This window comes from Acartia tonsa, chromosome 3 (assembly GCF_053477335.1).
Source record: "Acartia tonsa isolate MP-2025a chromosome 3, ASM5347733v1, whole genome shotgun sequence".
NCBI lineage: Eukaryota > Metazoa > Arthropoda > Copepoda > Calanoida > Acartiidae > Acartia > Acartia tonsa.
Genome location: NC_137262.1, coordinates 17,838,353 through 17,949,453, shown reverse-complemented (window position 1 = coordinate 17,949,453; position 111,101 = coordinate 17,838,353). Strand labels below are relative to the sequence as shown.

Sequence of the window (111,101 nt, the reverse complement as noted above, 5' to 3'; positions counted from 1 at the left end):
ATATGACATATTTGTTTTTCTGTGGCACACATATGTACAAATTACGAAGCTGCATTAAAAGGCCTTGCTAGGCCTAATTTATATATGTTAAGGTTATTTGTTATTTTAAATAGTCTTTTTGTTTTTATTACAAGAAATATTAATAATATTGCATTGATTACATGATTTTATAACTGTCAGAGACAGATGTATTTTAATCACGGCTGTGTAGTATTATTATTTTTGAATTGAAAGGGATAGTTCTACGAAGTGTATTTAAAGAGTTAAGGTACTTAGAGTAGTGAACTTTTATATGTCTTAGTAGAATATATTAGGCATTGGATAGATATGATTATATGTTAAAGAATTTTTAACATTGACCAGACCAAACTTTTTTTATTTGACAATATCTAAAAAAGTTGAAGTGATTTGCCACATAAATTACATGAGAATGGTCTATTTTTTTCCAAATATGTATAGCCAAAACACCAATATCGGAGAATCTTTTTTCACATATTTCACAAGAGTTATAAAAAAATTGAACAGGGGTTCCCCTTGGGACAAGTTACTTAAAAAACATAAAAAATAACGTCCGGTATATTATAGGACAGGTTTTCTAGAGATTCTTTTTAAAAAAAATAAAGAAAACCGTCCGGTTTACTTACAATATACACATTATCTCACGCGGAAATACCAACTAACCATACAACATATATATATATAAAGACCATTCTCATGTAATTTATGTTGCAAATCACTAACTTTTTTAGATATTGTCAAAAAAAGTTCGGTCAGGTCAATGTTAAAATTCTTTATCACAATCATATCTATCCAATGCCTGATATATTCTACTAAGACATATAAAAAGATCACTACTCTAAGTACTATACTAAATATTTTATTGATCTTTCTTTGTTGTTATGTGTATTTTGTTGTATAAAAAGTTTGAAGTTCTATTAATGCTATCTAAAGTTGTATTTATGACAAAAAAGTTTTTGCCATATATAACATGCAACGAAGTTGAAAATAAAAATGAAAAACTCATTTTTTAAGGAAAATCCCTGGTCAAATCTTTTAATTTTAATCAATAACTTTATATGATGCACTACTACGTTATTTAAAATAGAAAAAACTTACAGTTCACTATTTTTTTTTAAATGCACTTCATGAAACTATCCCTTTAGTTTAAGATAAGATTGAGGTTCTTATTGTTATTTTTCAGATGTTTTTGAGTGATAATGTTTAACTTGTTGAAATTCGTAAGACTGGTGCAGTTAGCATTTATCCTTATATACGCTTATTAAACAAAAATAAGGTAATTAATAATATAACTTTATTTTTATATATTTGGTTTCTCATGTACATCTTTTTTATTTAAAGGTATGTTTCACTTTTACTAAGGTTATTTTATTCTTTTATTTGGTCATTGTTCTTCTATTTTTATACAAACACTTTGAATTTACTGAAATACCATTTGAAGTTTTTATATCTACAATAAAATTTTTCTATGAATGAGGTGTGATTAGGTTAAGTCGACATGCAGAAACTACTGTAATACTTCTGTAATTAATATTTTTCTAATTAGCTCCCTGTGTTTTCCTCCTACCCAAAGAGTTTTTGGTATATTTTGAAAGACTTGTTAGGTATGTTTTCAAAGTTTTAATGGTCAATAAATTCAAGAATATTAAAATAATTAACATGCAGCATAACGAAACTCGGCTTAGTGAATGTGTTTTCTTTTCTTATTTTTTGTCCCTCGTAATATACTGCCCTACTTAAATTCAGTATTAACGAGTAAGCTCTCTGGTTAAAAATTGACATAAAGAGTTAGATTAACCCTACGAAATTAGATTATAGAGCTCATACTTTAAACATATATTGCTTTACATCCTATGGTTAATTTTATTGTATACATGTAATTTAAACAACAAATTTGACCAGGGTTGGTATAACACCCAACTCCCAAAAATCTAACTGGTTTGATTAGGCGCGCTCTGAAATACAAGAAAACACCCCAAAACCCGTTCTTTATTTAAATATGCCATTTTTCATCAATTTAAACTCAATTTTGTCTCATTTTAGTAATGATTTCCATTTACGTCTAATTTTGGTATAAATAACGGCATTTTAAATCCCTTGAAAGAACATTTATCTCTAAAAAATGAAGTTCATCAAATACAAAGCCCTAGTTCAAGAACCCTCTGAGTAGTATTTAAAAGAGTTATGTCTTTTCCAATTCTGTATTCAACAGCACAACAACATTATATAAATGTTTCTTAGATGATGTGGTGTAGTGTGACCTGATCACAGATACTATCTTCATGACCATAGCACCTTACCCTCAAAACCGTAGGTAGGTAAATTTTCAATTTATACGATAACAAAGAGCAAATAAGTGAATCACAAAATATCTAATCTTAGTATGACTTAAAATGAAAAGACTTGTAAAAGGGACAAATTTACAAAGGGGGGAGGCGGATGTGCCACTTTTTGAAACCAAAACTAAAAGTCAAAGGAACTCAACTAAAAAAAGAGTTACAGGTCTGAGATTTTGCATGGCAGTTGCTTTATAGGGTTACAATATGGAACAGTGAAGAAACGGCGACGCATCCGCCGAAAACCGCCGAGAAATTGCAAAAAAAAATCGGCGGTTTTCGGCGGTTGCGCCGCCGTTTCTTCACAGTTCCATATTGTACCTCTATAAAGCAACTGCCATGCAAAATCTCAGACTTGTAACTCTTTTTTTAGTTGAGTTCCTTTGTAGACTTTTAGTTTTGGTTTCAAAAAGTGGCACATCCGCCTCCCCCCTTTTAAAAATCTAGTTCTTCAGCTTTTGCGAGGGTAGGCCTGATAGACTTTGAGCTCCTTCTTCAAATAAAAAAAATGTTACTTAGGTATAATGGTAGAAGCATAACATTTTGTATTTAGGCAACCTACACAGACAATTCTGTTAGATATATGCAATCTTTTTAAATGAAACAGGCTATTTGGTGTCAAATAGACGGGTTTTTAGGCTTTTATGATATAGTACACTTAAATTTGATGGATTTAAATATTTAGAAGCACCCGTAGAAAACTAATAATGAGAGCTGTAAACTCTTCACTCCACCCCTCCTCTCCCCGCACACAAATCAAGAAATCACACAAATTAGTCAGTGTCGGATACTATGATCTATCAGAAACTTTAGGTTTGTATTTTTCATATTCTTCATTAGGAAGGTAAGTAGGTAGGTAATTTTGATCAAAAATAAATAGAAACAAAAGTTATAGTTCATGCTCAATATTACTGAACTCTTATTGATTTTATTTTAAATTTTTACTTCAAATTTTGAAAATATATCCACCAAAATACAACAACTTTCTTACAAAAATTGCAATTTATTTACAAATCATTAGAAATATCGATTTTGTAAAACAATAGGTAGTAGGTAGGTACAAGGGTTGGCAAATAATGATATTCATAATTAATGACGTAAAACTTGTACAAACGGTTTTTATGTTTATTTTTTTGTATTTTAGGAAAAGGAAATTTTGCAATTGTGAGATTAGGCGTGCACCGTATCACCAAAACCCCCGTAGCTGTTAAAATAGTCGACAAGAACGAGTTAGACGCAGAAAACCTATCCAAAATTGGGCGCGAAATAGAAATAATGTGCCGCCTTGCTCACAGAAATATAATCCGGCTGTACCAAGTTATACGTAGCAATGATTTTATCTATATAGTTAGTGAATACGCCGCCAACGGCGAGATATTTGACTTTCTAGTCAACAATGGGCGGATGAATGAGAAAACGGCGGCTGGCAAGTTTTGCCAGATACTTGAGGCTGTGAATTACTGTCATAGGCGCAATGTTGTCCACAGAGACTTGAAGGCGGAAAATCTGCTTTTAGATCATGATGGCAAGAGTCAATTTTATATTAATAAACCTTTAAAAATAAAATTATTAGGTATAAAACCTTTAACCCTCTAAAATTTGTAAAGTGTGTGCGAATTAAAAGGTAAATTTAAGTAAATAAACCTTGTTATAATCGCTATATACACGTGTAACTCTTAGATAATGGCAAAATAATCGTTAGGGAAGGTATTGTTGATTAACTAAAAAAATATGCTTCAATACTCCAACTCTTGTTTTGGTTCTTTTGTGTTTTTAAAAAGTGTGTAAAAAGGGACACATATCCATTTATCCCATTATTTCCCTTTACCAAGAAAAAAGTTTTTAGTTGCTCTTTAGGAGTCTTTGTTAAGATAATTTTTACTAAGCACAGGTACCTTTTTTTTATAAAAATTGCGCCTGAAAAAATATATTGACTCTTGGTTAAAACGTAGGAAACATAAAACTGGCTGATTTTGGGTTCTCTAACTACTACAGAGCCGGAGAGGCACTTTCAACCTGGTGTGGCAGTCCACCTTATGCTGCTCCTGAGCTATTTGAAGGTATATAGGACTATGCGCAAACGAGAGCAAGAAAATCTAAGCACTGTACCTTCCAGTAGTAGAGTCAAGCCTATATTGTGTGAATAATATATTAAGATTTGGTGAAAGTAGTAAAGTAGTCTAGTTCTGTCTTAGATAAAAATCTTTAGGTAGTTAATATTACATTTCTGTCCAAATAACATCAAATGCTTTAAATAACGACAGACTTGTTGTGTTTTATTTATTGATATTAAATTCTTACTATTCTAGATTAATGTCCTAAGACTGTTTTTGATAAGTATAGTTAGAATAAATCTAATTTTTAAACTATTAAGGTCGAGAATATGACGGCCCGAAAGCAGACATCTGGTCACTAGGAGTCATCCTGTACGCTTTAGTCTCTGGTTCCCTCCCCTTTGATGGCGCCACCCTGCAAGAACTCAGGAGCAGGGTCATCAGCGGTCAGTTCAGGATTCCTTTCTACCTGTCTACTGAATGCGAAAGTCTAATTAGGTAATAAACTTTTTAACAGCGAAAGTAAGTACGTCCATTTAAAACATGTTGATTTTTTTTATAATTTTGACATCTTTTTTGTATAATATTGTATCCTATTCATCTGATTTGCCCTTTCTTCTGATTTTAGAGCTTGCTTTTATGAATGTTGTCATCCTTGTTTTCTTCTAATTTAGGGTATATTTAATTAGGTTAAAATGAAATAAAAAAAATGAAAATGAAAATTCAAGAGGGGTAAACCATAGAACTTGTTTGCCTAATCAATGCAAAAAAATACCCCAGGACCAGAACAAAGCCTTCCTGATGAACACCATCTAAATGGTTAGGCGACTACCTATAAAAAATCATTAAGTAAAAAAACCTCACAAAAAAGGGAGGAGTAGATTGCGCTAAAAATCCGTAAAAGTTGTGAGTTTTAAGTTAAAAACAGAAGTAGAACGAAAAAAATGTATTTTAACTTAAAATTTTTTTTTTTGGCTTTAGTTCTTTTCAACAAGAAATACACATATTTAGTGAATATTATCGGTGTACTACTATTTTTAAGCCTTAAAACTCACACCTTTACGGATTTTTAGCGCAACCTACTCCTCCCTTTGTTTTAGCTACCTATATATTTCTGAAAACAAATAGTTTAATTTAGAACTGTTTAGAAGGTAGGTAGGTACCTATAAGATAAAAGTTTTTATTAACCTTTAATCAATCTTTTTACTTAATTTAGGTCCATGTTAGTTGTAGATCCTATACGAAGACTTGGAGTATCTCAAATATGTCGGCACAAGTGGATTCGTCAGTGTCTTGGTGCAGACCATGCTCAGTTCCTTGTCGATATTCAATCTAATCAAGATACTGTTCAGACAGAGTGTGATAGTATGACACTAGATCAGGTAGATATTAGATGTAATAAAATAGATACAGTTGAGATAGTGTGATAGTATGACACTAGATCAGGTAGATATTAGATCTAATAATATAGATATAGTTCAGACATAGTGTGATAGTATGACTCTAGATCAGGTAGATATTAGATGTAATAATATAGATATAGTTCAGACATAGTGTGATAGTATGACACTAGATCAGGTAGATATTAGATTTAATAATATAGATATAGTTTAGACATAGTGTGATAGTATGACACTAGATCAGGTAGATATTAGATTTAATAATATAGATATAGTTCTGACATAGTGTGATAGTATGACACTAGATCAGGTAGATATTAGATCTAATAATATATATATAGCTCTGACATAGTGTGATAGTATGACACTAGATCAGGTAGATATTAGATTTAATAATATAGATATAGTTCAGACATAGTGTGATAGTATGACACTAGATCAGGTAGATATTAGATTTAATAATAATAATATAGGATATGGTTCAGACAGAGTGTGATAGTATGACACTAGATCAGGTAAATATTAGATCTAATAATAATAATATAGGATATGGTTCAGACAAAGTGTGATAAAATGATACTTAATCTACTGAAGATACAGTACAAATAGATAATTCATTTATCATTTTTCATTTCATGATCTTAAATGTCGTATTTTTTACCAATTAAAATTTAAAATGAGGAAAATTATTTCTATTCAATCCAGGGGTGTATGTTCTGCATTGGATTCTCTGATAAAGGGGGGGGGGGGGATGAAGAAATGAACATTTATTTCCATTTTCCCCCTCCTTTGGGGAAAAACAAAGGGGGGAAATAAATGAAAATTTTTTCAGCAGGGGATAAAAATCTCGGCAGAATATGCACCCCTAATTCAATCCTCTTCAGCCTTAATGTTTTTGAAACTTATTTCAACTCATTGAACTTTGATAAATGAAGTAATTTTGATTCAATAAAAGAAGATTTTTCTTTTAAAGGTCACTGCAATTCAATTGTTTACCTTTCTTTAAGTTTAGATAACGGTACTATAAATTTTTCAAACATAAAAATTATCTCTTTTAAACGTGATTATATGTAATATTGGTGAATTTTATTTGATTTCTTAGTTTTTAAAGAACTATTTTTTTATTCAATTTATTATGAAGTTGCGTTTTATCATGTATTTGTTTAACAAGACCTATGCATTTCAATAAATTATGCACTAAAATATATTAAGAATATTTTCGAAAGAAAAATTTGAACTTTTTACCTAAGTTTTAAAATGCTAGTTTTGGGACAAGTTTTGAAGACTATAGTTAAATAAAAACATTTTTTAAGTTTAGTCTCAAATCATCTTTTACCCCTAGATATGTTTCAGTTAAAAGTTGAAATACACAAATAAACCAAAAAAAAAATTCTTACATACTTTGTTATGATAATTCTATAACTCAGATGAAAATGTTTCATTTTTTCAGGTTGCATATTTGACGGGAGTCGGGCAGGACACCATCAGGGACTCAGTACTCAACAAAAAGTTCGACGACCTGTCGTCCATGTACCACCTGTTGATGTACAACACACGGTACCCTGACAAGGAGGGTGGTACAGTCTCCAGTCCTCTCCTATTCTCACCTAAACTGGTTACTGATGGAGATCAGGTGTGTTAGTGTTAAATTTCTTTTGAAATGATTTTATCAAAACAAAGTCTGTCTGTAAAAAATTCTTCCAAATCTTAAAGTTTTTACATCTTTTTAAAATCAAACCAAGGTGATAATTTCTTACTAAATCTTATATTTTTATTTTGAAGTATCAGATTAGAGTTTCCTTCATCTATTTTATCAACCTTGTTAGTTTATCTAATTTTTTGACAACTCAAGTATAAGATCTTCAGGTATTTACCTAGCAAAAAAATTTAATATTTTTTCCTTTTCAGGTAACGGAAATATTTAATGAGGCTGATTGGACAAGTGCAACAACAAGCTGCGGTAATGACGGCTCACTACTAACTCAAAGTCCTTGCACAAGTGCTCAAGCTTGTGGCAGCCAGTCGGCTAACAGGCAGGGCGGACGTAGACACACGCTGGGTCCTAGCGGTCACCACATCCAGCTACCGCCATGCTTTCCGCCCAGCCAGCAGCTGGTGGCAGCAAAGAATATTCTACCTCAGACGAATCTGCCTTTGAACCTGCCGTTGGTCTCCAACCAGCCCTACAGAGATTTTTCGGTTAAGAATCATGAGCTGCTACGGCCGCCTGTTAGTCTTGCGGTGCCTGACGGCGCTCAAATGGGTCGTAGATCATCAGATTGTGGTGCCTACTCGGCACTGCTTGCAGCCCAAATGTACCACAAACAGCTGGAAGCGGCGGCAGCGGCAGGAAGAGAAGGTATGCACAGCTCAGTAGACCTTGAAGCCTCGGCCGAAGTTTCTCCTCCCACCAGACCCAAGTTACAAAATTTTCTATCAGTCGAAGAGGACTCGACTCTTATGGAACAATATCTTGGGGGCCGGGGCTGCGGCAAGCGTCACTCAATCGCCTCAAGCAGCAGCCTAGGCGCAGGCTCTAGTAATTCACCGCTCGGACAGTTACCTGACTCGCCGCGACGCCGTCGCACAGGCCTCATAACAGTCATGGAAACGGCGCCGGAAATTTCGCCGGCGCTCCGCCAGGACGTGGAAAACCGGATACGGCCTCGGCCCATTTCTCCACTCAACTTCCTGCTGCACAATGTGATTGACGCACACGTGGGTGGGGCGGGTCTGCTCCAGCAACCCTCGTCTCCGCCCCCCGTCTCCTCGCCGTCAAAGCATTTGTCGTTGCGGCAACGGCGGACAGGGTTATGTACGGTGTTGGAGACAGGAAAGTCAGTCAGCTCAAGGTCACAGTCTAGTTCAAAGGTAACATTTTATTGTGTATATGCATTTAACAAAAATAAATGAATATTCTTATTTGTGCCAATTTGTTTAATAAGGACTTAGACCCAACAAAATTCTATAATATCCGTTCCTATTCTGTATATCATTTTTTTCTTTTAATGAAGTTGAATTAAAACATAAATTTACATAGAAAATTTTTTATCTACCTAGAAAAAGATCAGTTGCCTCTTTATCTTATCGTTTTTTTTATTTGATATTTGTAAAAACTTATTATACTCCAGGAGCCCTACTCGCTGCCCCTACCTGGGGACCGTAGTGCCCAACTAAACAGGCGGCTCAGTGAAGGTTCTCCCATATTCTCACAGTACAGAAATCCTGTCCCCCCATCTCTACCATCCTCCAACGATCAGTCGCCGTGTGAAATTAAGGTAATGAGATGTTTTATTTAACTGCTACTTCCCACCATTTTATGTAAAATTATCAATGGTCAATTCCTAGTTGATTATTATTTTATTTGGATCATGGAAAGAAAACGAAGTAGCGGGTTTCGTCGTATTTTCACAGAAGCTTTTGATAGGTAATTAGGTAAATGTTAATGGTTGCCACACATGGTTAGGAAATTGGCCCCGTAGGGTTAGAGCCCTCCGCAGGGGCTAGAAACCCGCTACTTCGTTTTCTTTTAATGGGGTGTCCCATAGTGTAGTGGTTATTGCACTACGCCTTGGTTGGGAGAAACCGAGTTCAAGTCCCGCCATAGACTATGCACTTGGTTGACAAATGCTGTCGCAATCTGTCAAATTCACGCAACCTACCCTGAGACGCCCTTGGGTTGTAAGGGGGGAGATTTGTAGAAAGTTAGGATTCTATATATCAAGCAAATTATATCATGCTTTCCCTCGTCCATGCTCCTCATTCATATGAGAGCGTCATTAATTAGGGTGGCTTAATATGGAACACCTGCCAAAACTCTAGGCCAGGGTGATGTAATAATTGAGTAGCTTCCACGAGAATTGCGGGTCAGCTTATAACGTATCATAGAATACACCCAGCTGTGCGCGAAGCTTACCAATCTATGATTGGCCAAAGGATTCTCATCTCCAATCTCCGTGTGCATCTGAATCCTAACTTCAGAGAATCATGGCTACAAACAACAAACAACAACTTCGTTTTCTTTCCATGATCCTTTTATTTTATTATCAGACCTTAAAATTAATGGAAACATACTTTCTAGGCACTGCAAGAAGAGTACAATCAATTAAGCAAAGAGACCCGTCTGTCCCAGGATAGCGGACACTCATCCTCCGGCTATCACTCTCCGTTGTTCCTACGTCCACCCTCACCGCCGTTCTTTGGAACACCCTCCGGCTCAAGGCGGGCAAGCGACTCTGCCCCGCGTCTGGTTGATGACGAATTCACACCCTCCTTGCATACTCAAAATCAGCAGGTCAGTAGAATCTTAATGTTTACTTATGTCTCTGCCACAAGACTCTAAAGGCTTCTCACTAAGAGTTTATGGAAATACATACCCCCTAGAAAAGAGCATAAAAACCACCATCAGTAGAGCCCATAAGTGTTAGACGGAGAGACAAACAGATATCATTCTACTAACTTTGTTTTATAGAAATACATGAGATAAATCTAAAGTAAATCAAATTAGCATAAAGAAAAATCATATTTTTGAAGTTAGGTACAAAAAAAATCTGTGATTTTGCTTAAGTATTCTATCAAAAACTGACTTAAGTATTTAACAATGTGACTCCAACACTTTTTAAGGTTTTTAACTACCTAACTATGAATAAAAATTACAAAGGGGGGGGGGGGAAGTTTTGACACATTTGCGTAAACAGGAAGCATAGGCTTTATCTTTGGACTGAGAGGATAGGTTATTAGAGATAAAATCATCCTTATATAATGAATTTTCCCAAGTTTTAAGATTTTTTGGATAGGCCTCCAGGTTCCGGAGCTCCAGGCCTCCAGGTGGTTTCTGGACAGGTAAAAAAAATAAAAATTTCTTATTTGAAGAGTTAGAGGTGAGTTTATAAAACAAAATAAGCTTCTTTTAGTATATTATTTACATATTTAAAGAAAAAATTACAATCGGCCTCCGGGTTCAGGTGCTGCAGGCCTCCAGGTGGCCTCTGGAGAGGTAAAAATTAAAATTTCTTATTTGAAGAGTTAGAGGTGAGTTTATAAAACAAAATAAGCTTCTTTCACTATATTATTTACATATTTAAAAAAAAAATTACAATCGGCCTCCAGGTTCAGGTGCTGCAGGCCTCCAGGTGGCCTCTGGAGAGGTAAAAATTAAAATTTCTTATTTGAAGAGTTAGAGGTGAGTTTATAAAACAAAATAAGCTTCTTTTAATATATTATTTACATATTTAAAGAAAAAATTACAATCGGCCTTCAGATTCAGGTGCTGCAGGCCTCCAGGTGGCCTCTGGACAGGTAAAAATTAAAATTTCTTATTTGAAGAGTTAGAGGTGAGATTATAAAACAAAATAAGCTTCTTTTAATATATTATTTACATATTTAAAGAAAAAATTACAATCGGCCTCCAGATTCAGGTGCTGCAGGCCTCCAGGTGGCCTCTGGAGAGGTAAAAATTAAAATTTCTTATTTGAAGAGTTAGAGGTGAGATTATAAAACAAAATAAGCTTCTTTTAATATATTATTTACATATTTAAAGAAAAAGTTACAATCGGCCTCCAAGTTCAGGTGCTGCAGGCCTCCAGGTGGACTCTGGACAGGTAAAAAATTAAAATTTCTTATTTGAAGAGCTAGAGGTAAGTTTATAAAACAACATAAGCGTATTTTTAGATGTTATTTACACATTTGAAGAAAAAAATACAATCGGTCTCCAGGTTAAGGTGCTGCAGGCCTCCAGGTGGCCTCTCGACAGGTAAAAAATTAAAATTTCTTATTTGTAGAGCTAGAAGTAAGTTTATAAAACAATATATGCGTATTTTTAAATGTTATTTGCATATTAAAACAAAAAATTACCATCAGCCTCCAGGTTCAGGTGCTGCAGTCCTCCAGGTGGCCTCTGGACAGGTAATAAATTAAAATTTCTTATTTGAAGAGCTAGAGGTAAATTTATAAAACAATATAAGCTTCTTTTAATATATTTTTTACATAATTAAAGAAAAAATTACAATCGGCCTCCAGGTTCAGGTGCTGCAGGCCTCCAGGTGGCCTCTCGACAGGTAAAAAATTAAAATTTCTTATTTGAAGAGCTAGAGGTAAGTTTATAAAACAATATATGCGTATTTTTAAATGTTATTTGCATTTTAAAAGAAAAAATTACCATCAGCCTCCAGGTTCAGGTGCTGCAGGCCTCCAGGTGGCCTCTGGACAAGTAGAAAATTAAAATTTCTTATTTGAAGAGCTATAGGTAAATTTATAAAACAATATAAGCTTCTTTTAATATATTTTTTTTTACATATTTAAAGAAAAAATTACAATCGGCCTCCAGGTTCAGGTGCTGCAGGCCTCCAGGTGGCCTTTGGACAGGTAAAAAGTATAAATTTCTTATTTGAAGAGCTAGAGGTAAGTTTATAAAACAATATAAGCGTATTTTTAGATGTTATTTGCATAATTGAAGAAAAAATTACCATCATCATCCAGGTTCAGGTACTGAAGGCCTCCAGGTGGTCTCGGGACAGGTAAAAAATAAAATTTCTTATTTCAACAGTTAGAGGTAAATTTGTTAAACAAAAAAAGCTCATCTTTGGATGTTTTTTGTACATATTAAGAAAAAAATGAAATGGGCCTCCAGGTTCAGGTGCTGCATGCCTTCAGGTGGTCTCTAGACAGGTTAAAAATCAAATTTCTTACTTGAAGAGTTATGGGTTAACTTATAAACAACTTATGCATATTTTTTTAATGTTATCTTCATATTATTCAGGTGCTGATGGCCTACAGGTGGACTTGGGAGAAGTAAAAAATCTAAATTTCTTACTTGTTGAGGCCGATTGTAATTTTTTCTTTAAATATGTAAATAATATAGTGAAAGAAGCTTATTTTGTTTTATAAACTTACCTCTGACTCTTCATATAAGAAATTTTAATTTTTTCCTGTCCAGAGGCCACCTGGAGGCCTGCAGCACCTTAACCTGGAGGCCGATTGTAATTTTTTCTTTAAATATGTAAATAATATAGTGAAAGAAGCTTATGTTGTTTTATAAGCTTACCTCTGACTGTTAAAATAAAAAAAATTTATTTGTGTTCCCTGTCCAGAGGCCACCTGGAGGCCTGCAGCACCTGAACCTGAAGGCTGATGGTAATTTTTTCTTTTAATATGCAAATAACATCTAAACATACGCTTATATTGTTTTATAAACTTAACTCTAGATCTTCAAACAAGAAATTTATAATTTTTACCTGTCCAGAGGCCACCTGGAGGCCTGCAGCACCTGAACCTGAAGGCGGATTGTAATTACTTCTTCAAATGTGTAAATAACATTTAAAAATACGCTTATATTGTTTTATAAACTTACCTCTAGCTCTTCAAATAAGAAATTTTAATTTTCTACCTCTCCAGAGGCCACCTGGAGGCCTGCAGCACCTGAACCTGGAGGCTGATGGTAATTTTTTGTTTAAATATGCAAATAACATTTAAAAATACGCATATATTGTTTTATAAACTTACCTCTAGCTCTTCAAATAAGAAATTTTAATTTTTTACCTGTCGAGAGGCCACCTGGAGGCCTGCAGCACCTGAACCTGGAGACCGATTGTATTTTTTTTCTTCAAATGTGTAAATAACATCTAAAAATACGCTTATGTTGTTTTATAAACTTACCTCTAGCTCTTCAAATAAGAAATTTTAATTTTTTACCTGTCCAGAGTCCACCTGGAGGCCTGCAGCACCTGAACTTGGAGGCCGATTGTAACTTTTTCTTTAAATATGTAAATAATATAGTGAAAGAAGCTTATTTTGTTTTATAAACTCACCTCTAACTCTTCAAATAAGAAATTTTAATTTTTACCTGTCCAGAGGCCACCTGGAGGCCTGCAGCACCTGAACCTGGAGGCCGATTGTAATTTTTTCTTTAAATATGTAAATAATATAGTGAAAGAAGCTTATTTTGTTTTATAAACTCACCTCTAACTCTTCAAATAAGAAATTTTAATTTTTACCTGTCCAGAGGCCACCTGGAGGCCTGCAGCACCTGAACCTGGAGGCCGGTTGTAATTTTTTCTTTAAATATGTAAATAATATACTAAAAGAAGCTTATTTTGTTTTATAAACTCACCTCTAACTCTTCAAATAAGAATTTTTTATTTTTTTTACCTGTCCAGAAACCACCTGGAGGCCTGGAGCTCCGGAACCTGGAGGCCTATCCAAAAAATCTTAAAACTTGGGAAAATTCATTATATAAGGATGATTTTATCTCCAATAACCTATCCTCTCAGTCCAAAGATAAAGCCTATGCTTCCTGTTTACGCAAATGTGTCAAAACTTCCCCCCCCCCCTTAACAACACTTTTAAAGATTACCTAAGCAGATATACCAATCTAATTGAGCATTTTATATTTAAATAGAATTATAGGACAGGTTAATTTTATACATAAAGTTATAAACGTGAGATTTTGAAACTTAATCGAATACACAAAATGAATATCAAAATACAAAGCCATTTGTTAGGTATTTAATTCTAAGAAGAGTGGAAAATTGTATTAAGGGGGGGGGGGGGAAGTTTTGCCACTTTCGCGTAATCCGTGATTATTAGGCCAGGTATTGATGTGAGACTATAGGTTATTTTGGATAAAAGTTTACTTTTGGGTAGTACTTCACGTACTTCACGTATATTTAATCATTTTTTGGATAGGTCTCCAGGTTCAGGTGCTGCAGGCTGGAAGGTGGTTTATGGACAGGTAAAAAAAAATTAAAATTTTTGTTTGAAGAGTTAGAGATCAAATTATTAAACAAAATATGCATCTTTATGGATGTTATTGACATATCAGAAGAAAAAATTAAAATCGGCCTCCAGGTTCAGGTGCTGCAGGCCTCCAGGTCAACTCTGGACAGGTAAAAATCAAGTTTTTTATTTGAAGAGTTAGAGTTCAACTTATAAAACAGAATATGCATATTTTTTAATATTATTGACATATTTGAAGAAAAAATTTAAATCGGCCTTCAGGTCCAGGTGCTGCAGGCCTCCAGGTCAACTCTGGACAGGTAAAAAAATAAAAAAATTTATTTGAAGAGTTAGAGGTCAACTTATAAAACAGAATATGCATCTTTTTTGATATTATTGACGTATTTGAAGAAAACATTAAAATCGGCCTCCAGGTTCAGGTGCTGCTGGCCTCCAGGTCCACTCTGGACAGGTAAAAAAAAAATTTTTTTTTATTTATAGAGTTAGAGATCAAATTATTAAACAAAATATGCATCTTTATGGATGTTATTGACATATCAGAAGAAAAAATTAAAATCGGCCTCCAGGTTCAGGTGCTGCAGGCCTCCAGGTCAACTCTGGACAGGTAAAAAATCGAGTTTTTTATTTGAAGAGTTAGAGGTCAACTTATAAAACAGAATGTGCATATTTTTTAATATTATTGACATATTTAAAGAAAAAAAATTAAAATCGGCCTTCAGGTTCAGGTGCTGCAGGCCTCCAGGTCAACTCTGGACAGGTAAAAAAATCAAATTTTTTATTTGAAGAGTTAGAGGTCAACTTATAAAACAGAATATGCATCTTTTTTGAAATTATTGACATATTTGAAGAAAACATTAAAATCGGCCTCCAGGTTCAGGTGCGGCTGGCCTCCAGGTCCACTCTGGACAGGTAAAAAAATCATTTTTTTATTTGAAGAGTTAAAGGTCAACTTATAAAACAGAATATGCATCTTTTTTTATATAATATTGACATTTTTAAGAAAAAAATTAAAATCAGCCTCCAGGTTCAGGTGCTGCTGGCCTCTAGGTCCACTCTGGACAGGTAAAAAATCAAATTTTTTATTTGAAGAGTTAGGGGACAACTTACAAAACAGAATATGCATCTTTTTTGATGTTATTGAAATATTTGAAAAAAAAATTAAAATCGGCCTCCAGGTTCAGGTGCTGCAGGCCTCTAGGTCCACTCTGGAAAGGTAAAAATTCAAAAAAAATTATTTGAAGAGTTAGAGGTCAACTTATAAAACAGAATATGTTCTTTTTTATATTACTGACATATTTGAAGAAAAAATTAAAATCGGACTTTAATGTTCAGATCCTGCAGGCCTCCAGGTCCACTCTGGACAGGTAAAAATTAAATCTTTTTATCTGAAAAGTTACAGGTCAACTTATAAAACAAAATATGCATTGTTTTGGATATAATAAATATACTTGAAGATAAAATTAAAATAAGCCTTCAAGTTTAGGTAGGTACTGCAGGCTTTCATTTTAGGTATTTTTGCTTTTTTTCTAATTTATTTCCTATTATAAGGTTTTAAAACATGTTAGGTATCATATACATTGATACTTTTTTATTTGGACAGTGACACTTTTACCTGGATCCTGGTGAACGCTGGTTGTTGCCGGCCAGGTGAAAATCTCAAATGGTTATTTTGGAATTTAGAAGAAAGATTTCGAAATAGAATAAGGTTGAAATTATATTATAATAATATAGTGAAATTTAAGGACCTGGAGCCTGTCTGGACACACATTTTGAAGCCTTACATGATTAATTTTACTATATCATCTTATTTTAACCATTTTTTATGTACATACCTTTCATCTAAATTCTAAAATTACCTTTCTGGATATTTATTTGGCCAACGAAGTTTCAATGAATATGATAACTAACAGGTTTAAATAAATATAGAATAGAAAAAAAAGTAGGGGGGAAATCAAATAAATAGGAAATATACCTGAAAATAGCCTCTGAAGTTCACATGGAAGCCTGCAGCACCTGACCTGGACGTCGATCTTATTTTTTTTCTTCAAATATACAAATAACATCTAAAAAGATGCTACTGTTGTTCTAAAAACTGACCTCTAACTCTTTAAATAAGAAATTCTAATTTTTTACCTGTCCAGAGTGGACCTGAACCTGGAGGCCGATTTTAATCTATTCTTTGAATATGTTAATAACATCCAAAAAGATGTATATTCAGTTTTATAAGTTGACCTTTAACTCTTCAAATAAAAAGTTTGATTTTTTACCTGTCCAGAGTGGACCTGGAGGCCTGAAGCACCTGAATCTGGAGGCAGGTTTTAATTTTTTTCTTCTGATATGTCAAATAACATATTCTGTTTTAAAAGTTGACCTCTAACTCTTCAAATAAAAAATTTGATTTTTTTACCTGTCCAGAGTTGACCTGGAGGCCTGCAGCACCTGAACCTGGTGGCCGATTTTAATTTTTTCTTCAAATATGTCAATTATATAAAAAAAATATGCATATTCTGCTTTGTAAGTTGACCTCTAACTCTTCAAATAAGAAATTAGATTTTTTTACCTGTCCAGAGAGGACCTGGAAGCCTGCAGCACCTGAACCTGGAGGTCGATTTTAATTTTTTTCTTTAAATATGTCAATAATATCAATAAAGATACAAATTCTGTTTTATAAGTTGATCTCTAACTCTTCAAATAAAAAAACTTAGTTTTTACTTGTCCAGAGTGGACCTGGAGGCCTGCAGCACCTGAACCTGGAGGCCGATTTTAATTTTTTCTTCAAATATGTCAATAAAATAAAAAACATGCATATTCTGTTATAGAAGTTGACCTCTAACTCTTCAAATAAAAAACTTGGTTTTTTACCTGTCCAGAGTGGACCTGGAGGCCTGCAGCACCTGAACCTGGAGGCCGTTTTAAATTTTTTCTTCAAATATGTCAATAATATCAAAAAATATACATATTCTGTTTTATAAGTTAACCTCTAACTCTTCAAATAAAAAACTTGTTTTTTTACCTGTCCAGAGTGGGCCTGGAGGCCTCCAGCACCTGAACCTGGAGGCCGATTTTAATTTTTTCTTCTGATATGTCAATAACATCCATAAAGATGCATATTTTGTTTAATGATTTGATCTCTAACTCTACAAACAAAAATTTCAAATTTTTTTTACCTGTCCAGAAACCACCTTCCAGCCTGCAGCACCTGAACCTGGAGACCTATCCAAAAAATGATTAAATATACGTGAAGTACTACCCAAAAGTAAACTTTTATCCCAAATAACCTATAGTCTCACATCAATACCTAGCCTAATAATCACGGATTACGCGAAAGTGGCAAAACTCCCCCCCCCCCCCTTTGATTTTTATGAATTGTATATCAAATTTGCTCGCTTTTTAATTAGACATCTAATTATATTTTTCTCAAATTTTTAATTAATCTCTTTACAATAATGAATCTATACAATTTCTGATAAATAATAAACATCAACAATTAATGAAGACTTATTAAATCATATGAAATCATATTTTTTATGATTTTTTCATTTTGTACCTAGTTAAAGTTTAAATGATTCATTCTTACTTTTCCTTTTTAAGAAAAAAAATATATTTGAAATTAACACTTTTATATAAACCAGTGGTGTCGCCTCTAGCCTCCTTGGCTAAGTATTGGTAGGGGGAGGGTGATAGTTTGCTAAAATAGAGAACTTCTTACAATTTGATTTGTAAAGAGAGCTTGTAATTATTATATAAATAAACAGTATGGTAAATCTTAGTAGAATGATTTTAAATGTCGTTTTGTAAACACTTAACCGCGGATATGTAAATGAAATTCATAAGTTTTTTGTTTGTATTAAACTATTTAAGTGTTTATCTAATTACTTTGCACAGTTTGATTTCAGTTTGAACTTTGTTTCTTGGAAGGACTTGATATTGATTTACCAAAATTGTTTACATTTTTAGAACAGTTACAATAATCATTCTTTGTTGTTCAGACTGAAGAGGACGAAAGCCTAAAGGCCATGTACGAGGACATGTATTCCTCCCACGATGAGCCCCGGCGAGGGTCTTCTAGTCGCAGATTTTCTTTCCCCAACTCTCCCCTGGGAGGCGGGGAGAGTGGTGGACCCTCCCTGACTAAACATCTACAGCAGCTGTGTCTACAGAATCGGCTGGTTCAAGGGTCAGGTGCAGGCGATGTGACCAGCCAAGCGGGAGATACTAAAATTAAGGTACGGAAAAAATATGTTTTTGGCTTAAAAAGTTGCGTTTACTAAAAGCTAAGAGATTAAAATTGAATAACACAATAAGAGTAGGTAGGTATTTCTTTTTCTTTAATGCCATAATAGCAATATCCAAATATATCCTACTTAAAATTTTTTTTCACAATCTAAAGCGTCAAGAAACTTGACAAAGACAAAATCTGATATTTAAATATTAATCTCACATACCTAGGTAAATATAGATAGTGTTTATCAAATTGTACCTACAGATTTTCACTGTCATATATTATGAAAAAATATCCTATAATATAAAGTACTACCTAAGCTTTTTATGTTTGTAGCGAAGGATCTCGCTCACCACTAAACTGATATGGTTCTCATTTAGAGGGAAGCTTCTTATAGGCCCTACGATGGTTTTAGGCTATTTTATTTTTATAAATAAGCCTGGGTATGGTTTAAGCTGTTTTTCTGCCCTTCTATATCCCTTCGAATATAGAGCCCCTAGATGCTAGGGGCGCAGACGCTAGTACTTATATATTGTATTTATTCATATATTTAGGGTTCAATAACACAAGGAGTACCTAGTCTAAGCGCAACCACCCCTGTGGGAACACCTGGAGGGGGCACAACACCCGCTACAACTCCCAAGAGGGAGAGACAGTCGATATACCCCATGAAAGTGCACCTTGGTCAATCTCATAGTCTTGATGATTCTGCTAGACAATGGTAAAATTTTCGTTATTATCAAATGGATATAGAATACGTGGATATTGTGACCAGAGTAATTTTTGTCGTCAATTTAGGTTGATAATATAGTCCTCAGATAGTAGTCAATATGTTTCTCCATGGCCAGGGAATTTCATTTGGTTAAGTTATAAGGAGGAGTACTTTTGACTGACCCTAGAATGCAAACCTAAACTTAAACATCTAGGCATATGTGCAGTCAAATTAGTAGGTATGAAACTATAGTGAATGAATTGTTAATACCTACTTTTTTCTGAAAAGTGAAAAGTGTTTTATTTTTAGGCATTCAGTGATGAGAAGAGAAGAAAGAGTTGTTAGTACTGAAAACTGTTATCAGGTCTGTTCAGTTCATTTTATTTTAGATGCTGTTTGAGGATTGTTTGCCCAAAGAAAGCAAAACAAAACTTTCGTCTATAAGAATAATAGGTTTGTGTCTGTACCAAAAGATCTCTCTAACCACTAAAAATAAACTCTCTTTATTTGAAGAGGGTACCTCTAACCTAACAAGAGAAATCGCCCCTAGAAAAAGGAAACCCCTTAATTTTTTTGATTAAACCACCCATATTTATAAAGTGCCTCTAGAGACTTCTTTAGGATTTGGCCGAAAAAAGCCTAGGTAATATTTCTTAATAAAAAAAAGAAAATAGAGAAATTGAGTTAATGATGCTACTTTTATATAAAGGCCATTTATTTTCTTATTTAGAAACTAAGTATAGAAAAACTGCAACAAAAAAAATCCTCGTATTACCGCGAATGGTGTTTTTTTTTAAATTCAAACTTCAATTTTATGTTTATTCTAGTTGGAACCTGAAGACCTGAGTCTACCTGCCCTGACTCCCGCCATTTGTGTCACCAATGTCAGAGGGGATGAATTCAAACTCTTGTCCTCAGAACCCATGGACCAGTAGACACACAAATGATCCACAGAAAATAGACATTTTTCAATTTAAGTAAAGTTTTTAAAAAAGTTCTTTGTAATAAATTTTAGAGTTTATACGCAAAAAGAGGGACGTACTTAGAGACTATTTTGCGCAATCCAGTAATTCCCCCCTTTGTTATTTCCGAATTAGGCAGGTTAATGCAGGATAAACTTGACATTATAAGAGCATTTGATATTTTGTTACTTAAGGTTGATAAAAAAAACTTTTAAATAGCAAAATATTTATGAATTTAAAGATGAATAGGAATAAATCTTTTTAATACTATTATGGATTATGTTTGAAATAATCGTTAATTACGCGAAAATGGCAGTTGAGAACGTCCCAATTAAAGATCCTCCTTAAAGAAAATACACAGATGTAAAAAATGACCTTTGAATGACAAGAAATTATTTTAGATAGGTTTTACAAATAATTTCCTTGTAAAATAGTTCATGAATACTGAATAGTCTATTTATACTTAGTATATGATAACAAAGGTCGGGATATTCAATTAGATAATGGAAAACAATATTCAATAAATACAATATTATAAGAAAGTAAAGAAAAGGTATACAAAAGCAAATTAGATTTCTGACCACACACATACAAAAGTAAAGAATTTATATTTTACTCTTAATGAATAGTAGGTAGGTAGTTTTTTTTATATATAAAAGATAGTTTTTAATTTGATTTTATTAATGCTAAAAAATTTTAAATATTGATGAATTAATAGTTAAAATTATCCAATTTTAGATTTTAACCCCAAAATTCTGTAAAATGAAATATAATTTTTCTTAATTTAAGAGCTTTTAGACATCGCATTTTTTATTTTTAAAAATTAAACAAGACTTATTTTACTTTGAGCTTATTCAGCTTTAATAAATTTAGCATTTATTTATTGCATTTTTATTGTGTTTATTGTACATAAAGGGGACTATCCACGAACGAGAGCACATGATTTTAAGTACCTTCCAGCATTGATCCTAAGTATTTTCTTTCAGAATATAATAGGTAACCATATGTCATTAATGTATTGACGAGAAAATTTATGTTTCACCATGTTTTTTTAGGTATTTTAATTGATTTTGAAAACTTGTATGAAGCTAATTCTTTTAATAAAATGGATATTTGATGATACATATGCGAATACTCGTGTAATAGATTGTAAATTAATCCATTATAGCATTAATTTAAACATACATATGGGATATAATAAATGTGCTTTTACCTTTTTTTAATTTTTATCATCTGACAACATGGACAATTAAAGACACCCAGAACTCAACAAAACGTTTGATAGAATTTTGACTAAAAAACCTGAACATTTTTTTACTTTTCTTCAACTTGAAGTGGTGAAACATAAATTTTCTCGTCAATATATTAATTATTGTTAGTGACCTATTATATTTTGAAAGAAAATACTCAGGATCAATGCTGGAAGGTACTTAGAATCACGTGCTCTTGTTCGTGGATAGTCCTCTTTAAATTTCTTATTACCATAATTATTATTTTAATTCTAAGCTAGTCTTTTTGACAAAAAAAAACTAATATAGTCATCTTACAAATAAAAATGTTACAAAATATATTAAAAAAAACTAATTTTCCAATTGTAAATATGTTGCATATTGATAATGTAAATATTATTATACTGTAGATACAATTTTCATGCCATTGTTTGCAGCTGCGAGATAATTCTACCTGTGTTATTTATATAAATGTTTTCATTTTGTTGCCATACATTTTGTCAGACTTTAAACATTGCGTTTATGCTTATTTTTACTTAGAAGCTTTAATTTTAACTAAAGAGCTAATTAACTATAGAAATTTAGATAGCTTAACTAACAATATCCAAATAGGGGTGCGGCGATTATAAAGATATCATAATCAATATATTAATGAAATTTATTAGTAACTAGAAAAGATGAATCTTTATATGTATGAGATACATTAAAACTAAACTTTAAACCAGATTTTTTATTTTTATTTCTTTTGACTAGGCTAAAAATTTCATAAGAAAATTTTTATAAATTTAAGTATGAATTTTCAGTTTTCTTGTAGGTTATTTAGTGTTCTTTATACCTTGAATATGATATCTCTATTCCTTCTCCTCCTTTAAGAATTTTTTTTTTTACAATTAATTCTATTAAAAGTGTTTTAAATTTTGTTGTTTTTAATCTTTGTTATGTTAACTTAATATTCTATAAATATGATTTAAAACATCATTACTCATTGTTAAATTGTGATTCTATAATAATTGGACCCAGTTTTCATCTAATCATATTATACTGTGTCATATTGTATAATTTCATTATTATTATTGCAAAATATAGACGTTTGTTCTGCGAATGTTTATTACTATTTTGTTTCAATTTTTACAGTTTAATCTGTGCTTTAGTTTACATAATATTGCGATAAAATACTCTGTTTTATTTTATAAATATCGTTTGAAACATGAAGACTACCTACCTAATTAAATAATTGCCTAAACTATAAGAATAAAAGGGGAAAAATTCCAATAAGATTTTAATGAATTTTAGCATGTTGTTGTTGGAAGTTAAAAATATTATAAAAAGGATTCAAATTTACATGTTACTGATATAATATTTTAGAAAACTCGTTTCAGATATTGTAGGCAATGTTAATAGGACCATGCAAGAATATAGAGATGCACTCAGAGCTGAACATAGACGCGCCAAGGCTGAACAAAAACGCGCGAATCCTTTAACAGGTAAAGAACGCAAAGGTGTAATAATATGCTAAGTATTCCTAAATAGGTATAAAGGTTTATATCACAATGAGACTATGAAAAGCTACATTACTGTATTGATTCTGCGATCATATTTTTTTTGTACATAACTGATAGCCCTTGTCGTTAATTTAAGCATGTTAGCTTTGTCACTGCACACCTATTTTAAACTTGGCATGATGATTCCTGTAAGAAATGGGTACAACAAGGGATGAGTAGGGGGAAGATGAGAATAAAGGGAATTGTAGCTTCTGCAAAATTCTATAAAGGTGTGAGTTTTAACACTAAAACAGGAGTAGTCGATAATATTCACTACATAGGTGTATTCCTTATTAAAAAAGAACTAAAGACAACATTTTTTTTAAAGTTAATGATACCTGAAAATTGTTTTTAAAATCTGAAAATTTTTTCAAATGCTTCGATAATGTTAAACTGAAAATAATTAATTTTTTAAATTGTATAGTAAAATTATAGCAGTTTTATTTGGGATATTAGAGGCATTAGGTACCTATAGTAAAAGTAACACCCAAGCTCTTCTCACCCCAGCCATTTGAGGGCACAAAAACCATAAACATTGACCTAACCTTAGATTTCTAAGACACTAATTGATATTTATTTTCAAGATATTTTAGACTAAAGCTTTTATGGATATAAATCAAATTTTTATTCAGAAGTCATATTTAGGAAATTTTATTTAAAAAAAAAGAAAATGTGGCATTTGATTGACCAAAAAAAAGATTTTGATATATAATATTTTTCAATTGATCTTCCTAATCTATAATACAAAGTAGAATGATGTCCGTCCGTCCGTCTGAAGCTTAAGATCTCGGTAACCACTGAACCGATTGGATTCTTCTCTTTAGGGTATATACATATTGGTCCTGTAGTGGTTTTAAGCTATTTTCTTGGAGTGTGGGACACCCCCAACCCCCCCAAGAAATGTAACCCCCCCCCAAATTTTTTTTCTTTCTAAGGGGGGGGGGGGGGGGCGAAAGTGACACTTTTTGAAACCAAAACTAAAAGTCAAAGGAACTCAACTAAAAAAAGAGTTACAGGTCTGACAATTTGCATGGCAGTTGCTTTATAGGGGTACAATATGGAACTGTGAAGAAACGGCGGCGCAACCGCCGAGAAAAGGCAAAAAAAATTTCGGCGGGAAACGGCGGTTTTTGACGGTTGCGCCGCCATTTCTTCACAGTTCCATATTGTACCCCTATAAAGCAACTGCCATGCAAAATCTCAGACCTGTAACTTTTTTTAGTTGAGTTCCTTTGTTGACTTTTAGTTTTGGTTTCAAAAAGTGTCACTTTCGCCCCCCCCCCCTTTTAAATCTTTTTTATGTTTTTATATATTTTTATACATTTTTTTTATTTTTTTTATATTTTTTATATGTTTGAATTTTTTTCTTTTTTAAATTTCTTTTCTTCTTTTAAACTTTGTTTTATCAAATTAAAAAGATTGTGAAACCTTCCTTCTCCTGTAGGGGCGAAGCCCCAAAAAGGCTAATGGCAAAGAAATTTTTAGAAACATTAAAAAAGAGAAAAAAATTCGAAGGTTTTTAAAAATATAAATAAATATAAAAAGTTATAAAGAGTTATAAAAAGTTATGAAATGTTATAAAATACAGAAATCATCTAAATAAAATGTAATTTTTTTTAAATTTCTCCTCTGAACCTTTAGGGAAAAAAGCCCCTAGAGGCTAGGGGCGAAGCCGCTAGTATCTATTTATAGAAAGCTGTATCTATGTGATTACTAACTTTTAAAGAAGTTTCTTAATGTAAAATGACTTTGTTTTGCAGTTTGGGTGTATCTCTACAAGTTTACATTATTCCTATCTCCCTTACTCTTAGATAAGTCAAAGAAAGCCAGTCCAAAGAAGAATGAAAAAGCACAACCGTCACCTGTTAGCGAACCAATCAAAACGGCTGAGGAACTAGCCGTGTATCGCCAAATATCTAAGAAAAATCACGACCTCAACGAATTATATTTGGGTGATTTGAGACGGATTTGCCGAGTAAGTTATTTGAATGTCTAAATGTCAAAGTAGTATGATGTTTGTGTGAGAATTTTCATCGGATTTTCATTCTTTTTAACCAAAAGCATTAGAATATTTATTTCTCGTATCGTATTATAAACGGCTTACCGCGGATATAGAATGTACAATTATTTTCGGCACCTCGGGGCTAAAAAAACTGGTTTTAATCTTATGATTGTACATTTTTATATTCGTAGAAAGCTGGATATAAAACGATGCTAGTTTTTTCGTATGGATGAGAACCGGTTCCTATTCACCGGATTCGAATGAATACGAGAATAGTTATTTCTCGTATCGTATTATAAACGGCTTTCCGCGGATATAGAATGTACAATTATAAGATTAAAACTAGTTTTAATCTTATTATTGTACATTTCTATATTCGTAGAAAACTGGATATAATACGATGCTAGACATAGTTTTTTCGTATGGATGAGAACCGGTTCCTATCCACCGGAATCGAATAAATACGAGAAAATAGATTCCAGTTGTTCCAAGCAGTAACAGGATGTCTATGTGCCATGCACAGTTGAAGGATGTTTTTGTCTTCGTATTTTTTTTATATATCTTAACAATTTTTTATCTTGATTTTTTTTTAAATTAAAGAATTGGAAATTAATTTTGAGACGTTTTAAGAGGTTTGTACATGAAAATACTTTAATATCACGAACGTCTTACTTAATATTAATAGCTTTTTTTCTTATATGATGTATAAATAAAAAAATCTTTAGAAGCATGATATACATTTTTTCATTTAGGAAGAAAATATTAACGGAACAGGGAAGAGAGGAGTTGTCATTCAGAGGTTAAAACAACATTTTAAGGTAAGGCATTTTTATGGTACGTAGTTTATGTTTTAAAATGAAAGATGAACAATGTTTGACAGTTATTCTTTAAATATATTTGTTTGCTTTTAGTTCAAAATCCTTCGTTTTGCCGGACTATTAGAATCTAGATCTACAAGGTAATTTTTGATAAAACAAGAATGACAACATCCCCAAAAGCTAAGCTCTAAAATAAGAAGGAAGGACAAACGAACGAGTGTCAGATCTTAATGAACATATCATCAATTTGTATGTCTAAACAAATTGGACATAAATTTGTTGCACAATTGCGTAAATACAGGATACTGTATAAGGACATACTTTAATTTTAGAATTTAATTAAATTATAGAGATGCTTTGCTTATAATATTTAACCTTGTTTTCATAGGAATTATTATTCAAAAAATCAAAAAAATAGGAAAATTTTATAATACAAATGTTGTCAAAAAGTCAAAAAATTAACATGTTTTAAATGGACGTACGGACTTTCTGGTAACGGACATAGAGTTGCCACCCATTCTAAATCGTACCTCACTATTATAAAAATATATAAAAATATATGCCTTAAGTGTTGTTGTTTTGTTGACTATAATAAAAGGCCCCCTTTCCCTTCTAAGCTGAATTCCTCATAATTAGACCTGTCAAATTTAACCTTTTATCTTTTGTTCAGTGGCTTTGACTACATTCTAGTGATTGACTTTGAAGCCACGTGTGAAGAGGAGCGTAACCATCAGTATCCACATGAAATTATTGAATTTCCAGCCGTCCTTGTTGATGTGGACAAGTAAGTTGACATTAGAAAATGTGTTTCTCGTATTCATTCGAATCCGGTGGATAGGAACCGGTTCTCATTCATACGTAAAAACTATGTCTAGCACCGAATTATATCCAGCTTTCTACGAATATAAAAATGTTCAATCATAATATTAAAACCAGTTTTTTTAGCAAGTGCCTTCGGCACCTCGGGGCTAAAAAAACTTGTTTTAATCTTATAATTGTACATTCTATATCCGCGGAAAGCCGTGTATAATACGATGCGAGAAATAACTATTCTTTCTAAATAAATGGATATAGAATACGTGGATATTGTAAGAGATTCTCGCATACTCTGATAAAGTTTTTGTCCAGCTGGCTAATATAACGATACTGACCAATATCTGAGGACGATACAAGCAATTTTAATTGACCACAGAAATTCTCCTGTCACAATGTCCACGTATTCATTGTCTAATATGATAAATTTTCTTTTAATTTTTTAGCAATTTATTTTAAGTTATAACAGTTACCTACATATTATTATTTTTTTTTAAAATATTATTTGTAACATCTAAATGACAATTCCTAGGTGTGAAATAGTAGACAAATGGCAGAAATATGTGAAACCCAAGATAAACCCGAAATTATCTACTTTTTGCACAGAGTTAACAGGAATTCAACAGGTAAATAAAAATTGGATAGATAAAATTTTCCTTTTTGTCTGATGAATAAAAAGTATTTATACATGAAAACAAGAAATTTTATAAGATTTTTTTATTGTATCACAAAATTCGCTATAGACAGACAAAAGAATAGAAAGATATCCTGATACTATAATTCATAAAGCTTCACTGTAAATGATACCCTTCCTGTTAATATATTCAAGAACTTTTATTTTATGGGTGTAAGGTTTAGAGGGAATAATCTAATGTACTTCAAAAAAATTTTTGGGGGGGGAGGAGAATAATCAACACTCCTTCTAAATCCAAATAGAGCTTTTTATATAATTGAAAACCTGTTTAGGAAACTGTAGACAAGGCTGATGACTTTTTAACAGTATTAAACCAATTTGAAGACTGGCTCAGATCTAAGGGGTAAAATTTTAATAATGCTTCTGGGTTGGATTGTTAAAAAAATAATGTCGTTGCATCCTCCAAAGTCACTTAAAAAATCTACAAAAATTTAATAAAATCTTATGTTAATACCTAACCCTTCTATGATTTTATTTCATTTTTGTAGATATTTATGTGATTTTGAAGGATTTTTCACACAAAAACAATTTTTCCTCAACAGCGATGTAGCGACCTTAATTATTTTTTTTAAAGAATCCATTCTGGTGTTTGATCAACTTCAGCTTTAAATATGAGAAATATACTGTTGAAACTTTGTCATATAAAATATAAAACTTTTTACAAACCTCTCCCTCCGTAGCTTTGTCAAATCAGGCAAAGTAGGGAGGTAAATGGCATTGAACTGTAAATTATACATATTTATCCTCAAAGTTTTATAGATATGTTCTTTAATTCGTTGGCTTAAAAGCAGTGGGGACTTTTGTTCAATATTGTTTGAGTTATACAAACTTGCACTGTTTAAAACTATCTCACCAATCCCTTTCAATGCAAAAGGATAATTTTAATTTAATTTTTCGTTGGGGGTGTAGATCAAATTATCTTCCATTTTCTTATCCCTGTTTAAATCTAATCTATAAATATGGTCTATGAACTTTTAAAGGCAATTTTAACTACTTTGATAGTCGGAGCTTTAAGAATTCTTGTTTTCTGCTATAACATTATTTTAAGCATAGACCAGGGGCCTTTATTCAAAAAATGAATCCCAAATTTAAATTGCTGAAAAGTTAGATACTTCATTGGCGTAAAACTTGTTTTGTTCTGTAACTAAAGGGAAATGGGTGTGGAAGGGGAGGAGGAGTTAATTTTAAAGAAATTTTCACTAAAAATTTTATGTAAGAATCCTGGTCCCTTGTCCCTGGCGTAGACATTTTACAACCATGCTATACTATTATTAACCTGATAAATTATTATAGTTTCAAATATTATTTAGGTTAGGCACAAAGCACACCTTCGCAGTAGCCACAGATGGGCCTTTTGACATTGCCCGATTTCTTTTATTATCCTGTCAGCATGAAAATATTAAACTTCCAAAATGGGCATGCAAGTAAGTTTTTTTGGGGGGTTGGGGGGATTCTTTCTTAATACATATTAATCTCTAATGGTGGTTGTCAACATCCCCCCAAACCGTATCTCTTTTAATTTAAAAAAAACAAACAAACCTAAAAAAAACAAAAAACCTCCCCTAAAAAAGTTATAACATTCCCTGAGCTGGATCTTTAAATCATTTTAGTGGTGAGCCAGATCGGGGTGAGCCGAATTTCAGCCAATCACAGCGCGGCATTTCATAAAATGCTGTGCTCTCATTGGTGTAAAGTTTGCGCACACCGATCTGGCTCACCACTAAAATGATTTAAAGATCCAGCTAAGGATATATGATAAGCTTTTATATGAGGATTTTTCTGTTTAGGTGGATAAATGTGAGGAAGCATTTTTTGAACTTCTACAAGAGAGCTAATCTTGGTGTTCGAGTTACAGGTGCTATTTAATTTATGCCTTTGTAACAAGACGTAGTGTATTTACATTTTCCCAATACTTTTAATACTATTGGGTTAGCACATTAAAAAAAAGTCTGATTGTTACTTACGTGGTTTTTTATATTACAGTGGGGACATTGGGTTGTTTAATACGCCTGTCCCCAAAGTTTTTATAACTTTTTCTTATTCGTTGGCTTAACAAGTTTGGGAACTTTTATTAAATTTTAATTGGTTGGTTTATTAAGTTTATTAAGTGCCCAAACTTGCAACTAATAATTGTAATATACAGAAGGGGTGATTTTGTAAATCATCATTTGGGATGTACATTAATTTATCAGCCATTCTGCCTTAGACCCTTGTTTTTTTTTTTTTAGGTCTGAGTGGAATGCTTGATTGGATGGGTCTAGCCTTCCAGGGGTCCCCGCACTGCGGCCTGGACGATGCCATCAACATTGCCAGGGTGGTCACCAGGCTCCTCAATGATGGCTGCAATTTCAGGGTCAATGAGCAGATTTGTTTTGCAGGTACAATTTAAAAGTGCAGCTATTCTAAAACTAAACTAATTTTGTAGGACTGCTTGTTTATTAGTCAGTCCGTAATCATATGCCAGAGTAACTTAGTAAATATGCCCACATTCATTTAGATTATTGAATCTATCTAACATCAATAACTTTGAATTTGTCCCCCTACATTTAAATTAATTTCAAGTCATACATAAAAATAAATAATTTAGAGTTAGTTTTTAACTTGGGGCATTACTTTCTAAAAAGTTGAACTATCAGCACTATTTAAGATCTTAATGGGCCTAAATAAAATACAACACAAACACATTCTCAAGTTACTACTTGGTAATATATGGATGGGATTCCATTCTTTTGGTTTTCTCGGACTTTGGGTACTAGAATTAATGCAACTTTTTTAGTTTGGCTCTGAGACTTTGGGTAATAACAATAACACAGAATGCCGTTAAAAATTATAAACTTCTAGCAGATGGAGCTTACTTAAATCATGAACACAAACACTAACAGTTAATAAAGTTTGCCTTAGCTTATTTGATTGGTTGTAGTTTTTGTAGATAAGTCTAGTTTTGAAGACAAGTGAATTGAGTTAGAACTATATAAATAAATTAAATGCCCATTGTCTTATTCTTTTATCCCTGATAATATTGAAATATTTGTTTCAGGCGTCAAAGACCGGTGGTTATCCACCATGGCTCCGGTTAATAAAGATGACGCCATGCTTTGGCTTGAGAAATGCAAAGACTTTAAAACATTCGACCACCAGGAATCTGAGAGTGATTCTGACAATAGAAATGAAGGTACAAATGAAGATACTCACAGTGAATACTCTACAAATGAAGATGATGTTAATGAAGATATTAATGATATCTGTGGTGATAACTTTGCCAAACAATGTGATATTAATGACTCAGATGCAAGATAGTCAACAATAAATTGATTGCGTATTTTAGTTTTAATTGTAATATTTGAGGCAATTTAACGAAGAAGGAAAGCAACATCGATAAGAGCGAAGCCAAAAAAAACTATTGACAAACAGAAAAAGTTAATTATCAATTTTAAATGTCATAATATCTCAATAGTCATAAAAAAGAGAGGAAGAAAAAGAAAGAATGATAAAAACATTAATGTTTCAGATAGGGATGGGAATCCGTCGAATTTTTGGGCCGGATTCCGGATTCTGAAGGAATCCGTCAAAAAAAGTGACGGATTCTTGCGGATTCCGGATTCTTATTTTTGGCGGATTCGGATTCCGGATTCTAGCAGTATTTTCAAAGGCCGTCCGTCACAGAGGGATAGCTTTTTTCGTTAATTTATGACTATGTTACTTGGTTGAAGCCTTGATTTTTTTAAAGTGTTGACTTCCAGCATAACTAAAACATTTTCATTACATTACTATTAGTAATTATTAAAAGGGAGGGGGCGAAAGTGACACTTTTTGAAACCAAAACTAAAAGTCAAAGGAACTCAACTCAAAAAAGAGTTACAGGTCTGACATTTTGCATGGCAGTTGCTTTTTAGGGGTACAATATGGAACTGTGAAGAAACGGCGTCGCAACCGCCGAAAACCGCCGAGAAAAGTCTAAAAAACTTCGGCGGGAAACGGCGGTTTTTGGCGGTTGCGCCGCCGTTTCTTCGCAGTTCCATATTTTACCCCTATAAAGCAACTGTCATGCAAAATCTCAGACCTGTAACTCTATTTTTAGTTGAGTTCCTTTGTTTACTTTTAGTTTTGGTTTCAAAAAGTGTCACTTTCGCCTCCCCCCTTTGTTATGTAGAAAAAAATTGAAGTGCTACGTATGTCCTAAAAATGTGCTTGGTATTTTCTAACCTATTTAAATTAAATTTAGGAACACAGTAATAGTGTCTGACTGATTATGACGTAACAAAAAAATTAGCCAATGAGAGGCCGTTATTGACCAATGGTAAAATTTATAGTGGCCTCTCATTGGCTAATTTTTTTTTGTTACGTCATAATCAGTCAGACACTATTATTGTGTTCAAATTTAGCCTACCAATTTAGAATCCGGAATCCGCTTTAAAAAACGGATTCCGGATTCGGATTCCAAAATTGGCCGAAAATTGGGCGGATTCCGGATCCGGATTCCCATCACTAGTTTCAGAGATAATAAAATTCATAGAAAATAAACATCTAAATAAATTTGATAAATAACACAAAAAGCTCGTAGGTAGGACGACGGAAAATTTAACTTAGATGTTAAAAATACGACTACCATGGATGTACATATGCGTCAGAATTTTGGGAATTTGGACAAGAAAAGTTAAGGGTCCAGCTTTGATAGCAGCTGAGTAAATATTATTTCCCAAATTCGTATCTGTAAGACATACATAGTAGTAGCTTCGATAGAAAAAATCTTTGATTTTTTTGGGTCAACATCAAAAACAAATCCTCTAATAAAAACATGTTGATGGGAATCTTTATAGTTCTTTGTGTAAAAAATTCGCATTTTTATCATACTTTTTATTTTTAAGCATATTAAAAATTTGGGCGAAAAAAAACACGACTTTTGTCCCATTGTGCATTGGTGTGTTATTTTGAGTTGAAAAGAAACATACACGCGAACACATTTGATCACCTATCTTATGATTTGCTAGATGCACATTTTCATCGAAATTTTCATTCATAAAAAAAGAAAGGTTAAATGAGACGATATCAGGGACCAGGGTGGAAGGGGGATAATGGACAGTAAATTATTCCGGTGCCCAAAGTTTTATATCGCTTCGAAATCGAATGCTTTCGGCATCTTTGGGATAAAAATATTAGAAAACTTAGGTTTAACGCCGTTTTACTTCTCTCATCCCTGAGAATTAGTTCTTTTCCTTGTTAACGTTGAACTGGGACCATAATGAAGTTTCAAAAAAAATGAAAACATTCAAGAGAGCGAAGCTTTACTTATATTTCTTTTAAAGACTAAACAAGACATTTCGTGTAACACTAAAAATGGTCGCATTTAAATTCAAAGCAGCTTATTTTTTTTGTTAGTCAACAGATGAGAATTATAAGAAGCAGTGGCGTGCACAGGGGGATGCAAACCCGAAAATTTGTCACACCCTAGCCTAAACCGGGGGGAGGGGGTATTATAATCAACAAGATTCTCGTATTTTAAACAAAATCTGATATTTAATATATCCTTTAACTCAAATGTTATCCTTTACCATTTAATTTTCTATGCATATATCCTGATAGTCTTAACTATCTTTTTTCAACAGATTTTATGGTAAAATATATTTTGGTTGCGTTTAATTCTACTATATAATTGTGGTTATGAAACTAAGTCCACGTGTATGAGATGCCTTCATATTATGGGGGCTTGTTTTCCAGTTGTATGAAGCTACTTCATCTATCTTATCTCCACTAAACATATAAAAATACTATACATATTTGATATTTAAAGGGAGGGGGCTGAAGTGACACTTTTTGAAACCAAAACTGAAAGTCAAAGGAACTCAACTAAATAAAGAGTTACAGCTCTGAGATTTGACATGGCAGTTGCTTTATATAAAAACATTGAAAAATATAGAAATAGCTTAAAACCTGCCTAAAAGCAGTCCCAACGACATGGCTATTTCATACTTAATTATGCTCCATATTGATGGGAATGTTGACAAGACTTCTATCATTTACAGGAGCTGAAAGTCCCAAAATTTTTAAGACATATGGAAATTTTAAATTATAAAGTAGCTTCCCTACTAAAAACATGGATAAACAGTTAACTTTATTAAAGTTTAGTACTGTCCCTTTTAACATGAATAGTGTACAAGTTTAAAGTTTACACCTTTTACCTTTTATGTTAAAAAACAACCAATCCTGAATTTGATTGATTTTTGGCAGATATTAGATTTTAGTAATTTTTAGTTAAAAATCAACCTTGCATTGGATAACATATCTTCCTAGTAAAAAAGGTAGAGATCTTTTCTATTATATATTCTAGATAAAAATAGCTAAAATGAACATGCTCTAGGCAAAGGCAGACACATAAATTTTAACATAAAAAAAAATTATGCTGCCATGTCTAAAAGGGTCTAAGGCTGTTTGCTACAAAAGAATATGGAACTCCACTTCTTAAAGTGAAGCTTCTTTTATGTCGGTCCCTAGATAATTAAATCAAAAGCGAAGCTTTTCAGAAGTTAGGGTCGGTCGGTCCGTCCGTACGCCTGTCAGATGACTTTTCGTTAATTAAGACGGGTAAAAATTGTCCTATCGATTTCAAACATTGAATGATAATTCCGATAACAATTAGGTACGGTTTAGGAAGATAGGAACTCTATAATTGTTACAAGAACGTCTATTTAAAACATCCTGATTTGACAACAAATTTGTGTATGTTATAATTGTCCTATCTATCTGATTTTTGGAGTACTGATTTCTATTACCACTAGGTACAATGTTATAAGTGAAGTATCTCTATAGCCAAGTCTTAAAAATATCCTGTTTTTAAAAATGTTTGCAACAAATTTACTTACAATTTTGTTTAGACTTAATATTCTGCATTTTCAGTTATGACACTCTACAAGTGTCAATGATCGTTTGTCCGACCGTCTCACGGCTTCGCTTTTTTGAATGTTGTCATCCTAGTCTAAATATAGTTTGGACTAGGAATGAAGTTTCTATAGTAATTGTAACATATCTTTTTGTTGTTGTACATAATCATCATTACATTTAGAAAATGGTCGAGGAAACGGTGGGCAATAGCTTTGAACGTGAAAATGAGATAAGGGTATCATTATGAAATTTCCTAATACAAGTGTTTTCAATTAATTGTAGCTGCCCTTTGTTTCCAATGTTAAAGTAGTACAAATTCATTAAAATTTTTTTGGTTCCATTGAAATTGTATCAAAACTGGATCGTAACTTCACAAATACAATCAAGGCGCTAACTTGTTGAACAAAGGGATAAAATATTAGAACATACTCATCATGCCAGCACACCGTTGTAAGCGGCATAAGAAAGCCTAACTATATCTAATACAAAGTAGAACGGTGACTGTCTGTCTGTCTGTTTGTTTGTACCAAAGGATCTCGCTAACCGCTGAACCGATCAGATTCTCCTTTACAGGGTAGCTTCTCATAGGTCCCGAGAAGGTTTATAACTATTTTCTTGGGAGGGTGACACTCCTTACCCCCCCCCCAACAAAAAAAAATAAAATGCCCAAACCCCACAAAAAAATTCTTTTTAAGACTGAAATAAAAATAGTGGGTTCGAAAAAAAATTAAAAACCTTTCATTTAATTCAATTGACAAAAATTTTTCTTGATAAGAGGAGAAACCGAATGAAAGCCAGGGAGATAAAGGACGCTAGAAAACAGCACAAGGTAAGCCTTTAAAACATTTAAAAAGGATAGTTGCATAAAGTGCATCTAAAAGTGTGATTGCAAGTAAAAGCTACAAGAATACCATCTAACATATAATTTTGTATTACAATAAGTAGAAATCAATTAGGCACAACCAAAATAGTCATCATGCTGGTTTTATGAAAACAGGACAGCCATATTAGTTGCATATATCCAAAAAAAACATAATTTTCAAGTCTTGATATTTCTAAAAATACCTAGTAGAAAATTTTAATTCTTTCAAATATATGTCACATAGATGTAGTTTGAACTATTAAACAGAAAATAATATGCAGTTCACTAAATTCAAGTTAAAATACACTTCGTGCAACAACCCCTTTAAATCAATAGGGGGAAGGAGGGAATTTACATCAATCAACTTTGTCTAGCTCTTTGTCAATTATGCTTTTTAATTTTAATTAGAACTATGATATACTTTTTTACGTAGGCTAATATAATTCCTTTATTTTTCTCAAAATAATATCGATGAAAATATAATTTATACCTAACTTTTCTGTCCATCTGTTATGCAATGTTTTGATTTGTGTGCTAAGCTTATAATGGATGTTGTAATCACTGTTTAATTTCAGAAGTATCTTGAAGTGGAGGCAATCAGCATGAACATGCAAGATATGCAAGTTCGAGAATAGTTTTTTGAGAAGTAAGACATGGATGCAAACAAATCTCAACGCTAACTTTTTTTCCAGTCAAAAAATAGTATTATGAAGACAAATGTTTGTTTTTTCCTTATAATACAGTACACATACAAAAATATTAGGTATATTAATTTTTTTTTTTAATGTATAAAAAAGCAAATCAAAATAGCTTAGGTATTAATTGATTGGCATGAAAGAAAGGCAAAATAGATATCTTTTTTAATAAAAAATTCCTATTTTAATACTGATTGAACACTAATGCAATCCAGCAATTTCTTCTCTTAATTCTAACGCGTCTAAAGTAAAAGACGTGACTATGTTTTTATTTATCAATTGTCATGTTTATTAATTCATAAATGTAAACAAATAATGAATAAAAACTACGAGTAAAATCTATAATTACAAATGTTGATGTATAGTATATGGAAAAACAAGAATGACAACGTAACAATAGTAGCACAGCAAAAAAAATAATACAAAGGTCTGACATTCTATCCCCTAAAAATCCCTCCAATTTTAAAAATTAAACAGAAATATATCCATTTTTTCTGTTTTTTTCTTTTACAAAAATTTAAATTAGTTGGGTATAAGAGTGAAGGAGTAGCCAAGCTACAATATTGGCGCGAAATGCCTTGTTATATTTTTAGGTACAATTTAGTATGATGTAGCACAATTAATAATTGCAACGAATATTAATCAGAATCAGATGAGCTACTAGATTTCTTTTTCTTCTTCTTTCTTTTCTTGTCCTTTTTTCTCTTCTTTCGCTTTTCGTCCTCGGAACTTTCGTCCTTAAATTAAAAATAGTTTGGCCAACTTTGCTTTATAACCTTGCTTAATAAAAGAACAAAAGTATGCAAATTTTGTCAAATAAAAAAGCTAAATAAATTTCATTAGGAAAAAAGGTATTTTTCAGTATTTCAGTAAATATTTTTTTTTTATAACAATCAATTGACAGAATGTAATAAAATACAGCTTAGCAGAGATTTAAAAAAAGAATAATGAAACACTTTTTCTATGCAATAAGGCCTACATTATCTTATTTTATTAGATAACGGATATTGTGTTTCGTGGATATTAGTACAGGGGAACATAGTCCTAAGATGTTGGTCAATACGTTCCTCCTTGGTAAGGGAAGATATGGTATACAGTCATAAGGGAGGGGGATGGGAATATCGTTATATTAGCTAGCTAGGAGAAACATTTTATCAGGGTAATCGAGAATCTCTAACAATATCTACGTATTCTATCTATATTCATTCATAAGATAGAAATACCATTTTATTATTATTATTGAAGTTATTTATATGTGACAAAGCTCCTCCTTACCTCGCTACTACTGCCATCACTACTTCTTGATCTTGATCTATGTTTCTTCTTCTTTTTAGATTTCTCTTTCTTCGCTTTTTTCTTACGTAATTTTTCAGCCTCGCGTTCTCTATAAAATATAAATTACAAAAGAAAGGGGACTATGCATGAATAAGAGCAAATGATGATTGTTTAGTACCTTCCAGTAATGAATCTTATATTATAGTGGTATAAGTGGTGATTCTTTTAATTTGATGATTCACATGAGAATACTCATTATCTATTATCTGTGTGAAAATCAATCTATATTGGTGATAATTCCAACATACATTAATGAACTATTGGATTATTTTTAGCATTTGACGATCGACAATCAAAAACACCTTGACCTCAACAAAACCTTTGATAGAATTTCGACTAAAACACTGGACAATTTTTTACTTTTCTTCAACTTAAAGTGGTGAAACATAATTTTTTACGTTAATATAGCAATGATTAACTGTGAACAAGTATATACTGAAAGAAAATACTTAGGTTCAATGCTGGAAGGTACTAAAAAAAACTTACTCTCGTTCCTGCATAGTCCCCTTTCAAAGCTTCTAGACATGTTAAGAAGTATTTATAAACAATCTTTAGTATTTAGTATTTCAGTGAAACTATCTTTAAGGTTTGAGAGATGTTTATTCTTTGTTGAGGGTATTGGGGTGATATTCACATTACCTAATTTTTCTTTCTAATTCATATCTCCTCATAGCTTGTGTTGTTGTGTCGGAGTCTGAATCACTTGACGTTGAACTAAATTGAATATTATTATATTTCATAGCGAAATTGTTAGCAGGACAGGAAGTTATGTGGAAAATATTTTTAACCTGGAATAATTAAAATGTATTATAGAGAAGTCATTTTTGCTGACACTCTTGGTCAGAATTACAACAGTTCTAGAGCTATTTATTTTAAGTTTCTCACAAGTCCTGGGAAGGTTTATAACTATTTTGCTGAGTTTACAAACGGCCTCCCAAGAGAAATTGCCCCTAGAAAAAAATGAACCACCCCTCTCCCTCCCCCAATTTTTTTACTTTCTCCTTTTAAAGCTAAAATCTTAACTAGGTAAGGATCGACTTTCTCACGTTTCCACTAGTATTGAAAAGCAAGGGCTTTGAGAGTGGCAGATAAACAAAATTTTAAGAATACCTGACATCTAATGTTAATTCTTGATTTTGTGCCAACTTCACATGATTTCGACACTAAAAAAACGAGCATTATATCATATTAAAATATCTTCAGGGCGACCACTCCGAAAACAAAAAAATATAGTATTTTTATAGTATATTTTTTTTATCCATATAGTATATATAGTATATTTTTTAAAACTCATATAGTATGATATAGTATCGGACTTAGAATTATTTAGTAATACATAGTATATACAATATACATACATCATCAATAATAACTAAAAGCATAGCTGTTATCAAAGCAATTTCACATATAAGGGGTTTACTCTGTGATTATTAGGCAAGGTATCAATGTGAGATTATAGGTTATTTAGGATAAAAGTTTACTTTTAGTTAGTATTTCACATATATTTTATCATTTTTTTGGATAGGTCTCAGGTTCAGGTGCTGCAGGCTATCTGGAAAGGTAAAAAATTTAGATTTCTGTTTGAAGAGTTAGAGATCAACTTATAAAACAAAATATGCATCTTTTTGGATGTTATTGACATAAATGAAGAAAAAATTAAAATAGTCCTCCAAGTTCTGGTATTGCAGGCCTCCAGGTCCACTCTGGACAGGTTATAGATATTTTTTTATTTGAAGAGTTAGAGGCCAACTAATAAAACAGAATATGCATCTTTTTGAATGCTATTAACATATCTGAAGAAAAAATTAAAATCGGCCTCCAAGTTCTGGTTCTGTAGGCCTCCATGTCCACTCTGGACGGGTAAAAAATTAAAATTTCTTATTTGAAGAATTAGAGGTCAACTTATAAAAAAGAATATGCATCTTTTTGGATGTTATTAACATAATTGAAGAAAAAAAATTAAAATCGACCTCTACGTTCTGGTCCTGCAGACTCTGGACAGGTAAAAATAAAACTTCCCTAAGTGAACAGTTAATGGTATATTTATGAAACAAAATGAGCTTATATTTGGATGTTCTTTATATATTTGAAAGAAAAAAATAAAATTGGTCTTCAGGTTTAGGAGCTGCAGGCCTCCAGGTGGACTCTGGACATGAATAAAATAAAAATTTTAAATTTAAGGAGTTAGAGGTTTATTAAACAACATAAGCATTTCTATAGATGCTATTTTTATGTTTATTGAAAAAATGGCAATCGACCTCCAGGTTTGATGCTGCAGGCCTCCAGGTGGACTCTGGACAGGAAAAAATCAAAATTTCTTATTTATGTCGTTAGAGGTTAGTTTATAAAACACCATAAGCATCTTTTTAGATGTTATTTACATATCTGAAGATAAAATACAAGGGGGGGGGGGGGGGGGAGTTCTGACACATTTGCGTAAACCTGGTATTTTGGCTTTATCTTTGGACTGAGAGGATAGGTTATTAAAGATAAAATTATTCTTGTATGATGAATTTTTCCAAGTTTTAAGATTTTTTGGATAGGCCTCCAGGTTCCGGAGCTCCAGGCCTCCAGGTGGTCTCTGTAGAGTTAGAGGTCAGCATATGAAAAAAAAATTGCATGTTTCTTTCTTCAAATATGTGAATAACATTAAAAAATAAGCATATTTTGTTTTATAAGTTGACCTCTAACTCTTAAATTTTTTTTTTCATTTTTACCTGTACAGAGACCACCTGGAGGCCTGGAGCTCCAGATCCCGGAGGCCTATCCAAAAAATCTTAAAACTTGGGAAAATTCATCATATAACAATGATTTTATTTTTAATAACCTATCCTCTCAGTCCAAAGATAAAGCCTATATACCAGGTTTATGCAAATGTGTCAGAACTCCCCCCCCCCCTTGGCCTCCAGGCTTCCATGTAGACTCTGTCCAGAGAAAACCTGGAGGCCTGAACTTGAACTCTTCAAATAAAAAATTTGAGTCTTTTACCTGTCCTGAATGAACCTGAACTTGGATCCTAATATGTTAATATTATCCAAATAAATGCATATTATGTTATATAAATAGACCTCTAACTCTTCATATAAGAAATTTGATTGTTTACCTGTTCAGAGTGGACCTTAAGGCCTGCAGGACCTGAACTAGGAGGCCGATTTATATATTTTCTTCAGATATGTTAATAAGATCAAAAAAATACATATTCTGTTTTATAAGTTGACCTCTAACTCTTAAAATAAGAAATTTGATTGTTTACTTGTCCAGAATGGACCTGGAGGCCTGCAGAGCTTGACCCTAAGGGCCAATTTTCAATTTTTTTCAGATATGTAAATAACATCCAAAAAGATGCATATTCTGTTTTATAGGTTGACCTCTAACTCATCAAACAAAAAAAATTGAATTTTTACCAGTCCAGAGTTGACTTGGTGGCCTGCAGGACCAGAACTTAGAGGCCAATTTTAATTTTTTTCTTCAGATTATGTTAATAACATCCTGAAAGATGCATATTTTGTTTAATATGTTGATCTCTAAATTTTAAAATTTTTTTACCTGTCCAGAAACCACCTTTTTCCTACCTGAACCTGGAAACTTACCCAAAAAAATATTGAATATAAGTGAACTACTACCCAAAAGTAAATTTTTGTCCCAAATACCCTATAGTCTCACATTAATACCTAGCCTAATAATCACTGAGTAAGCGAAAGTGGTAAAACTTACCCCTCACACTTAAGTTAACTCTATGAAAAATAACTGATATTTATATCATAATCACAAACAAAAATATATTTTAAAGGATTTTCTTCATCTTTATGCATTTTAGTCGTATCACAGTATCTTTTGAGCCCCCCGCATTGGCTAGAAATAGGAGAAAACCTACTGTGAAAATAAGACAAAACGCTCCTTAAGAGGCGTTGTCACAAAACTGACAATATTAGTTTTTTGTTATATAAAAGTAATATTATATAGTATATATAGTAAATTTTGGTCAAGTAAAGGTTAAAATATATAGTATATATAGTAAATTTTGGTCATATAGTATGATATAGTATCCAAATTCATCCTATATAGTATAAATAGTATATATAGTATGCAGTGGTCGCCCTGTATCTTGCAAAAATTGTACGTCATAATTAAAAAAAATTTAATAAATAATCTGTTGATACCTCATATGAAAAATGTCCAGGGTAACCACATTTTTTACAACCAATCTTTACTTCTTGATTCTCCATTTTTATATTCTGAAAAAAAATAACAACAGATAGGTTAAAAGCCTTCACTGGTTTGTGAAAAAAATGTTTTAAAATATGATACAAAATATGTATCAACATTTGTTTTTATTTTGTTTAGATTTACTTTGGCAGTAAAAAAAAAGACAAATTGAATAACTTCTATTCAAGGAATAATAACAAACTGTGTTGAGAAAAAACATTCATATTGTGAACTTTATGACCAAGCAAGGAAATCTTTCCTGAAAACAAAACTATTCGCACAAAAATATTTCAGAATTCAGTTTAGATTTTAAAAATATTTTTGTATTATATTTTTATAAGGTTATTTTGAATTGCAGAAAAGTTACAGGTATAGCTGTTCATCTTCATCAGACATCACATATTCACTCCTTCATTAATCATCATGTTCATTGGTTGATTCTTGCTCAATGATGGATTCTTGATCAGTTGAGAAATGTTGTTCATCTTCCGTTGAAGTGTGTTGTTCTTGCTCTACACAATTAACAGGGATAAAGAATCAACAACATCAATAGGTAGCAAAGCATAAAAATGTTTGACTTTTATAATTAATATCAATAGGATGAAAGACATGGACTAGAAATTCGGCAGGTCAATAAGAGTAATTTATCGCATCGTATCATAAACAGCTTTCCGTGGATATAAAAATGTACAATTATAAGATTAAAACCAGTTTCGGTAGCCCCGAGATGCCTAAGACACGGGCTAAAATCGTAGAAAACTGGATATAATACGATAAGATACATAATTTTTCAGTTTAGCTTAGAACAGGTTCTAATCTAGCGGATATTAATCGGTTTCGAGGCCATACTTGAAAACAATTTCTAGTTAATAATTCCTTGGGTTCCAGACATAAGCCACTGTGTCGGTTGCAGTGTTCTACATTTTTTTCTCTCAGTATGATTATCCCTGTCCCTGGTTGCGGCTGTTGCAAATGTTGTTGTAATTGTTGTTGCAACAGCTGTTGGTCAGGTATTCTGTACGGGTACAGCTGGTACGCAAAATCCTCGGCTACTTCCTACAAAATAAATAAGTTTCAGTACAAATGTTTTAGCCCTTTTACACTTTTTTGAGCATTGAAACCTTCCCCTCTTATTTTTTTACTGATATTTTTACTAACCTTTGCCATTTCCACAGTTTTTGCATGAATGCCCATTTTGCCGGTGTACCACAGACTAATCGACCAACCTTACAAATTCAGGGTTTAAGTTAAACTTTATATTTTCAATTAAAAGCAGTAAAAATATATTTTCTTGTAAAAATATGTGTTAAATTAAAATTATTAAGTCTGTGCAAATTATTTACCATAAATAGAAAAAAATACTAAAATAAGATGTTTTCCTGTGTTGCACTCTTTATGTTCATATGATATTAAAGAAACATATAAAAATAAAACTGCAACCCTTTCCTTCTGCACTTTTCTGCCTGAAACAATGCATGTCAATCTCAGGCTCATATGTTCCATCTAAAGTATAGGAAAACAATTAAAAGATAATAAATGAGAAAGTTTAAATTGTTAGCTATAAAACCTAGTGGTAATTGCCACCAACAGATGTGAAATAGGTATTTGTCAAGCAATTTTATAAACAAATAAAAAGACATTGTAAAAAAGACGTCGAAAGTTTTCTTAAAGTCAAAAGATCAATAATTTTTCAGAAAAGAATTTATTAGACTTGAATAAACTTACCTATAGCACAGTCTTGAACAATCTTGGCAATGTTTACCTAAAAAAAATAATGGTTTAATAATAATACATAAAGTAAAGGTTACCATAATGCATAGTTACTCAAGAAAATGCGAATAAGCAACTTCCAAATATTTTAGTTAATTTTCAATTATTTTGTGTCAAAATAATGAGCCTATCCAAGAATTGGACCTGAAATGGAAAAGTCACATCTGCTTTGACATTATTGAGGCTTATGGGACCAAGTTCAATACTCGGCAGCTGGCGCCTCTGCAAAAACCTGCAAAATATCAGAATCTAATTTAAAAATCAAAGTATTGTAATTTAAATAACTGATGTGGGGCCAAAATGTATTATCTGCTTCTATAAAGTCAATGTCTCTAAAAATACAGTAGGTACATAATATTATAAGGGGGGGGTGCGTAATGACATAAGCTCTTAAACCGTGAGCAAAATGGTCTAAATATTGAGCTACACCCTTCAAACTTGGTATATAAGCCTAGTCCTATAGGTATTACATCTAAATGGCAAAAAAATCCAAAAATTTTATTTTTAGGTTAGGTTAGGTAAGAAAAACCCTGCGGAAATGGGGTTTTTAGGCTTTTTTTGGTCTATTTTGATGTGGAAACTTGCCTTAAATTGTTTTTTCTTAGGGTTTTAACTTAATTACACTGTATCTATTCATAAGGACATTATTTAAGATGATTCAGCAAGTCGGGGACCGACCCCAGGGGGCTAGGTGTGTGGCCTGCAGGGGTTAAGTTAATTTTTCCCAATATATTTGTTGTGATACATCAAATTATAGGTTTTTTAGGTCAAGGAACTCAAATTCAGAGCTAAAATAAGCATTAGACTAATCTGAAGCTAGCCCCAGCGGGCTAGGTTGGTGGCCCGCAGGGGTTAAGTGCATTTATTCTAATATATATCTTGTCATATATCAAACTATAGGTTTTTTAGGTCAAGAAACTCAAATTCTGAGCGAAAATTAGCATTAGACTGACCTGAAGCTAACCCCCCCCCCCCCCGAGCTAGGTTGGCTTTCTGCAGGGCTTAAGAGCATTTACCTAACCTAACCTAGAAACTTACTTATATTTTTACAGGTTTTTTTCTTGAATAAACTGTGTCTATTAATGAAGACTTTATTTAAGATGATCCAGCAAGTCGGGGACCGACCCCAGCGGGCTAGGTGGGTGGCCCGCAGGGGTTAAGTGCATTTTTTCAATATATATGATGTGATACATCAAATGATATGTTTTTTAGGTCAAAGAACTCAAATTCAGAGCTAAAATAAGCATTAGAATAATCTGAAGCTAACCCCAGCGGGCTTGCTGGGTTGCCCACAGGGCTTAAGTGCATTTTACCTAAGCTAACCTAGAAACTTACATTTATTATTTTTTTTAGGTTTTTTTTCTAGAATAAACTGTCCATTCATGAGGACCTTATTTCAGATGATTAAGCAAGTCTAAGACCGACCCCAGCGGGCTAGGTGGGTGGCCTGCAGGGGTTAAGTGCATTTTCCCCAATATATATGTTGTGATAAATCCAATTATATGTTTTTTAGGTCAAATAACTCAAATTCAGAGCTGAAATAAGCATTAGACTAATCTGAAGCTAACCCCAGCGGGCTAAATAGGTAGCCCACGGGGCTTAAGTGCATTTTACCTAACCTAACCTAGAAACTTACATTTAATATTTTTTTTTTAGTTTTTTTTTCAAATAAACTGTCCATTCATGAGGACCTTATTTCAGATGATCCAGCAAGTCGAAGACCGACCCCAGCGGGCTATGTGGGTGTCCCTCAGGGGTTAAATGCATTTTTTTTTAAAAGTATGTGTTGTCATACATCCAAGTATAGGTTTTTAAGGTCAAGAAACTCAAATTTACAGCTAATAAAAGCATCAGACTAATCTGAAGCTAGCCACAGCGGGCTAGGGGGGTTGCCTGCAAGTTTTTACCTAACCTAGAACCTTACTTGTTTTTTTATGGTTTTTTCTGGAATAAACTGTGTCTATTTATAAGAACATTATTTAATATTTAAGACCCCAGCAGGCTAGGTGCGTGGCCCGCAGGGGTTAAATGCATTTTTAGTTGTCATACATAAAATTATAGATTTTTTAGGTCCAGAAATTCAAAGGGGTAGTTTCACGAAACACATAATTTGGAAAATTTACCCCTGCAGGCCACCCACCTAATCCGCGGGGGTTAGCCTTAGGTCAGTCTAATGCTTAAAATAGCTCTGAATTTGAGTTTCTTGACATAAAAAACCTATAATTTGATGTATGACAACACATACTTTAGTAAAATGCACTACACCCCTGTGGGTCACCCACCTAGCCCGCTGGGGTCGGTCCCCAACTTGCTGGATTATCTAAAATAATGTCCTCATTAATAGACACAGTTTATTCAAGGAAAAAACCAAAAAGAATAAGTAAGTTTCTAGGTTAGGTTAGGTAAAATGCACATAAGCCCAGTGGAAAATCTACCTAGCCCGCAGGGGTTAGCTTCAGGTAAGTCTTATGCCAATTTTAGCTCTGAATTTGAGTTTCTTGACCTTAAAAACCTTTATTTTGATATATAACAAGATCTATATTGGAAATAATGCATTTAACCCCTGCGGGCCACCAACCTAGCCTGCTGGGGCTAGTTTCAGATTAGTCTTATGCTCATTCTAGCTCTGAATTTGAGTTAACTGACCTAAAAAACCTTTATTTTGATATATAACAAGATCTATATTGGAAATAATGCACTTAACCCCTGCGGGCCACCCACCTAGCCCGCTGGGGTCGGTCCCCGACTTGCTGGATCATCTTAAATAAAGTCCTCATGAATGGACAGTTTATTCTAGAAAAAAAACCTAAAAAAAATAAAAAATGTAAGTTTCTAGGTTAGCTTAGGTAAAATGCACTTAAGCCCTGTGGGCAACCCAGCTAGCCCGCTGGGGTTAGCTTCAGATTATTCTAATGCTTATTTTACCTTTGAATTTGAGTTCTTTGACCTAAAAAACATATCATTTGATGTATCACATCATATATATTGTAAAAATGCACTTAACCCCTGCAGGCCACCCACCTAGCCCGCTGGGGTCGGTCCCCGACTTGCTGGATCATCTTAAATAAAGTCCTCATTAATAGACACAGTTTATCCAAGAAAAAAACCTGTAAAAATATAAGTAAGTTTCTAGGTTAGGTTAGGTAAATGCTCTTAAGCCCTGCAGAAAACCAACCTAGCCCGGGGGGGTTAGCTTCAGGTCAGTCTAATGCTAATTTTCGCTCAGAATTTGAGTTTCTTGACCTAAAAAACCTATAGTTTGATATATGACAAGATATATGTATATTAGAATAAATGCACTTAACCCCTGCGGGCCACCAACCTAGCCCGCTGGGGCTAACTTCAGATTAGTCTAATGCTTATTTTAGCTCTGAATTTGAGTTCTTTGACCTAAAAAACCTATAATTTGATGTATCACAACAAATATATTGGGAAAAAAGAACTTAACCCCTGCGGGCCACCCACCTAGCCCCCTGGGGTCGGTCCCCGACTTGCTGAATCATCTTAAATAATGTCCATATGAATAGATACAGTGTATTTAAGTTAAAACCCTAAGAAAAAACAATTTAAGACAAGTTTCCACATCAAAATAGATCAAAAAAAGCCTAAAAACCCCATTTCCGCAGGGTTTTTCTTACCTAACCTAACCTAAAAATAAAAATTTTTGGATTTTTTTGCCATTTAGATGTAATACCTATAGGACTAGGCTTATATACCAAGTTTGAAGGGTGTAGCTCAATATTTAGACCATTTTGCTCACGGTTTAAGAGCTTATGTCATTACGCACCCCCCCCCCCCCTTATGTAGTATTTATTTATGAACAATAAACATCTACCTTGCAACTTGTCTCATATAAAGCTTAGCATCCCTTAAGCTCTTAGCTCCAATACAATTGAGTTTTCCAGAACTTGTGACCTTCACAACAGTTTTGTTAGGCAGAAACTTTACCTAAATAAATAGATTTTACCTACTTAAAACATTTTTTTTTACATTTAAACATAATAATGGAAAAGGCTTCCATAGGATACCAGTGAGCATTTTGAAGGGGCACATACATTTCTTTACATTCTATGGTACTATTTTATCTAATCAGAAATGTGATAATATTATTGTTTTTCTTACCATAAAATCTTTTTTTTAACTGGATATAATTCCTATTTATTTGTAAATTCCATAGTTATTCATATAATTCTAAAAGCGAGTACAATTTAGTTGTTATTGAATTACTAGACAAGCTTTTAAAAATAAAATGTATTCACCTCAACACTCCCTTCTCTATGGCTACTTGATTTTGGGATATTGTTGTGCAGACTCTCTAAATCTATCTAAAGCAAACACAATAAAATATTTGTATGAAGTTGAAATAGAAAAACATATGATGCCCATTGGAATTTAATGAAAATGTAGTTTACAATAGAAAATAGGTATGGAATACTTGGATATTGGTCAATACGTTTCTCCAGGGTCACGGGAGTGGATAGGTTAAAGTCATAATAGGAAAAATGGGGGGTACCGTTATATTAGCCAGCTGTGATAAATATTTTTTCAGGGTATGCAAGAATCTCTCACTATTTCCATGTATTCTATAGGAACCTAACTATTAATAGAAAAAGTAAAAAATAGACAAAAATTGCGTATCTTCAGACATTTAGTTTCCTGTAACTTTGTTTGCGGGATCTCTTAGTAAAACCCTTCTCGCCTTAAAAAAGATTACCTTGTATTTGTTTAGATGTTTCAACTTAGCTGAGAACCACATGGATGAAATGGCAAAGGAGTAATTAACTTCTATTTCAGACATCTTTATAATTCTAATAGTTGCTGTATTTTTAATAAAATATTTGAATTGAAAAACTCTGTAAATTGTGATGGCAATTCCATAACATGAGTTCATTAAACTTCAAGCACGTAAATAATTTTCAACTTTAACAGTAAAAATGGGTGATTAGTACACTTGAAGCATTTTTCAAGTAATAAAGGCAAGAATAACTACGATAAATGAGACTACCTCTTTTAGTTAAAGTGCAAACTAAAGAAAACATTTAATTTTCACCAATTTATTCATAAAATGCAGGATATATAATATATATGGGATACAATATAAGTGTACAATAATAATATAAGCGTAAATAATTGCAGTTTTTATGTTGTTTTCTTATCACAAATTCATTTAAAAGCGTAATGGGTTTCAAAAAGTCATTAGTGTTAATTTAAATATAAGGTTAAACAATACTTTATTTCACGGGTATTATTTGATAATATAAAAGTTTAAAAATAATTGAAGCGTATTAGTTACATTAATCAGGTTTTGGTAAATATTTTAATTCTACTTTACCTATACATATCAATACTTCTAAAAGTAAACATTAAAATATTTTAGCTTTCCAGTAAAATATTTTTCATGTATTTTATACTTAATAAATACTTTAAAGTGCTGGGCTGGTTATAACCGCCTTCATATTGATCAGCTGTTTTCCGACAGCTTCCTGGCTCTGTAGAGGGCCAGCCGCAGCTGCTAAACCCTCCAGGCGCAACTTAGACAGACGCGACATGAGTTCTTCACCCGACATCTGATTGTGAACCAGTTCTTTAACTTTCCCGCCTTTTTCCTGAGACAAAGAAATTCTAGTTTATACTACATAAAATAGATCTAGGTTTGTCTGTCATTGAAAACTTGCAAACTGGAGTAGCAAATGATTTAATAGTTATTTATTGTATCGTATTATGGACAGCTTTCCTCGGATTTTAATATTTAAAAATTCAATAGATTAAAACCAGCTGTGTTAGTCTGGAGGAGAACCGGTTCTAATCTACCGGTTTCCAACCATACTGGAACATGTTTCCTTACAATACGAATATTATCAAAAAAATGATTTACCTGTGACAGATAAGGAACAAGGATCAGGGCCAGATGAGGCAGGTCAACCTGAGCATAGAAAGTTATGTTATCTAAAGATGAAATTGAGATACACAATTAGGTTAAAATTTACTCAAGTGCTGAAATAATGTGTGATGTAAATTGTAATCATTATGATTGTATGACAGTCAACTTCTCTTTTCAAATAATTTTAAATAATGTTCCATTATATGTAATGCTAAATGATCCATGTTTGATTTACCTTAAAGCACTCCTCCACCAGTTTATCCAGTTCAAGGTCCATAACTGTGGGACAATGATGGACAAGGCCGAGAATGTCGCGACATGCTGACTCCTGATCATCTAAAAAAAAGCAAATAGGTATTAAGAGTTGCCTTTTAAGGAGTGACAATGGTAAAAGATATAACAGAACTTGAAAATTTCTATTTTCAAAATATACAACAAGATAGCTAATTATGACTGGAGAAACATGTTCCAAGATGATATAAACTAACTTCCTGACACTGGAGGTAAAAGAGAAGAGAATGGAGACTGGAGCAACATGTTCCATGCTGATATAAACTAACCTGATACTGGAGGTAAAAGAGAAGAAAAGGGAGACTGGAGCAACATGTTCCAAGCTGATATGAACTGACTGCAGGTCCATATTTGAGGCTGGCTACACAGCACAAGTAAAGTCTTCTCTAATTCCTATTAAACATAAAATTTCAAATTGTAAAATGTTGGCTTATTAGGTATACCTTAATGGGCTTCGAAGAAATAAACACAAACCCTACACTTTTTGTTTTAAAATTGGGAGGGTGCCCTAGACACCTACTTAAAATCTCTGTGATTTGTTGAACGATCGGTTGAACCGTTTATAAGATTATAAAGGATATACAGACAACATCCCAAATCTTTATGCTACTGGAGAATTATATCTTTGATATTAACAAAGCATTTGACACAGTCCTTACCTTAAGAAAGTTAAACTTCATAATCTGAGAGAGCAGAGAAGACCACCGTTTATAAGATTATAAAGGATATACAGACAACATCCCAAATCTTTATGCTACTGGAGAATTATATCTTTGATATTAACAAAGCATTTGACACAGTCCTTACCTTAAGAAAGTTAAACTTCATAATCTGAGAGAGCAGAGAAGACCAAAGATTTGTGTTCCAGATATTGAATTCTGTACACAGGTCACGAACAACAAGAATTCCTTCTTTGCTATGCTTGCAGGTTCTCCATATACCTGAAGTTTAATTACAGGACTTTTACTTCAATTTCTTCAGTTTTCAACAGAAAATTAGAATCAATTTATTTTATTTTTATGCAGGTAAAATAATTTGAATATCATTATCCATCAAGGTAAAAAGACATATTTATCAAAATAACAATGGTGCATAGTATAGCGTATTGCTTACCTTCGACAAGACTGCTTTTATTACAAGTTTGGAATGATTCTATGTTCACCGGTAGATTCAGTTTTTCCATTCTAAAAACAAATATATTTATGCTGTACTTGTCTAGAAGGATGGAAAACGTGAGTATTTAACATTTTATTGGACTATATTTCACAGCAACCGAGCAAATCACTCTTACCTAAAATATTCTGGACAGACAGGCAGACATTTTAATGTCATTGGCTTATGAAAGTAAAATTTGTTACCTTGAGATGAAAATCAGGTCCTTCATATAATTCTTAAGTTGGTCAGTATCCTGACCGCTTATCTGGTGGAGGTCATGCTCTGCGTAGATACTGAACAGGCACTTAAGAGCACGCAGCTTGTGCACAGTGTTAATCATGGGATCATCTGACATTGCAATTTTCAACAGATACCTGACATATTAAGACAATGTTTCAGAACAACTTAAAAAATTTAATTTTTATATTTTTTTTAGATAGATTTTTTAGATAAATTTTAATTCTCAATTTTGCATGTGGAAAGCTTAAATAAAAGGATGTCTGTCTGTGTGTGCTGATCTCTCTAAACACTGAACCGATATGGTTCTCCTTTACAATGTAGCTTCGCATAGGTCTTGGGAAGGTTTATAACAATTTTAGCAGATTGTACTACTACCCTGTCAAGAGAAATTAAATACCATCTAGAAAAAATAACCCAAGATTTTTTTAAAAACTAGAAATAAGGGGAGGGGGTATCCGCAAATCCTCTAGGCCAGGGCTGTAGTCGCTTTTTACATACAATGAAATAAGATGACAAGGTTCATTTGAAAAAAAAACTGCTTGAAAGAATTATGTCTAACAGTTAATTATCACTCTAAACTGACAATAACATCTATACAGAATGGACCGACGGATCGACCCTAAATATTTGGCTTTTTAAAAGAAATTATATGAGAAGGAAATGAAGAGATTTGGATTACAAAATATAATGGAGAAAGAGAAGCAGGATAGACATAGTAAACAGGAAAAAATACTAGTTTTCAGAAATTGACAAAACTTTACTTTTACAGTAGCGTTGTTACAATGAAACTATTGTTAATTTAATTGGACTAACCTTACACTCTCGGTAGCACCATCTTGAAGAACATAAATACAACGCAGAAGATTTTCTACATCCTCTTCGTTCTCAACACTTTCTTCTCCTAAATAATCATAAATAAATATATAATCTAAGTGTAATTGCCTTTTTCCAATATAAGAAGAACTTTATGCTGTGTGTTTTGTGTGTTAGGCTTCCTATTTACAAACCCCGAAACCAAATGAGTATTTTTTTAAAGGGTATTTTAAATCCTCCTACAACTCCCCCGCCCCCACCCATTTTTCATTAATTTATATTTTGTATTTATGACAAAAAACAGATTAAACAGCATATCATGATACAAGTATCATACCTTAGCTACTAAAACTAAGAAGAAAAAAATAAAAATCAAAATCAAACCTCCTCCATTCGGATTAAGATTAATGTTGAAATCTGAGATGGTCTCATTAGCAGACAAACAACCACTGGATTGAGGCAACCATTTGTTCAACAGTTCATACTTGATTGTCGAGATGTTCATTCCATTGATTCTAAAAAAGATGGACAGTTATGTTTTGAAAGAAAAACTTCCATTGATTGAAAAGAGCTTTTATTGAAAAGATTTAGAAAAATCTTGAATTTACCTGGCAATTTCTTCGGCAGCCTTGGCTATATCTGGATAGTCTCCAGCTGCTACTTTGCTGCGCAACAGGATTCGAGGATCTTCATAAAGCCTTAAAAAAAAACAATAAGTGTGACAGCAAGATGTATTGCATTCATGGGCCGTGATTCAGCAAATTAATTCCATTTAAAATTTTTTTTTAGTGTAAATTTTCAAACCTGTGAATGAGTTCAATTGGAGAGTTTTGTTCCACACATTCAAGATATTTTGCATCTGCCAATTTATACTCATACAAAACCTAATACATACTCCGTAAATATAGCATAACAAAAAGAATAAAGTAATAAGTATTAGGGGTATTAACATTTATTTTTCAATTATTTGGCGATTCATTCCACGATATGATACAGAATATTATTTGATCCTTGTTTTACTGTTAATAGTAAAGACAAACTGAATTAGTGAAAGATAGTAAAAAGAATAAAAAACATATATCTATAAGAAGTGAAACAAAAAAGGAGTCATTGAGCAAATGTTCGGTGTTCATAATTGATAAATAGGGAGATAAAAAGTAAAAAAAGATTAACAATAAAAATCATTAAACCTTTTTTTAGCATTATTGATAGGACGGACAAAGTAAATTTGATACTGCATGCTCTTGTGTATACAATATTTCTGCAAAAAAAAGTAGCCTGTCCTCAATAGCAGCCAAGAAAAATACATTATCTATCATAGAAATCCGGACAGACTGACAAATTATAGGGTAGAAACGCTACTAAAAATGTGTAAACCTGTTCAGTTTCCAGCTGATTCTTTGTCTTGAGAGCAATGGATAAACTTAGTTTACAATGTTCATCCGCAGGATTCCTCTCCATCCAGATTTCAGCCATCCTAAGGTTGCCTCTGGCCGCTAGAACCTTTATAAAGCATCAAAATTAAGTAGTGAAGAAAGACATTTTTTTTATAATTAAACTATGATTCAAATTGATATTTAGATAAAACTATTCTGTATGTCTTCGCTTATATCCCTACTAGCGGCCACACCAATAGCATTAAGGTGCTTTAAAGAATAGCTTAAAACCATCACAGGACCCAATTGATTCAGTTATCATTGGGATATTAAGCTTACATAAAACTCCTACTACTTTATAAAATATTCCTGGTAAATCAAACTTCCACTTATGACTTCCAAGGAGATTATTAAGTAAAAGATTCTTCAGTATATCCAATGCCATTGAACAGTTAAGAAGATTTGATATATGGATCCTCCTCCTTATAAACTATTTATGAATTAAATACCTTATCAGCACCACGTGGTAGCCTGTTAACAATCCAGCTAGATGCCGCGTTGCCATTCTCTGGGTTCTTCATCTGAAGAATACACTCGCTCAACTGCTCTAGAATTGTCTTGTTATTGTGAGATATAATCCAATCATCCTTCAAATGAATTATCATAAACTTCTTTCGAAACTTGCACATTTGTAGTTTGAAATTATGTAACAAGAAGAATTGTGTCATTTTTACCATTAAAACCAATTATTAATAAGAAAAAACCTTATTTTTTGGGAAGAATTTAATTAGGTGTATTCCAAGAACTTATTAGATCATATTTATGATATAATTTCCTTAGTGGCAGCAGCATTAGGATTGTTGGTAGAATTCTTATCATTATCAATAATACTAGCAACAGTGTTTGTCACTGTGTAGTAGCAAATATTGTTCACTGACACTCCAACAAAATCAGATACAAGTAACCAGGATCTAAAAATCAATTTTAGTTTTAAATAAACTGTTGAAATATTCTTAAGGTCAAGTTTAATTATAAAATTTTAAAATGTGTAATGCCCAAATGTTGGTAAAATGAAAATAAAAATACATTTATATCAAATTAAAGCAAGTTTTTACAACTATAATTTTTACAAGCAAACATTCTTAAATTTTTAATTCACCTGTATGTTTCAAGAGTAAACTCTTTTTCCAACAGTTTGCACTTTTCTTTGTTGGACAGGTAAAGAATTCCATGAAGAGGCAATCTTTTATTCCCAATCTTAGGGAAAGAAGTTGAATTCTCTTTAAACCAATTGTCCACTTCTAGTTCAGGATGGGGAGTGCTAACTCGTTCATATTGCATGAGAAATCCAAGAGTTCTGGAAGCACGGGCAAAAGTATCATTGCCAATAATGGTCTTCCTACTGCTTTCTCCATTAGCACCCGACATTTGAATTCCCTGCAAGACAAACTGAAGTCCTTCATAATTGTAAGGACTTATTCTGTCCATTTCTCTCATCAAATATTGGTGCCAGGTATCCCTATTGGAAAATAGTTCCCAGGCTCTTTGTAAAACATCCTTAACTTTGCTAAGATCAGAAACTTTGACTTTTCCTTCTTCAGTGAGAGCAGGTTCCATGCTGTTTATCAAAGCTGATGACATGAGACACAAGGCTTCATCAACTTCAATCTTAAATGCTTTAGCATATTGTAGTAGTAATTCAACATCCATTTTAGGATGCATTACCATTCTTTCCAGAGCAGTTACTCTATCTCTAACACTTCCCATGAATGCTTCTTTGAATGGAATTTCAAGTTGAGTAGATCTTTTGCCCCATGATGATCGTACAAACAACTCTAAAAATTGATCTGCTTGTTTAGCAAACTGATTTACTTTACAAAATTCATATCCAACAGATGCCAAGTTGCAAATCCTGCGGAAGTCTTGTCCGAGTCCAGCATTTATTTTGGCCAGCTGCTGCATTGCTGTCTTACAGTCTACCACCGAGGACAGTCCTAGGCAGAGTTTGGGATCTGAATGTGAATCAAGAAGGATTCTTTGTACCATCTGTCCAACAAGGCTTGTTGTGATATCCTTCAGAGACTTTTGAGTTTGTCCCTGAAACTGTGGATCAGTTCTTTGCATAACAGGATCTAGGCAACCCTGAAGTAGTTCAATAGCCTGGATTGCAAGAACACTATGCCCAGCCATTTGTAGGGATTGAATAACAGGCAGGGAACCTTGATGCAAGTCAGAACTTAAATCTTTATAATCAATTCCCATTCCAGATGTTTCAAGATCAGGGCAGGTGACATCAAGATTGACAACCTCAACAGAAGCACAAACATTTCTTGGCAGATAGGGATAAGGAGGCTCTTCAACAAGTGGCAACACAGAGGCCATATTCTTGAACAAGCTAGGAAGCAAATCTTCTCTTTCTAATGGTAAGCCCTTGTCCTTGTAGAAATGTTCAAACTTCCATTCATCAAAGACATCCACCATTGCAGAGTTGGCTGCTGAATAGGCTCTTCTGTTATGAGACTCTTCATTAATCCTGTAATTAAAATTCTTAATTTGCAAGTATTTGTAATTCAATAAGCTATAGTACACAAAAAAATCCCCTAAAAGATATGTTTCCAATAAACAATAACCCTCCCAAACATTATATAATTCTGTTATCATACAAAACTTACTTGGAGGATAGTGACTGCCAATTGAAAAGCTCCAATGAGTCAAGTAGGGCAGAATCTTCACATTCAACCAAACAGTAAGATGTCAAAGCTGCTAAAATGTCAGGCAAATTGCCAAGATCATCTTGTGGACCAGCTTGACTTAATACTTTCTCAGTATTGTATACCACAGAGAATATGCTATTAGCCAATTCAGCATCTAGAGAAGATGTTATCAGTATATTGCCAGCTTCTAAAGATTCTTGATACCAGCCTCCAAGATTTAGCTCCAGCATATATCTAGCAATTCCTTCTTCTTGTCTTAACCCAAGCAAATCACAGATCTTGAGAACATCTTCTAATTTAACTCCAACATCATTATCAACATCTCCAGCTTTGGTTCTAGCAGCTTGAGAGAGGTTTGTTGTATCAGGCCTAGCCTTCAAGTTTTGAGTGAGGTAATCTCTTAGCAACTTTTTGTTGTTGGTAGCATCAAGAATTGATTTAGCATTACCAAAAGAATTAGTTTCTCTGGTAATAATCTTGTAGTCCTTTTTCAAAGCAACAGCATTGAGTAAAAGATTTGCTTTTTCTAGGTCATCCTTTAGTTCATCAACCTGATTTTTGTTTTGTTTTAAATATTCAGCATTTGAAATGTTTAAGAATGTATTTTTTCAATCAAAAAGTCATAATAACATAGGATTAATTAAAAGACTGATTAGGATTGAAAATCAAAATCCAATAGTCTTAACCACAAAAATCGCAATGCTATAAAGAAAATTGGCTCAATGCCTATTCTAACAATGCCAAAAATATCTTTTAAAATGCAAATTAATAATTTAAAACAAATTCCTGAGCAAACATGCTAGTAACAATACTGCTGATAACCTAAAAATAAAAAAATACGATCAAAATTTAGAAGTGTGGTAGTTAGAGGAGGACAATTACAATCAAGTCCCTTAATCATTTTCCCCACTAATTATTAGTTACTAATATAACAATTGTTGAGGAACCAATTATTTATCATATAATGTCCTACACATTTACATTTCAAAATTTACCTGGACAAAACATTCTTCAGCCTGTTGGCTCATCTGTAGACCTATAGCCAGGTGGGCCTTGGCAATAACATGTCTGCACAGTTCCACACCATCAACAGTTGAGGTGCATGAAGCACAGAAATCTTGGATCATCTTGATGGCAATCTGGGCGTCATGGCAGGTCTCCATTAAAACATCCAGGTACATAATGGTCACCTCCAGTTCAGACTTACTTCCAAGCACCTTGCAGATTTCCAGAACATCCTGATATCCCTGATCTCCTCCCTTGAAGAGGATATATTGCAGCATTCTATCTCCCTCCCTGCCTGAGTTGAAAAGGCTCTTGCACTCATATTTCCTGAGAATAGTCTTCACTGACACCAGAGACCTCTGCTCTCTTATCTCAACGGCTGTCGGATGTTGAATTTCACAACCAACCTAAAATGCCAAATAATACTTTTTGCTTATTATCATTTTAACAAAGGATTTTTTAAAATTCAATAAAAAATCCAGAAATTTATGTATAAACTAGCACAATACCTGACAAATTTGGGCAACAGTATTGCTCCAAGGGACAGGAGCCTGCTTGACTGCCTCTAGAACCACGCTAACTTTCTCTTCAGTACTTGATATAAATGGCAACAGATTGGCAACCTTTTCCTCCCAAGGAGCAGCTCCAACATGCCAATGCCAGGTGTAATGAGTATTGCCCAAAAGATTAACAATATACTCCTTCAAAGTCTTGTTTTGATTCAAACCATGTTTGTGCATGTAGCCACTCAAAAAATTGTTAATTAATCCGGGAATCTCCTCAGGCATAAGAACCCAATCTAGGATAGAACTGATAACATTCATTTTGTTCTCATCCATAAACTCAGCAAGCTTAATGCGAATCTTGAACTTAGTCTTGAGTTCAACTAAGTCCTTAAGGATGTTAACCATGTGAATAAGGTTGGCAAGCGACGAGTCTTTCTCTGCTCTCTGTTGGTTCAAGGTAAGGATAGTGATAAATTGACTGTAGTCATCTGTTTCTCCAAATTGCAGTGTCTCCAGAACCTGGAGTATTTTAAAATTTTGATTTATTTATCTGTATAAAAAAGGACAAAATCAATCAAATCAAGCTAAGCATAATAATATTCTAGGTTTATAAAGAACAGTAGTTAAATATAAAATCCTAAATTATATTCAATAAAAATCACTTTTGTTCTTTTACAGTTCTCTAAAAAGAGTTAAAGTTTCGGACATACGCACATAAATACTCTAGATATGAAGCAGTTACGATATTCATCATGTCCAAGTTTCTAAAAATTACCTGTTGAGCAAAATTAAGACCATTTTCAGGCCACTCCTTTCTTTCAAGCTCCAGCAGATGTACAGTTGCTAAGGTCCAGGTGGCTACAACTGCCAGGCTGCCAGGATTAAGCTTCAGAATGTCAGGTATAAATTGCTTTAGAAATTGGAGCTTTGTATCAATGCTTGAATGGTTGGGGATACAGTTCAGTATAGTTTTTACTTCATCGCTAAATAAAATATAAACCTTCATAAAAATATTTATTTCTCCATTGTAGCTTTCTAAGTTTTGGAAATAGGAATCTTTATAAAAAAAACAGAAGTCCATCTTAAATAGCAGCTGTGAAAATCAATTACCCACATTGCATTACGGACTGAGAGACGGACAATGTGAATTTTAAAGTAGCCTTGAAAGTAATAATTAAGAGCATTATCGAAAAAAACTGTAAAAAAATAAAGTTCATGGCTATAAGAATCTTATAATTAAAGAAGCATTTTTTAGTGTAAACATTCTAAAAATATATGACAACAAAAAAATTTATTTACAAAGAGTCTTCCCAAAGGATCATAATCTTACTTGTCCAAGCTGTTCTTCAATTCTGCCTGGTGTCTGACCCAAATAAGCAGAGCATTCTGTATCCAACCTTTTTCCAGCGTTTTCTTCATTTTAGACAGCAGGTTGACTCGAGAAAATTCTATCCAATCTTCAACATTGCAACTTGTGTGCGTGATTACATATGTTTCCAACCTAAATTAGGATTGTTAATAGAAAATAAGATTCTAAAGAAAATTTAAGTGAAAGAATGATCGTTGATGACGACTTCCATAATACCAAAGCTAAGCAAAACAGACAACGTTAATAGAGAACCAAAATAGAGTAACATAACCATTAATATTTAAGAAACACGATAACAGTATTAATAACTATTGATTAAAAAAAAATAGCTTAACAATAACATTCAAGATATTCTTGAATAGATACTTTTTAGATGAAAATTTGAACTTTATTGTCCAAAGAATCACAAAATCAAAAATCAAAAGGTAAGATAAGATAATTCTATCATTTCAAAAAGAAAAATAATACTATAGTTGCTAGTTTCTTAGGTAAAACTTTACCTATAGTTACAGAAATTTTCAAACAAGGTTTAAATTGGATAGGACGTCAAAACACGTCAAAATTAAATATAGCTATAAGTTATTTGATTACTCGCCACTTAAATAGAAAATCTACCATACTGAATTAATAGGATTATCCTAAAGCTTTGGTAACCTATGCATAGTCCTTCCAATCTCAAGAATATGTCTGTTATTAAATTCTCCATCATGGTCAACACTGCTGATCTTTTCTCTAGCAAACAACAGTAGACTCCTATGCAGAAAAAAATATGATTAATACCTAAATAGTAAGTCAAGATTATAAATCACAAATTGATTCAATCCACACATATTATAATTTTAATAAGTCATAATTTTAGAATTTAAAGTTTGAGTGTGTCAATAGCAAAATTGTATATCTTTGGATGAAATATTCCTACGTTTGGTAAGTGTGGAATGGATTTTTAAACATAAATAGGTAAATTAAAGTTAAAATGTTTCTTTTAAATGTCCAACCCTGAACAAAAATGAATTCAAAGCCAACCTTGTCATATCAATAGAAGGTAAAGCAGCAAGGCCACAGCATTCAATAACAAAATCAAGGTCTTCAACTTTATCAAGGCTGCTCTTTAGGTCCTCAAATTGTTCCTGTACCTCCTAAAATCAATCAATATTAATTTTCTAAAGAATGTAACAAAGTTGTCCATATTTATGGGTTATTAAATACTTTGCTTATGTCAACAACATTAGATTAGTACAGATTTAGAATTTCTGTTTATTCTAACCGAAAGATATCGCTAACCGCTGAACCGATATGGTACTCCTTTTCAGGGTAGCTTCTCATAGGTTTTGGAAAGATTTACGACTATTTTATGAGAGGGTCACCCTTCCAAAATACATCACCCCTAGAAAAAAATGACAAATTTTTTTTTGTTTTTCAAATAATAATATCTAAGATACTCCAAGCGTTATACCTCATCACTGCCATTACAACTCCAAGGAGAAAGCTTCTCTAGAAGCCAGGCTATCTTTCTCTTGTAAATATCCTCCTTGTTCAGATTGAATGTTTCAGCAAACTTTTCAGCCTCTGTGAACTTATTTCTTCTCAGGATTCGTTCCAATCTTACCTAATAATTTGATAAATAAAGCAGTGGGTGGTTTCCCTAATATTGCATCGGCTTAGGTATGTTAGGTTAGGTTCAGTAAAGGTTAGGCGAGCTTCAATGGTCGGTATAGAAAAAAGTTTCTTTTCTCTGAAAGAATTAGGTTATAATGTAAGCATCATGGAATTATATTGAAAAATATTTGTAGCGAAGGTTATGAAAAATATTTTGTATCGGTTTTATGTAGGTATTTGGTTAATGGTTATTTTGCAGTAAAAAAGTTAAGAAGACTTATAGTATAACCCTCACTTTATTTTATAAAGAGCAACAGCAGTGGCATCATTTACCATGATAGAAAATAACACACGCAACAGCGGAAATAAAAGTTCTTGAAAGTGGGTAGATGAAATGCTCGAGAAAAAAAACTACATAACAATAACAGCATGACCTTAATTTTGCTTTGAACAATACATTTGCAACTATATTGGATATAATAATTTTCATTAATGAAATATACCTCTGGAACTCCTTCAGTAATTCCTCTAATTCTGAGTTTATCAACAGCTCGAGAATTCAGGACACATTCAGCTGTTCCTTCTACTAACATTATAGAGTCCTAAACAAATTAAATATAAGTTTAAAATTTGGCACTATCACACAAAGTACCCTCTTGGGCACTAAAAATACGGCACCCCCCCCCCCCCCCCGCTATTAATAAGGTTTGTTAATAACGTTAGGTCAGGTTAGATTAGGTAATATTGGGTACTGGGTAGTCCTGCAGTGGTTAGACATAGAAATAAAAAACTGATATTTTAAAGCTGAAAACTTGAAGGAATAACTTTTAATCTAAAATCTTGTCCCTGGTTTTAGAATGAGGAAAAGTAATTTAAAAATCCTAGACCTCCTTTAGTTCAATATCTCTTGGGAGGAGGGAACGGGTTATGCCCAATCCTCCAACCCTACTAGAAAACACAATTTCAGATATAATAGTTGCAGTTTGGGTACGGAGATTTAAATACTGTACTTTTTCCTCTCATTGTATTTATCATCAAGATAAAATTATTAAAAGTTTTCAATAATAACAAAAACAATATTTCTGACCTGGGAATGATTATGTTCAATGGGAACACAAAACTCTGAAACTTTGAGTTGATAATTCAGCTGGTAAGCACGCATAGATCTCATCTCAAAGAACCTGCAGCAAAAAAAGATTTCACCATTAACTATAAAAAGGATTAGCTTTATGAAAGTTTCAATACAATCTTCAAGATTTATTTCCAAACCCTAAAAATATTTTATATTAAATATTTCCTAATCTACAGTGTGTTTTTTTTTATGAGCACTTTTTTGAAAGCAATTTTACCCCACTTATAGTTATCAGAATTTAATGATTAATGGCTTATTTTCTTCGTTTTTTTAAGGGAAATTATGAAACAACAAAAAAAATTACAGTTTTTGTTGAAAAAGTACAGTAAAGTTGAAAATTAAAAACTTAGGTGTCAACATCTAAAAATGGTTTTAGCGCATTTTTCTTATGCTCAAATAATCAACCTTTTGCAAGAATGGCTGCTAAACACTTCAAAGTTGAGATATAGAGCTAAAAATGTATACAGATACTATTAGGGACATGTACTAGAACATGTCAAAGTTTGAAGGTCATATCTCAACCAGGGAGGGAGTACTAGCCCCCCAAAGTCGACTACAGAAAATCCATTTTTTTAAGAAAAATGCGCTAAAACCATTTTTATATGTTGACACCTAAGTTTTTAATTTTCAACTTTAATGTACTTTTTCAACAAAAACTGTAATTTTTTTTGTTGTTTCATAATTTCCCTTAAAAAACGAAGAAAATAAGCCATTAATCATTAAATTCTGATAACTATAAGTGGGGTAAAATTGCTTTCAAAAAAGTGCTCATAAAAAAAACACACTGTAGAAATGTACATTTTTTTGTTTCCTATTCAAGATTGTACCTGTTTCCAGCTTGGTCCTGGACAACCAGAAGGAACTGGGAGGACAAGGAGTCTTCCTCATCTAGTAGAACAGCTGACAATATCTTCGTGTCAATGAAACTCTAAAAAATTATATCTTTTCATAAATCAGTGGTTTTTATAGGTATTTTGGGATCATGGAAAGAAAGCAAATAGTAGCAGATTTCGTCGTATTTTCACAGTAGCTTTTGATAGTGGTATTTTAGGTTAGGTAAATGTTAATGATTGCCCCGCAGGGTTACAGCTCCCCAGAGGGGCTAGAAATAGGAGAAAAGCTACCGTGAAAATACGACGAAACCAGCTACTTGGTTTTCTTTTAATGATCGAAGTTTCCAATTTTTTAATTATGTAACTTTGAACAACTTAAATCATACCTACGAAGAAATCACATTATATTAACACATATTCTTTGACTTTATAGAAAGTTGTCAGAAAGATCACTTAAAAAATAATAACTTAATAAATCCATTAAATAATGATTACCTGAATTACTGTAAAGGTAAAATAGCAGACAACATGCATTCTGCCTGCACTGTCAACACAATACAACCTTAATATAAAAAATGGATATTTATTGTAATACAAAGATTACATGTTAGATAATATTCATGTAACTCATGTTAGCAATCATTTCTGGAAAATGTGACTTTTCTCATCGCAAATAATACAATTTGGACATAAACATTCTATCCTTCTCTATCTAATATCTAAAGTGTGTTACCTTATTTTATGTTTTATTATTATTTGGCCACAACTTTGTCAAAAATGCTCACAAATCAGACATTTTTCGACCGAAGAAACTCAAATGGTTCCTTTACAAGCCCAGTCAATCAGTTTTAAGATATCTTTATATTTCAAGAAAAATTTATGAAAATACTAAAAATAGGCAAATTTGGGTGTTACCTTTTATATGCACAGATACCATAAAATCAACAGAAAAAAAATACTTATTTTTACTTTCCTGTCATTTTTAAAGTTTGATTCTGTTAAATTGGCTATTCTTGAAGGGATTTATGCATTGAAATATACTGAAACATAGTATTGGGCAGAAAGTAATGTATTTCAAAGAAAGAAATTTTGGAAAATAAGAAATTCGACCTCTATCACTTCAGAGGACAGCTGCCAACCTCCAGTTGACAGGATGTAGTTAAATACTTGTTAGTAATAATAATTAGCCCAAAAAGTAAAAAAAAAATTTTTTAATATGGTAAAAAAATGATAATCTAAATCTTAATTTTGGGGATGATGATCTTAAAGACGCTCTTGCTGTTGTTGATGATGACCCAGATGGTATCCAAATACATGAGCATTATGACAACTTATCTATTAAACTATGGTCCGATTTTTGTATTTGTAGCATTCTCCAATCAAGAGAAATCCCAAAACATACAATCATGGTTTTTAAATTCTCCAATTCATAAGGTAAATATAGTAGTTTTTAAATATGGTTATATTTCCCAAAACATACAATCATGGTTTTTAAATTCTCCAATTCATAAGGTAAATATAGTAGTTTTTAAATATGGTTATATTTCTTCTTACAACTTTTAATTGGAGGCTGCTACAAATACAAAAATTGGACCATAGTTCAATAGATGAGTTGTCATAACGCTCATGTACTTGGATACCATCTGGGTCATCATCACCACCAGTAAGAGCGTCTTTCAGATCATCATCCCCAAAATTAGGATTTAGATTATCATTTTTTTACTATATTAAAAAATTTTTTGTTTCACTTTTTGGGCTAATTATTAAGTATTGAACTATATCCTGTCAACTGGAGGTTGGCAGCTGTCCTCTGAAGTGACAGAGGTCGAATTTCTTATTTTCCAAAATTTCTTTCTTTGAAATACATGTTGTGGCCAAATAATAATAAAACATAAAAAAAGGTAACACACTTTATATCACCTCACAATTTAAAATATAAAAAAACATACTTGTTTTTATCAGCATTGATTAGAATCATTGTAATAGCTTCACCATCAAATGCTTTGTTGCCTAATTCATCTAAAACCTTAATATCAAATATCAATGTCATTAGGATTTCAGCAACATTTATTTTTAAGATTTAAGTTACCTAGAGTGATTAAGAATATTATAAGAAAGAAGGAGCTAACTCACCCTCACAGTATTGTGCTGGCTATCCAAGATCAAAGTAGCTATTCCTTGTGTATGAGCAATTACAATCATGCTATTGTTGAACATATCACTACATACATGGCTGTCAATTATCTGAAAAATAATCATATTTTCATATATGATATTATCCGACGATTGAATTCTAAACTTGAAACCAAGTCTTAACACATAGAAATTCCATTGCCTTTTTAGAAGATTGGACAGAAAAAAAAGATATTAAAAAGAATATCTTGTTGACTCAGGGTTGGTAAAAACCCGGGTTTTTAAAAATAAAATCCGGGTTTTTTGGGTTTTATTGTTTTCTAAAGATTTTTACCTAGAAATTTAAAGATATAATGTTAAATAATTTTTATAAAGTAACAGGATGTTTGTCTGTACCATAGGATCTCGTTAACCGCTGAATCGGTATGGTTCTTCTGTACAGGGTAGCTTTTCATAGGTCCAGGGAAGGTTTATTCCAATTTTGGGGGAGCGCACCACAAATCTCCTAGGAGAAATCTGCCCCCCGCCCCCCCCCCCCTAAAGTAGTTAAAAATCTTCAACGGACCCGTGAGAAGCTAATTGTAATTGAGAACCATATCGGTTCAGTTGTTAGGGAGTTATTTTGGTACATATAGACAGACATTCCGTTACTTGTATATAAAAATAAGCAGTTAAAATGCAGTTATACAATTGTTTTTTAAAATTTCTATTATTTGTTTGAAAATAGTACTCCTTATGAGTCAAAATAGAGTTAACATTTTCGACAAAAGGTACATTTTTAAAAAACCTTGGTTTTTTTTGAGATAAAAAACCCAATAAAACCCAACTTGGGTTTTTTATGCCAACCCTGCTTGTTGTCCACCAGAAAGGCAGCAGAGTAAATAAAATTCCATTATTCCTATTGAGTTCAGGTTATTTGCAAGTACAGACCGATGAGTTTTAGAGTAGCGTTGACTCCGAAAAAACATGCTTCAAGATTATAAACAAAGGTTAATTTTACCTCTAGGTTATCCAGTGGAAATTGTTGCAGCTTCAGCTTGCTTTGGGCAACTTTTAAAGCTTCAATGTCAGCACTCAGTATTGAGGAGTGGAGGTGGTCAAGATTTACACCGTCAAACATGAATATCATACCTGGAAAATGAAACAAAATATATTTGCTTTGCTTAAATAATTCTTAAAAACTAAAAGAAACTCACGTAACTTTATCTCATAAATAATTTTACATTACGAACAACAGACAGTAGGACAAAACGAAGTGTAGAATAGAGCATAGGATATTTACAAAATTTCAGATGTCTTATCTTGAATATCAGCCAAGAAAATTAAATTTACCCCATAGCTTTGCAGACGGGCTGACTGAGGGACACACAAAGTAAATTATAGAGAAAAGGATATCACATTTTCCACTTACAGCGTTACAGAATGAAATACAGACAAGGTGAATCATAGATTAGCTTCGCTACTTAATATAAAGGAATATAATAAAGTCGTTTGACTTACTTTGTGACATAAGCAACATTTTTGATGAGTCGGCTGATCCAATGATAGAGGCAGAAATTAACTTTCTAAAAATAAACTTTAGGATTTCACAGATAGAAAAAGTTTCTATGAGTAAGAAAGAAGACTTTCTGCAATTAATGAAATAAATTTGCTTCTCAACAATTGAGTTCAAACTTTTTTTTTTAAAATGGCATACCTAGTTTCTATTTAGTTTTATTACAATTATAAAACTGAATAAAAATTTATTTACCTGTTTTCTTGATTGGATGAGATAGGTACACTAGCCAAAACTCTTTTAGTTGGGATATGAATAAACTCCATACTCCCCTCTAATGTACCACACAAGGCAAATCTATTTATGCCATAAACAATCAATGTTGCAAATACCTTTCAATACTTATTTATACGGAATATATTATCCTATCCTACCTCAAGGAATTCTTCAGAAAAATATTACGAGTTCTTCATAAACTGCTCTTATTTTAAAAAAAAGGGGGGGGGGGTAAAATGTGGTGACTCGTGCCACGACATACCAGCAATTTTATTTTGGGTGCTACTCCCTTAGTTTTAGAGATAATTGGATAAAATCTTTTGGGCTGGGTCAGTAATTACCCCAACTAGAGGTATCTTTCAAAAAAAACGGCGGCGGGACCGCCGCTCCCGCCGCCCGCCGCCGTTTTCCGCCGCCACCAAAATTTTTTTTTTTTTTGCATTTCTCGCCGAATTAGGCAATTTGGAATCATTTGAGACCATGTTATTTTTTTCAAAAATTTTTCCCCTTACAAGCAGCCCTGCGGGGGGACTTTTTTTCAAATTCTCAAATTTTTTGAAAAAAATAACATGGTCTCAAATGATTCCAAATTGCCTAATTCGGCGAGAAATGCAAAAAAAAAAATTTTTTTGTTGGCGGCGGAAAACGGCGGCGGACGGTGGGAGCGGCGGTCCCGCCGCCGTTTTCTTAATTCAAATATTTTTTACTTACCAACCTAAAAAGATTTTGTTTCAATATCTTCAAAATCACAGGAGAAGTACTGTATTTAAGATATACCTTGATATACGAGAATTTGAAAAAAATGACTAAGTCCCCCCGCAGGGCTGCTTGTAAGGGGAAAAATTTTTGAAAAAAATAACATGGTCTCAAATGATTCCAAATTGCCTAATTCGGCGAGAAATGCAAAAAAAAAAAATTTTTGTTGGCGGCGGAAAACGGCGGCGGACGGCGGGAGCGGCGGTCCCGCCGCCGTTTTCTTAATTCAAATATTTTTTACTTACCAACCTAAAAAGATTTTGTTTCAATATCTTCAAAATCACAGGAGAAGTACTGTATTTAAGATATACCTTGATATACGAGAATTTGAAAAAAATGACTAAGTCCCCCCGCAGGGCTGCTTGTAAGGGGAAAAATTTTTGAAAAAAATAACATGGTCTCAAATGATTCCAAATTGCCTAATTCGGCGAGAAATGCAAAAAAAAAAAAATTTTTGGTGGCGGCGGAAAACGGCGGCGGGCGGCGGGAGCGGCGGTCCCGCCGCCGTTTTTTTGAAAGATACCTCTAGTTGGGGTAATTACTGACCCAGCCCAAAAGATTTTATCCAATTATCTCTAAAACTAAGGGAGTAGCACCCAAAATAAAATTGCTGGTATGTCGTGGCACGAGTCCCCACATTTTACCCCCCCCCCCCCTTTAAATTTTTATTGTGTTTAAAACAAAGTCGCTAGGAATAAAAAAAACTTATTTAATATTATGACCAAAAACAAATATCTATAAAGAGGCTTATTTATATAACAGTCGTCGACAAATTCAACATTATCTAATTTTATAAAAGATATTTAAACATTGATCTTTCCTGCCACAATCAGAAACTCCGAGAGCCGTTAACATGGAATCAAATACAAGGGTTTCAACATCCTAATACATAAATGAGATTATATGATACATGTTTTTTTCTCCATTGCTAAGAACCGGATTTAATCCGTTGGAAATTGAATAATATAGCAAGTCATTAAAGGGGGAATCTACCTGTAAAACTTTGAAAATTGAATTTTAGGACTTTCCATCTAGGGGCTAGTGGAGCAAAAGACCCCCCAAACACTAAAATTTTAAGTTATAAGCTTATTTTTTAAGATATCGAGCTTATTTTTTAAATGAAACCTTTTGTTACATAAATGAGTTGATTAGCCACCTCATATTACATTTTTACACTTTACTTCTAGGGGCTTTTGGGGTAAAACAACCCCCCCAAATACAAAATTTATAAGTTTTGAGCTTACAAGCCCCTAGAAGTAAAGTGCAAAAATGTAATATGAGGTGGCTAATCAACTCATTTATGTAACAAAAGGTTCCATTTAAAAAATCAGCTCGATATCTTAAAAAATAAGCTCGTAACTTAAAATTTTATTGTTTGGGGAGGTCTTTTACTCCACAAGCCCCTAGAAGGAAAGTCCCAAAATTCAATTTTCAAAGTTTTACAGGTAGATCCAATCATATATGAGAGTTTACAAAAAGAATTAGGTTGATAACTAAAAAAACAAGCCCAAAATGTCAGGGCAAAATTTGATACTGAATTTTCATTTCCTATAAGTGTACAAACTCCCCCCCCCCCCCTTATTAATTTAAAATAATTCATTTATATGTTATTCTTCAATGCAACAAAAAGATATTTTTACATCTTCACAAAATAATAAAAATTATTAACCAAACCTGGCATTCTTTGGTAAAGAAAACTAGGGTAGAATCTACAGTCATAACCAAGCCAGCATTTTCTAAAGATTTTGCCAGTAGCTTTGGGGCGCTGTAAACATCACTATTTGCTTCTATTGTAGATAGAGTAACAACCTAAATATCATTTATTATAAGTTATTAGTTAAATCCACATCTATTACTAACATTCCACACACTAAAAACACCAAATCTCTTCCAATTTAAGTTTTTTGTTTATAAAAAGTATCATTCGAAATATATTTTAACAGTTCAACACAAAAGTAGATACAGACTAACTTGGATGTTGCACCACATTTTCGCTTACTCTAATAAAATAATTCTTGTAGATGGCTAATATTATGATACTCCCATCCCCCCTGCTTATGACTTTACCCCATCCCTCTCCCCTGACCGTGTATGAGGGTATTAAACAATAGCTGATGACTATATTAGCAACCTTTATTGACGACAAAACACTAAATAAAATGAGAAAATTTCATCTGCATTTAAAAAGCAGCAAAAATCTAACCTCATAAATACTGCCCTGGGACTCCAGGGCAACCCTCGTCCCAAAATTGGCAGTTTCCTCATCCGGGTCAAAATCTGTGGATATTTCTGTCCACAGGGGCAGTTTTCTCACTGGGTCCGGATCCATTAGTTCCATTTTTCTATGTCTGAACTAAAAAACTTGATTCTGAAATTTTGATACAAGAATAGATACAATTGTGCATAATGTTTATTGTAAATTTATTGTTAAATATCATTTCTTCATGAAGAGTTGAAAGATAGTGACAGATATGAAGCAATTTAATTATTTTGGTTCCATTAATGTCTACATTTTAAAAGTGTAAGTGAAATTAAAAGCCAATATAAATTTTTTTTGGTGGAAACTTAAATAAGTTAAAAACCGCTTTGATTATTATTTTCACTCTGTTTTATATTTAAAGCCAAAAAAAACTTTGAAAATCGCTAAATACAAGCCACTGTTATAGGATGTATAGTCAATGAAAATTGAAGAAGAAAAACTTTGTTGAAATGTTTGATTAGTGATCACACAAAAACAATAACATTAAAATACTAAATAGACACTGAATGAATTATTTTCTCATAAAAAGTGAAGTATCAATCAAAGCAATATGATACTCGTGTAAAAAATCATAACTATTTGCCAAAGAAAGTTCGAAAAAGGAGGGGGATAATTTAACAAACTATTTGGTCTCCAACTTTTTGGCTGGTCAAAGATAATCAATATGATAGGTACCTAAGTCATTTTTTCTTTTCTTTTTTTATCATATAGCATTTTGCTGTTTTTTTTTTTATCAATATAGAAATAATTAATAGGATATTGACTGAAGCTAGTAGACAAAACAGATTTGAAAATCTAAGAGGTAATATTAATCAAATAGAATCACATATTTTGCATCAAATAACAATTATACCAAACTGACATGAATAAAAACAATAAATAAATAAAATACAATTAAAGACTAGGTTTAAATGGCAAAACATACAAGGGGTTCTACAGGGAAAAAGACAATGGTCGATAAATTTTTGTACATCCCCAATGATATGATGATACACAAAATCACCACTTCTGTAGATTACAATTAGTGGTTGAAACATTTGGACACTCAACTTAATAAACCAACCAATTAAAATTCAATAAAAGTCCCCAAAGTTGTTAAGCCAACAACAATATTTATCATAAACTTTGGGGACTAGTGTAATAAACAACCCATTGTCCCCTCCCTCTCTGAATTTTTAGGTGGTTAAAATGTAGAATATTCTTTCTAAAACACAACCGACGACATTAACACAAAAACCTGACAAAGTGTTTTGGATTTTCATCACATTATGAAGAAAATTTTTATATTTAAATTAAAACACTAAAAAGATAAATATGATTAAATATAACATCTAAAGCAGTAAACTAAATTGTAGTCACACATTATGTGTGTTAAAAAGAGAAATATCAGTTTGTTATTGAATTTTGTTTGTTTGGAAGGATTCTATAAGTAAACTATTTTGAAAGCACAAATATTGATAGTTGAATTAAATATTCTAAAGAAAGTGACATTGGTGTATATTCTGCAAAACATTCATTTCTTTTCCCCGGCTGCAAAATATTTCATTGTCTTCTCTCCCAATTTTTTTCCCTAAGGAGAGGTAAAAAAATAGAAAATACTCTACCTTTTATTCATTTTTTACCCCTCCCACATATTTTTTGAGTTTTTCCCCCCCCCCAAGGAGGGTAAAAATAGAAAAAATATTTTCATACCTCTTTATTTTTCCTCCTCCTACAATTACACCCTTAACCCCTTTAGCAGGGGATCCAATGCAGAATATACACCACTGTAATTATAATTGAATTACATATTCTAAAGAAGGTGAGTTATAAAAAGCTCAGTTAAAAAGTTTGTCTAATTTCTGTTTATCTTCATTATTCTTCCTTTTTTCTTCTTCTTCTATCAGGACTATTTCTTTTTTGCAGGTACCTAGAAAAATACAAATAAAACATCAATTTTGGTATACCTAAAGACAAAAGACCTAATGTGTACATAAACGCGTAATTTCCTAGGTCTTTCCTATTGATGCAAAATGAAAATGAACAAGCTTTTATTGCTCTTTATTTTTATGCATTAATATGAAGGCAAAGTGGGTATATATATGGTAAAATACTACTTCCCCATCCCTAAATTTAGAAGCAGACGAAAATCAAAAACCGCCCAGGGCTTTTTGTAAGTCAATCATAAATAATAATGTGAATAAAAAGAAAAGCGATATTTAGCAAACAGCCGTGGGCGGTCAGAATCAGCTGAATGTTCATTATGAAAAAAATTTCCCCCTTTTAGAAATAGAAGGATTCATCTTTCATGAACAAATTTTTTTAAATAAAAATAAAATTCTATGTAATTTTTAATTAAAACATTAAAACGAAAATATCTAATCTAATATTCTTGTCCTAAATATGGAAATAGTAAAAAGTAAAAAAATATTTTTTTAATAATTTTTAATCCTCCCATTTGAAAAGTAGTGGAATAGCAATAAATTTTAGCGCGGCAACAGCGCTGAGTAGGCCTCTAGGCCCACTGCCTATTTTCGTCTTCTAGTTGCTTCGATTCCTCTCTTTTATTTTTTTCTCTATGGTTATCCCCCAGATGCCGACGGCATGAGCTAAAAAACTGGTTTTGATTTTATGATTGTACATTTTTATATTCGAAGAAAACTGTATGTACGATGCTAGACATAATTTTTCAGTTTGGTTGAGAACCTGTTCTAATCCACCGGATATTAATAATAATCAGTTTCGAAGCGATACGAGAATAGTTATTTCTCGTATCGTATTATAAACGGCTTTCCGCGGATATAGAATGAACAATCATAAGATTAAAACTAGTTTTTTTAGCCCCGGGGTGCCGAAGGCACCGGCTAAAAAAAACTAGTTTTAATCTTATGATTGTACATTTCTATATTCGTAGAAATCTGGATATAATACGATGCTAGACATAGTTTTTTCGTATGGATGAGAACCGGTTCCTATCCACCGGATTCGAATGAATACGAGAAAAGTTTTTAAAGTTATGTTCAATCTTCACCTGTTAAAGATTTATCTAGCTGCATTGCTTTATTAAAATCCTCTTTAGCTGCTTCAGGATTCCAAGCTCCTGCGTGCGCTTTGCCGCGGCGGAAATAAGCCTGAAATGAAATTAATAAAAATAGGACTACTTAAAAAAGAATAAGCTAAGACGCAGGTCTAAAAAACCAAAACTATTTATATTATATACAATTCAAAAATGAAATGACTACCTAGGCCCAAACACTAAGAAACAATAGCTACACACACACACAATTCAACTGAATATGTAACACTTTTCTGTAATAATTCCACAAAACATAATACCTTAACATTATCAGGTCTATGTTCAATAACTTCAGAAGTGTGTGTGATAGCCTCGTAATAATCTCCAGATTTTAGCCTGCACTGTGCCAAGTTCATCAGTAGGGGGATCTTCAACTCAAGAAGTTCCACCCACTCGGTGTCTCCGGGTTTTTCCCTGAGAAAACAAAATAACATTATTTCACAATTAATAGTAAATTTTCTAATTTCTTATTATACAACATTTGTAGAAAAAAGTATTTTTTGTTTCCGTGATGCTTTCTTTCAAACCTGTTTAATTACCACTAACTCCCCCACCCCTATATTTTTTTTTCATATGAGGCTCTTAACTCAAACTAACCTCAAAATACAGTTGTTACAAAATTAGATATTTTGTATAAAGAAAATACCATTTGTAGAAGAGGATACCAATATCAAGATATCGGACACTTTTTTAGCTCTATCATAATTCCAAATAAATGTAATTTTTGAAGTTTGTATTGAAGTACCTAAGCATTAGTTGTTCTAATCTGGATAAGGCAGCTCTGTACTTTTCTTCTGCTCCAACAAAGTTCTCCTCCTAGTAAATGTAAACATATAAATCAAACGCTTTGTTGCAGTCTAAAAAACATATTTCAAATATATTTATAGAATAGTTATTTCTCGCATCGTATTATAAACGGCTTTCCGCGGATATAGAATGTACAATTATGAGCCGGTGACTTCGTCACCTCGGGGCTAAAAAAACTAGTTTTAATCTTATGATTGTACATTTCTATATTCGTAGAATGCTGGATATAATACGATGCTAGACATAATTTTTTCGTATGGTTCCTATCCACCGGATTCGAATGAAAACGAGGAAGATAATTATGTTCATCAACATAAGTGTACAAAAAATATTATTACACATAACCACACAATATCTTTGGCATGGTTTGGTACTTCATAACCTGGGTTGGCCGTGTTAAAAACTGAAAATACCAATAAAGATAAAAGTCATCACCCACCTTAAAGAGTTTATTTCCTTGTTCTTTGAGTTGAGGCACTGAATCAAGTTTCTCGTCTGCATCCATTTGCCAAGATTCCTGATATTATTTAAGGAATTAAGGGCGTGCACAGGATTTTGTTAAATGTAAGGGGGGGGGGTTTAATGCAACAATCTCGTAATCAATGTATAAATGGCACTTAAAATTCGAATTTTGATCTGAAATTGTGCATGAGTAATCCTTGGTAGGTCTATTTTCCCTAAATTGAAAAAAAAAGTTGAAAAAGTAACGGCTAACGGCTCAGCCGTTTAGCCGTTTTTTGGCTATTTTTAGGGCAAATCTTCATAAATTACGTAGAAATCAACTTTTTGAAACATATTTTTGCTTTAAATCATGTGAAATGATACAAAAAAACATTTTTTAGATTTCTAGTACCAGCAATTTCCGGCTAGAACCGTTTGAAAACGTTTTGGATCGGAAAAGAGCATTATGTGGAGAGAAGTTTCGTGATGGATTTCGCTTGAAAATACCCAACAAATGCCTAAACGGATGAGCCGCCAGCCGTTAGCCGCTACTTTTCCAACTTTTTGTTCGATTTAGGGAAAATAGACCTACCAAGGATTACTCATGCAAAATTTCAGATCAAAATTCGAATTTTAAGTGCCATTTATACATTGATTACGAGATGGTTGCATTAAACCCCCCCCCCCCCCTTGTATACACTCTATTTGCACAATAAACAAGGATGACAACATCCATAAAAGCGAAGCTCTGAAACGGTAGGACAAACGGACATTAACACTTGTATAATGTCAGAACTGAATAATCAGAATGCTAATGTATAAGAGTCAAAGCAAAATTGTAAGTAAATTTGTTGAAAAAACTGCTTGATACAGGATACTGATTATGGACATACTTACATTTTTAAGACTTGATTATAGAGTTGCTTCGCTTATAACATTGTACTTTGTTGTCCCAGGAATCAGTATACCAAAAATCAGACCAATCGGATAATTAGGTCACATACAAATTTGTTGTTAAAAATGTAAAAAAAATCAACATGTTTAAAATGGACGTACGGACATTCTGGTATGGATTATAGAGTTGCTACGCTTTCTAAATCGTACCTAACTACTAAAGGAATCACCATGCAAAATTTGAAATCGATAGGACAATTCTAACATGTCTAAATTAACGAAAAAAGCTATCCGTGACGGACGGACGGACCCTAATTATAGAAAAGCTTCGCTTTTAAAAATAATCACACTTTTTTATTACTCTAGAAAAATAACACACAAGAAACAGTAATTGATGGAAAATAAGTAAATCTTAAATTGGCAGTAGAGGAAGATTCAACATATCAAATAAACAGTTAAAAAAATATTAAAACCCAGTACATTCTAAGAAATCTTGAATTATTTTAATGAAAATAATACCTTGGTATATTTCATTGTCTCACCTTTTCATATTCTGTTTCCACCGCCAATAATTCGAAAATAAATTCTAAGTCTTCAGGGCTCTGTTATGTATCATTGATTCATTTTTAGATAAAAAAGGTATTTTTATTAAATTTTCTTTTTAAAAGTTTACATGCAGTAGTTCGGTTTCTGCAATCGAAAGAGTCAACCCATAAAAAAATAAATATCTATGTGCGAAAATAAGGAATTAAATTGTTATAATTTGAATCTTACGCCTAAAAATACCATAAAATACTCAAATATTAATATAACATCATTCATGTCAAGAGGAGCTTTAAAGATAGTTTTAGGAGGTGCATTTCCAAAAAAAAAGAGACCTGCCCAAGAAAGAAGAAAAGGCCATTCTAGGGAACTAAGGAGCTAAAAATTAATTTAGAATTTTTATAGAGAACCATTAAAAACAACAAAACAGATCAATGATATATTCCTTCATAAGCTCATTTAGATCATCATGTCCCAGACCTCCGGCGGCCATGGCCATACCACAAACATGTGACGACTGCAAAATAAATTTTTAATTAAGTACCTACCGATGAAATAAAAGTTTCTACCTTACTTTCATTTAAATATACAAAAAAATATCCTTTTATACTCAGAGTTTTGTTTTGAACTAAACATTTAGAAAAAGTAATAGTTACCTTATGTGAGTGTTTGCCCTTTTTCTCTCCAAATGTTTCTCTAAATGTCTTTGCTACGAGAGGGTAGGAATGTGTGTATACTCTCTGCATAAATATTGTTCTTGTTTTATTTCGAAGTCAGTTTTCCTTACAAAATAAGGATATTAAATATTTGATAGCCAATTTTCGTGCTTTTAAGAGAGAACTTGTATCTAAATAAATTTGATTTAATAGAACTTTAATCACGTCACTGAATTTATACTAAAGAAGAAATATTTTCCTTAGTTTTAAAAGAGGCAACTTCTCCTATTCTCATTGTTCTTAAAGACATCTCCCAACTTTCCATCTAAATAAAATTCAACGATTTTAAATAAAATACAAAATATCGTTTGATACTCAAAACTTCAGGTTGTTTGAATATTGGAACAAGGATGAAAACATCCAGAATTAGCGAAGCACAAAAACTCAATAATGAGAAAACGGACAAGGAGATTTAAAGTTTTTTTTTTATAAAATCAAGATAGATTTATTGCAGAAAAGCACCTAAGCTTTCCGTGTATATTATAGTTTTTAGCATGACTGATAGACCGACGGACTAAGTAAATTACATACTGGATGTTCATTGATATAGGGAATCTTAACAAAAAAAATCAACTGTCTATCTTGAATAGCAAATGAGAAAAACCACATTTACAAACAGACTAAGTGACTTATAGATAGCTCCTATAAATATTAAAAATTTTGTCAAAATTACTAAAAAAATGCGAGACTTAACAAGGAATTATACAAAAAGTTCACTAACATAGACTGTTGATAAAATTTCTGTACCTTGAATTTCTTTCCAAAAATAAGTTCCATTGGTTGGTTCCATTTTCTAGAATCATCCAGTATTGTACCAGCTTCATCCATTAGTTTTGCTACATAGTGGAACTTTACCTGATAAATATAACCTCTAGGTATATTATCTAAATTTCAATATTCGTTTAAAAGAAGTTATTTTCTTCTAATGTATTTATTGCAATATATGAGAATAATTTTTTTTTTTAAATATTAATTTTGTTCAAATTATAATAATTTTTTTTTCATAATTACATGCATTTGGCAATTTTTACTCCAAAACTTTATGGTAAGATTACTATTATTATGCAATAAAATATACCTTCATATTACACATTTTACAGAGCAATAAGTAAGAAAAAGTCTTAAACTAGAACTTTATTATAAAATATACCTTTGTACCATTAGGAAAATCAGGAACCTCTCCCTTTCCTGAATGCAGAACCTTTTTCTGGATTGGTAGGTTGGGATTTGTTGACATATCCTCCCGCATTTTTATTTGTTACTTTTTCTGTAAATTTTAAAAAATGATAAAGTAATAAAAAATATATTAGGTACATATAATCACATGTATAGTTTGCAAAAGTAGTGTAAAATATGGTGTAATTGGTGTACTGTGTCTGTTTAAAGTTATCTCATGTTCTCAACATTCATTTTACGCATAATACCTTAAAAATTTATGTGGCAAATAAATTTTTCTTTTTCTTGTTTTTTTAATTAATTTTTCCGGATCATGGAAAGAAAATGAAGTAGCGGGTTTCGTCGTATTTTCACAGTAACTTTTGATACGTTATTTTAGTTTAAAAGCTGTGAAATGCGACGAAACCCACCATGAACCATTCTTCATTCTAATATACAGGAAACTCCTTATCCACGTGTCTTGCCCAAGCATGTAGTCCACCAATGACATCCTTGACACCAAACTTCAACCCTTTCCTATGACAGTATTGGCTAAATGCTGCACATGCGCGCTGACTATCATTACCACGTCGGCATATAAATACAATATCCTGGTTGGATGATGAGGATAACTGACTTTGCTTTTCTATTTGTTCGTCTGATTGGAAATGGTCTATTGGAATGTTGATACTTCCTACAAATAAATCATGATTAGTTACTATCATTTTTATACTTCTTCCTAATTTTTTACCCCGAGTTTAAAATTTAAAAAGGGAGGGGCGATAACACATTTTGTGTACCTAATATTGAAAAAAAATTTTAAACCAAAAACATTGGCGTGATGCGCCCAAAAACATTTTTGTTAGGGGTTTTCAAAGGTTGGGAGGGTTAATCATCCCTCCTGCTCCAATTTGGACGTCCCTGAAGTATTTATGCTTTAGTTTATATTCTGGTTTTAATTCTTTAAGGTTCCCAACTCTCATTTATGACTATTCTTTTGAGAGAAAAAAAATACCTGGCAAAGCAACAATTTCAAATTCAGTGTCCATCCTCACGTCAACCAGCAAAAAGTCACCAGCTGGCAATTTGTCCCTAAGCTGGACAGCTGATATTCTCTGCTCTTTGTTGAGAATATTGATACCCTCGTCTTTATCTGTTGCACCAGATCCGCAGAATTGGACATAGTCAATTAATTTGTTGATTTGTCCTCCTTCTTCAGTCCTGAATATTACAATATTTTTGTCATGTAAGTACACATTAATTTTAAGATAATTATAGCAATTTGTATGATAGTTAACATATCTTTTAAATGGCAAGTAATTCTTTTTAAAAATATTTAGTTATTACAAACTTTTTTCCTCTAGAGGAGGACTGGAAGTTTAGGAAAATAGCATAAAACCATCGCGTGACCGAGGAGAAGCTTCACTAAAAAGGAGGGCCACTTGGTTCAGCCGTTATTGAAATCTTAAGCTTTAAACAAAAAAAAACTTAAAACTTTATATAATAGGATTAATTGGAAAATTAGAAGATTTTTATTCACTTTATTAGAATTATGCATTATCATAAAAAATACCTAGGTCTCAGTTTGACTGTTCTGAATCTTGACTCCAATCCATCAAACAGAAGTAGTTTTCCACTTAAGCTCGAAGCTCCATGCGCGATTATTTTTATTGCTTCCAGTGCCTTAAACAATCATTTTGTCAATTACTCCTTTTCAGGCCTCTTTTTAAAGAGGGTTTTATGTTTAGGCGAGTTTCTAATCCCTCTACCCCTAAAAAGAGTTTAAGTAGACAAAAAATATCCAGGACAAGTTTAAAGCTTCCCTAACAATTAGGTATGGAAGACATATCATTACAGCAGTTTTGAATTCTTGAGTAAACGGTATGAATTTTATTTGATAAAAACTTAAAATATCAATAAATCTTGAATAATGAAAGTTACAAAAACAAAAATAATAGCGCCCAAAACATCTACCTGCATAACCCCAATCACCCCAGGGATGGCACCAAGGACACCACCATCACTGCAGTTAGTTACAGCCTCTGGGGGTGGTGGGTTAGGATACAGGCATCTGTAGGTCGGACCACCTAAAGTCAGGTTTTATTTTATGAACAGTTTTGTTTCCAATTATTCCTAGACGTTATGTTGAAAGAAGGACAATTTTGTCTTTGAGAAGAACAGTTACGTCTATCTGATCATATCAGTAAACGGTAGGTACAAAAGTAGTTGTATCAAAATAATTGTAGAACATTTAGTAAATGCAATGTCGTGAATATAACTTAGTCAAAAACAATAACATTCCATGCCTACAAAGAAGCTGCTCTAATGAAAAATTAATTTGTTGATTTACCTTGGAAATTGTAAACCGTCAGCTGACCCTCCCATCTAAGGGCACTGCCAGATACCAGAGGTTTTCCCGTCATTACACACGCATCGTTTAATAGGTACCTAGTATAAATGATAATTCTGTCATAAATCATAAATATGATCTGGTTTTATTAAAATTAACAGATCACTGTTTTTTCAAATGCAAACATACAAACCCACTTAAAAGTCCAGAAATAAATTTTTTATACATTAAGCAAAAAAGGAAAAAATGAAAATGGCCAAGATATGTAATTCATATAAACAGACACAAAATATATTCTGATTCTTCTAGCTTCAAGAAATTTGCAAATCCAATGAAAAATGACAAAGATGCGCAAAATTGACAACACTATCGTGTTATTTTGACAGATAGACATCAAATTACTGCATAGAACAACTGAAAATAATTTTCTATCACTGATTTCCCTAAAGAAGGCATATAAATAATGGTGTAAGTTAATTTAAAATAACAATCACTTCGTGACCCAATTCCCTTGAACAGGTATCATTTTTACGAATTGTTAGAAACTCCTGTATTTAAAACTTCAGTAAGAATCTAGTCTTACCTAGTAGCAACATTGTCAGTGCAGTCAAGAACAACATCAAAGTTCTTTATAATGTTCAAAGCATTCTCACTGTTTAGTGCTGTATGGATGGGAATATACTAAAATAAATCAGTTTTAGACACAGTTTCTTAAGGGAATTTTTAGGATTAGCTTAATACTACCTATACCTTATACTATAATCATAACTCTTGTGATGTAAATGTACTCTGCTTTTGTTAAGCTGACGTTTTTTTCCCTCCTGGCACATACTAAAGTTCTGTTTTTTTGTATCCATTTGACACAATTAATAGCTTAGGTATTTTAGATTAGTTTTGACTAATATTGTTATCGTTACGCTTGAAATTGAAATGTGAAGACAAATAAATAATCAGAAAAATAGTTGTATTTAACTACAAAATAGAAAAAAATATCAACCAGAAAAAAAAACAAGTTAGCAATATTTTTGATTTAAATATACCTAACAATAAAGCATTATATGCAAAATTAAAATAATTTCACCATACATAATCAAAGTTTAAACAATTTTACAATATTTTCACTAGTAATGTTAAAATATTACTGCACATAATATTGTCATTAGATATTATTGGTTTTATATTCCACGCAAGATAAATTTCAGGGAAAAAGGGACTTTTGTGTTACTAAACCAATACAAGAAATCCATAAAAAAAGTCCCGATAAACTTTACGCTATATACTTTACAATTATGAGACGAGCGATTATAGGCCAATTATAAAGTATCTACCTACGCTTTAAAAAAATGCAAATCTTAATGGGATATAATTCCCGAATAAAAGAACTTACCTTAAGATTATGATTTAAAGCTTTAAGTGACTTAGCAAGACTCACACACTTTAGTTCATTAACTCTTGCAGTAGTATGCATTATCTGTCTAAAATATTGTTTGCGTTAAAAATTACGCAATTGTATTTTGATGTAAATCATATTCATTTTGAAAATCGTAATAAAAATTGATTGATTGATTAGCCATATTTTCTTATTGTTTGGACCTAAGAAGTCATGGATAGTACTTATATTATGTACGTGACTATTGAGTATCATTCTAAACTTACTAAATAGTTCCCTTCTTACACAACCAGGGGAAGTTGCGTGATTATTATTGCGAAGAGAAATTCGAGTCAACACAAATTACTCAAGTAAGGACTTATCTAACTCTTCATTTATAATAATAAAGTCAGTGAAAATAAGGACCGGATGGTGGATAGTTTTTGGTTTGTTTGTTCATTACATTAGGTCAGGTTAGGATAGGTTATATTGAGTACTGCAGATATACTGCAGCGTTCAAACTTCACGGGTTCGTCAAAGGAAAAAACTACCCTTCTTCCCTTATTTCTAATTTATTTCAAAAATAAAGAAGAGGGGGTGTATAAGTGCTAAACCAGGACTTTGCATAGAGCACTTAGAGTAATTTAGACTCGTTGTTAAGACTTAAATTACATTACTATTAATAGAAACGATGCATAACAATTAAGAATATCCACCTGTGTAAATTAGAAACATCAACAGTATCAAAATCAACAAGGCCTATAGTTCCAACACCAGCACCTAATAACATATATGTAGGTTACAAAGTAATATCTATTTCTCGCATAGCTTTTATTGATTGATTGATTGATTAGCCATAGTCTCTTAGGGTTTGGACCTAAGTAGCCATGGAGTAGGCTGAGACACTTTTGTATAGCCACTAGGGCTATCAAGCTCCACGTTCAAGCACATTATGACTTGACCCGCTATCTCATGAGAGCTACTCATTATTACCTCACCCTCGCTGAGTATGGCAGGTGTCCCAAATTTAATTAAGTCACAGTAATGAATGACGCTCTCCGCAGAGGAGCTTAGGATAAGGGTAGTACTGATATTATGTACTTGACTATTAAGTATCCAAACTTACTCAATAATCCCCTTCTTACACAACCAGGGGAAGTTGCGTGAATGTATTCAACTGAGAAATTCGAGTTGCCACATGGGGACTAGAACTCGAACTCTCATCACCGTAACTCAGTGCGTTACCACTGAGCTACGACGCCCCTTAGCTTTTATGTAAATCAGTGGTATCCCTCTAAGATCCTAGTCGAGCAAAGAACCCTTCCATCTTATTTTACATTAAATTGAAAATCAGAGTGGTTTATTTTTCATTTGTTTCTATATTACTTTAGGTCAGCTTAGGTTAGGTTACATTGAGTACTGGGTAGCCCTTCAACGTTAGGGCACCGCAGGTATGAAGCATGGAAAAATAACTACCCCAGCTTTCCCTAATATATTTTGAAATAAGGAAGGAAAGGGAGGGGGTCAATGCCTGTTGGGTTCTTTGAGGGAAAGCACAAACAAATCTTATTCCCACCTGCAAGAAAAACAGCCGAGGGACATCCAAGTCCACCACACCCAACCACAAGCACTCGACTATTCTAGAAAAAAAACATCTTAAGTATAAACGGTTTTATGATACATAGTAGGTAACCCTTTTTTACACAAAATAGTTTTTGAATTGATAGTATGTCACTGTGTGATATTAAATGCACATTAACGGTCAAATGGCAGTCAAAAAAACTTAATGCCTACACATGCAACCAACAATAAATACTCTACAAAATTTTTAAAAATCTTTTATTCTATTTTGGATTAAAGGTACCTACCTTTAATTTAAGTTGTGACTTGACTCTAAAATCCGGAAGGATAATCTGCCTGGAAAATCTTCCAATTTCATCATTTGTCAACTTTTCTTCGTCCTAAGGGACATAAAAAAACATAAGGTACTTTAAGAAGGTTACTTAGATACTAATGAATAATAGTATATTGCATAGAACACTCTTGAATAGGTACCTGACTAATGGATATTAAAATCAATAAGAATAAATGAAAAGAACACAAAAGAAGAAATACTTAAATTTTATTAATCTTTTTTTACTGCTATTACGAGAAGAGAAGATAATTTAATTATTATTTATCGCAAAGTACTATAGACGACAACTTTCTGCGGATATTAAACTAAAAAATTATCAGATTAAAACCAATTTTGTTAGCCCAGTTGGGCCAAATAATCGGGCAAACTAAAATTGTATGATTTTATGATTTCTATTTTAATATTCGTTGAAAATTGTCTGTAATGCGATGCTACATTAATGATTTTTTAGTATGACTGAGAACCGGTTCTAATTAAGCGGATATTAATCGGTTTCGAAGCTATACTGGAATACACTATTACTCACCTTGCGATTATCATTTTGCAGTTCTAGAGGCAATTTAGCTGGTTCAACTTTTTCTATTGCTTCATAAATCTTCAATTTTTCTGTCAAAGCTTCGATTATGGAATCTTTTTCTGCTAATAACTTTTTCATATATCTTAATTCTTGCTCTAAAGCTTCCATTTTATATTTATTTCACTGAAAAAATATACAAAATAATTAGAAATTCATTCTTTAAGAGGCTCTTCGATATTAAATGAAAAGGTAAAGTTACTACTTTCAGCACCATCTTTTTTCTCACTTTTTGCTCCAACTTGACTTGCAGATTTCTTAACAAACTTGGATTTATCACTTTTCTCTACTCCCGCAATTTTTACTTTTGTAGCGTCCAATTTTCCCGCCTTTTTCCCCTCTGCCTGCATTTTTTCTCTGTAGTCGCCAAAATGTGTTCGCATCAGCTGGCGCATTTTTATCAGAGGTGTTTTGGGGTTCTTCAACGTTTTGATGGATTTTTGTACTTCTGCTGTGCGTTTCTCATTCAGTTTTCCGGAGTCCAGACTTAGTTCCAGCTGTTGGACACACCATAATACTTCCGTCTAAAATTAAGAATACATGTTCATGGAGAGATTGGCGTGTAACTATTTATCCTGCATATTTTCCGTTAATTACATTATAAAATCATTTCAGAGTGTTTGGACCATTAATAATATGATATTAAAGGTAGCTGAAAATGGTTGGTTAACAGGTCTTATTTCCATGTATCCCTGGACCAAATCTTCCTTTAACTGAAAATGTTGCACACCTGACAAAGCGGCAATACGAACCATCTTTTAACGTCTTTAGTTGTGACGTGGTGTCTGGCTGAGATTCGAACCTATTACCTTCCTGACAACGAGCGGATGCGCTACATGTTATGCCACTTTCACAGGTTAAGCAAATATTGTTGGTTTAAAAGTTTTTAATTTGGGAACATAAGAGAAAATTTAAATATTCAAAAATATAATAAATTCCTTTAGGTAGGTATATTTATTAAATAAATATAATTTAAGGACCTGAAATTGCATTTGGTCTAAACTGTCTTCCATTTTTGATTTTTCATAAATCTGAAAAACATTGAAATATTACGATTTATTTTTAAGTGGGGGAGGGGGGGGGGGGGGTTGTACACAAGAGAGTATAGTTTATTTATCTGAAAATCTTAAAAATAAAGCAAAACTTACGATTTTTGCTTAGGGAGAGGGGATTTTCCCTCCATAGCACCTAGGTGGAAAATGTAAAGTTTAAAGGTGCTATTCACATTCATATCAGAGATTTAACAAAAGGAATGGATCGTTATCTTTAATAGCAATCCCGTAGTACGGGCTCAAGATCTATTTCCAATAAGTGTACAAACAACCCCTCCCCACCAACTTATATTAAAATTGTTCATAAAATTTTGAATTTTCCTCTAGTTAACATTATAAATATGACAAAATTTATTTTTTAATCAGTTTATAATCTAATAAAGTAAAAATAAAGAAACATAATAAAACATTCATAATCAGACGGAAAAGTGCTGTGGTTGTTAAGTGATTAGTTGTTGTTGGCTGAATTTTCAAGGTTGCTGTTGATAAAATCATCATCACCATATTACTTCATATTTTATATATATTCATTCAATTCATCTATTGGAAGCAGGTATGTATATTTGCCACATAGAAATTGAATATCTATTATAGGCCATTTTATTGTACTCTAACACCTAAAAGTAAAATAATTTTAATTTCAAGTTTTAAGATTTCCAGTTTGGATTATTTTGCTACGATTAAAATACTAGCGGTAGTTTGCTGTAAAAGTGGTCCTGATAAGCTCTACATTATGCTTTTCAAAGAAGATACGTCTGCTTATGTAACTAAATTTATAAAAAAAAATTCTGTTCGATTATCTTGAAAAATAAATCAGATTCAGTAGCAATTCACATAAAATTACATTACAATACATATTACATAACTACCTCCGGCCCTCTTTAAAAAAAAAAACACTCTAGCGTACCTGGATTATATGTAGGCAACTTCATGCCAGGTTTAGATTCAAAGAATGTATAGGATAATGTAATTGTATTTGTGTTCACTAGGAAGGGATCATCCACAAAGTCTGGGTCTATGTAGAAAAACACTGGCATGTCAACCTGAAACATAAACAACAATCATGGCCACAATTTTGCTGAAATAAAATCAAAATATTGAATAAACTTGATATCCCAAAAATAAATAAAGTTTATTAGACAAGTTTGAAATGAACTTTCATAATACATTCCTAGGTAGGTATTCAGTCCGTGAAGTAATAGGAAGAAAATATACTTGTTCATGTACAGTAAAATACATAACATACAAGGATCTAAGAAGGTTAAAATTGGTGGTTGAAACGTTTGAACACTCAACTTAATTATCCAACCAATCAAAATTTGATGTTGCCCCCAAAGTTGTTAATCAAATGAATAAGAATACATAATTATACAACTTTGGGGACTAGTGTAATAAACAGCCCTTTATCCCCTTCTTCTGTATAACTAGTAATATTTTTAAAATCAGCTAAACAATTTACCTCTTCTCCTGGGTTTAATCTTTGTTCTTCAAAGCAGAAGCACTGAATTTTATTAAAGTAAGGCCCGGCTTCAAACGGAATCACGTTGTATGTTGATACTCCATCTATAGGTCTAAAAAAGTAATAATATTTAGTAGGTAAATAAACTAAAATAAAATAATTAAAATATGTCCAAAAATAACGCAGAAATAAACTACAAAACTTACTTATCTGTCGGATTTTTAGCGGTATAAAAGGCTAAAGCAGTCTCTCCGGGATATACATATACGGTGCTTTGTTGAGGCCTAAAAAATTAGAAATATAAAAATATTTTTTGCATTTTAATAGACTAAAGTAGTCTTATAGTAATAACACACGCGCATACATAAAGAATTACATTCATATAAGTTATATACTTTATACCACACACAATGCCAAAAAACATTTTTAGATAAAAATAACTGGAAACTGTTTTGATTCTATTTAGATTCATATAAAAATGTAGAACTCGATCCCATCAACTTCAGAAACATTCACAATAGTGTTAGTTGTTTCTTATTTTTTTTTATTGTGACATTTCAATTAAGTATGCAGTAGCAGCTGCGCTGGTAATAAAATACAAAAGCTTACCTAAAGTTCCACCTCATTTGTGCGGCCGTATCAGCATTAAAATTAATTGTAATTAATCTATCCTCCTTCTTCTCCATTGATGCAACTTTTTCAGTATCATGGCCCTAAAATTAATGATTAGAATCGGTCTGCAGTAAAAGATCTCTAAACAAGATGTACTTAACCAACCCCTCCTTAATTTTGAAATATTAATGTTGAGAATATTTTTCCCTATGCCTCGTTGCCTAACCCCTGCGGATAGCCCTGAACCTATCCTGACCCATAAACAAACAAAGAACTACCCCTCATTTTTAGAATATTAAAAAAAAAAAGATGGATGGGTAGATTTTCTCAACCAGTCACTTTGAGAGAAAACGGCGTCCAAATTGTAGGATTGAAATTGAAGGATTATTCTTTTCTATCAAAATTAATAGAATTTTAGTGGGCCCTTGTTTGTTACACCATGTTCCCTAATTTTATTTAAAATAAAATAATTGAACAACTTTGTTTAATATTTTAATCTAATCAAAATCCGTATTCAACTTACCTCTTTGACAGTGCCACCGTAACCTGTGCTCTGACAAAAGGCTCTATATAATGGCACCGCGGCATACGCCGCGCCCACAGTTCCTACCGCCATTGACATCAAGTAATACATTGTTGTCTTATTCTTTTCAGCGGTTGTCCGCGGCCGAGCTCTCCTTCAAAGTTTAAAACAGTTTTTGATATTCAAATAATAATTTCTGGAACGATTGGGCACAGTTATATTATATTATCTATAGAGCTACGCCTTTATTTATAGGAACATTCATTTTCAATCAGTGTTTCGGGGCCGGAGCCTGGAGCGGCAACATTTTTGGTGGAGCCGGAGCCGTATTTTTTGTTAAAAACGGCTCCGGCTCCAGATTAGCTAGAAATTATTTTTTAAAGTAATATTATAATTTGGCAACGGTCTATTTCCATATAATAAACTGAAAAACTATTGTTACTTAACAAATAGACACACATTCTTCTACTTTTATATAGCTTTCATAAAATAAAAGCAAAATATTTTATAGGTATTATTTATTTTATTTTATCAAATTCAATAATGAACAAAAATTAATATATTAGTTTTAAGGTAGGAGCCGGAGCCGTATTTCCAGATACGGCTCCACGGAGCCGCATCAAAATTAAACGGCTCCGACACGCTGTTTTCAATCGCTCAACAACAGAATTTTGTTGCTAATTCAAATTTCCTCCTAATTAAGATTTTATACAAATATTGGTATGCTATTTTTTATTCAAAATATCTGTTAATAAACAAAGAAAATACATACTTTGTAAATGTTCTAATTTGTTGGTTTGAATTGATGAAATGTCTGTACTTTGAATATGTTATTTGATTTGAAATTAGGGGATTTAATAGTTTTGTTGATTGATGAGAAATTAAACATCTGGCACCACCCTCCACACATTTTATTAACAGCATCTGAAATATTAAACATTAGCTTACTTGGATTAATTTTTAAAATGGTTTTTAATAAAAACAAATACAATACAGTGATAAAAGATATAAATGGTTTTAGAGTTGGCAAGTAAAATAACTAAGTAGTTAGGTAATGTAAACACAATTGTTTCTTTTCAAATTGGTTTTAAGTTTGAAAAAAAAAGTTGATTTAGTTAAAAACGGCTCGCCTATAAAAAATATTTAATATTTCAGAAGAAAATCGCAACAAATTTCTAATTAATAATTGTAACTTTAAGTCTTAACCTGTATGAACACAATTAAAATTCATTTTGATACAATATTGATATAAAAAATATACAAAAAAAGTTTATCTTTTTCCTTCAACATCGCCTCCCAAAGATCCGTATAGTTTCTGGAAAAATGTAAGTTTGGGTTTGTTGGCCTCTTCTGAAAATAACAATATTTTTTACAGTAGGTAAGTTAAATGTTCTTCTTTTTTCTATTTGTTTTATTTGAATCTCCCGATACTTTCTCCATTCATAAGTTCGTCCATAAGTAGGACACCTGCCATTATAAGGCCAGGGTAAGATAATAGTAGATAAGCTATGGTTGGGATGATGGGATGAGATCTAAAGGAATGTTATTTGTTTAACCCAGTTCTGAGTATGACAAGTGTTCTACTGTTTGTCACCCAAAATATTTGAAAATCAAACCTGTAGTGTTAGCCATAGCTTCAACAGAGGTTATTTCCTTTAAATCTTCTAAAGGAACACCTAAAAATATTAGAAGAAAATTTTTCTGACTTTACAATATCATGTTTTTGTTCGTCCGAAAAGATCTCGATAACTACTGAACCGATTTGAGTCAAGGAAAGCTTTAATAGGTCCCGGGGTGGTTTAAAGCTATTTTTAAAATAAGTCTTGGGATAATTGAAGGCTAATAATATCAACCTTCGAAAATATTGATGTGCAGCTGCTACTAGGTAAAAAAGAGCAATGAAATCTAATAATATACATTTTCACCCCCAATATTTACAACCTTTAAGTACAATGAAGAATTGTATCTTAAGTACCTATACAAGGGGAAGATTCATTTATCATTCCTAGACAAATGTTTTTACCTGTAAATGAAGAATCTGAAATGCGGGGAAACTTTTTGAGGAAATAATCTTCTGATAATAATTTACTTGCGTTTAATTGCCTAAAATAAAAAAGTAGATTTAATAAACTTTAAATAATAAATTTCAAAAGGAATATTATGTAAGCGGCCAATCAAACATTAAAACGAGAATTTGACTATTTTAAAATCCTATTACTACATTACTTTCATAGTTAAGCATAAATAGTTTAACCCTGTTAGGTGAGCCTCATTTTCAGATTAGTCTATAATTCTTTGATTTAATATTTTATTCCAAATCTGAAATCCTTTCAAAGTCAAGTTTTCAGCTAGGATCTAACTGGAATCGGAATCTGTTTCGAAATAATACGTCCTTTTAAAAAGGAAATCCCAGATTATTTAATAGCTAATCAACACCATATGATTTTCAGCTTATACTTAATGAATATTATTAAGCATATTTACCTATTAACATATTTTTCGTCTGCCATAATTGAATTAGGACCAGCGGGAAAATTTGTGCTTAAAATTAACCTGTATTTTACAGAGAAAATGTTTTACACATATCTATTATTAAATAATACATAAAAATAGCGCAGCTATCATATAACTAGATTATGACCATGAACGACAATTAAGTATAACTTTTTAGACATTTATTAAGGATTTCTCTATTTAAAAAAATATATATTTATCTACAATAATACGAAATAAATCTTTTAAATATCCAATAATTCATTAATAAAACTTTGTAAAAATAACTCTTCTGTTCCTTTTCCTTGTTCATATAGTCAATACCTAATCATGTTGGCTTGATCATGCTTCGCTACTAATAAAAACTGCTTATTCTTGTTTTATCCTAAAACTTAAAATTTATATAACAAACTTTTTTCTGTTTAAAGGTCAAAGCATTCTAATTCGTACTAAAGGGGACTATGCAAGAACGAGAGCAAGTGATTTTAGCACCTTCCAGCAGTGAACCTGATTATTTTTTGATTAATACACAAAGTTTATGTTTAATATAGTTATATCGAATGCAAAATTAAGTTTCACCATGGTTCTAAATAAAAAAACTATAAAATGATTTTTTTAGCACAGTATCATCAAATGTTTTGCTGAGTTTAAAAGACAAAATAAAATAACACGGCAAAAGATCATCAAATGCTGTAAATTGAAAAAGTACATTAATTTTACTGTTTACAATATTACAAGTTACCACCGCTTTTTCTTTAAAAAAAATAATTTGTGTTAAAGCTTTTGAATCAGCAGTTTCAACTCAACAAAACATTTTTTAGTTGATGTAACGATATTAAACATAAACAAAGTAAACCAAAAAAAAACTAAGGTTCACTGCTGGGTGGTGCTTTAAATCAGTTGCTCTCGTTCGTGCTTAGTCCCCTTTCTAAAAATCAGATATGTGTAAATACAAATATCTTTCCTAATGCCTTCTCCAATATCTTTTCCTTTCTTTTTAGGATCCAGTGGCCATTTTTCTATCACTGATAATGATTAAGAATTTCATGATTCAAGTTCTAAAAGAAAAAAATCCTACATTAATTTTAACTGGGTAATAAAGTAAACTTCACAAAAAAAGATTTTCGCGTATTTGTAGCATTTGTGATAATTTTAATATGTACGTACAATGTACATTAACAAAACTAATCCCAAATGCGTTTCATTGATTTTATTTTACCCGATTATTTTTGTTTTCTTCCTATTTGTTAAAAATCCACAAATTACAATGCTAAAATATGACCAACTGACTTATCAACACATTTATTGTTGACAGTAGCTTCTCTACTAAACGTATTAGATAATAAATCATGAATTCATTCCTTTAATAAAATTTCTGTACGTCTGCGATCCCATTTTTAATCTGCAATAAGACAAACAATAATATTGTCTTTTAATAAAACATAAAATAACATAACTAATTGATATCATGTAAGAATATAAATTAAATTTCTGTTAAATACAGATGAAATTAAATTGTATAGGTATGGATACAAAAAAAATGGATTGACAATTGCAGTTAAATCATCTTCCCTCAAATATTAAAGGGAAATTTTGCATTAATTAGCCTTATAAGTAGGAAACGATTAATTTAACTACATTTGTCTTTTCTCTATTTCTTTTAAATAGTATATGAAAAGTACTAAAATGACTATAACAACAGTACTAATATTTTCGTTTATCACTTCTATTTTTAAGCTCTTCTTTAGAGTCCATATCTTATTATTTTTAGCCTAAGCGCTAAACACTTGTGTTGTTACTGTATAAAGAAGAGGTGTGTATAAGAGCCTAAACTTGTCCAATCCCACTTTCAAGCATCTTTCCCTAAAAACAAAAATTATCAAAAATCTTGTCTGATGGTTGCTTATCCAACTTGGCAACTACCCTATGATTAAAAGAAAGTCTGAAAAAAATTAGACTGAAAAATTAAATATTTTAGGATCTATTTATCGCACTGTTTTCAAATTCGTATCAATTGTAACAGTGTTAACAGCATTTAAAATTTAATTTTAAAAAGACATAACTGTTTTAAATAATATGTTATACCTCTGGTTCAGGAGGTGCATAAACAAGATCTTCATTCGAATCAGCTGTGAAATTCCTGAAAATTAACATAATCTAGAGTTACGAACATTAACCAAAGAATAGCTGCTCCATTAGAATATATAACTGACATGTTTTGGTTGATCTTGTGAATTGGAAATGGGATATTTTTAAACTATTATCGAGGGGAAAAGGGTAATCCCGAAATAATTTTTGATGTATACATTTCTCACAAGTAGCTTCGTCCATAGATAGAGGTGGTCGTGGGGTGGCATTCATTAGACTAAAACCTTCACTGAAATAATAGTAAACTACCCTGAAAATTCTAGAACTAATTGATAAAGCCATTTCAAGATTTTTGGGATATCCACATACAACTTACCACTATATAGAAAAATTAAAGTAAACTCTTACCTAACATAACTGGCGAGGGAAGGATTCCTCTGTATAATGTGATTGTACGAATGGCAGATCTTGTTAAAATCATCCATCCTGAAAAGTTTTATTTACGTTATACCGCGCTTGTGGTTGTTCTGAACCATATCAAAACTAAAGACGTAAAAAGTATCATTTAACATCGACTGCGCAGACACTGATAATTGTGAAAAAAAGGCAAAAGAAGTCTCTTGGGCAAGTAAAATAGGTTATACCGTAAAATTTTCGAAACTATAATTGTGCAAGTAGAGATATTAGGTACAACAAAATATTGACCACTTAACTATTTACTTATAATATCAATTTTGTAAATTTGACTTTTTATTATGTTTGTTAAGGTATAGCAGGTGTCATAACAAATCGTAAACAGATAAATAGAATACCTGAGCTCAATGGGTCGAGCCTTTGGATCAATGCCAGCCATATCTATCAGCTCATTCGCTAAAAATAAACAAGTTAATCTTCTTTCCTATTAAATAAACACATTAATGTATTTGCTCTATTTCAAACATCATAAGTCTTTTATTCCAGTAATACACATCTTATCGAAATAAGCGAATTTACCTAAAATTGTCTCCATCCGTTTTGGGAAAAGTTGCTTGAGAGAATTACTCACATATCTTTGCTTTCCTCTATATAATTCAACATTCAATTTTTTTTAAACAAGGATGATAAGGGACGATCAATTTTACATATAAATCAATCAAAGCGCAATATATAACAAGGACACTTGTGTCAATAAGCAACACAGTAATTTAAAATATGTTTGCTGAAAAAATATCAGTTTAATTTAGTACTTTCACACAAAATGTCGGTTGTGCAATGAAACCCATTCCCCCACCTTTATGAGAAAAAAAATTTAAAAAGGGGGGGGGGGATGCCTAACCTATGTGTGGGTCCTAACCCTGTTGGACAACCCAGTACCCAATAAATCCTTACCTAACCAAAAAAAAAACTACCAACCCTTCCCTTATATTAAAATTCTTTTCAGATAAGGGGTATCAGTGCAAAATAGGACATTACCGTGAAAGCACCTATAAATATTTCCTTAACTGCTAGTATAATTAGAATATTTATGACTAGTAGCGGCTACGCCCCTAGAAACCTCTAGGGGCACTTAAGGTGGGAGGGTGAAAAACATCTCCCTCCTTTCATTTTTAATTTGAGTTTTAAAGAGAAAAAAATATTTTTTGAGGGAGGGTGAAGTGAAGATACCCTCCCACAAATTAGTCAAAAACCTTCCCTGGATCTATAAGAAGCTTCACTGTAAAAGAGAACCATGTCGGTTCAGCGGTAAGTGAGATCCTTCGCTTCAGACAAAAAAGTTTACTACTTTATATAACAGGATAAAACCAATCTCATAGCAAGTAATTTAAAGAGTAACTGTGCTCGTGATTGAAATATTGAATGTATAAATTCCTGAAAGTTTGTGTAACCACTTTGTTGACCAGAAGGAAGGGAAGATCGATGTATGGCTTTACCAAAGGTTTTATACTCACTAACCCAACTTGAACCTAAGAGCAAAAATTATTTATTTCACTCTTTGTATAACTTCAACACAGGGGTGTATATTCTGCACAAGATTTATTTTTTTTCCCCGGCTACAAAAATTTTTATTCCCCCCCCCCCCCCTCCCTAGTTTTTTCTCACCAAGTAGGGGGGAAAATGGAAAAATATTTAAAGAACCCTAGGTATATTTTATTTATTTTATCCCTCCTACACCACTTTTTTTAGTTTTTTTTCACCAAGGAGGGGGGGGGGGGGGGGGAAATGGAAAAAAAGTTTTCAGTTTTCTTAATTTTTACATTTTTTTCCCCTCCAACCATTTTTTTTTTATTTCCCCCCCCCCCCTCCAGGCAGGGGATCCTATGTAAAATATACACCCCTGCTTCAACATTATTTAAATGATATTAAACATTTTTGAATAACCCTAATCTCTTAAATTTTAGTTTCAGAATCAATGATGCTTTTCATAGTTTAGTTCTTTTAATTTGAGAAATAATGTTGTCTATAGCTTTAGAGAAAATAGCAAGGCTATTTCTATTCGTCGGGAATGTAAAAGGTTTAAGTTTGTTCTTTATCGCATCATACTAGAGACGTTAAAATTGATTGTCTGGTAAGTTCTATCAATAGTATTAGTAGTAAGAATGTCTTGATCCTAACTCATTATTATTTAATGTATTGACTTCCAGCATAAGACCGTGTAATCAAAGGGTTGGTTGTCTGATTGGAATACAACAAGATGGAGAAGAAACCAAAGATTTATCCCTGAATTTAAACCAACCTTAGGTTCCGGAACAAAAGCTCCCGAGGGAATGGTGAACTCGTATTCACATCTGGCATAATTCTGACAGATTACACTTAGTCGAGATCTCTCCGAGTCCCATGGAGGAGCAATTATTCTTAATAAAATATTTGAGTTAGCACAATAAAAAAACTTTCAATCAAAAAATAGTCTAAACTAGCGGCTACTCCCATATAGGCCTCTAGGGACAGGTTAAATGTTTATTTTTCAATCTATGAAACGATAAGCTGTTTACCAAAAAATATTTTTTCGGTCGCTAGATGGGGGTTAGTTATATTTAATTTCTTTTGGCAGGGTGGTAGTACCATCCCCTAACATAGTTAAAAACTTTCCCAGGACCTATAAGAAGCCACCATGTAAAGGAGAACCATATCGGTTCAGTGGTTAGCAAGATCCTTCTGTACACACAGAGATCCTTATACTTTATTATAAAGATTAACACCATAAAAGGAGAAAAAAAAGACATACGATTTTCTATGTAGAATAATACACAACAGATACTAATATTTGAGGGAAAGGGTATAATTTTTGAAGCTATTCTATGATGGAGCTTACCTGTGAGCAACCTCATGTTGAAAAGTCAACAGGAGTGGTACACGACCATAGCTGAATAGATTTCTTTGCTCCGATATTGCACGCATCCACTGTAATCATTAGTATATTAATAAAGCATAAACAAACTAGGAAGATTATGTCAATTCAATAGGAAGCATTGAAATAACCAAGAAGCATTCAGAATCAGATAAACAAAAAAGAACGAACCATTTAAAATATATTATTTTGGCCAAAATTGTCAATAAATCACTTAGAATGTTTTTAAGTTTCATTTAATAATTAAAATTTGTGTCAATAAAAAAGAAAAGTAACCATCACAAAGAAACTTATTTAAAAGAATTACAACACATGGATTTGCCTTGTCAGTTCCTCTAAGAGATTTATGTAAAACTTTGAAAAACGGCGACGATTTTCAGCGGCAGTAGCTGTCATACCGCTATTCTTAATTGTTCCACTCCACTGCAACTGCCGTTCAAAATAACATTGTACCTAATATATCTCTTTTAGAGGTAAGGATCCTTAATAGGTAATGATTTTGAAAAATAATTACACATGCAACCTTCAAGTTTTATACCTACGTAACGGAAGAACATTCCCTTGTGAATATTAAATTTTTTTACCTTTACTAAAAGAGGTGTGGATACATTGAAAGGAAGATTCGCCACCAGTCTGATATCAGGCTCATCTCCTTCCCAGGGCTTTCTAATAAAAAGTTCAGAGTTATTGTTCCGGTAAGGTTTGGATACCAAAATAGGGTAGGTAGTTTTTTATATTTTTTTTGTTATCCAAATAGTGAAGAGACAACACCCTTTATAACTCAGTCTAGTAGAGTTTGCAAAAAGGAAAGGTAGCGCCCTTCCCCCTACTGCACCTTATTTTTTTGGGGAAAATTATTTATAAATCATAGTCTTTTTTTACCTTAAGTTTTGAGGAAAAATGTTTTCCATATTGAAATGTAGAACATCGCCAATATGAATATTAAGCCTGAACAAAAAGATTAGTAATGATTTCGAATTCATGACATCTCTAAAACTTTATGATAATGTTTGTTATTTTAAAAAAAACATCTATAATACATTCTATAAAAATAGAAAAACTAGAAGCCATGGCAAAAGTAAACACGGGGTAAAAATAGAATTTGTAAAATAATAGGAAAAATCGACTGGAATAAACACACCATATAAGCTTACGATTGACCATTACCAAATTAATTATATCAAGGATTATAGACAAACGTATTTACATTCCTCAATTTTAGAATAGCTGCGCTATAAACTACAAACCTGTGACCCGAATTCTGATTAAGATGTTCTAAAATTGAGATGAATCTTTTGTCCTTCTCAATCACAGTGCAAGTTAATGCTCCTTGGCCTATGAAAGAATTAAAATAAGTTATATTTTATTAAAACATTTACAAAGTACAATACCTACCTACCAAATACTTTCCACCAATCCCTGTGTTTTCATCTCATGAGAAACATATTAATCAACAAAAAATAATTCTCACCCTTTTTTGTTTGCACGTGTGCCTGTTTGATTGTCTGATACAAATCATTCATGCAACATCGTTCCAGAGAAGCGTGCGTTTCAAATGTACTACTTTAGCATATTAAAAAGGTAGACCTACCAATCATAAAATCATAACATTAAGAATTCAATACCCTAACTGTACAGGTAGGTAATATGAAATTGTTAGATTTTCTAAAAGAATAAACTTACTTAGTACAGCTCTGGTGATACCACCAGGTCCAGGTCCAACCTCAATCACATGTTTACCCTCCAAAGGTCCACATGTCTACAAAAGAAATGACAATACAAATCTAAATGATTATTATATGTTACCAAGTAGAATACTCAAAAAAAGTATTTTACCCCAGGGATCTTAAATGAATAAGACATTAAAGGCTAACTAGGTACACCACGCGCCTATTACGATAAACAAAATTAATCCTTATGTAGATTAAAATCATTGGTGAACAAGTTAGGACGTAGGTTTGTACAATTAAATCAAGATTGAATAAAAATCCTAAAGGATTTTAGGCCAAAAAATTAGAGATAGTGTTTATTAAACTTTTGAAAACAGTATAATATACAGTCCATTTTCTCCTTCCTTCCTATTTTTACCAGTATTTTTATGTTTTTAAATTATTGACTTTGCTTTCATTGGTTTAAATCCAAACTAAAACTCTAGGTACTTACCCTTGCAATCCTGTTTAGCAGTCTCGGATCCAGGATGAAGTTCTGGGACAGTTTTTTACTGGCTCGGATATTATACATCCTACAAAATATTTAATTTGTATTTAAGGCAAGTAAACTCATCTAGTAGGTGTCCGGCCCAAGTTTAATATCTATTTATAATGAATGTTGCACTGCTGCTGCTATGTAAGTTGCGTGCTGTTTATTGTAAAAAAAACTATTAATGCCTTACTTTACGGCAAGACAAAATAATATTTGGAATAGTTGATATGATTATTGAATAGTCCATACTGCATAGGATCAGTATAAAGGTATAAAAAAAATATATCCATACGGCATACTTTAAAAATGCATTGGCCAAAACATTTCCATTATACTACTTTTGACAGATGAAAAGAGGTGTTTATTCTGCACTAGAATAAATTTTTCCCTGACCGCAAAATATTCCCCCTCCCCCTTGTTTTTTCTTTTTTTCCACCTTTAGCAAGGGATCCCGTGCAGAATATACACCCCTGCAGATGTACCAATAGAGAATCCAGCCCAAGTAGTAAGATAACCTGGACAACATCTTTGGGACGGACGACCTATGGAGGCGTCTGAAGCGATAGTGATGCAATTTTATAAAGGGATGAATAAAATAAAGATAGATCTATCCTTCATTTGATTCAGCCAAAGTTTAAAATAAAAAAATATCACCTTAAGATATCATTGACCGTAGGCAACGCAGGAACTCTCAAACCCGGCATCTTTAATTCACTTTATTTATTCGTAGTCTTTTCTAATAGGTATTATCATTCACTTTTGTAGATTAACAGTTTTTTATTCACTTTGATACTTTATTATATTATGTCTATTTAAGGACACTTTTAAATCAATTTTGGTGGCTTTTTTCTTATTCTTCTTTTTTGGTTCTATCGATATCTTCTGGCATTTCAAAATCATCGAGGAACTTCTCTTGTTGAATAGCGTACAGAGTGTAGGAGTAGATACCGATAACAAGGGAGAAACAGAAGGTGGCAATCATCCAGTCCTTGCGACGGTAAAATCTGAAATATAAGTGGTTGAATAATTCAAAGTCAAGCTATCTTATTATTAACAAGATTTAATACAATAACATAGCCTTAATTAGAAAAGGAAATAAGCAATCTATATTATACAAGAAAAATATTGTTCATTAGTAGCGAAGCATCAACAAGCTCACAGATAGAAAAAATAGCTTGGAATTCTAAACATTTCTTATATTCAATAAGATTTACCTTTCATACCTGTCTTTAGATTATATAAATAAAAATTTAGTAACAGGATTTAATGAACAAAATTAACCTAAAGGTTCTGCAAAACAAATGTAAAAACATATATGCAACAATATATTTAGTAGATTTCCTACTTGTGTCTATTTGCTCTCTCTTTGTTTTGTTTCTCAGCTTTTCTAACAAAGTCCATGTTTAACTTGCCCAATCTCTTCTGAATTTCTGCTTCATCAACATCCACCTAAATTTTAAATAGTATTGCTTTTGCTGTGCATAATAATTTGTTCTCATGTATAGGGATGAAGTAACTAGAACTAATATAATATAACACTATCATGAAAGATATATAGAAATATATAGAATTAAAATCTACCACCAAAATAAACTTAAAGCTTCCTTTAGGAGAAAAAATCTACCACCTACCTCACATTATTATTATTCCACCTCAGTTTCGGGAGAAGTTTTTATACCATTGAAGTAATTTATTGTAAAATGATGAAAATCTTACTTGTTTCATGGTCTCAACTTTATTGATTGTAGTCGTGGTATGAAGACAACTTGTAGTACTGGGTAACATTTGCCTTAAAAAGGTAAAATTTCATTAAAACTAAGAGAAAAATATACCCCCATACAACGAATAGAAATTATAATAAACGTCTATGCAAGTTCTAAAATTATCACAAAAATACTTCTTTTTAAAAGACTTATAAATCAATACCTGGAAATCAGAGGCCTTACGAGCCTAGCAGTATTCGTAAGTGACATCATTCTCACCAACATTTTTATTCAAATAAAAAAATCTGTCAAATGAAATCTTAGCTAGAAATCAGCTGATATTAGTAGGTAGATTTGGTTAGTATTAAACAAAGTTGGTTGTTCAGAAATCCACGAAAACAATTGACAGCCACGATATGGATTTACTCGCCCAGCAGTTCTTTTACAGTCACTGGTTCTTTCTTCTGACGCTGAAATTAATAGTGCTAATGAACTTTTTAATTAAATACTTACTACCTTGGTTAAACTAAACGACATTGTTTGGTAAATTCAGACATATTAATAAAAAAAAGTAAACTGTAACTAACTAAAGAGAAATAGTGTAAAATGCATTCTTAATCATCTTCAAGTAAAAACTGCTACAAACAAAGAGAGTACAGACGTATGTATATTTCTTCAGAATAGCAACAAAATATAAATTAATTGTTACCCTGATTGGTCTTTGTTCAATGCTTCCCTCCTCCCAGGGTCTTGGGCCACGCTTATTCTCCCAGTTGTCCAAATCTATTTTTTTCTCTAAAAATAATATTAGGCATATATATCGATAATAAAGGGATCAAACTAATTTTTTACGTCAGTAAAATACTGAATTGGTTGATTTTAACTTTTAGGGAAACAGTCATATCTGTAACAATTAAGGAACACATAAATCTAAGAAAAAATATCCCACTTTCACATGAAACATGATGTATTTTTATTAAGATGGAACTCTTTTTTTGGAAAAGTTAAATTTCCAGCAATTTTGATTTTAAATGCCATTCTATCTTTGGACATTGTCGTTTCATATATATTAGCGAACAATAGATAGAAAGGGTGCTTTCACTTAAAACTAAAATGGACTTCCAGAACCCATCAGCTTGATCAATTTTTAAACAAGAAAAATAACATATTTCTTGCATCTACGATCTGCTTTAGCCCTGCTCAAGTCCCTTCAATTTTACTATCCTTATGGGGCTAATCTAACAATTTCTTTAACTAACCTGGCTTAAAATACGACCACCTTGAAACAAAAGTTGAATACAAGAATTTGTACAAAATATAAAAATGACCTAAATTTTCGAGTATCTCCTCAGCAGTATCTGTGTTTTTTTTATAGGAAAATTTGTTGCCAGTCGCTTTCTCCAAGTCAGCAAATGCTTCTTCGGGTTTAACTAAACAAGGATAACATCGTCCATGAAAAGCGAAGCGCTTAAAAAAAAAAAAAAAAAAACAAGAACAATCATAAAAAGGGACTGAGTGGACACTTCTTAGTCATCGTAATCTACAATAGAAAACCAAGAATCCACCTTTGATATAAGCCGATTATATCTTTTAACATTCTGACATAAGAAGGAACATTTGAAATAATAACCGATCTAGGCTCGTGTAATTGTGTTTCAAACTTAATGTTAATATGGTGACTTGAAGAAAAAATGAATTATTCGGCAATTTTTAAAATTATTTATTTAAATGGCATGAAAGTGTTTCACAAAAGAAAATGGCGTTCTTCTCTTTTTCAATTTTGAGTTCGTAGTTCTGTCGGGGGGGGGGGGGGGGGGGGGTATTTCTAAGAGGATATTAGGATATATTAAAGTATTTAGGAATGTCGATATACATAGTAAACTTAATAATTTTGGATTATCCACAGTATTTCTTTATATGTCACCTAAAATGTAAAAATACTTACTTAGTTTCTTATTACCCTTAGGATTGAGAACTGGATCGTATCTGACAGATCTTAACTCCTCCAATAAAAGTTTGCCTCCAAAAATGAAAGCAAAGAATGGGATTCCGTATTTGAAATGTTTATTTTGCTGTATACGAGCAAATATCTTAGACATGGTACATTTTCCTGAAAGAGAAATATATATAGATTAAGTCATTCCAGTTTGAAAAGTTCTTTTTGTCCCAATGTTATCCCCCCCCCCCCCACATCTTAACTTCAACAAATATTTTGGAAAAAAGAGGGGGAGGGAAGTTTACTTCTATGCCTAATCTTTTCGGGGCCTATACCTAGGGATAACATAACCCAAGCTGGGCTACCCTAGTATCCAATAAAACCCTAACCTATATAAAGAACTTAAGTTAATAACAAACGTTTGGTCGTTATTTTTAATTAAATCAAAATTTTTAAAAATCTTCTACATATTAAATTTTACAAAACAGTTTAAAAGCTGTTTAATGTTCTTCTGAATGAATCTATTTTCTGGATACAATTTACATTATAAATAAATTGTTCATAATAATAATATTTTATAAATTTTGGCATAACAACGCGGTTACGAAAGGAATCATATGTTTTCTGTCTGCTAGAGTGGGGAATATGTTTTAGTGTACACTATTTGAATTTAGTAAATGTCGTCGTACTCAGAGTAAGATTCTTAAAATATGGTTCTAAGAGTAAAATAAGAATAAAGGGAAAATAATGAAAATAATAAATCAATAAAAAGCAATAAAAAGCAATTCTAAAATTTTTGGCGATAAAATACTACATATCGGATGCGAGTTTCCTTACGACGTTTCTAGCTGGGACAGCTTATCAGTTTTTCGTCAATTTGCTCTGCTATTCTTACTCTTATATTTAACTAGCGGCTTCGCCCCTAGCCTCTAGGGGCTTAACCCCAAAAGGTCATTTAAAAAAATTAAGTACTTCAGGTGCTGCCACCGCCACATTTTAAATTAACTGCCTAAAAAATTGGGGGGGGGGGGGGGGGGTAGGGATGTTTATTTTTGGGGAGGTTGGAGTTTTGACCCCAAGAAAATAGCCTGAAACCACCACAGGACCAGTAGGCAATAGGCATATTCCCTGAATAGTAGAGTCCGATCGGTTCAGTGGTTACCGAGATCTTAAGGGACGGACAGACATACATACAGACGGACGGACAGGCATAATTCAAATTTGTATTATGGATATCTTTGCTTCTTATGGATGTTGTCTCTTCATTTTTTTTTGACTTTTATAATTTTATATGCTATAAAGCTAAATAACAAATTACGTTGTTGATACTATTTTGTCTGTAAATGTGTGGGAACCAGTGGCGTGCATAAGTTGGCGGAGAGTGAGCGAAGTGCACCTGAAAATTTGGCACCCCCACTTAAAACAAATTCGAGGAGGTTGTATTACAGAAAAGAAGGGTGCATTTTTAGTGTCAAAGTGATCCACCCCTCTAAGTGTCCATCCACCCACTTAAAATTGAAACAAGCATAAAAACCTTAAAACCTTAAAATAATGGTGGGATGGCTTTTTTTACCTTGAGACCCCCTTCTGCACGTCTCTTGTGTGAACAAAGCTTTTTACGACCGTGAAAATAAACATTAGACATATTTTTATTGACATTGAAGGCACTATATTTGGGTGGAAGATTCAGAGATACAGGAATAAGACAATGGAAAATTACCCCCCTCCCTTCCCAATTAAATAATTTATGAAAGTTTCAAAACATCTGGAGCAAGATTCTTTTGTTTTCTATTAACTAATAATAAGGAATTAACTGTTTTTCAATCAATTTTTATTCTTTCTTGGTTTAGGTAGGTTTGAGTAAATAAAGAGCCCCCCCCCCTGCCCCCCCCCCCCCCTACAGGGGCTAAAAAAGTTTTTGTTAACAAAATCTTAAATAAATTTTATTAAACGATTTACTTTCAATTAAAATAATGCAGAAAAGCTTTTATTCATAGTAACTTTGTATCGTGAGAAAGTAAGAATATAAATTTAAAGTTAATTCACCCATCCTTTTATCTAAATAGAATAATATACATATAACATAATATGCTTGATAATATATGTAAAGAGTACTTAAGTGATAAGTGTGTCTTGCATAAAATTTTACAAATTAAAATGAAACCAAGGTCAACAAAATTTTAAGTAGCCCAGCAAAGTAATGATATCAAGTTTTTGATTGTTAAGATGTATTTAAGAAATTATTTTTATCAATTAATAACAGAAAATGTCTGGACGAATTGAGATTACAAGCGATCATGTTTTTATTTTAAACAAGTAAGAAATGGCTATATTAGAATTAACTTACTTAAAAGATTAAATTTGACAGACGGACAGACTTTAAACACACAAGATATCTTCTTTAGCGAAGCTTTTCTATAATTATGGTCGATCTATGACAAATAGCTTTTATCGTTAATTTAGGCATGCTAAAACTGTTCTATTTATTTCAAATTTAATATTATGATTTCTGTATCAGTTAGATAACATTTGTAAGGCGTTTATTTGATTTTATATGGATTCATAGAACCATTAAGTATGTAGCTGTGTTTAGTGCCCTAGGAAAATGGGGATAGATGTCACCGCTTTTGGCCTACCTATTCTATTGACGCTATAGTAGAGGGAAAGAGAAAGGGAAGGGGGAAAGAAAACACCTAGTAAGGAGATGGAGTAAGGGTAATTCCTGACGTCAATAGGTAGGCCAAAAGCAGTTACATCTTTCCCCATTTTCCTAGGTTGCTATAGAAGGCTACGTAATCCAGTAATTTTGGAATAGATTTTTATGGATGTCATCCATGCTTGAAAATTTTTCAATTTTCATATTTTTTATTCTTTTAAAAATGATTAGGTAAATGGCTGTGGGTTAGCAAAGACAAAAATATAACATATTTCTTTGTATTATTTTTACAGAAAAAAGGAAACCGACCATAGTTTTTTACAAGTGTTCTAATGATTTTTTTGAGAAAAAAGTAGGAATAATGCATCTAGACTTTAATGCGCTTCTTAACTTAACAAGGATGAAATATCAATTATAAAAAATAAAAACACATATGAGACAAAAAGACAAAATAACTTTTTAGAAATGCCTATAATCACTACGCTCTGTATAACAAAACAGTCTCAAAAATCATTTTATTTCTGGTTGTTTATAAACACGAACATTCCTTATGAAATTCATACCCAAATTGTAAAGCGGCTGCGCTATTAAAAATTGAATTGTATACTTTGAACTACAAAAGAGAAAAAGTCTTTTTGAGTTTCTTTTTTCAAACTAAATTTAGCATTTGAATACGCTTTGTCCAGACGCACAGGAAAAAGTGAAAGACTTTTAGCTACTCTAAAATCACATTGTCTCTAAAATATTTCAACCTTTTGTTCAGTAAGAATAATTTACTCAACTATTTTCGACTTCAATTAATACAAACTTTAAGATAACATTCTACTCTTTGATTGTTTGACATTTGTCTCAAAGTCCTATCTGTTTATGGGCAAATCTTTAGGGATAAGACAATGGACGATAAATTGATTTTAATCAACATACACGGTTTTGACGAAATTATTCATTTTTTAGATAAAAATCAATGGTTGAAAAGTTTGTACGCTGCTAGTTTAAAAAACAAATCAAGATGTTAAAAATTCCCATAGCTTCATAGCTAACAAATTACAGAACGTTTGTATAAAATTTTGGTTACCAATGAATTTACAACTTCCCCAAGCTGGACTCTTAATAACTAAAATATTCTTGTTTGTTATTATGAATGCATCCTAAGTAAAGACTAACAACAATGCTTGAAAAGGTTCCACCAGTCTTTTGTGCAAAAAAGTGTGCAGTGTTTTTTTTAGCACGCATGTAGTTATCAATAATGTTTATCTTCCCAAAATACTCTATTAGACTTGAAAATCCATAAATATTTTACTATTTTTCAATATGTTATGCATTTCTGGAGCCTTGCTAAACATCTAATTGAGCTTTACCTGTTGCAATAATGATGACTGTTTGTTAAAAACTTAACATAGCTGCTAAATATTCAGTCAATCTGCAGCCGAAGCTGCCAAAAGTTTACAAATTTGCTGTCGAGCCTCTTTATATAAAGCTACAGCTAAGTCGATTAGTATTCTTTGGTAAATGTTTTTTTTATTATTATTTAATTCTTGAATATTTTGAGGGTTCTTGGTGCTTTCATCCTTGTTTCTCTCTCAAATTTTGCGGCTGCTTCTTGAATTGATAATGAGAGGCTAGCATTAATTTATTTAAATGATGAGCTAAAAAAAGTCTCACAGGAAACAAATATTTTTAAAAAAATTAAGCTATGAAAAACTTAAACAATCTTACAAGTAAATGATGATTTTTCATAAGTATAAGGGAGTTTTCCCTAAAAGCACCCCCCCCCGCCCCCCCCCCAGTTATCAAATAAATGACATTATATATGGGGGGGAGGGGGGGGGGGCTTACCTTGCGATACCTATACCATCGGTGCTCTAACCCTGAGGGGCTAAACAGTTAGTTAAAGAATAGCTTTGCTTTTCAAAAAAGAAAAAAAATGAGATAGACAGATAGAGACATTATAAGGTTGGCAATGGCTAAACCAACAAAAGCAGATGGGTTTTACAATGTATATACAATTACATTTTCTATACGATATTGTGTATATTTGTATATATGGTAAATTATACCTAAAAGGACACTTCTTTGATTTACTATTATTGTTATTGTTATCGCAGCAACTCTTTGACTATGGGGAACACAGTAATAGTGTCTGACTGATTATGACGTAACAAAAAAAATTATCCAATGAGAGGCCGTTATTGACCAATGGTAAAATTTATAGTGGCCTCTCATTGGCTAATTTTTTTTGTTACGTCATAATCAGTCAGACACTATGTTGTTGTGTTCACTATGGGTACTTTTCTGTACCAAGCCAAAAAAAGATTGCTAAAAATCCAATATCCCGAGCACTCTAGAGTTTTAAGTATATACATAGTCTCCACTAGTCAATCCGCTGTCTTCTTGTGTCTTATCCTGGTACCAAAAGTTTTGTAAATATGTTATCTAATTACTTAGTCTAATATAACTTTGGGTACTTTAATCAAATTTTGATTGGTTTGTTCAAACTACCAGTGCAGTGTCTAATCCTTTCAAGTTTCAATCAAGAAATCTAATAAAGGGTAATTTAGTTTATCATCATTGGAATTGTACCAAAATATATCGTGAATTGTCTTTTCTTGAATAAAGCAAATAAGCTGAAGTAAAGGAGCTCCTCTTGAAGTTATGTGGTGTGTTGGTCATAGTAAATATTTACTAAATATCTAATAACGTAGCATCATAAACAAACTAAGAGACATAGAGAGAGAAAGTAAGAGAGAAAAATGAGAGAGAGAGAAAAAAAAAGAGAGGGAAGATAAACATTATCAGTTATTCAATTACAATTAAATTTGTTGTAAATGCTTTAAATTTCTCCAATTTATATTGATTTTTTTAAAGATTTGAGCTGCTCTATAATCATACCATATGTCATACTCTGCTAAATTGCCAAATAAAAATGTATCTTGACTTATTTTAAATAGGTAGTTAAAACATAAATGTCTTAACATTAAATGTTTTTTATCCGAAGGGTAAACATAATATCAAATTAAATTTTCTGTAAAGATTTGTCATTTATGTCAAGAGAAAAATAATTGATTCATCCATCAATTTTTGTCATCAATTAAAACTAGGCAAACCATTGACAGATTGTTTGTTTTAATCTTAGTTAACCATATGGTGCTAATTGATATTGATATCATAATCTATTATCAATGATTGATGATTGATTAATTGGTTTGATAAGCATTAAGAAAGGATAAAGTTACTTACAAAGTAAACATTCTTAAGAAGTTGTAAACAAAAAGTTTTTGCCTTTCTTGAAGTAAAGGATTGGTTATTTTAAAACGCATAATGAGTGGGTGTATGTTTATTAGATTTGAGAAAATCTATTCAAAATTTTCGTTGTTCCTTCTTTCTATGTTAACGTTGCCTTGTTTCTGCAAAATATTCTAGGTAAGAACATTAGATTAAAAAGAACAGTTAATTTTAATATAGTAATCAACACTAAGAATCTATTTATGTTTGTTATATTTTTAGACTACGTTGTTTAGTATTTTGTCTTCCTCGTTTTCTAAAGCATAGAATTGTTGAAACATTCACAGTTCATTGCTTAATTCTTGATCAAACATAACTTTTATATTTTATGACTTCAAATACTTATTGAAATGAAATTTACAAATAATTCTTTCAAGGGAAGCTTTTAACTCTATTCTTCACTTTGTATGCCCGTCCGCCAGTCCGTCCGTAAAACAATGAGAAATTTGATTTTCTCGACTACTATGTAAGATAGACTGCTGATTTATCGGTAAAAAGACCCTTCATGAAAGAGCATCTAGTAAAAACCATGCATAGTCCGTCGGTCTTTCAGTCATGCTACAAAGGACAAATATAATAATTTTAGTAAAGATTTTTTATCTCTCTCATGTTTTTCCTTCTTTATGACCACTAAACATCTGCTCTATAACTTTGTCCGCTTGTTCATGTATGATTTCCTTGTGCTTCGCTACTTATTGATGTTGTCATCCTTGTTTATCATTTGAATGTCAAATGTTTGTATGCGAATTTAATTTTGGAAGGTAAAATTGACTTTAACATGAAACAAATAATGTATCATGCATATTGTATGCCTTTCTGCAATGTAAAAAAGGAAGAATTCTAGAAGAAAACAAGGACGGTACGTTCAAAAGAAGCGAAGCTGTTTGAAATGCTAGGCTAAACATTAGATAATAAGTTAGAAGAAATAAAAAGAAAGTGAGGGAAGGGCAAGATTGCAAAAATTGAGAGAGAGAGAGAGAGAGTGTGTGTCAAAAAATATTCAATTCAAAATAAATTAAATATTTTATCTTCTATTTAAAGTTTTCGGAAAAATAAATGCTTTGATATAAGCTTAAGTTTCCAACTTTAAAAATTTACTTTTACTACAAGAAAGAGTATGACTTTACAGCTAGTAAAGTGAATTATGACAAGATAAACAATCATTACTCTTCATATACTCAAGTATTACCAGGAATTCAAGTAATTATGCATACATGGTTTTATAATCTTTGCTGAAACAATGAATATATTATTACTTAGATGTTACACCAGAGTTTCATTTTCTCTTGTCAATAACGATACCCCCATCCACCCCTTACCACATCCCCTCCCCTTCTACTGGATGAACAAACTGACCAATAAATGAGTTCCATGCTAGAAATCCGATGAAATTTTCCCCCTGTCATAATATTCACGTATATTCTGTGTCCATTGCTGAAACTATTGAACATAGGTACATTGATTGATTTTGAATTTAATGATTTACACTAGATTTATGGTATATTGTAAAATTGTCATGAATGATACTATTTACCAGGGCTCAGCCACGCGTCAAACGTTCATAAGCCTCATGGAAATCTACCTTTTACAATTTTTAAAATCAGCTGACCAAAAAGTCAAGACCAAAATCAAATAAATTAATCCCTCTTTAAAAAAAATCAAAGTATCCAAACAGGTTTAAATTTGAAGTTTAGGCGCGGATAACGCGCCACTGCCGAGCCCTGCTATTTACACGATAATTCAAACTTTATTTACAGTGAAATTATATGTTCATTGAGTTAAAGGACAATCAATTAAATTAACTTACAACACAATCCTCACTTCAGTATTTACAGACCTACAATAAGCGTTACATCTAAGAATTAAAGAAGGGGAAGAATAATTTATTTTTCATTGTCCAATCCATTCCATTGTCTATCATCTTATATCTCTTTTACATATTGACATTATTGATATACTGATAGACCTCGACAACAAATCTAATAAAATTCATAATCTAAAAATAATAATTTTATGGATTCTATATCCTTGTAAAAATAAATAAGCAAACAAACAAATCACACACACTAAAACCAATATGTAAATAACTCTTATGGTTAAATATTTCTTTTAAAAAAACTTCTTTATTATAACAGCTATGCAAACAACTAAATTAACATCTGGAGCTTACACAAACATAACCATAACATCAATATTATATACCTACACACAATGAATGTAGTAAAAAAGCATTTGTCTTAATAAAATCACGCAACCTTTAGATTTAAACTTGATAAATTAGTGGCTTTGCCATTAGCAACCAAGGGATCTGTATTTGAAGGGCGCAAAATAAGCTTATAAATATCCTAAGACTTTACTTTAGACATAAAAAGGCCTAAAACCATACCACAGTGCCCATATAAAGCTTCTCAAAAATGAAGAACTCTATCGGTTAATAGTACAGAGCAGTCAAAAAAACTTACTACCTACTACTTATTTTTAATAAATGTTGTACTAAGTTATCAGAATTCTTGCGAAGTTGCGACTACACCTTTAGTCTTACTCTTTAGAGCTTTTGAAGAAAAAGACAACTTTCATAGTTAGGCATTTCTCCGCTATATTTTTTATGTATCCAAAGCACAATAGCTAATTGCCAGCCAATATGAAGCTTCCTAAAATAATTGGATACATAAGCAAATTAAAGAGTCGCTGCATCATTAAGTGAGTGTCATAGTAAATTTGGTTAGACTATAATGAATGTTTGTTTAGCTCTTAGTATTGATGGATAAATTGAGAGAAAAAGATGGATAAGATGTAGAAAACACTTAAGACAATGATTCTGAAACTTTAGGTTAATATTTTTTTCTGGAAGGGAGATGACATTAGACAGTAAAATACCCTAGTGGTTGGTACCCAAATTTTTACATCCACGTCATTTTATTCGTTGGCATAAAAACTTTGGTACTTTCATTGAATTTTGTTTAATTTGTTCTAAATGAGAAGTGTCTCAACCTTTTAACCAATTAATTTAGTCTAATTTTGTTAGCCATAAGGGAATGTACGTAATTGTACATTTATGAATATAACAGATTTTATAAATTGGTATGAGATTTTTGAGGTAAATCTATTTAAAAGGAAGGATGTATGTACTTCGAACCTATTTCCTTCCTAAGACTTTGTATACTGCTAGACAGATTGGGCTTTTCTTTTCCGGAAAGTATTGTATTGGAAATGTTTTATTTGTATGTTATAGAGTAGAGTACGTATAGGTCAACCCATTACAAAAAAATACCCCGCTCAGATTGAAAATTTCAGAATTTTTTTATATTTATAATACTAAAGTAACAGGATGTGTTTGTGTGTTTGTTAGTACCAAAGGATCTCGCTAACCGCTGAACCGATCGTGTTCTCCTTAACAGGGTAGCTTCTCATAGGTTCCAGGAAGGTTTATAACTATTTTCTTGGGGGGTGGGACACCCCCAACCCCCCAAAAATGAAAAATCCCCCCCCTCCAATTTTAAAAAAAAAATTTAAACTAAAAATAAAAATTAGGGGGGGGGGGGGGGTCAACACTAGGTTGGGTCGATTTTGGACATTTTTTTTCTGAGGCCAAAGCGGGGATCTGCACTCAATTTATATAGATATAATACACCTCTGGATGATTTAAAATTTATCCTAAGTCTTAAAACCGCTGACGACCAGACATTCAATTGTATAGCTATTTGTAAATGGGAATGTAAATAGGAACGAGATTTTTTGAAACGGACAAAATTTATTGAATCAGAACTATGGCTTCATGGTGCTCCCTGGAAATGCCTTGAGGAGCTGAGTCAGGAACTTTTGTCCGTTTCAAAAAATCTCGTTCCTAGCCTGAGAAAATCTAAAAAACCTCTACAAATTGAACAATTCTCAATAAACCTTAAAAATTTTGGGTTTTTTAGTGATTTCTAAGGCTAGGAACGAGATATTTTGAAACGGACAAAAGTTCCTGATTCAGCTCCTCAAGGCCTTTCCAGGGAGCACCATGAAGCCATAGTTCTGATTCAAAAATTTTTTTGAATGTCGTCTTTGCATATTAATAAGTAATGAATTATATTTTTAAGTGGTCGTATTCTAAAACTCAATTTTTTAAAATTCTTTTTCGGTCAGAAATGTTTTTAAGGTTAATTTTATCTGTTGCATATCCCCGCTTTGTCTAATTCCGATATGAACCCACCCTAGTCAACACCCCCCAAAAAAATAATTTTTTGTTTACTTTTTCTTTTAAAATCTAAAATAAGAAATTGAGTTATCAAATTCGACTCTCCCCTCCTCAAGTGCCCCTAGAGGCCTCTAGGGGCGTAGCCGCTAGTAGATGCATAAAGAGAATGTCACAAAAAAACCATTGATATAAAAAATTAAAAATAATGACCATGAAAATAATTTGAAGATGAATGATAATGGTAAATACTTGTTCATATTGTTTTGTCACTCTCTTCAAACAAGACAAAGTCATCCCTTCATTCATTATTTGTCACTAATGCTGAAGTTTATTAATTCTAATATTTTCTGTTAATTAAGTTTTTTTTTTAAATGGCTGAGCATTAAATATTAAAAAAGTGTCTTCTCAAAGGCGAAAGTTCAGACCGTTTAGCTAGAAACTTTTTAAAAAAATTAAAAAGTAATAGTACGCATCCCAATAAATATCCAATGGACCAAACAAGACCTCCACCCACCCCATTGGAGTGGTGCTCCAAGCTGAGGGATAAGTCACATTTTTAAATATTTGCGACAATTAGACGTAGAATATGACTAAAGTCCCTCCACAGATTATGACGTCATACGATAAACTAACCAATGAGAGGCCAGCATAAATTTTACCAT

At 32.3% G+C, this 111,101-nt stretch overlaps 12 protein-coding genes and 1 long non-coding RNA gene across 19 annotated transcripts; 3 read left to right on the top strand and 10 right to left on the bottom strand.

The window, feature by feature from the left end:
* Positions 1-1,183: 1,183 nt before the first annotated feature.
* On the top strand, positions 1,184-20,975 carry LOC145313528 (serine/threonine-protein kinase SIK3-like). Of its 2 annotated transcripts, XR_013877364.1 has the most exons (16): positions 1,184-1,294; positions 2,260-2,332; positions 3,040-3,167; positions 3,499-3,879; positions 4,307-4,414; positions 4,729-4,906; positions 5,625-5,790; positions 7,259-7,441; positions 7,717-8,679; positions 8,940-9,086; positions 9,890-10,102; positions 18,531-18,767; positions 19,318-19,484; positions 19,785-19,839; positions 20,303-20,541; positions 20,938-20,975. XR_013877364.1 is itself a non-coding variant. In XM_080152969.1 (15 exons), the coding sequence occupies exons 2-15, from the start codon at positions 2,301-2,303 to the stop codon at positions 20,408-20,410; spliced, it is 3,066 nt and encodes a 1,021-aa protein (XP_080009095.1). In that variant the 5' UTR covers positions 1,184-1,294; positions 2,260-2,300; the 3' UTR covers positions 20,411-20,975. The 2 variants fall into 2 exon arrangements, 1 of the variants encoding a protein (XP_080009095.1); XM_080152969.1 differs by having other exon boundaries at positions 20,303-20,975.
* A 2,047-nt stretch (positions 20,976-23,022) lies between these two features.
* Positions 23,023-30,858, top strand: LOC145313530 (3'-5' exoribonuclease 1-like). Its single transcript, XM_080152970.1, has 11 exons — positions 23,023-23,150; positions 25,019-25,182; positions 25,962-26,027; positions 26,121-26,167; positions 26,698-26,811; positions 27,373-27,466; positions 27,807-27,877; positions 28,845-28,958; positions 29,322-29,389; positions 29,763-29,912; positions 30,572-30,858. The coding sequence occupies exons 1-11, from the start codon at positions 23,072-23,074 to the stop codon at positions 30,829-30,831; spliced, it is 1,227 nt and encodes a 408-aa protein (XP_080009096.1). The 5' UTR covers positions 23,023-23,071; the 3' UTR covers positions 30,832-30,858.
* A 2,862-nt stretch (positions 30,859-33,720) lies between these two features.
* LOC145313527 (uncharacterized) lies at positions 33,721-36,005 on the top strand. Its single transcript, XR_013877363.1, has 4 exons — positions 33,721-33,830; positions 34,592-34,645; positions 35,186-35,239; positions 35,848-36,005. It is a non-coding gene; the product is annotated as an uncharacterized LOC145313527 (long non-coding RNA).
* A 227-nt stretch (positions 36,006-36,232) lies between these two features.
* LOC145313524 (uncharacterized) lies at positions 36,233-41,540 on the bottom strand. The gene is made up of 5 exons (XM_080152966.1): positions 41,463-41,540; positions 38,413-38,465; positions 37,942-38,016; positions 37,243-37,351; positions 36,233-36,704 (listed from the first exon to the last, which is right to left on the bottom strand). Exons 1-5 carry the CDS (start codon positions 41,526-41,528, stop codon positions 36,606-36,608), a joined length of 402 nt encoding a protein of 133 aa, XP_080009092.1. The 5' UTR covers positions 41,529-41,540; the 3' UTR covers positions 36,233-36,605.
* LOC145313521 (TATA box-binding protein-like 1) lies at positions 41,528-48,146 on the bottom strand. Of its 2 annotated transcripts, none has more exons than XM_080152961.1 (9): positions 47,993-48,146; positions 47,538-47,603; positions 47,114-47,226; positions 43,423-43,510; positions 43,234-43,270; positions 42,958-43,011; positions 42,667-42,737; positions 42,458-42,564; positions 41,528-42,022 (listed from the first exon to the last, which is right to left on the bottom strand). In XM_080152961.1, exons 1-9 carry the CDS (start codon positions 48,074-48,076, stop codon positions 41,923-41,925), a joined length of 720 nt encoding a protein of 239 aa, XP_080009087.1. In that variant the 5' UTR covers positions 48,077-48,146; the 3' UTR covers positions 41,528-41,922. The 2 variants fall into 2 exon arrangements, with proteins under 2 accessions (XP_080009087.1, XP_080009088.1); XM_080152962.1 differs by having other exon boundaries at positions 42,464-42,564.
* Positions 48,147-48,316: 170 nt separating this feature from the next.
* rod (kinetochore component rough deal) lies at positions 48,317-69,204 on the bottom strand. Its single transcript, XM_080152952.1, has 36 exons — positions 69,053-69,204; positions 68,524-68,658; positions 67,672-67,731; positions 66,073-66,176; positions 65,823-65,887; positions 65,323-65,453; positions 64,323-64,433; positions 64,139-64,215; positions 62,685-62,751; positions 62,184-62,284; positions 61,312-61,405; positions 60,728-60,826; positions 60,082-60,234; positions 59,652-59,764; positions 59,283-59,381; positions 58,590-58,760; positions 58,035-58,242; positions 57,263-57,778; positions 56,744-57,160; positions 56,539-56,570; positions 55,707-56,303; positions 54,194-55,567; positions 53,873-54,005; positions 53,544-53,684; positions 53,036-53,161; positions 52,463-52,542; positions 52,267-52,356; positions 52,043-52,173; positions 51,659-51,746; positions 50,809-50,979; positions 50,564-50,634; positions 50,258-50,391; positions 49,720-49,843; positions 49,395-49,495; positions 49,154-49,201; positions 48,317-48,884 (listed from the first exon to the last, which is right to left on the bottom strand). The coding sequence occupies exons 1-36, from the start codon at positions 69,185-69,187 to the stop codon at positions 48,702-48,704; spliced, it is 6,480 nt and encodes a 2,159-aa protein (XP_080009078.1). The 5' UTR covers positions 69,188-69,204; the 3' UTR covers positions 48,317-48,701.
* An 11-nt stretch (positions 69,205-69,215) lies between these two features.
* LOC145313519 (AH receptor-interacting protein) lies at positions 69,216-76,841 on the bottom strand. Of its 5 annotated transcripts, none has more exons than XM_080152956.1 (12): positions 76,716-76,841; positions 76,313-76,420; positions 75,767-75,830; positions 75,506-75,591; positions 75,297-75,366; positions 74,849-74,910; positions 73,411-73,488; positions 72,910-72,980; positions 72,425-72,578; positions 72,120-72,219; positions 70,874-71,018; positions 69,216-70,611 (listed from the first exon to the last, which is right to left on the bottom strand). In XM_080152956.1, exons 1-11 carry the CDS (start codon positions 76,812-76,814, stop codon positions 70,927-70,929), a joined length of 984 nt encoding a protein of 327 aa, XP_080009082.1. In that variant the 5' UTR covers positions 76,815-76,841; the 3' UTR covers positions 69,216-70,611; positions 70,874-70,926. The 5 variants fall into 5 exon arrangements, with proteins under 5 accessions (XP_080009082.1, XP_080009081.1, XP_080009086.1 ...); XM_080152955.1 differs by having other exon boundaries at positions 69,216-70,584; XM_080152960.1 differs by having other exon boundaries at positions 69,216-70,042.
* Positions 76,814-83,039, bottom strand: Uba4 (Ubiquitin-like activating enzyme 4). The gene is made up of 11 exons (XM_080152953.1): positions 82,881-83,039; positions 82,308-82,400; positions 82,016-82,079; positions 81,156-81,219; positions 80,458-80,545; positions 79,654-79,751; positions 79,071-79,168; positions 78,695-78,807; positions 78,294-78,403; positions 77,736-77,941; positions 76,814-77,414 (listed from the first exon to the last, which is right to left on the bottom strand). Exons 1-11 carry the CDS (start codon positions 83,037-83,039, stop codon positions 77,170-77,172), a joined length of 1,338 nt encoding a protein of 445 aa, XP_080009079.1. The 3' UTR covers positions 76,814-77,169.
* On the bottom strand, positions 83,039-84,037 carry LOC145313525 (UPF0488 protein CG14286). The gene is made up of 2 exons (XM_080152967.1): positions 83,909-84,037; positions 83,039-83,452 (listed from the first exon to the last, which is right to left on the bottom strand). The coding sequence occupies exons 1-2, from the start codon at positions 83,939-83,941 to the stop codon at positions 83,084-83,086; spliced, it is 402 nt and encodes a 133-aa protein (XP_080009093.1). The 5' UTR covers positions 83,942-84,037; the 3' UTR covers positions 83,039-83,083.
* A 281-nt stretch (positions 84,038-84,318) lies between these two features.
* Positions 84,319-87,532, bottom strand: Cox11 (Cytochrome c oxidase copper chaperone COX11). Its single transcript, XM_080152964.1, has 7 exons — positions 87,347-87,532; positions 86,575-86,728; positions 86,049-86,152; positions 85,646-85,723; positions 85,440-85,551; positions 84,888-85,023; positions 84,319-84,597 (listed from the first exon to the last, which is right to left on the bottom strand). Exons 1-7 carry the CDS (start codon positions 87,496-87,498, stop codon positions 84,581-84,583), a joined length of 753 nt encoding a protein of 250 aa, XP_080009090.1. The 5' UTR covers positions 87,499-87,532; the 3' UTR covers positions 84,319-84,580.
* Positions 87,498-90,537, bottom strand: LOC145313523 (ubiquinol-cytochrome-c reductase complex assembly factor 2). The gene is made up of 6 exons (XM_080152965.1): positions 90,431-90,537; positions 90,034-90,094; positions 89,059-89,129; positions 88,598-88,677; positions 88,191-88,250; positions 87,498-87,924 (listed from the first exon to the last, which is right to left on the bottom strand). Exons 1-6 carry the CDS (start codon positions 90,535-90,537, stop codon positions 87,845-87,847), a joined length of 459 nt encoding a protein of 152 aa, XP_080009091.1. The 3' UTR covers positions 87,498-87,844.
* On the bottom strand, positions 90,462-97,474 carry mtTFB1 (mitochondrial transcription factor B1). Its single transcript, XM_080152954.1, has 14 exons — positions 97,337-97,474; positions 96,644-96,722; positions 96,164-96,239; positions 95,728-95,815; positions 95,363-95,428; positions 95,065-95,146; positions 94,445-94,533; positions 93,869-93,986; positions 93,006-93,098; positions 92,149-92,218; positions 91,968-92,025; positions 91,564-91,641; positions 91,153-91,207; positions 90,462-90,930 (listed from the first exon to the last, which is right to left on the bottom strand). The coding sequence occupies exons 1-14, from the start codon at positions 97,384-97,386 to the stop codon at positions 90,895-90,897; spliced, it is 1,038 nt and encodes a 345-aa protein (XP_080009080.1). The 5' UTR covers positions 97,387-97,474; the 3' UTR covers positions 90,462-90,894.
* On the bottom strand, positions 97,434-100,941 carry Ccdc56 (Coiled-coil domain containing 56). Its single transcript, XM_080152968.1, has 7 exons — positions 100,331-100,941; positions 99,714-99,815; positions 99,095-99,180; positions 98,609-98,855; positions 98,399-98,471; positions 98,028-98,131; positions 97,434-97,686 (listed from the first exon to the last, which is right to left on the bottom strand). Exons 4-7 carry the CDS (start codon positions 98,668-98,670, stop codon positions 97,533-97,535), a joined length of 393 nt encoding a protein of 130 aa, XP_080009094.1. The 5' UTR covers positions 98,671-98,855; positions 99,095-99,180; positions 99,714-99,815; positions 100,331-100,941; the 3' UTR covers positions 97,434-97,532.
* Between the last annotated feature and the right edge of the window lie 10,160 nt (positions 100,942-111,101).

Coding starts and splice junctions, on each gene's coding strand:
- LOC145313528 (XM_080152969.1), top strand. CDS start 2,301: ATGACCATAGCACCTTACCCTCAAAACCGTAG. Junction 2,333..3,039: donor CCTTACCCTCAAAACCGTAG/GTAGGTAAATTT, acceptor TTAAATATTTAG/AAGCACCCGTAGAAAACTAA. Junction 18,768..19,317: donor CGGGAGATACTAAAATTAAG/GTACGGAAAAAA, acceptor TCATATATTTAG/GGTTCAATAACACAAGGAGT.
- LOC145313530 (XM_080152970.1), top strand. CDS start 23,072: ATGCAAGAATATAGAGATGCACTCAGAGCTGAACATAGACGCGCCAAG. Junction 27,878..28,844: donor GACTGGCTCAGATCTAAGGG/GTAAAATTTTAA, acceptor AATATTATTTAG/GTTAGGCACAAAGCACACCT. Junction 29,390..29,762: donor TCTTGGTGTTCGAGTTACAG/GTGCTATTTAAT, acceptor TTTTTTTTTTAG/GTCTGAGTGGAATGCTTGAT.
- LOC145313524 (XM_080152966.1), bottom strand. CDS start 41,528: ATGGAGAATCAAGAAGTAAAGATTGGTTGTAAAAAATGTGGTTACCCT. Junction 37,352..37,941: donor GAATTAGAAAGAAAAATTAG/GTAATGTGAATA, acceptor TATATTTTATAG/AGAACGCGAGGCTGAAAAAT. Junction 36,705..37,242: donor GTGATGGCAGTAGTAGCGAG/GTAAGGAGGAGC, acceptor TTTTAATTTAAG/GACGAAAGTTCCGAGGACGA.
- LOC145313521 (XM_080152961.1), bottom strand. CDS start 48,076: ATGTCTGAAATAGAAGTTAATTACTCCTTTGCCATTTCATCCATGTGG. Junction 43,511..47,113: donor TATATGAGACAAGTTGCAAG/GTAGATGTTTAT, acceptor GATATTTTGCAG/GTTTTTGCAGAGGCGCCAGC. Junction 42,738..42,957: donor TTTCAGGCAGAAAAGTGCAG/AAGGAAAGGGTT, acceptor CCCTGAATTTGT/AAGGTTGGTCGATTAGTCTG.
- rod (XM_080152952.1), bottom strand. CDS start 69,187: ATGGAACTAATGGATCCGGACCCAGTGAGAAAACTGCCCCTGTGGACA. Junction 58,761..59,282: donor ATTGGAAGGACTATGCATAG/GTTACCAAAGCT, acceptor ATCCTAATTTAG/GTTGGAAACATATGTAATCA. Junction 52,174..52,266: donor GCTGCCGAAGAAATTGCCAG/GTAAATTCAAGA, acceptor CATCTTTTTTAG/AATCAATGGAATGAACATCT.
- LOC145313519 (XM_080152956.1), bottom strand. CDS start 76,814: ATGCGGGAGGATATGTCAACAAATCCCAACCTACCAATCCAGAAAAAG. Junction 76,421..76,715: donor ATTTTCCTAATGGTACAAAG/GTATATTTTATA, acceptor TATATTTATCAG/GTAAAGTTCCACTATGTAGC. Junction 71,019..72,119: donor GCTAGATAAATCTTTAACAG/GTGAAGATTGAA, acceptor GTATTTTTCTAG/GTACCTGCAAAAAAGAAATA.
- Uba4 (XM_080152953.1), bottom strand. CDS start 83,039: ATGGAAGCTTTAGAGCAAGAATTAAGATATATGAAAAAGTTATTAGCA. Junction 82,401..82,880: donor TGCAAAATGATAATCGCAAG/GTGAGTAATAGT, acceptor TATGTCCCTTAG/GACGAAGAAAAGTTGACAAA. Junction 78,404..78,694: donor GGGTGATTGGGGTTATGCAG/GTAGATGTTTTG, acceptor TGATTGTTTAAG/GCACTGGAAGCAATAAAAAT.
- LOC145313525 (XM_080152967.1), bottom strand. CDS start 83,941: ATGGAAGACAGTTTAGACCAAATGCAATTTCAG. Junction 83,453..83,908: donor TAGACCAAATGCAATTTCAG/GTCCTTAAATTA, acceptor TCTTAATTTTAG/ACGGAAGTATTATGGTGTGT.
- Cox11 (XM_080152964.1), bottom strand. CDS start 87,498: ATGCTGTTAATAAAATGTGTGGAGGGTGGTGCCAGATGTTTAATTTCT. Junction 86,153..86,574: donor ACGGTGGCACTGTCAAAGAG/GTAAGTTGAATA, acceptor CATTAATTTTAG/GGCCATGATACTGAAAAAGT. Junction 85,724..86,048: donor CAAATGAGGTGGAACTTTAG/GTAAGCTTTTGT, acceptor CTAATTTTTTAG/GCCTCAACAAAGCACCGTAT.
- LOC145313523 (XM_080152965.1), bottom strand. CDS start 90,537: ATGATATCAATTAGTTATGTTATTTTATGTTTTATTAAAAGACAATAT. Junction 89,130..90,033: donor AAGATATTGGAGAAGGCATT/AGGAAAGATATT, acceptor TCTGTAAAATAC/AGGTTAATTTTAAGCACAAA. Junction 87,925..88,190: donor AGCTATGGCTAACACTACAG/GTTTGATTTTCA, acceptor TGTTATTTTCAG/AAGAGGCCAACAAACCCAAA.
- mtTFB1 (XM_080152954.1), bottom strand. CDS start 97,386: ATGCCGGGTTTGAGAGTTCCTGCGTTGCCTACGGTCAATGATATCTTA. Junction 93,987..94,444: donor CAACATGAGGTTGCTCACAG/GTAAGCTCCATC, acceptor TATTTTATTAAG/AATAATTGCTCCTCCATGGG. Junction 93,099..93,868: donor CTTTTGTTCCGGAACCTAAG/GTTGGTTTAAAT, acceptor TTTTGCTCTTAG/GTTCAAGTTGGGTTAGTGAG.
- Ccdc56 (XM_080152968.1), bottom strand. CDS start 98,670: ATGTTGGTGAGAATGATGTCACTTACGAATACTGCTAGGCTCGTAAGG. Junction 98,472..98,608: donor GTAAGGCCTCTGATTTCCAG/GTATTGATTTAT, acceptor TACCTTTTTAAG/GCAAATGTTACCCAGTACTA. Junction 97,687..98,027: donor GAGAGAGCAAATAGACACAA/GTAGGAAATCTA, acceptor CTTATATTTCAG/ATTTTACCGTCGCAAGGACT.